This window comes from Miscanthus floridulus, chromosome 12 (assembly GCF_019320115.1).
Source record: "Miscanthus floridulus cultivar M001 chromosome 12, ASM1932011v1, whole genome shotgun sequence".
Taxonomy (NCBI): Eukaryota; Viridiplantae; Streptophyta; class Magnoliopsida; order Poales; family Poaceae; genus Miscanthus; species Miscanthus floridulus.
The window spans coordinates 43,200,032-43,344,210 of record NC_089591.1 but is presented as its reverse complement, the minus strand read 5'-3'; the positions used below and the strand labels follow the sequence as shown (position 1 = coordinate 43,344,210).

At 46.4% G+C, this 144,179-nt stretch overlaps 5 protein-coding genes and 3 pseudogenes across 8 annotated transcripts; 2 read left to right on the top strand and 6 right to left on the bottom strand.

Moving 5' to 3' along the window:
• Positions 1-7,577: 7,577 nt before the first annotated feature.
• LOC136496635 (G-type lectin S-receptor-like serine/threonine-protein kinase At2g19130) lies at positions 7,578-10,213 on the bottom strand (annotated as a pseudogene).
• Positions 10,214-47,370: 37,157 nt separating this feature from the next.
• LOC136495779 (G-type lectin S-receptor-like serine/threonine-protein kinase At2g19130) lies at positions 47,371-52,917 on the bottom strand (annotated as a pseudogene).
• A 12,185-nt stretch (positions 52,918-65,102) lies between these two features.
• LOC136495390 (uncharacterized) lies at positions 65,103-68,101 on the top strand (annotated as a pseudogene).
• Positions 68,102-68,232: 131 nt separating this feature from the next.
• On the bottom strand, positions 68,233-73,655 carry LOC136495393 (upstream activation factor subunit UAF30-like). 2 transcript variants are annotated; one of them, XM_066491332.1, is made up of 3 exons: positions 73,454-73,655; positions 73,133-73,349; positions 68,233-68,799 (listed from the first exon to the last, which is right to left on the bottom strand). In XM_066491332.1, the coding sequence occupies exons 2-3, from the start codon at positions 73,298-73,300 to the stop codon at positions 68,671-68,673; spliced, it is 297 nt and encodes a 98-aa protein (XP_066347429.1). In that variant the 5' UTR covers positions 73,301-73,349; positions 73,454-73,655; the 3' UTR covers positions 68,233-68,670. The 2 variants fall into 2 exon arrangements, with proteins under 2 accessions (XP_066347429.1, XP_066347428.1); XM_066491331.1 differs by having other exon boundaries at positions 73,133-73,314; positions 73,454-73,653.
• Positions 73,656-75,655: 2,000 nt separating this feature from the next.
• Positions 75,656-78,311, bottom strand: LOC136495389 (G-type lectin S-receptor-like serine/threonine-protein kinase At2g19130). The gene has a single exon (XM_066491329.1). The coding sequence runs from the start codon at positions 78,185-78,187 to the stop codon at positions 75,821-75,823; it is 2,367 nt and encodes a 788-aa protein (XP_066347426.1). The 5' UTR covers positions 78,188-78,311; the 3' UTR covers positions 75,656-75,820.
• A 26,192-nt stretch (positions 78,312-104,503) lies between these two features.
• On the bottom strand, positions 104,504-105,175 carry LOC136495391 (histone H3.2). Its single transcript, XM_066491330.1, has one exon. It carries the CDS (start codon positions 105,102-105,104, stop codon positions 104,694-104,696), a length of 411 nt encoding a protein of 136 aa, XP_066347427.1. The 5' UTR covers positions 105,105-105,175; the 3' UTR covers positions 104,504-104,693.
• A 14,558-nt stretch (positions 105,176-119,733) lies between these two features.
• On the top strand, positions 119,734-120,454 carry LOC136495778 (uncharacterized). The gene is made up of 2 exons (XM_066491610.1): positions 119,734-120,329; positions 120,445-120,454. The coding sequence occupies exons 1-2, from the start codon at positions 119,818-119,820 to the stop codon at positions 120,452-120,454; spliced, it is 522 nt and encodes a 173-aa protein (XP_066347707.1). The 5' UTR covers positions 119,734-119,817.
• A 3,661-nt stretch (positions 120,455-124,115) lies between these two features.
• LOC136498640 (RING-H2 finger protein ATL73-like) lies at positions 124,116-128,165 on the bottom strand. 3 transcript variants are annotated; one of them, XM_066494528.1, is made up of 5 exons: positions 127,681-128,165; positions 126,343-127,365; positions 126,061-126,110; positions 125,728-125,949; positions 124,116-125,289 (listed from the first exon to the last, which is right to left on the bottom strand). In XM_066494528.1, the coding sequence occupies exons 4-5, from the start codon at positions 125,751-125,753 to the stop codon at positions 124,644-124,646; spliced, it is 672 nt and encodes a 223-aa protein (XP_066350625.1). In that variant the 5' UTR covers positions 125,754-125,949; positions 126,061-126,110; positions 126,343-127,365; positions 127,681-128,165; the 3' UTR covers positions 124,116-124,643. The 3 variants fall into 3 exon arrangements, with proteins under 3 accessions (XP_066350625.1, XP_066350624.1, XP_066350626.1); XM_066494527.1 differs by having other exon boundaries at positions 126,343-128,165; XM_066494529.1 differs by lacking the exon at positions 126,343-127,365.
• Positions 128,166-144,179: the final 16,014 nt, after the last annotated feature.

The window sequence follows — 144,179 nt, the reverse complement described above, 5'->3', positions numbered from 1 at the left end:
CACATGAAACATAGGCTTATAACATGCGTATTTTGTCATGGCAACACATGCAACATCCAAATCTACTTTACAACATCCGGATGAAACACTTAAAATAAAGGTCTAAAATGCCTGAAACACTTGAAAACATATGCAACATCCAGATCTACTTTTACAACATCTAGATAAAACACTTGAAACAAAAGTCGAAAAATGCCTGAAACAATGAAACACAACATTCGCCACGCGGCCCCGGCATACCTGGTGGGGAACTGCGACATAGATCGGTGAGGAGTTCAGGGAGCGGATGGAGGCCACCATGGCAGAGGCGCTAGAGTGGCAACGGCGAGGCCCAGCCGAACAGGGAGGCCGAGGAGGGCCGCCGCCCAGAGGGGCCCACGAGGAGCGCCATCTCTGAGCCCGCCCTCACTATACTGTAGTACTAGTAGTATAGGATTGCAGCCCGTGGTGGTGAAGATGAACAGAAAGTGGCGGGTTCTAGCGACGAGCTCGGGGCACGGCGCTGAGGTGGGGCGGAGGAAGCGGCATGAATGAATAGGTGCTGGCACGGGCAGCCGCAAGGCGCTTGTGGTGCGGAGGAAACGGAAAGGATGAAGGAGGCGCCAGCAGGGGAAGCGCGGCTGCCGCCAATTCGACTGGTGTGTACAGATGAAGAAGACCGAAGAAGAAGAATTGGTGATTTTTTAATATAAGTATAGTATATACTACTCATACTGTGTAGTAGGAAGTACTAGCCAAGCGTCGTGGGTGGGAGCTAGCAGAGTGGGCATGCGCGGCGTCCGAAAAAGGACACACGCTCGAGTCAGAGCATTATCGATTTATTTATACATTACAAGACAAAATATTACATGTTACCAAAAACAAATTTATACATTACAAAATATTACATGTTACATACAACAAATTTATTTATCACCTTTATATAGAAGAGTATGAACATCTATCACACCAGATATGTACACTAAGAAATATATTTAATAATATATCTAATAATATTGTCTGGGTTTCATAAATATTTGTGCTCTTTTTACATAGCTGGCCGAACTTAATATAGTTTTGTTTTGAAAAACTCTAGAAGTTAATTTATTTTGGGAGTAAGAGCCTGATGACTGAAGAGTGAAATCAGGCTTATGATCAATTGATACTGATTGTCCTTTTCTGAGCTGGTGCCCATGCTACTAATGAGAATGAAATTAACAACAAATAATCATTATTAGGTGTTTCTTTTCCCATCTAGTGCTGTCAGTCAACGGAATGTCTCATTTTCTAGTGTGTTGCTAGCAGCCGCAGCCTGGACAACTGAAAAATTATGAAGGCGCCGGCCAGAAGCACATACCCATAATGGTGGCTAACTCCAGTTCGGTAGTAACCGAAGCGTGGTCCAATCAACGTTACTTAGCCCTCAATCATTCAGTATGCAAGGACTGGTGGCATCATATGGGTCTAACTTCCCAACTCTATTTCAGGGATAACTTGTTTTCCAAAACAATTATATATGGCACGTAACTGGAGTCCACATCCTTGCACAATGGTCTGAGCTGGCTTCTGACCACTGTTTTCATGCCTCTTATATTAATTGGTGTATCGGTTTTCAAAGGATGAGCATGAAGATTAAGGATCAACCAGTTCTAAGTGTCAATGAAGTTAAGGGACACTTACAGTAGTAAATAGATCTTTGTTTTTTCTTTGGCCGTACTAGACTGGGGGTATGAACTAGTAGTTTAACCTAAGTGAGTCTAGTGAATGGATGTGGTATACACTTGTAAAACTAGCGCAAGGTGCCTCAGGTGAAGCCCAAGGATCAATGGAATCAAAACAAAGCTCAAACGCGTTTGAAATGGATGAGTTTGGAGCTGTTTACAGTGCACCTGAGCACACCAATAGTCCTTTTTTTCAGACGAGAAAGGACCGCGGTCAGAGTACCTTCCGGTGTGTGCACTGGAGGTGTCACACCAGAGCTTCAAAATAGTGACCGAGAAACAGTTGGACCAGCGCTGTAACTGGCACCAAAGTTGTCCAGTGCGCAGCGGAGGTGTGCAACCGGACATTAACACTAGCAAGTTCCAGAGTGGGGTTGGCTCCCCACTGGAACCCTCCGGTGGACCACCGGAGCTATGGCACAGGAGTGCCTATATAATAATAACTAGTTTTTGAACTAGCCATTGGTGAGGCACTGGAACTCTCCGGTGCAAACACTAGAGGCGCATCGAAGGTCTCCGGTGCTCATGTTTCGGCAAAGTGTAGGGGCAATGGCTAGTTCTTCTTGGGTTGTCTCTATATATGCCCATCCAACTAGTGCATTAGAGCTCTCTTGGCATTCTAAAGTTATAACAACACTTGTTGGTGTCCAAGATAGAGTTTTGGCCTCTTGCAGTGATTTGGGTTTGCTAATCGAAGATTAAGGATTCCATTAGTGCTTAGAGGGTAGCAAGTGTGCTTTGGGTTGACCATAGCTCATTAACCAATTCTGTGAGCTCTCAAGCCACATGAATGTCTTTGATCGACCCGGAGACATCCAATATATCACTATTTAGAAGTATAGCTACAGTGTTATTGGTTGTGGTATTTGCTTGTGTGGACCAGACTATGGATTTGGTGGCTTGGTTCAAGATGACAAGGTTGCCATTATCAGAGATTTTGAGCTCGGATGTGTTGTGCTCTGTGAGCGGGTTGTCACCATTTGCATCCCATACTTGAGTGAAATTGGGAACTTTGTTAAACCAAATACCAAGGTACCAGTTCAGTGTGTTGTTGGAGGACTTACTGCCTGTCTGGAATATAATAAGCCAAGTGCATACTTGCCATTGCTGGAGACGAGCTTGTCGCTGCCGACAACGTGCTTGACCAGGTGCGATGGTGTCTGTGGCAGCACAATCTTTCAGGATGTATAAGAACAAGAGAAATCTGGAAAGGGTGAGGAAGAGAGGCATGGCTAAACCAAGGACTGGGGAGGCTGGAACAAATAAAGGACTGGGTAAACCAAATTGTGGAAAGGGGAGAGGGAACGAATTGAAGCTGCTAGCTAGCTTGCCGCCTTGCTGGTGCCCGGTGGTGGCAAGAGGCTAAATAGGAGCAGTGGCCAATCTTAGTGCTGTCGCTATCTTCAACAACTTGCTCAAGAAATAGAAAAATACTGTTGGCGTTCAATGCAAGTTAATGGCCTTTCTTCCTTCTCTTTTTAGATAATAGAGCATCTCCTACAATCTTCTTTTTACATTTCTTGAGTAACATGGTATATATGTAATTAATTTTGGTCAATTTTGAGACCCTCCCTACCTCTATCAGTAAAAATTGATGTGCAAAGCTTTCATATGTTTGTGAGAGAAAAAATATTCCCCGTCCTAGAAATAAATCAACTCTAAGTGTTGTCCTAAGGTAATCTATTTTAAATTTGACCCATTTTATATAGAAGAGTACTAATATCTATAACACCAAATAAGTACGCTAAGAAAATATATTTTACGATGTATTTGATGACATTATTTTGGTGTCATATTGTGCTCTTTTCTATGAATCTGGACAAACTTAATATAGTTTAACTTTAGAAAATATATTTATTTTGGGAGTAGGAGCCCGATGACTGATGAGTGAAGTCACGCTTTTGTGATCAATTGATGCTGCTTGTCCTCTTCGAGGTGGTGCCCATGCTACTAATGAGAATGAAAAGAACAACAAATAATTATTAGTCGTTTCTTTTCCCATCTTCTAGGTCCCATTCACTTCGCAGAAAAAACAAGTCGAAATACTGTTCTGGATAATTTGTTGTGAGAGAAAAACACTGTTCCGGCTGAAAAAACAAGCTGAAAAAGACGGATTATAAGAGAAGCGAACAGGGCCTAAAGTCCTAGTACTGTCAGTCAACGTAATATGATGAATTGATGCTGCTTGTCCTCTTCTGAGGTGGTGCTCATGCTACTAATGAGAATGAAAATAACAACAAATAATTATGAGGGGGATCCATTACTGCCGTGGCTAAGTCGGCGCTGCTCCGACTATGCTCGGGGGCTACGTATCAAGAAAATTTTAAAGATTTTATTCAATCCAAGGCTGGATTATAAGTCGGATATTGAAGAACAAAGTGCACGGCCTAGTCGGCCATCAAAAGATACAAACACTTGTGGTGTTACCCGAGCGGCAACACTAACATTGACACACCTGGCTTCATGGACAGATGTGCAGTGCATCAAGGTCTGGGTAAGACAGAGCAAAGCTTCCTAGCCTACATGTTTAGGTAGCCTGCGGAGCTGAGGACAATGCTTCCGGGGCCACGCTGCTGAGTCAAGCGCGAAGAATCACCAAGTAACCGAGCTGAAACTCCATATCGTGTTGTCACAAGGGTTCTTCTAGCAGCAGCGGATCACTATTCGGCTTTGCATCTGCCTGGGGTTAGCCTGATGCTACTCCTTGTCACAAGAATTCATCTAGTTGCAAGACAATGTTGCTTCTAGCTAATTCGACTATGACCGGGGGCTCCGATATCTCAGACACTATCATATTCAAGAACGGAAGACTAAAAGTTTTGCAACACAGATACTACTGGTGAGGTTGATGAGCTTGCCAGGGGGTATTTTAGCTAGCCTTCATGTTCGTGAACCGGGTTCACGTGAAGCTTCTAGACAGAGTTCACTAGACATGGCAGCACAGCTCTACATGTTCTCGCCATGGCAAGGACATTCAGTTTTACTTTTAAAGCAGCAAGGACGAGATTCCAATTGACCATGTGACTCTACAGTACATCATGGCTAGTGTGAGGACAAAGCTGGTGCAGAGGATATGGATTCTCTTTACTACTCGCATGTGATCCACAACAACCAACCACTGAACGATAATTGGTCATTAATCATTGTCTCGAGGAGGTTACTCGGCTGCACCCTTGAGGATGTCTCAAAGATCCTATAATCGTACGGGTAGTCAGTTTTAGGCTCGGGAGCTGTGGGATATATAACCTCAGCGGATGCATTCAAATTTCTTCGAAAGGAATTGTCGTAATTGCAAAATGGACCCTCCAGCTCTTCATGCTAAACATCAAGAGGCTCGGGGTCTACATTCAGTGAGTGCACTTTGCCAGAAAGTGCACACCACTCGAATCCTTCAAGAGCACTCCATGGTCTCTCTCAAAAGGAACTCAGATGTTGCTTGATTCTACTCGGCCATGTCCTGGAGATTCATGATGACTTCCAAGATCAACAATGAAGAGCTCGGGGGCTTGATGGACTAGGATCCTAAGTGTTCCCCACAGGGCCGACTACTCGCCATGCATGGGCTTAAGCTAGCCCATGGTCTGCTCGAGAATACTTGGCAAGGTAGCGTGTACTCCAAGATATAAAGGACTGACCTAGGCGGACTCTAGGAAAGTTAGGTTCTGTAATAGAACTAGAACTCTTCTATGGTAGCTGACTAGGACTCAGGATATGCGCCTGCCCTTTGGACTATATAAAGAGAGGTGGGAGCACCCCTTGTAACACAATCATATAAAGCAATCAAATGCAAGGCATCACGCCTAACTAGACATAGGGTATTACGCTATTCAGCTACCTAGACTAGTATAAATCGTTGTCTTTGCATTCACCATTGAGTTTAGCTCTCACTGAAGCCCACTAATCACCATTTTGGGTAGCCCCATAATGTGTTGCCGATCATTAGACACCGACACCACCGCAGCTACTAGAGCTGCCACCACTATGGCCACCACCATCACCACTACCGAGGCCTGAGGGCGCCTAGGCCAGAGGAGGCAATGCAGCAGGCCGAGACATAGGAAGGGGATGCCATCATGTAGAGGGCCATCTATGACATGAACTTGCCCTCGTTAGCGAGATAGAGTTCCATGAGAACTAGCTTGTTGTGAACCATTACAAAGTCAGGCAGCGGATCAAAGTCAGCGATGTTGTCGGCGGTGCTGGAAAAGTGAGGTTTGAGGCCATGTACTAGGTTGAGGACGAGGTTGCGAGTCAACAATGGTGTGGCTGATGTCACGTAGTGCATCAGTGATGGCCTTCATCTTCTGGCTGTACTCGTCGGTGGACAGGTCGCCCTAAGTACTGGAGTGGAACTCATGACCGAGGACGACGACGCGAGGGACTTTGTTCGCCTAGATGAGGCCCACGATCGCAGTGCATAGCCAGTGAGAGTTTGATCTGGCTCTAGGGTGAGGCCAAGGATGTCATTAGCGATGGAGCTAAGAAGGCAGTTGTGGACGCAGGAATCAGCTGCCACCCAAGTCGGGTCATTGGGACATGTCGCTGTCGTGCTGTCGACGTGCGGGCGGAGACCTAATTTGCCGCACAGGGAGAAGTTAGGGTGCTTCAACTCGAGGGTGATCGGCAAATGAGACTTGATGGTGATGGTAGTGTACAGCTAGATGTTGAAGGCCGATGCAAGATTTGATCTTGAGGATTAGTTGGTGAGAGCGGCAGACGTGGCGCTGGAGGTCAATGCCATCGTCATCTTAGAGATAGGGGAGATAGCGGCGGCATGGCGGAGTGTCGGCGCCGCTAGCTAGATGGTGGAGGGGTGGGGAAGGGAGGAGTGGTGCGGCCTAGGATGTAGGTGGCGCGGCAGCAGGAGGGACGGTGCGGCCGAGGATCGGCGGCACGCTAGGGTTAGGGTGGGGTGGGATAGGACCTAGGCCTGAGTCTTGGATACCATTTAGTAAGGCATTGGGGGAATCACCATGCACCCATTGTGGCAATACTCGTCGGTGGACAGGTCGCCGTAAATCCTAGAGTGGAACTCGTGACTGAGGACGACGACGCAGTGGACCTTGTTTGCCTGGAAGAGGCCCACGATCGCAGTGCATAGCCAGTGGGAGGTCGGATCTGGCTCTAGGGGGAGGCCAAGGATGTCATTAGCGATGGAGCTGAGAAGGCAGTTGTGGACGTAGGAATCGGCTGCCACCCAAGTCGGGCCATCGGGACATGTCGTTGTCGTGCCGTCGATGTGCGGGCAGAGACCTAATTTGCCGCACATGGAGAAGTTAGGGTGCTTCAACTCGAGGGTGATCGGCAAATGAGACTTGATGGTGATGGTAGCGTACGTCAGGATGTTGAAGGCCGATGCAAGATTTGATCCAGAGGATTAGTTGGTGAGAGTGGCAGACGTGGCGCTAGAGGTCGATGCCGTCGTCATCTTAGAGATGGGGGAGATAGCGGCGGCATGGCGGAGTGCCTGCGCCGCTAGCTAGATTGTGGAGGGGTGGGAAGGGAGGAGTGGCGTGGCCTAGGATGTAGGTGGCGCGGCAGCAGGAGGGACAATGCGGCCAAGGATCGGCGGAACGCTAGGGTTAGGGTGGGATGGGACAGGACCTAGGCCCGAGTCTTGGATACCATTTAGTAAGGTATTGGGGGAATCACCATGCACCCATTGTGGGGGGTGCATTTCATATGTATATATAGCTATGTACAGAGGGAGTACAACTTGTACTACAAGTGCAGGACAATGTGTGGTACAAGAAGCTAGGCCATACAATTATTTATACACCACAAGACAAAATATTACATGTTACAGAAAACGAATTTATTTGCCATAACAACCGATAGACATTTCATGGATTGTTGAATTTGCTGAAAAGCTATATATTACACTCCCGGCTGATATGAGCCGCCTATGGCAAAAGCGTAGAGTAGCATTGGCATTGGAGGAATTTCTGGTTCACATATTCCCTCAAGAAATTGTACCACCTCAATCATTGTGGGCCGATCAAACTCACAATCTTTGGATGCACCAGCATGCGATTTTGCAAACCCTTTCGACTTCCTCCATGTTCACTTCGCCATGCAAGTTTGCATCCACAATTCTCGAAATGTCTCCATGGAGAAGCTTGTGTGCAACTTGCACAGGTAAATAGTCTCCTTGGCCTTCAATATCACTAGATGAATGTTGAATAGAGTTCCTCTTTCCAGATATGATCTCTAGCAAGACCATCCCATAGCTATAAACATCAATTTTGGGAGTAATAGGCGTTCCACTGATCCATTCTGGAGCAATATATCCAACAGTTCCTCGCATTGTAGTCACAACATGGCTGAAATCCCTCCCGAGAAACTTTGCCATCCCAAAATCTGCGATTTTTGGAACAAATGATGCATCCAGAAGTATGTTCTGTGGTTTGATGTCACAGTGTATGATGCAGTCTCGACAACCATGGTGCAAGTATGCTAGACCTCTAGCAACTCCAATTGCTATTTTGTATCTAATGTTCCAATCTAAAGTTGTACCGTAACTTTCGAATAGATGAGAATCCAGGGAGCCATTTGGCATGTGCTCATACACGAGTAACCTCCTATCACCTTCACAGCAAAATCCGATCAATTTCACTAAATTTATATGTTGGATGATTCCAATTGAATTTACTTCTGCCCTGAATTGCTTCTCTCCTTGTCGAGCTCCATCAAGCCTTTTCACTGCTATGGCAATCGGCTCACTTAGGCATCCCTTAAATACAGAACCAAAACCACCCGCGCCTAGCTTCTCCGAGAATTTTTTTGTTGCATCTTGCAAGTCAGAATATTTGAATGCAATTATGCCAACACTACCTTTATCATTGTCTACTACGGGTCTAGACCACTTCCCATTTCTCCTCCAAATCAATATGAGGTGAATAAAAACAAAAGCAGCAATGCTTGTGCCAACGGTAACACCAATGACCATGCCACTCCTATTGCCTTTCCCACTCTGTAACTCTTTTGCAGCAAGGCGAAGGTAAATCATTTCTTCATTACCGTCAGTAGCTACATTAAGTAACTCGTCATGCCAGATAGAGCAACCATCTTTACCATAAGAATATGCAGTGCAAGAGCAATTACTCAAACAAACTTGTGCACATTCTTTCGTGCTTGATGCATTTGGCATGATTTTGCCATTCTGGGGCAACCTAATGCCTGGCATAGAGTAGAATTTGTCTGCCATACCTGTTTTGTTTCCATCGTCAGCGCCGCAGTTCAGTGGGGTGTTTCTGATGCACCCGCCTGTTCTGTCCTCAATCTCCCAATCCGCAGGTGATCTCACAGAGAATCCCTTCATGCAACTGCAATAAGGATCTGCACTAGAAGTGCAGGCCGTGAAAGGGCCACAGACAGCATACACATCACAGTGATGTGCTGGCTGGTTGTTCACTGTCATCCAATCCTGCCCGGTCCAAATGCGCCCTTGGCTTTGTCCAGAGACATGTAGCCTAGTGTGTATGATTATGCTCTCATCAAATATGTTGTAGGTGAAGTAAAGCTCTTGGTCGTTGTTGACGAAGGTATAATTGGCTATAGGGCCAGAACCTGCAGACATCTCTGGTACCGAACTGAAGAATCTACCATTCCACGTGCTAGACCAATACACAACAGATGAGTTCCATAGCATCCTGGCAACCCCATCGTGGTCCATCCTCGAGGAGTATACACCTGCATGGTTTCTTTTATCGGCCGAAATCTTCTGATATTTCCGATATATCCTTTTTATCCATAGGTGCCGATAAGAAAATATCTATATTTTTCTTACAAATTTTGTTTAAATTTATTTAAATTTACTTAAATTCAAATTAAATTTTATTTGAATTTGGTCCGATATTTCTGATATATCCTGTTTATCCTCTTTATCTGTGACCCCCGATAAATTTTAATTTTCGAAAATGAAAACCTTGTACACCTGAAGATAGATCAATGGAATTCTTCCTCGAAACAAGTCGGCGGTTCAGGCCGGTGGCCTTGTTCCATCCAATCTTTACACCGGGTAGCATTGTGTCTGTCGGGTAGTCGAAGCTTTCCCAGAATGTGAGCGAAGAGTTGGAGGAGCTCCGTAGGACAAGGTTGCCATTGCCCAAGAGCACAGCGACGGTGTCGTTGGTTGTTGTGTTTGCCCGGGTAGACCAGATGGTGGTGCCCTGAGCTAAGACAACCATGTTGCCGTCGCCGGAAATGATGAGCTCCGGCGAAGTGAAATTGGAGACCGGATTGTCCCTGTTGGCTGTCCACACAGGGGTCAGCACGGGGACTTTGTTGAACCATACGCCGAGGTAGGAGTAGTTGAGGGTGTTTTTAGAGGACGAGGACGAGCTCCCTGTTTGGAAGAAGCCGAGCGCGAACTTGCCATTGGCCGAGACAAGCCTCTCACTGCCGGCTAGTGCATGGCCGCGTCGGAGCGTGTCTGCGGCGGCGGAGGGCGAGGGTGCGTGCAGGGTGACGAAAAGGAGCACACAGAGAACAAAAGGACGGAGAAGATGCATGGCAGAGATAAATGGCGGAGCGGGAGATGGATCAGCGGGAGACAAACGAATTATGCTGCTAAATAGGAGCAGTGGACAACTAATGAGAATGAAATTAACAACAAGTAAAAATTAATAGGAGTTTCTTTTCCCATCTTCTAGTTGTGTCGGTCAACAGAATGTCTCATTTTCTAGTGCGTTGCTAGCAGCCTGGACGACTGAGGCGCCGGCCAGAAGCGCACACGCATAATGGTGGCGAACGGCAGTTCGGTAGTTGACCGAAGCGCGGTCCAATCAACGTTGCTCAGAGCAACTTCAACAGGGCCCCTACTTGAACCCCCGTAGCTAAATATGGGGGCTCAGGTAAAAAAAAAGTGCTCCAGCAGGGCCCCTACTCAGACCCCGAAATTTGGCTGGGCACCCAAATTCCCCCTCCAGACCCCATTCTCGTTGGCTCATCCCTCCGGCCCCCATCCGGCCGTTTCCTCCCCGCGGCCGTACGGAACTGCGCGGGCGACATCCGACTCGTCGAGGCCGCTCCCTCTAGCTCCTCCCTCTCTCCCTCTAGCCGGTGAGCACCACCCTTCACCGGCGAGCTCAGCCGCCACGGCCCTAGGCCCGCTCTTTCCTCCCTTCCTCCCTCCCTCCCTCTCGTCATCGAGATCCGGTCCTCAAGGTCGCGAGATCCGGTTCCTCCCTCCCTCCCTCCGGTTGGCGAGCACCACCTTTGTCGGCGAGCTCGGTCGCCACGTCCTTAGGCCCGCTCCTCCCCGTCCCGTCCGAGCTCCTCCACGAGATCTTGCTCCGCCTCGCCGTCCCGAAGCTCCTTCGCGTGTGGCCTCCACCCTGTCGCCGCGACATCAACCCCAGCGCCCGCGGCGGTGGTTTCCCGCTGGCTGCCGCGCGCTCCCTCTCTCGTCCGGTGGTCGCAGCCTTGATGCCTTGGCCACGCGCTACTCCCAGCGCTCAGCCAGGCCATGCGCTTCTCCGTGCGCTCCTCCCCGCCCGTGCCTGTGTGTGAAGGAGAGGGGAAGGAAGGATTGACCCAATGATGAGTGGGTCCCTCTTGTCATTGCTTGCTGATATGGGTTTGGGGGCCTTTGTTTCGGTGGTGCTGCTGGAGTACAAGCAAAATTTTAGGCCAACAAAAGTAGGGGGCAGCACCCAAATCAGAAATAGAGGCCCTGATTTGGGTGCTACTGCTGGAGTTGCTCTTAGCCCTCAATCATTTAAGTATGCAACGTCAAGGACTGGTAGAATTTCATTCCAGTTGGCATCATATGGAACTAACTTCCCAACTCTATTTCAGGGAGAACTTTTTTTCCAAAAAAATTATGGCATGTAACTGGAATCCACACCGTACCTTTGCACAATGCCCTATTCGTTTCGTTGAAATTTGGCTTATACTGATTTGTTGTGATGTAAAAGTACCACTGAAGTAGTTCAAGCGAACAGGGCTTTGAAATGGTCTCATAATATTCAAATGGCTGATGATTTCGAACGTGTTGGAGTAGACTAAAATTGGTGTGGAACGGTGATTGTTTTGCTCAGTCTCGTGGATAGATTATTGTTGACACTCGAATTTGGCTTGAGTCGTATTTTACGTAAATGTCAGATATAGCGAAATAATTAACATGCTAATTTATTTGGTCATCGGTAGCTATATATATTGTTAATATTTCTCGGCCGATTATTTGGGTGTGGAATATTTGGGTGAATCAGCAAAGACGTATTGCAACAACATATGGATGTCGGCTTGCTCAAAATATCACGTGAATGAAGCGACAAAGGAAAGATCATTGGCTAGATGTTCGATTTGGAAATAAATATACGTTTCCAAGCTCTATGTGCATCAAGTATGACTTGCTTGAATAGGCGAAATACAATTTGGACTTACGGCTTTGAATTAGCACGTACGACTGGACCGAAGGATAGAGGCAGGAGTCTAATCGGAAACTATCTCATTCGCCGATTATGGAAACAGTCTCCTTTGCCGATTGTTTCCTATATCCAGGAAAGGCCAGCTGCCCTATATAATAACGATAACGATAATGTTACGCTATCCGTCCGGATGCCATCTTCCCAAATAAAAAAATATATCTCCCACTCGGTCTCACCGGCTCGCTACAGGCTCCGCCCCGTACTAGCCGTAGGCTCCGCTCAGCTTCCTCTGTCCCGTGGCCCTCGCCGGCCTCTGTGACGCTAGGCTCCTCCGCTGGAGTCGCGCCTCCTGCCCGCCCCTGCTCTTATCGCCGGTGCCAGCGCCGGCACCCTCCTCATCACCTCCTCCTACGGCGGGAGACGACGAGGGCATCACAGCAATGGCGTACTTCACGCCGGTCTCGAAGTTCTCGTGCCCCGGTAGCGGAAGAAGCTCAACGGGGGGAGGGGGGCAAGTCTGTGGTGCTCTCCACTCCACCGTCTCCCAACCCTGATCTGTCCATTGAGGCAGTTATCGAGTTCCTCAGCTCATGTGACATGGTGGTCGCCGCTCACTAGAGTGTCATGCCTGACATGCATGTTGTAAGCTTATGTTTCAAGTGTTTCAGAGGTATGTTGTAAGTGTTTTATGTGGATGTTGCAAAAATAGATCGGGATGTTGCAGGTGTTTCAGAGACTTGTTGCAAGCATTTGTTGAAAATATTTCATTTGTTGAAGCGTTTTTTATTTGGATGTTGCATATGTTTTACACATGTTGAAAGAGCATGTTCCAATAGTTTCAGTTGTTTTGGTCTTATGTTGCACTAAGTGTTTTTGTGTTTCCCAGTTTCAAGTGTATGTTCCAAATGTTTCGTCTGTTCAGACGTATGTTGCAATTCAAATGTTTCATGTTTCAGAGTTGTGTTCAGAGAGTCATGGGGGCACGGTATGGGTGCCGGTGGATCAGGCGCGGCGAGCCAAGTGATGGTGGTCGGGGCGTGGCACGTCTGGGTCTGTGGACGAGGCGTGCTCGTCCTCATCCTGGCTCTCATGACCTGTCGCGCGGATGGATAGGAGCGGGGTCGCTGGGAAGGCATCGCGAGCGCAGCGATAGGGGCAAGGTGCGCGTGCGGGGCGGGGCAAGGTGGATAGGGGCAGGCTACATGGGCGTCCAGACACGTGCAGGCGTAGGAACGCGCGCGTCCGTCCGAACGTCCGGGCGTTAGCCACGCCCATATAATTAAGGGTGACGGCTGATTGAGGTCTCCAACATTCAATCCTTAAAAACACATCTACTATTTTTTATCTTCTATTTCAAGGTCTTCCAACCCCCTGTTGCCCGACGCATCTCTCGACGAGGTTCATTGGCATTCTAGATGGCCTTGCCGATCCTGGAACACTCCCACCGTGTGTCTCCCTGACGGATTTTCTAGGAGGTGTTTGTGTGTTTATCGGACGAAGAACAAGCGTCTAATCGGCACATCGACCAGTTGGTTGGCCTCCCCGTTGGGGCCTCCCTCCGCTACGTGCTAGGTCGTGTGCGGTCTCTAGACGATCTAGCCCCTCCTGGTATGTGACCCAAATCGACGTCAACAGTTATATAGTAGTATATTGTTTATGGTAAAAATGCAACCAAATTTTATATGACCTCCAGCCTCGTCACTAGCCATGCCACTCCGGACCTACTACCTATGACGCTGAGACGTGTTACCTCGGTGCCTAGACAACGGCGTCGAGCTCAGAGTCTAAAGATTGGTTTTTGACACCTAGGAATATAAGTGTGAAATGTTGACAAAAAAAATAGACTAAATTGAAAAAAGGGGCGGAGGATCACGGCGCTTCTAAACCGAGATATTACGATGTGCTGCTCGATTTCTTCTACGCGACGACGGCGATGGCACACGGCCGTAGCCGTAGGGTATCCAATGCGTCACCTTCCTGGGCCGCGCGCTCGGACGCGAGCAAAGCGCCAGCAAATTATATTTCATACTTATTCTCAGGTGGGCCCTATCACTATGTAAAAACAATTTTTAGCAACGGTTCGAATTTTTTGTAGGGGCAGCTGGTGATACGAGCCTCCCCTACAAATGGGGTCTGATTTGTAGGGGCGGCTCAATCACCAGCCACCCCTAGAGTTGCTATTTGTAGGGGCGGCTGGTGATTCAGCCGCCCCTACAAATGCCCCGGTATATATAGCTCCGATTTGTAGGGGCGGCTTAATCACCAGCCGCCCCTACAAATGACCCACATATAAAAACAACTGCAGCATCTTCTTCCTGCTCGGGTTACTCACTCCAACCCGTGAAAGAAAGGTGGGGAGGCCTTGGGCACCTCTCAAAAATTGCTCTACCAAGGGGGAAAGATTTTGGTCTCAAATCCTTTGGTGGAGAGGTTGTAGAAGGTAAGAAATGCTATTCCACACTTTTTTAAAAGTTTTAATGGTTAGTGAGTAATTAGAGTTTTGTTTTTCTCTTTCTTCTATGGTGCTTGAGCTACTTATGAAGCAAATTAGACCCAAATTTTAAATATACTAGGGTAAATTAGGGAGGGGAACAAGATCATACCCTTATTTGGTCCATGTTTCTTGATTTTAGTGAACAATTAGTTAGTTTTATGGATGTTTCATGTGCATGTGGATCTAGATCTAGGGTTTGATTTTTTTTATTAATTTCATTTTTGTAAATTTATGTTTGATGAAATTGGACTAGGGTTTGTATGAAAGATATTGGGTAAAGTATAATTGTTGCTAATTGTTGTCTTTGAAATTGTTTATTGTAATCAATAAATATGTATTTTAATTATTTATGGATAAATGGGCCATTAATTAATTTTTCTCTACCATAGTGTGTTTGTATGCTTCATGTAATTATATTAGATTTATATTCATATATATCTGAAGTATATACAATTATTCTCAAGTAATTATTAATTTGTTTCATTTTTATATATATCTGAATAAGTAGTCCTTTAATGTTTGTTTTGTTGTTGTTGTAAAAGATAGAGTATAGGAACTCTTGATGTATGGTTCGTTAAGGTTCAAGGCAGGTTTCCGTGAAGAGGTGGATAAATTTATTAAAGCCGCAAAGAAGCATGCAACGATATTGAAAGAGAATAAGGATACAATTATTTGCCTATGTAAAGATTGCAAGAACCGTATGGTATAGATAGATGTGACTATCATTAGATCATATTTGATTATGCGAGGATTTGTTGAGAACTACACAGTGTGGATTCATCATGGTGAAACGGTTATTGTTAACGACGAGGATGAGGTCGAATACGACGATGAAACCATAGAATCCCTGTCCCAATATTCAGCAAAGCTTGATGCACGAATGGATTTTGAGTTTAGCAATGAACAAGGTGGTGATGCTGGTGGTTGGGATGGTAACAACAAAGGTGGTGCCAATAATAATGGTGGAGCACATGTCGGGGATGAAGATGATTTGGAGGACATGATTCGAGCCCTTGGAACAGAGATTTTACTAAATAGTCCGAAAGGTCTAGAAAATTTGGAAAGGGTGACAAAAGCATCGAAGGAGACTGTGTATGGTGTTGAAAAGGGCTATCCGACACATTGGACATTGCTACGTTTTGTGCTTGAGATGCTCATCCTGAAGGCTAAGTACGGCTGGTCAGACTATAGTTTCAATGATCTTCTGCATCTCCTGTCATGGGTGCTGCCACAACCAAATTCAATTTCCACCAACACATACCAAGCGAAGAAGGTCATAAGTCCATTGACAATGGGGGTTGAAAAAAATCCATGCATGCCCCAACCACTGTATACTTTTTCGTGGCGAAACGTTCAAGTCACTGGATAAATGTCCCCGGTGTGGGGCCAGCCGATACAAGAACAATGACCTTTACGGTGGGGACGAAGCCTCCATGAGGAAAAAGAGGAATAAGAAGGGTACAAAAAAGGTGGTACAAGAATCTCAGCCCCCAGAGGACACTCCATTAGGCAACGATACAAAGGAGAGAAGAATTCCTGCCTTGGTAATGTGGTACCTGCCAGTGACTGACCGCTTGAGATATATCTTCCTAAACCCTAAAGAAGCTGCACTCATGACATGGTGGGATGATGAGTGCAAGGTGGATGATGATAAGATTACACACCCGACTGATTGTAGTCAGTGGCAAAGGTTCGATGAGAAGCACAAAGAATTCAGCAATGACCCAAGGAATATACGGTTTGGCTTGAGCACCAATGGAATGAATCACTTCAATGAGAGGATGAGCAACCACAGCACATGGCTAGTGATCTTGACCATGTACAACATCCCAACATGGTTGTGTCAGAAGAGAAAGTACCTTCTCCTCACTATTCTTATTTCTGGCCCTAAACAACCAGGCATTGATATAGACGTGTTCCTCGAGCCTTTGATGCAAGAAATGGAGAGGCTATGGAGGCATGGGGAGCAGATGTACGATGCATTCCGAAAGGAGGACTACATATGTAGAGCAATAATATTTGTTACTACCAATGATTATCCCACGCTGTTTGCTTTGTCTAGACAGATCAAAGGAAAGACGGGATACTTGGTTTGCTTGGATGGTACTACATGGGTGTACCTAGATGCATCCAAAAAGATAGTTTATCTAAGGAACCGACGCTTCTTAAAGACAAGTCACAAGTACCGCAACAAATTATTCTTTAGATTTTATGATAACGCTCCGGAGATTGAACCCCCTCCGGAGAGACGTCATAATGGAGAACACGTGTACCGAATGGTGAAAAACATACGCGTCATCTGGAAAGAAGAATCTGGATGGGACGAACAGAGATAGAAGCACACCTCCTATCGAAGGAGTACCTTTTAAGAAATAATCGATCTTTTTTTAGTATCTACCTTATTGGCCAGACTTGGAGGTCCCCCATGCCATTGATGATATGCACGTGCAGAAGAATGTCTTTGAGAGTCTCGTTGCTACCTTGATGGACACAGGCAAGTTAAAGGATGGTCTGAAAGCACAGAAAGACATGGTGCAGCTAAACGTGATGCCATAGCTTCACCCGGTACCTGAGGCTAATGGAAAATACACTCTGCTCGCGGTGTGCTTCAACCTAAAACTAGACGAGAAGAGAGCTATATGCACTTTTCTGAGGGGGATCAAAGTCCCGACTGGGTTTTCAGCAAATGTGAAGAAGCTAATATCGATGAAGGACTTGTCAATAACACACTGCAAGGCTCACGATTGCCATGTGATGCTAACAGTGTTTCTACCTATTGCAATCAGGGCTATAAAGCCAGAGTTCTTGAAAATGGCCATCACCCGCATGTGCTACTTCTTTTTGAAGATCTCACAGAAGACGATTGGCAAGCAAGAGCTGAGTGACCTACATGAATTTGTGGTGGAGACACAAAATCAACTAGAGATGTGTTTACCTCCTGCTTTTTTTGATATAATGCCACATCTCATAATTCACATGGTTCATCAGATACAGGCACTGGGCCCTTGCTACTTACATGAAATGTGGTCCTACGAGCGGTTCATGTCGGTTCTAAGTCAATATGTGCATAATCGAGCATACCCAGAGGGCTCCATGATAGAGGGTTGCAGTACTGAAGAAGTCATCGAGTGCTGTCAAGAGTACCTAAAAGTACAGAAAGGGATTAGTAAACCCGATTCTCGTCATAAGGGTAGGCTGGCTGGGAAGGGCACTAGTGGTAGAAAAGTGTTCATCGACCATGATTACAAAGAGGTGAGTCGGGCATATTATAGTGTCTTGCAGAGTACACAACTGATGCAACCGTACATTGATGAACACTTGGATATCATTATGACGGAGACAAAATAGTCATTTGGATGATTGGGTCATGAAACAACACAAGCAACGACTAACTACATGGTTGAAGGACCAAAACATACCACCTAGAGAAATCATAGACTCTATTACCATCAGTAGGTTAGCGGAGGGGCCATCGAGACAAGTGACATCTTGGAATGCTTATGACATCAATGGGTATACGTACTATACCCACGCAAAGGATAGTAAATATGTAAACCAAAACAACGGCGTTCGAATAGAGGCTCTCGATGGATTAGGGCGAAAGATCTAATACTTTGGCATCATTGAAGAGATATGGGAACTTGACTATGGAAGGGATATAATGGTGGCCCTATTTCGATGCTGCTGGATCAAACAACACCACCTGAACAAGATCAGATTGAGAGTCCTAGACCTCGAGAATCTAGGCTACCAAGATGACCCTTGGGTGCTCGTTTCATGTGTCGCACAAGTTTTCTATATGTCTGACCCACAAAGTAACCTCCCCCGAAGAAGAAGACAAAGCATATGGTTGCCTCCGGGAAACAGCATGTTATTGGAGTTGATGGCGTGGACGATGTTGAAGCTTACAATAACTATGATGAGATACCGCTATTCACAGACTTTCCTAAGAAGATCAGTGTTGTAGAAAATAACCTCCCCAAAGACATTGCCATGGGAATAAAAAGGTGTCAAGGGGAAAGTTATTACAGCGGGCTAGCTAGTTGTTGAACATGGAGTGTTTATGTAAGTGTGTGTTTGTAAGACTTCATTTATGGATGCGTGTGAGACTATATATTTATGTGCGTGTGTAAGACTACATATTTTTGTATGTGTGTGAGACTACATTTATGCATGTGTGTGAGACTACCCTTTGCAACATCCAGATGACTCTATTTGAACATCCACTCTATTACTACTAAAACTTTATGAAATCACTTAACACTTTATGAAATGAAAAAATGACCAAAATAAAAGTAGGAGATCTTGACAAGTTATACAACTTTTATATTCATCACCTTTACGGCTAAAATTATTTAGTGTTTGAAAATCAGGTTTGAAGCTGTTATTTTCTAAAATTTAAAATTTGAATTATTCAAAATTAGTGACAAAGATAGATGACTAGACTAAAATAATAGAGCATGATTTTAGAAAATTTTAGGGAAAAAACCATCACTTTTAGAGTTAGTATGAGGGAGAAAAACTAGTTACAAGTTTCTGCCACAGATTAAAAAGAGAAATCACACTTGTTCATCATTGATCATCATGAATAGTTGTGCTTTTACTTTTTAATCTCTGGGTAAAATTTGTAACTAGTCTTTCTCTCTCTTACTAACTCCAAATATGATGATTTTTTTTCTAAAATTTTCTAAAATCTTGCCCTATCAAGTTAGTGTGTTGATTTGGTCATTCTTTTCATTTGACAAAGTTTGAGCACTTTAAATTTTCAAATTTAAAAAAATGACAAGTTTGAACGAGATTTTCAACCATTAAATGATTTTAGCTGAAAAAAATGATGAATACCAAAGTTGTATAATTCATCAAGATCTACAACTTTTATTTTGATCATTTCTTCATCTTACAAAGTGATATTAAACATTGTTCACAAATCAACATGTTTCTCGTATAGTTCAGGAAACTATGAGTCATATGTGAATTTATGAACAATATTTACTAATACTTTGTCACATGAAGAAGTGATCAAAATAAAAGTTGTAGATAGTGATGAGTTCAACAACTTTTATGTTCACGACTTTTATTGTTGAAATCATTTAAGGTTTCAAAATCTTGTTTGAAGTTGCCAATTATTGAAATTCAAAATTTCAACTGTCCAAATTTGGTCAAATGAAGATATGATCAAAATAAAAGTTGTACAAAATGATGAGTTGTACAACTTTGGTATTCATGAGTTTATCATATGAAATCATTTACTCTTTCAAAATATAGTTTCAAGTTGAAATTGTTTGAATTTCAAAAAATTTTATCGTTCAAACAAAGTCACATGACAAGATGACCAAAATAAAAGTGGTACATGTTGATGAGTTATACAACTTTTATGTTTACAATATTTTCATTTTATTTCATTTAATGTCATAAAATTATAGTCGAAGTTTTAAATTTTAAAATTTTAATTATTGTTTTTTTTTGTTTTCTATATTGTTTTGACTACAATTGTTTATATATATATATATATTTCTTCATATATAGAATAATACAAAATATTATATTTGTGCATATACACAATTGTTTTTATATTACTTTTATTTTGGTCACAATTGCATATACACAATTGTTTTTATAATACATAATTAATAATTTAAAAAAATAAAAAATATTTGTAGGGGCGATTGGATGAGGAACCGCCCTAAAAATGCATTTGTAGGGGCGACTGGATCAGGAACCGCCCATATAAATGCATTTGTAGGGGCGGCTGGATCAGGAACCGCCCCTACAAATCATCTCGACTATAAAACCAAGGGCGCACGGGTGTTGTCTGTTGTTGGACGCTCTCTTCTCCTCCGACGCCGTCAGGCTGCCCCGCCGATGCCGCCTCCCAGACCTATCCTGACGCCGGCCTACGCCCCTTCCCCGCACCCGCGCGTCCCATCCCCGCACCCGCGCCCCCCTCCCCGCACCCGCGCGCCTGCTCCTCCCTGCCCTAGGGTTTCCACCGGCGGGCGACCTCCGCGCACCTCCATCGGCGGAGGAGAGGGAGTGCCGGGCCGATGCCGGGACGCCGTAGAGGAGAAGGAAGGTGGGGCTACACCTACAGCGGAGGCACACCGTCACCGACCTCTGCCCCGGTGAGACCGCGCCGCCTCTGTTTCCCTTTCCCCTCCCATGTCCGTCTGCCCCTGCGCGCGGGCCGATGGGATTTTACCCTCCATCCCCAGTCTTGGTTGTGTGTTTTTCATCTGTATGTAAATCCCGTCCGCCTCTGTTCATCCAAATGCACGTCTGTAGCTTGTGCTATTTGGGGATTTTGTTTACTAGCCTTAACTGAGATGAACGCTACCTGGATAATTCGGGATGGGATGAACGCTACCTTGATAATTATTTCATGATGGGATGAACGCTACCTTACCAAGTTGCTGAGCGGAAACTTGACTGTCTGAGTGGCACTGCCAAGTTGCTGAAAAACTGTCATTGATTTTGTCTATACCAACTATCATTCATTTCCTTGATATCAATACCCTAGCAACAACCCTCTCATTGTCTAGCGAATTTAGATGCCTATTTTCTTCTTAATATAAAATCACCTAGTTCCTTGTTGGTTGGTCTAGTGTGTTTTTTTTTCTTTTCCTTATTCCATAATCAATTGAGTTCATTTTTTGAGACCAATACCGTGATATTGGCATCTTAGGAGCCTAAGACATCTGAAATGCAGAAAAGCAGCTATCAGCCTTTTATAGTCAGCACCTGAACTACAGACAATTCTGCAAAATGTGCACTTTCATCTTAGATGCCTGTAAATGCTTGGAAATTAATGGAAGGAGGGTGTGAGTTAGTTTACACAATCATCTTAGCAACCTATTTACAAAATGTAAAATTGTCTACAGCGACTATCTACATAGGATGCCTAATGAAGGCACTTGTCTCGTTTGCCCTCCTGCCGCTTCTTGTTCACCTACTGATGGCTTGGTTCTGGTTCTTGCATGTTTGTGTTATCAACGAGTAAAATGGATTACATCTTGGTACTGGTGCACTAAGGACAATAGCTGGTGATTTTTCAGATGTCACAGGTCATTCGATTAGTTCCAGTCATTTGACAGTGTGCGTATTGAAACAAAAGTTCTTATTTCCAGGTAGCCATGTCCTGTTCTCCATGGCTGCTGCTATCTATTTGCTGGTCACTGCAGACCAGAGCATATAATATGCTACAATAGTGTTGGGATACATTTTGTGAATTCATGCAGGATAAGGCAATGAATATGATTGTCCAATACAGTCTCAATGTTAGAATTCATGCAGGTTGTCAATTTTTCATCTTTGTGGTCTCTATTGCTCATTTAAACTGTCAGTTAGTGCAACTTGAGTCAGTTAGTGCAACTTGCAAGAAGGCTCACTGTATTACTAAGAAGTTGCTTGCTTGCTGTATTATTAATTCTAGCATGAAACTTAGATGGCTCTTAAACTCTTGAAAATAGACTGTTTTATATATGCCAACTGTTTTAATATATGCCTATATATGCCCACTGTTTTATATATGCATAATGAGTCTTCTTGCAAGTTAATAAATCATATTTCCTCCATTGCTCATTTAAACTGTCAACAAATTGGCTTTATTTCCTATCACATTGTCAACATGGTACTACTGATGCTTGTATTCTATCACATTGTTCTTATTAATGGCTTTATTTCCTGGAACACATTGGCTGCTGCTCTTAACTACACTGCTGGCTGCTACTTCTATACTACTATCCTACTGCTGTTCTACTACTACTCTATACTACTCTAGTGTTAGCTGCTGCACTGCCCTCTTCCCTATACTCTTAGAAACTACTACTGGTACTAGATGGCTGCTAGCTACTCTACTTGCTGCTAGCTACTCTCCTACTACTACTAGCTGGCTATCTAAGTTACCAGATTTTGATCTGCAGGGGTCTTCCAACCATGTGGCAGCAGTCAATTGTTTTTTGGCTAATTTTCCTATCCTCTATGTTTAGGAAGCAGCAGCTGCTTGTTTTTACACCTTTTCCTCTCTATGTTTGTTAAGCAGCTGTTGCTTTTTTTTTGCCAAATCTCTCCTCTCCTTTGTTTTGCCGATGATGAAATTGTCTAAGTCCATACATTATATGGAATATGAGCTGATGATCAAGAACTTGTGAGGAACTTGGCATCATTAGTAGCCACCCCTACATTACCTTCTCCTCTCTTCTCTGTTATGATGCCTTGATGCTCCAAGTTCAAGATCAGATGATGATTGACATGTTTCTGAGGCCTCTACTACTGTTACTTCTCGTTTTTTATATATTGTTGTTTTATAGGACTACTTTGGTTTATAGACCTTTTGATTTCTTATACCTTCTCGCGTACCTAAATCACACTTTCTTGCATCTATTAGAACAAAGCGCGAAATAATATCGCGAACACCAGACAGTGCAGCCCGATGCCCTGAGCATGATGAGCAGCCAACCTATGAGGAGCAAGCACTAGAGGACCAGCTTACTCAGGAGCAGTTTGATAATGAGGTAGAAAAGGATCTAGAAGTGATGCTTACCCAGGAGCTATGTGATGAGGAGGAAGGGGAGCAGAAGGAATAGCAGGAGAGGCTGTTGAATGCGAAGAAGAAGAGGATGATGATGAGGAGGACTCAGAAGAGGGATATGTAAGTCTCGAGGATCATTTCCCACGTGAAGCCAGAAGGAGGCCAACGGAGGAAGATTTGGATAAGGATTTTGACCCGAACGAGGAGGTAGGGAAAAAGCCTTAGCTTGTAAATTTTGCTAAAGCTTTGGCTGTGTTACCTCTGCTAACACTTTGACATGTCGTATATACAGGTCCCTCCTGAAACTCAGAAAAGACGACGTCAACGTCCACGACATCTCGCTAGACAAGACAGAGTAGAGTAAAGGAGAGCAGAGGCAACAGCCACAGAGATGGATCATGATGCCTCTGCTCCACAACCTCAAGACACAACCACGACTACCAAGCCTAAGAGGAAATGAGGGGATAGAAAAGGAAATCTATATCCAGATAAGGCATGCTATGTGATAACGGAGGTCGGGCCAGCATGGGAGATCCTTGAGCCGAAGGAATTAAGAGGACGATTCCGTAATACGATCGGAGCCCTAGTAAGAGATAAATAGAACCCAGCAATCCCTAACTGAAAAGAGGTACCAGAGAACAAAAAGAATGCACTATGGGATAAGCAGTTGAAGCTCAATTTTAGATTTCCAGAGGGTAAGCACGAACTGGTAAAAAATACTTTCAGGATGATGGGAGAGTCATTCTGACGTTGGAGGTCGGAGCTCAACATGAAGTATACCTAAAAGGGGTTAACTCCCTTCAACGAGTTCGGCAAAATAACTTCTAGTCAATGGGAGGAGCTCATGGCTCAAAAGACTTCACCGGAGGCATTGGAGCTCAGTGCCCGTAACACCGAGCTAGCGAAGAGGAACAAACACCACCATCATCTAGGCCCCGGTGGCTACTATGCCAAGGAAGAGCAGTTTAGGAAGATGGACGAAGAGGATGCAACTGCTGGGAATATCGATGTGACGAATTTGAAGGTACGCTCAAGAAATTAGATATATGCGAGGAGTACAGAATCATCCGACGGTAATCTTAAGTTTGATAAGCCAGAGACCCAAGAGGCAGTATCAAGGATACTGAAATATGCTGAAGACAAGGAGAAGGGCTCATTCAATCCGTCCAGAGAGAGGGACGAGCTTAGCCTTGGCTTGGGAAACAAGGAGCACACAGGCCGCACTAGGGGGCTAGGGAAAAAGACGACATGGAAGCAAGGATTCAAAGAGGACAAGCACATATACAAGAAAATGGTAGAGACCAGGAGACTAGTCTTGAGCTCCAAGTGAAGGCTCTAGTTGCGAAGGCGCTGGAGGAGCAAGGACTATATACGGAGCCACAAATATTAGTGACGCCACCGGGAGAACTGGCATTAGTTGGCAGCCCTCCGAAAGTTCCTAGCAGCCAAGGTTCCACTGCTGCCACAACTCCCGTCGATCGCATACGGGAACCAACTAGTTGCACCTTGGTGTTTCTCAGTGGCTAGCAGAACACTGTGATGGAGGTGGCAATGGGTGTGGCACATCCTCCCGGTGGCTTACACCACAATAATAAGATACCACCGGACTACACTAGGGTCGAGGTGCATACAGTGAAGCCTGAGTTCATGCATTGGAGGATAGACTATGCAACTCCCGAGGGGCTGGTGTTGCTCGGAGATGTTATGGGGCAGTTCATCCTCTGGCACAAACGGGACATTATATTGACTGCTTCTTCGCCACCTCCCCCTCTCCTAAATTTGGAGCGAGTTGTTGAGGTCGGGGAGATATTTTCATCGTCTCATGACCACCACATTCCTGAGATGCCACATTCTTCCCCACCTCCTAGCGAGCATGTGCCTGATGAGATGGCACAACCTTCTCCAGCTCGTATCGAGCAAGTGCACATGAGATACCATAGTCTTCTCAACAAGCATAGCCGATACATGAACAACGAGTGCCTCCTGAAGAAGGTGATGCACAAGAAGATGAGGACGTGCCTGAATGGGAGCTTTCAAAGAAGCATCCAATCACCATAAGGCCAGTTTATGTTCCGATCAAAGACGTCTCATCGGTGTCTAAGTAGTTTTCCCATGACCAGTTCAAGCCTGAGAACCAAGTTAAAAAAGTCCCATCACGGGGTTCTGAGGAGGCCGTCACTAGCAAACTCCACCAAATTGCAAAGCAGTATCCAAATGTTGATGCCATCGAATGGTCAAAGAATTGCCCGAAAACATATGAAAGAGGCAAGCCCTTCCTACCAAACAGGGACATCCAGCGCCTACCACTTGGAATGAGAAGGTTCCATGATTGGTACTTGTGTGTTCTCCCAACGAGCATAGATCTCATACAAGCATGCTTCCCCACCGGCACATTTGGAAGCCCAGCCGAGAAAATTGTCTTTAACTTCAATGACATGCAGACATGCTTTCACCTGGGAGAAATGGAGATGAATCTAATTCGCACGTGGTGCCTATAAGTCCTTGTCCTCCCGATATGATATGAATGTAATCTTTGAATTTTATTGTAACTAACCCACGTCGTGATTTGTAGAATGCAAAAGCATATTGTCAAACAAATGCCAAGTGCAAAAGCTGGGTATCTAGACCCTCAAGCTATAGCCCAAACAAATTTTAATTACCCTAAACGGTGGACACTGGATGCCAAAGAGCTAGCTGCTGCAAAGACTCTTCGGGAGAAAGAGCGCATCCATACGATGAAACTAAGGGAAGAGTCCCTTAAGGTTGCGGCATACATTGCCCTGGCTTTCAAAAATCTCCAACAACACTCTACTATATGGCTACCATACAACTTCGAGTAAGTTCAACTCTATACTTAAAGCTTTGTTCGATATATTTTATTCGATGCAAAAGAGCTTATCTAGTTCTATGATTAAATCCATGCAACAACCACTGGATTTGTATAGCTGTTGATGTCGGGAGGAGCATGGCATGAGTTTTTGATTCAATAGATAGGGATCCGGTGACATACAAAGACTTCATATCGATTCTCAAGATGTATACATATCGACAATCCTCATTAGCTTATATGTTTGTATACGTACTTGTAACGTTCACTTTTGGATTCTAACAAGTTGTATTTGCTAAAATAATTCGAACAGGGTATTTAGGTTCTATGTCACTAATCACCACGGAAGGCATGATCCAGCAAGGAAGGAAAAGCTGGCTATAAAAACACTATGTGCGGTAAGTGTAACTTACTTCTTCAGTACTCCGATACATGGCTGTCAAAAGCATTACTTAACATTTTCATATGCAAAACACACAGTGCCCCAAGCAGAAGCCTGGGAGTGTACATTGTGGATACTATATATGTTCTATGATGAGTAACATCGGTGCCTACAGGAGACATCCCTTAAAGGTAAGTTTGAACCTCTTCACCCGTAGTATAAAAACTTCGTACTTGGTATGAAATACTAAACCGAAACGTATTCTCTTGTAGTGGAGAGAAGAGAAAGGAAAGAAAAGAGACCCATACAAGGATGGCCAACTCTTAGAGCTCGTCGGCGACCTTTGCAACTTCATATTGGACCAGATTGTACACGTCAGAGGCGCCTACCATGACCGAGAGTCTGACTTAGGTACAAATCCTCAGTACCAACACCTTCATGAGACTGAAAGGCTAACTCTAGGACGTTGATAACAAAGTGTATGGAATTTGTATATTTAATGATGGATTGTATATATTCTTGTGAATTGGACTTGTAATTGTAGTTTATATAATACTCTTGTGCTTGTAGTCGTGATCACGGGGCGTTCGGCAACGCGAACGCGGTTCTTAACATTGGTCGCGGGGCGTTCGGCAACGTGAACGCGGTTCTGAACGTTGATCACGGGGCGTTCGACAATACGAACGCGGTTCGGAACGTTGGCCGCGGGACGTTCGGCAACGCGATTTTGAATTGTAAATTTGAATTTTTATTTTGCAGGAAAACGTACTGTAGGGCGGTTCTAGATTGAACTGCCCCTACAAACAGGTATTTGTAGGGGCGGCTGGTAAAAGGAGCCGCCCCTACAAATCGATTTGTAGGGGACGGCTGGTAATACGAGCCGCCCCTACAAATCGATTTATAGGGGCTGCCTGAGAACCGCCCCTACAAATACATAATTTGTAGAGATGGTTCGATAGGGGCGGTTGGCCAAACCGCCCCTACAAAGGCTTATCAGTCGTCCCTAGAAATGCTTTTTGTAGTGGTGTATTTTTTTAAAACAAATGGCCGTATATTTTTAAAATGGGCTAAAATAGTTAGACGCGTAGAAGTTCCATCAGCCCACCGTAAACAATCTAAAAGTACACGTAAGATTTGAAGTCTGCATGGAAAACCTAAGTTCCCATGACACGATGACGTCATACTTTACTGGAATCCACCGATTTCCCTAGGGCTGGAACCCTCGGGAAAAACTGAAAAAAATAGTAGGGAAATGGTTTCCCAAAGAATTTTCTTGGGAAAATCTTCCTATGAAGCATTTGGACGGAAAATCAATTGTACCCTACGGTTTCTGACAAAAACCCTAGGGAAAGAATGTTTCCCTAGGAGCCCTAGGGAAAGCCGGTGACATGGCATTTGTATCCCATGTGGAAAGGTTCTTCCCCTACAGTTACATCTTCCTAGGGAAAGTTTTCCAGCGTGTCGATGCTTTTCTTATTTATATACATATGTATTTCTTTGTTCTTATTTCATACACATATGTTTTTTTTATTTATTATTGTATTTCTTCTCATCAGTTCTTACAAAAAAGTGAATAACTTGAATCAAAATTGATTTTTTAACTGTAATTATACACAAGATTGATATGTTATATATATACACTTCTTTTGCATATCCATTTACACAATCAAGAACAGAGAAACATATATATTTCACTACTACAGTAAGCAAGGGGCGGCTGGCAATGGTTTGTAGAGGCGGTTTTGCCAGTCGCCCCTACCACACCGTCTCTAAAAATCAAGAGTTTGTAAGGGCGGTTTCCAAGCCGCCCCGGCTGGTGACACCAGCTGCCTCTACAAAAATGATTTGTAGGGGCGGCCGTAACACTAGCCGCCCCTATAATTTTCATTTGCAGAGGCGGTTCAATCTAGAACCGCCCCTATAATATATTTTTCCGTAAAAATTTCAAATTGAACCGCCCCTACAGTATATTTTCCCGCAAAAAAAAATTAAATTTTAAAATTCAAATCTGATCAGAACATATATACGCATATATAATTCAAACATTGTATCCACGAGCACAAGAATATTATATAAACTAACATTACAAGTCAATTCACAAGAACATATATAATTCACAAGTCCAATCCGTTCCACAATTCGAAACCGTTCCACAAGGTAAGACCAATGTCATATTCCATACACATTGTTATCAACGGCCTAGAGCTAGCCTTTCTGTCTCACGAAGATGTTGGTACTGAAGATGCCTTGCTAACTCGGATTTTTGGTCATAATAATTGCCTCTTACGTATATAATCTGGTCCAATATGAAGGCACAAAGGTCGCCGACTGAAAGGATCAAGATGCCCAAGAGGGGGGGTGAATTGGGCTAATTCTAAATTTCCTTGCAATAATTAAATCCTACGGTTAGCCCAATTAACCCCTTGTGCCTAGAAAAGTGTTTCTATTACTCTAACACACAAAGGACTTGCAACCTATGTTCCAAACTTACTCTAGCATGGCAATTCTATGAATGTAAAGACAAGTATTGAAATGCTCAAAGTAAATGCTCAAAGTAAATAGAGAGAGAGGAACACGGCGATGTTTTGCCGAGGTATCAGAGAGTCGCCACTCCCCACTAGTCCTCGTTGGAGCACCCGCGCAAGGGTGTAGCTCCCCCTTGATCCGTGCAAGGATCAAGTGCTCTCTACGGGTTGATTCTTCGACACTCCATCGCGGCGAATCATCCAAAGCCGCTCACAACTTGAGTTGGGTCACCCACAAGCTTCGCCGGGTGATCACCAAGCTCCCAATCACCACCAAGCCATCTAGGTGATGGCGATCACCAAGAGTAACAAGCACGAACTCTCACTTGACCACTCGAAGCCTAATGAGAAGATGGATGCACACTTGGCTACTCTTGATTCACTAATGAGGCTACTCTCTTAGATTCTCAAATCTCAATCACCTCACTAGGACCTTGCTCTTTTTGTCACTCACAAACGTGTTTCTCAGCTGTTGGAATGAGCAAAAGTGACTCCACACACAAGTGGAGCTTCTATTTATAAGGCAGCCTGAAAAATGAACCGTTATGAGCTTCTGCGGGGTGACCGGACGCTCCGGTCAGTTCAACCCGCATTCCAGTGATAATGTGTTGACCGAACGCTGGAAGAGTCCGGTCACCACTAACCGGATGCGTTCGGTCGCATTAAACTGGAACCTTACTGTACTCGACCGGATGCTGAACCCCTAGGGTCTGGTCAGTACTAACCAGACGCGTCCGGTCGAAGATTCCCTTCTCTGGAACCTTACTAGAGTCGACCGGACGCTGCCTCTCAGCGTCAGGTCACTTGACCTCTCCAACGTCCGGTCAGCATTTGACCCTCTATTCACTTCCAACTCTCGAACATATGTGAATAAAGTTTGCTCCAATGGATCTTAGGCATATTGAGGAGCTACCTAGTGCTAGTTTTAACAAGTGTGCACCACACCTAACTCACTAGACTCACCTAGGTCAAGCTACCTGTCCATACCCCCCTTAATAGTACGGCCAAAGGAAAAACAAAGTCTTAAACTACTCTAAGTGTCACTCCAACTCCAATCAACACTTAGAACTAGTCATCCTTAACCTTGTCGTCCATCCTTTGAAAACCGAAACGATTTCCATCATAGGGGCATGACCACCTCGATTGCCCACTTGATCTCCATTACCATGACCTAACATAATTGCCTCTGCAGAACACACGTTAGTCATAGTAATCTTATATTGTCATTAATCACCGAAACCCAACTAGGGGCCTAGATGCTTTCAATCTCCCCCTTTTTGGTGATTGATGACAATACCACCTCGAGTATGTGAAAGAGTGAGGTTTTTGACGGGCTTGGTTCATATAAGCTTTTGTCGATAAGAACAAAAGTGTTAGTCAAGCTTATATGACCCAAGCCAACATAATGTACTCAAGAGATATGAAATAAGCATGAGTACAAGTAATAAAGCTCATTTGCATCGGGGTATAAACGCAGAAGCAAAGGCAAATGAGCATAACACAAGTGATATGACATATAAATAATGTAAAGTAGAGAGCACACATGTCATATATCACAATCACATAGATATCACTATCACATAGATATAATAATATGCATGAAAGTAACACACGAATGCATAATAGTAATAGTGTATCACACAAATAAGACTCCAAATGTATATAGTAAGCTAATAATAGATAACTAGCTCCCCCTAAATGTCGCTCCCCCTGAGTCTACATACTCGAACCTGCTCCCCCTTTGGCGTCAAACACCAAAACCTAAAGGTCGGTCGGCGGGGCTACAGCGGACGAGCCAGGCGCTGAAGTACGTGGAGCAAGATGAAACTGGGTGCCATCATCATCTGACCCTGAGCTCTGTACTGACTGACCCTCTATGGCAGGAAGTGTCGCTGAAGCGGTCTGGGTCTGAGCTAGGGCAGGTGCTGCATGTGATGCTGCTAGGACGTCTATCGTAGGATCTGATGAGGCGACAGACGATGGGAGCCTCTGAGTAGTCACGGCGACAGGGGCTGTTGTAGAAGGACCGGTGGTATGCATATGTGGTGGTGTAGGCATGTCGGTCAACTCACTGAAGGATGCTCCAAGACTCCTGGAGACTGACATGTCAGGCACAAATAGCGAGGAAGACTGATCCGATGAGAAGCCCGTATGATATGGTGTGAACTACGGGGCTACCACTGGTGAGGACAACCACTAGGACACCTAAACTGTGGGTGAAGCAAATAGAGCTAGGGGTTGTCCCTAACTCTGAAGCCCACTAGGCTATACTGCTAGAGTCGTCGTAGTGGTGGCAGGCTGAGCAAGCTGGGGCGAAGGCTGTGGCTATGGGGCCCCAAGTGCTCTGCATAAATCTCATAAGCTACGGCTACATGAGTAACTGCTGCTGATGCATCTGCTGCTGCTGCTGCTGGAGGATCTACTGCTGCCGCTGAAACTCGTCCTGATGAGCCTAAAACTATGCGAAGTTGGCAGCGGTCTCCTAAGCCTGACGTGCCTGATCTTGCTGCATCTGCTCAAGAATAGCAATCAAAGCGGGGTCCATCTATGGTGTAGGTAGAGCAGAGCTGGAACTACCAGCCTCTGCATCATATCTGCGTGGAGACATCTAAGGAATCGGTTGATAGTCATCATCCGAATTGTCACTGGACTCGATCATCTTCTGTTGTGCCTCAAACTGCTCCTCCTTAGTAGCAGCTATGCCTCTGATGATCTCATCCTACTGAGCTACTGACTCTGGAACATCTGGATGATGACTGAGCTAAGTGGGTGCTTGTGGTGTGCTGTACCTAATCCTTTGTGCCATGTTATAAGCTGAAAACTCTATGGTGGCACCTCTGTACTTGGCAACCATCTCTAGGGTCCTAACCTGCACAGACTAGAGCATTAGGAACATAATCCAATGTGCATATGGAAGCTGTCTGTGACCCTTGAAGCCTCAGCTATAGTATCCTCCATCTCTGATAGAAGGAGGTCCCAAATGTCAAACATGGTCTGCTGCATCAGGGCGTTGAGGAGCCAGAGCTGTAAGCGAGTCAGACCCTCTCTGTATCCTAACCTGGGAAGTAGTGTCCTCCTGATGATAGCCTCTAGCACATGAGCTGTAGGAGTAAGGTCACTGGGGTTCCTCCTCGACCCCTCACCAAAGGGCTCCTTGAAGCAATAGCACACAAGATCAGTAGGGGGCACCAACCCTCCATGAGGACGCCTGGGAGGCTCCTGCTGTCCATAACATACCTCATGCAATCTGACAGGCTGATCCTATAGCCTTAGTATCTCCCGGGCCCTGAAACTCATCACCCTGTAGTCTCTATCGTTGAATGCAAAATATATGAAGTTATGATGCGGGTCAACGTAGAGTGAAGCATGAAACTGCCGAATCCAAGATGGTACATACAGTCCAGTCTAGCCAATTAGATCTATCAGCCTCAGCAAATATGACAAGTAGGGGCGGATATGCTCTTCGGCTACTGCCACAATAGACTCTATACTACATACTCTCTGAGATCTGAACACTGCCCCACTGTTGAGATAAGCATTGTAGAAATCCTCCTGTAGTGGCATGTAGAAACCATCTGCTGCTCTCTCATCCCTCCTCGGAGGGAACCACACGTCAAACTCAACAAACCTCAGCTAGCGAACCTGCCTGGCCATAGCAGCCCTTAAGTCAAGATGTACCACTGGAGGCTGACCCTGTGGTCTAGGCGGTGGGCGTGAACCCCTACGCTGTGTAGCTAGCCTCGGTGGAACTATAGCACTGGTACAACTAGAGCGGCGTAACTGGGGTGCCGGCTCGGTCTCCTCGGCCTACTGGCCCTCCTGAGTCTCCTGAGCTAGCTGAGGCTCTACTGGTGGGGGCTGCTGCTATGGCTCCTACTGAGACTGCCCTGATGCTGAGGCTCCTCAATAGCCAGACGGCATCCTGCCATCATGATAGTCCTAGGTGGACTACCATGGAGTTGCTCAATCTCCCTAAGTCTACCCTACGCGTCTGGTGCTAGATGATCTGCTATGACAACTCCACTGCGAGCACCACCTCTCTCGACACGCTCTGTGGCCTCAACGACTGCAGCTGCTCTCGCTGTTTCTGCATCGGGGTACTTGCGCTTCTTAGATGTCACCTGCTTCATTGCCTTGCCTTTCGGTCCTATAGGCTGGCGAGGCGGGGGCCTCCGATCGTCGTCACCTGGACCACCACCAACATTCTTCATGCGAGCCATCTGATCTGACAAGAAGATGAACTGCCTCTAACAAAGATCAACTGTCAAACTGACACTCCCGAGGCTTGGCCTCAATCCATACTCATGAGCTTGGCTCCGAGTTAACTGACAACTACCATAAGAACCTCAACAGCATCGACTCGCTACACGATGGAATAGATGGAAATACGAGTAAATTCGATATATCTAATAGATGCGAAAACCTTAGGAAGCAAGCAATGTAGGTATGAGATTGAAGTGACGGGCATGCTACCTGATGAACTTGCAACCCAAGAAAGGATGAGACGTCACACGGGGAATCACTGAACTGGCTAGGGTTAGGGTTCTCGAAGCTCTGCGAAGAATCGGCCGGGGATCAGTGACAATGTGGCGAAGTTAGGGTTGTTGCGCTAAAGTTAGGCAATTTGATGAATCAGCAGTAGGGCCTTATCGGCACGGAGCGAGTACAACACTGGAGAAGACACGGACACGATGAAGGAAGGACAACGTGGCATTGCAGGCGTGGGGAGGCGCTGCAGGCAGCGCTGTGGTGGTGCACGGTGGCTTGGGCACGCAGGGAGGCGTGGTGGCGTGCAAGGCTAGCAGCTTGGGCGCGCGGTGGTGGCGCAGAGGCTGACAAGGGTAGCACTAGCAATGTTGGCAGCGTGGGAGACTCTCAGGCATGGAGGCGGTGGCTACGGCGATTAGGGTTAGGCGCTGCTGCGAGATATGGCTGAGATCGAAAACATGGGTGGTTAAAAGGAGATCCCACGCGTAACAGAGAAGGAAACGGGGAAAGAGTTTGGAAACCACACGTTCTCCATTGACCGGATGCTCCGGTGGTAGTGACTAGACGCTACCACCTAGCGTCCGGTCGATTCCAGAGAGGTCCAATTCCTCTGGAATCGTGACCGGACACGTCTAGTGGTCCATGATCGGACGTAGGCAGGGTCCGGTTAGCTCTTCCTGTTTCTTCTTCAAACGACTGTACGTAGGAACCCTTCCTGACCGAACGCACAAACGCAGTGTCCGGTCACTCCTTCAGCAGCAGTTCACCTCCTATGAACTGACCGAACGCTAGACTACAGAGTCCGATGCAGCGTCCAGTGGTCCTTTTCTAGCAAATCTTCAAAGTTCCTTCATGCTGCCTGTTCCTAATCAAGTCCCAACTTGAATAAGATCCAAATAAGCACAAATTGGGACTGATGTGACTGACCTCTCTCAAACCCTCATATTTTTCAAAATATTTTGCCTTAGGCTATAATTCTTTTTTAAGAAAATAGGCAATAAGAGGGCAAATAGAACAAAACGACAAAGACAACATCTATGCATATGCAATACTTGTAAGTAAATCTAGTTGCTTGTCAAGTTTGATCCAAGGTTAAGCTTCTTCACACGCTTTTCGGCGGTTATCTTAACCATGATAGACAAGCCCTATATGCATTGCCAAAAATTAAACATGTTGTATATTACAATGAATGCAAGGGACAACACAAGCTCAATTTTTAGTGAAGTTACTAAAATCAAGTACATTGAGCTCATTCCGCAATCTACAAAATGTAGCCTCATCTAGCGGTTTAGTGAAGATATCCGCTAATTGATCTTCGGTTCTTACACCTTCTAGTGATATATCATTTTTAGCAACATGATCTCTTAGAAAGTGATGGCAGATATCTATGTGCTTGGTGCGAGAGTGTTGAACTAGATTGTTTGCAAGTTTTACCGTACTTTCATTGTCGCATAAAAGGGGTACTTTTTCTAGAACAACACCATAGTCTAGCAAAGTTTGTTTCATGTATAAAATTTGTGCACAACAAGCACCCACGGCAATGTATTCCGCTTCGGCGGTGGACAAAGCCACACTATTTTGTTTCTTGGAGGACCAAGACACAAGTGATCTACCAAGCAAATTGCACCCTCCGGATGTGCTCTTTCTATCAACTTTGCATCCGGCGTAATCTGAATCGGAATAGCCAATAAATTCAAATATAGCTCCTTTGGGATACCAAAAGCCAATGCTTGGAGTGTGCTTAAGATACCTAAGGATTCTTTTTATGGCAATTAAATGTATTTCCTTAGGATTAGCTTGAAATCTAGCACACATACACACACTAAACATGATGTCGAGCCTAGATGTGGTTAAATATAACAAGCTACCAATCATGGAACGGTAGAGAGTTTGATCAACCGGGTTACCTCCCTCATCTAGGTCGAGATGTCCATTGGTAGGCATTGGTGTCTTGATTGGCTTACATTCATCCATCTTGAATCTCTTGAGAAGATCTTTTGTGTATTTCTCTTGAGAGATGAAGATGTCTTGTTTCATTTGCTTGACTTGAAAACCAAGAAAGAATGTAAGCTCACCAATCATGGACATCTCGAACTCCTTCGACATCAATTCACCAAATTCTTTGCATGAGTCTTCATTTGATGATCCAAAGATGATATCATCAACATACACTTGACAAATGAAGATATGTCCATCAAGCTTCTTGGTGAATAGTGTGGTGTCGACCTTCTCAATGGTGAAGCCCTTCTCAATGAGGAAGTCCTGAAGGCACTCATACCAAGCTCTTAGGGCTTGCTTAAGCCCATATAGTGCCTTGGACAACCTATAAACATGATTAGGATATCTAGGGTCTTCAAACCCAGGAGGTTGATCAACATAGACTAGTTCATTAATAAAGCCATTTAAAAATGCACTTTTCACATCCATTTGATATAGTTTCATTTTATGTTGTGATGCATATGCAAGTAGGATACGGATGGCTTCTAATCTTGCAACTGGTACAAAGGTCTCTCCAAAATCCAAACCTTCAACTTGAGAGAACCCCTTTGCCACTAGTCTTGCCTTGTTCCTCACAACAACACCTTGATCATCTTGCTTGTTGCGGAACACCCACTTTGTTCCAATGACTCTTGCACCTTTTGGTCGCTCTTCAAGAGTCCAAACTTCATTGTGAGTGAAGTTGTTCAACTCTTCATGCATGGCATTGATCCAATCCGGATCTTTAAGAGCTTCTTCTACCTTGGTAGGCTCATAGCAAGAGACAAAAGAGTGATGAGCAATAAATGAAGTAAGTTTTTGAGATTGAGTCATTACACCCTTTGATGGACTCCCTATGATGAGATCTTGTGGATGATCTTGTAGGAGGAGTGTATTTCTTCTATTGACCACTTGAGGAGGAGGTTGTGGAGCATCAATATCTTGTGCTTGTACTACCATTTGCTCATGGGAGATATGAGTGTCTTCATTTTCTACTCTCCCATCTTTTTCACCATCTTGTGGCACACTTGATGAAGAAGGTTGATCAATGACTTGTACATCATCTTCATCATCTTTTGGCTTGATGTCTCCTTCCAGAATGTTCTTCATAGCCTCCCTCAATGGTTCATCACCTACATCATCAAGATTCTCATGTCCTCCTTGGGAGCCATTAGATTCATCAAATTCCACATCATATGTTTCTTCAACCAAGCTGGTGGCATGATTAAATACTCTATATGCTTTGGACTTTGATGAGTAACCAACAAGAAAACCAATATCACAACGTCTTTGGAACTTCCCTAGGTGTTGCCGCTTCTTGTAGATGTAGCATTTGCAACCAAACACCCTAAAGAAGGAGACGTCTAGCTTCTTCCCATTGAGTAACTCATAAGGTGTCTTGCCAAGTAACTTTTGAAGGAATAGGCGGTTGGATGCATAGCATGCGGTGTTGATTGCTTCTGCCCATAGAGCTTTGGGGGTATTGTACTCATCTAGCATTGTCCTTGCAAGAGTGATCAAAGTCTGGTTCTTCCTCTCAACTACACCATTTTGTTGAGGAGTATAAGTTGTGGAGACTTCATGCTTGATCCCAACTTCATTACAATAGGCTTCAATGTTTGTGTTGTCAAATTCTTTGCCATTATCACTTCTTATCTTCTTGAGCTTCACTTCAAATTCATTTTGAGCTCTCTTGGCAAACTTCTTGAAGCAAGATGCAACTTCAGATTTGTCATGAAGGAAGAATACCCATGTATACCTTGAATAGTCATCAACAATCACAAGACAATAGAGATTCCCTCTCAAACTCTTGTATGTTGTTGGTCCAAATAAATCTATGTGTAGGAGTTCTAGCACTATTGTGGTTGACATGAAAGCTTTGGTTGGATGAGTATTTGCAACTTGCTTGCCAGCTTGACATGCACTACAAAGCTTGTCCTTCTCAAACTTCACATCCTTCAACCCTCTCACCAAATCATTCTTCATAAGCTTCTTGAGTGAGCTCATCCCAACATGAGCAAGTCTTCTATGCCATAGCCACCCAAGTGTTGTTTTGGTGAATAGGCAAGTCTTCAAATTTGCATCTTCGGAGGTGAAGTCCACTAGATATAAGTTGTTGTATCTAAATCCATTGAATATCACTTGATTGTCATCTACCTTGGATACAACAACCTCCTTCTCGGTGAACAAGCATTGGAAGCCAAGATCACACAATTGTCCAACGGATAGCAAGTTGAAGCTCAATGAAGCAACATAGAGCACATTGGAGATGGAATGATCATTTGATATTGCCACTTTGCCCAATCCTTTAACCTTGCCCTTTGAGTTATCTCTAAATGTTATTTTCTCTTGACCATCTACCTCTTCATCTAGTGAGATGAACATATGAGGATCACCGGTCATATGTTGAGTGCAACCACTATCAATAACCTAATGACTTCCATCGGTCTTGTAGTTCACCTACACACAAGAGATTCAAGCTTTAGGAATCCAAACTTGTTGAGGGCCCTTCACCTTCTTAATAAGTGACTTAGCCACCCAAATCTTCTTAGGCCTATTCTTGTTAGGGGGTCCTAAGAACATGACTTTCATCTTTCCACTAGAGTCCTTTCTAAGCATGTACTGAGCATTGAAGGCAAAGGGTCTAGCATGCATGGGCAAGGGTTGTGGCAGTGGAGTTTGGCACTCATGAGCAAAGTGGCATTCTTGTCCACACTCAAAACATCTCTTTGGCTTTGGCTTTGGCTTTGGCTTTGATTGTTGTTGTTGAACTTGAGCCTTCTTCTTCTCTACACTTGCCACATATCCAATGCCACTTCTATCCATCTTCATGACGGTGTTCATGAGTAGCTCACTTTGGAGGTGCTTGCCTCTAGCAAACTTGCTCAACCCAATCTTGAGATGCTCTTTCTCCAACTTGAGCTTCTTATTTTCTTCCTTTAGAGCATCATCTTTCTTCTCTTCCTTGAGCTTCTTGTTTTCTTCTTTGAGCTTCACATTCTCAAGAATCAACTCTTTGTCATGATCAAGAGTTTCTAGCATAATGGTGTTGTGGCTTTTCATTTCTTCAAGATCTTTCATGAGCTTTTCATTTGTGTTCTTGAGCTTGACATATTCATCATAGTCATTGCACTCAACCACTTGCTTGCCTTTGCCACTAGATCCTTGCTCAATGCTCTCATCAATCAAATCATCACATGATGTAGCTATATCAATCTTAACAACATGGTTAGTAGCATCATGTGGCTCATTTGGTAAAAATTCTTGAGCAATAACAAGAGTATCATGATTGATCTTAAGAGTAGTGTATTTATCTTTTAGCTTGTTGTGGCTAGTGATGAGCTCATTATGCACCCACTCAAGTTTATCATGTTTATCTTTAAGCTCTTTCTTAGAAGATTTGAGCTCCTTGAGTTTGGATGATATAGCATCATTAGTTTCTCTAAGCTCATCGTTAGCCTTTTCTAATGTGTCGCACTTTGCTAAGAGTGAATCATTTTTAGCATCAAGCTTTTCATTTGTAGCTCTACTCTTTCTAATGATCTTAGTGTATTTTCTTAGTATTTTGACAAGATCATCATATGAAGGTGAATCATCATCATCGCTATCGCTATCATCACTAGCTTGTTCATCATCACTACTATCACCATCATTTGATACCTTGCGTTCACCCTTGGCCATAAGGCATAGGTGTATAGAGGATGATGGCGATGGTGGCGGTGAAGATGAAAGATCAATAGCAATGGCGGCCACCTTCTCATTGTCACTATCATCATCGGATGATCCACTTGATGAATCAATGTTCGTGAGCCAATCACCGATGATGTAGGCCTTTCCACTCTTCTTCTTCTTGTGGAAGTCTCTCTTTTTGCCATCTCTCTTCTTGTATGGCTTGTTCTTCTTCTTCTCATCTTCATCTTCATTGCTTGAGTCATCTTTCTTGCCCTTGTTCTTGTTCTTGAACTTGTCTTTCTTGAGCTTTGTGCATTGATGAGCGAGATGGCCAAGTTCGCCACAATTATAGCAATCCATCTCGGAGATAGGCTTTCTTCTTGAGCTTGTGAAGAACTTCTTCTTCTTGCCATCGAACTTGATGCCACTCTTGTTGAGCTTCTTTAGCATCTTGGCGGTCTTCTTCACCATGAGAGCAAGACTTTCATCATCAACTTCATCTTCACTTGAGCTTTCATACTCAAGTCTTGCCTTGCCCTTCTCTTGGCTAGCTTTGAATGCTAAGTCTTTGTCTTTCTTCTTGTTAGAGGATGAGCCATCTTGTGGCATGATGTGCATGTACATCTCATGAGCATTGATCTTTCCCAAGATTTGTGTTGGTGTAGCGGCAGAAAGATCACCTTGATGTAGCACGGTCACAATGTGCTCATATTTGTCAATGGGGAGGACACTTAAGATCTTTCTCACAACATCAGATGGTGACATTTCAGTAAGTCCAAGCCCAATGACTTCCTCTACAAGAACATTTAAACGTGAATACATCTCATTAGCACATTCTTTGGGAAGCATCTCAAATGAATTTAACTTTTTGATTACAAGATGATATCGTTCCTCACGCTCACTCTTGGTTCCCTCATGGAGCGCACAAACGTTCGACCATAGTGCATGGGCGTCTTTGTGGTTCCTTACGCGGTTGAACACATCTTTGCAAAGGCCTCTAAAGATGGTGTTGCGAGCCTTTGCATTCCATTTTTCATAATTAACCTCATCGCCTTGTAGGTTAGTAGCATCCTGAGGTTTTGGGAAGTCTTGTGAGGCAGCTCTAAGAATACCAACGTCTAGATCTTCTAAGTACGCCTCCATGCGGATTTTTCAATATGGAAAGTCATCTCCCTCAAAGATAGGAGGAGGTCCACCCCGTGAGACATCTTGCTCTAAGCGGTTAAGCTTAAAAATGTGAGCACGAGGCTCTAATACCAATTGAAAGGATCAAGATGCCCAACAGGGGGGGTGAATTGGGCTAATTCTAAATTTCCTTGCAATAATTAAATCCTATGGTTAGACTAATTAACCCCTTGTGTCTAGAAAAGTGTTTCTATTACTCTAGCGCACAAAGGACTTGCAACCTATATTCCAAACTTACTCTAGCATGGCAATTCTATGAATGTAAAGACAAGTATTGAATTGCTCAAAGTAAATGCTCAAAGTAAATAGAGAGAGAGGAACGCGGCGATGTTTTGCCGAGGTATCGAAGAGTCACCACTCCCCACTATTCCTCGTTGGAGCACCCGCACAAGGGTGTAGCTCCCCCTTGATCCGCGCAAGGATCAAGTGCTCTCTACGGGTTGATTCTTTGACACTCCGTCACGATGAATCACCCAAAGCCGCTCACAACTTGAGTTGGGTCACCCACAAGCTCCGCCGGGTGATCACCAAGCTCCCAATCACCACCAAGCCGTCTAGGTGATGGCGATCACCAAGAGTAACAAGCACGAACTCTCACTTGACCACTTGAAGCCTAATGAGAAGATTGATGCACACTTGGCTACTCTTGATTCACTAATGAGGCTACTCTCTTGGATTCTCAAATCTCAATCACCTCACTAGGACCTTGCTCTTCTTGGCACTCACAAACATGTTTCTTAGCTGTTGGAATGAGCAAAAGTGACTCCACACACGAGTGGAGCTTCTATTTATAAGGCAGCCTAAAAAATGAACGGTTATGAGCTTCTGCGGGGTGACCGGACACTCCGGTCAGTTCAACCCGCATTCCAGTGATAATGTGTTGACCGAACGCTGGCAGGGTCTGGTCACCACTAACCGGACGCGTCCAGTCGCATTAAACCCTTACTGGAACCTTACTGTACTCGACCGGATGCAGAACCCCTAGGGTCCGGTCAGTACTGACCAGACGTGTCTGGTCACAGATTCCCTTCTCTGGAACCTTACTAGAGTCGACTGGACGCTGCCTCTCAGCGTCCGGTCACTTGACCTCTCCAGCGTCCGGTCGCACCGAACGCAGTCTGCTTGATCAAATGAGCTGACCGGACCCTACGGCCAGCGTTCGGTCACACCGGGGCCAGCGTCCGGTCAGCATTTGACCCTCCATTCACTTCCAACTCTCGAACATATGTGAATAAAGTTTGCTCCAATGGATCTTAGGCATATTGAGGAGCTACCTAGTGCTAGTTTTAACAAGTGTGCACCACACCTAACTCACTAGACTCACCTAGGTCAAGCTACCCATCCATACCCCCCTTAATAGTATGGCCAAAGGAAAAACAAAGTCCTAAACTACTCTAAGTGTCACTCCAACTCCAATTGACACTTAGAACTAGTCATCCTTAACCTTGTCGTCCATCCTTTGAAAACCAAAATGATTTCCATCGTAGGGGCATGACCACCTCGATTGCCCAATTGATCTCCATTACCGTGACCTAACATAATTGCCTCTGCAAAACACATGTTAGTCATATTAATCTTGTATTGTCATTAATCACTGAAACCCAACTAGGGGCCTAGATGCTTTCACCAACAAGCTCCAAGAGGTTGTCATCTTTGTGTGGGTCAACTCTCATTCCTTTCTCTTCTTGCCACTACAATTAAACAAGTGAGCATATGTAAAAATAGTGAGGATATATAAACACAATTAAAGAGGTTGAGGAGGTTCAAACTTACCCTACTAGGGTGTCTCCCTAGGTACCGATGTTACTCATCATAGTGCATACGTAATATCCACAGTGTAGACTCCTGGGCTTCTGCTTGTCGCACTATGTGTTTCGCATATATAAATGTTAAGAAATGCTTTCGACACCAACATAATGGAGTACTAAAGTAAGTTACACTTATCGAACATAGTGTTTTGACATATAGGCTAGGCCCTCTTTCTGGATTATGCCTCCCTTTATGTTCGTTAACGTAGAACCTATACGCCATATTCGAATGAATTTAACAAATGCAACTTGTTAGTATCCAAAACTGAACGTTACAAGTATATATACAAACATATTAGCTAATGAAGATTATCGATATGTATGTCTTGAGAATCGATATAAAGTCATTGTATGTCGCCGGGTCCTTATCTATTGAATCAAAGACCCACGCCATGCCATGGCAGACATCGACGCATATACAAATCCAGTGGTTGCTTCATGAATTTAATCATAAAACGGATAAGCCCTTCTGCATCGAACAAAATATATCAAACAAAACTTTAAGTATAGAGTTGAACTTACTCAAAGTTGTATAGCAGCCATATAACAGAGCAATTTTGGAGATTTTTACAAGCTAGGGCAATGTATGTCGCAACCTTAAGGGCCGCTTAACGTATTTCATTGTTTCAAATTTTCTCTTTCTCCTTAATCGTCTTTCCAGCAGCTAGCTCATTGCCATCCAATTTCTAGTCCTTGGCGTAATTAAAACATGTTGCTACTATACATTGAGGGTCTATGTACCTGGCTCGCACACTTGGCATTTATTGTGAAAGGTGCACTTGCATTCTACAAAGGTAGGCGTGGGTTAGTATCAACAAAATTCAAAGATTACAATAGTATCATATCAAGAGGGCAAAGAACTTATAGGCACCACATGCGAATTAGATTCGTTTTTATTGCTTCGAGGTGAAGCATGTCTAGACGTCATTAAAGTCAAAGATAATTTTCCTGGCTGTGCCTCCAAATGTGCCGGTAGGGAAGCGTGCTTGTACGAGATCCATGGGCGTTGGGATAACACGCAAGTACCAATCATGGAACCTTCTCATTCCAAGTGGTAGGCGCTGGAGTCCTAGTTTGGTAGGAATGGCTTGCCTCTTTCATATGTTTTTGGGCAATCATTTGACCATTTGATGGCATCAACATTTAGATACTTCTTTGCTGATTGTTGTTTGCTGGTGATGGCCTCCTCAGAAGCCCATGCTGGGACTTCTTTAACTTGGTTCTCAGGCTTGAACTGGTCATGGGCGTACCACTTGGGCGTCGACGTGATGTCTCTCATCGATGTAAAAATTGGTCTTATGGTGATTGCATGCAATTTTCAAATTTCTGGCTCCTTATCCCAACCCTCTTATGCATGCACTTCTTTAGGAGGCCCTTGTTGTTCATGTATCAGGTCCATATCAGGCCCTTGCTCCTTATGAGGCAGAGAAGGATGTGGCATCTTAGGAACATGCTTGGTAGGAGGCGGGGAAGACTGTGGCATAGGCTGTGGCATCTCAGGCATGTGCTCGCTAGGAGGCGAAGAAGAATGTGGCAGCTCAGGCAAGTGGTGGTCATGAGATGGTGGAAGTAACTCCCCCTCCTCAACAACTCCCTCCAAACATTGAACAGGCAGTGGATAAATAGTTAGTACAATATCCTATTTGTGCCAGAGGATGAATTGGTTCATTACTTCTCCGAGTAACTACTGTCCATCGGGAGTTGGGTAGTCTATGCGCCACTACATGAACTCAGGCTTCATGGTATGCACCTCGACCCTAGTGTAGTCCGGCGGGATCCTATTATTGTGATGCAAGCCGCCAGGAGGATGTGCCACACCCCTTACCACCTCCATCATAGTGTTCTACCTACCGATGAGAACCACCAAGGTGCAAGTAGTTGGTTCCCATATGCCATTGATGGGGGTTGTGGCTGCAGTGGAACCTTGGCTGCTAGAAACTTCTGGAGGGCTGCCAACTACTTCTAGTTCTCCAGGCGGTGCCATTACTGTCCTTGGCTCCGTAGATAGTCCTTGATCCTCCAGCGCCTTCGCAACTAGAGCCTTCACGATGAGCTCAAGATTAGACTCTTGGTCTCTGCCATGTTTCTTGTACATGTGTTGGTCCTCTTTAAATCCGTGCTTCCAGGTCATTCTTTTTCCTAGCCCCCTGGTGCAGCCTGTATGCTTAGAGTTTCCCAAGGCAAGGCTAAGCTCGTCCCTCTCTCTAGAATGCTTGAATGAACATGTCTCCTTGTCTTTAGCATATTTCAGTATCTTTCATACTGCCTCTTCGGTCACCGGGTTATCAAACTTAAGAGAACTGTCAAATGCTTCTATACTCCTCCCAAGGATCCAATTCCTTGATCGTAGCTTTAACCCTTTCAAGTTTAAATTCTTGACTGCAGTGGCCTCTTCCTCCATCTTCCTAAACTTCTCTTCTGTGCCATAGTAGCCACCGAGACCTAGATGATGGTGGTGTTGGTTTCTCTTCGCTAGCTCGGTTTTACGGGCACTGAGGGCCAATGCTTCAGGTGTAGTCTTCTGAGCCACGAGCTCCTCCCATTGACTAGGAGTTATGTTGTCGAACTCGTGGAATGGAGTTAATCCCTTTTGGATATACTTCTTGTTGAGCTCCGACCTCCAACGTCGAATGACTCACCCATTATCTTAAAAGCATGAAATTTTACCAGTTCAAGCTTACCCTCCGAAAATCTGAAATTGAGCTTCAGCTTCTTATCCCATAGTTCTCCCTTTTTCTTCGCTGGTATATCTTTCCAACTACGGATTGCTGGGTTCAATTGATCACTTACTAGGGCCCCTATCGCATCACGAAATCATCATCTAAATTCCTTAGGCTCAAGGATCTCCCCTGCTGGCCCGATGTCTGTTATCACATAGCATGTCTTATCTGGATATTGGTTCGCTTTTCTATCCCCCTGTTTCCCCTTCGGCTTGGTAGCCGAGTTCGTGGTCGTGTCATGAGGTTGTGGAGCAGAGGCCTCAATGTCTATCTTTGTGGCTATTGCCTCTGCTATCCTTTCCTCTACTATGTCTTGTTCGGTGAGATCTCGTGGACGTCGATGTCATCTTTTTTGAGTTTCAGGAGGGGTCTATATGTATGGGAGGTCAAAGTGTTAGAAATTATGACACAGTCAAAGTTTTAGCAAAATTTATAAGCTATGGCTTTATCCCTACCTCCCTATTCGGGTCAAAATCCTTGTACATCTCCTCCTCTGTTAGCCTCCGTCTGGCTTCATGTAGGAAAGGATCCTCGGGACTTGATGAGTTCATAAACTAGTTTCATAAACTATGTATGAGATTCATGAATTTGTGACTAATGTTTGCTAACACTTTATCAAATCAAGAATTAACCAAAATAAAAGTTGTAGATCTTGATGAGTTCTAGAACTTTTATATTGATGACTTTTTCAGCTGAGATCATTTAGTATTTCAAAATCTGGTTTCAAGTTGTAGTTTTTTGAAATTCAAAATTTGAATTGTTCAAAATTTGTCACATGAAAAGATGAACAAACTAGTAGCAGTAAGAACACAACAAATGGTTAGAGCATGATTTTAGAATTTTTTTAAAAAAATCATCACATTTGAAGTTATTATGAGGGAGAAAGACTAGTTACAAGTTTTAGGCAGAGATGAAAAAGAGAAATCACACTTGTTCATAGTCTTTCTCTCTCATGATAACTCCAAATGTCATGATTTTTTTCTCTAAAGTTTTCTAAAATCATGCTCTATCAAATTATTGTGGTCATCTTCTCATGGGACTTTGTTTGAAAAAAAATCAAATTTTAAATTTCAAAAATATGGAAACATGGAACAACATATTGAAGGAGCATATGGTTTCGAATGAAAAATTCATGAACATAAAAGTTGTAGAACTCATCAATCTCTACAACTTTTTTTTTTGCTCAATTCTTCAGATGACGAAATTTGAACAATTCAAAATTTGAATTTTAATAAAAGATACATTCAAACAAAATTTTAACACACCAAATGATTTGAACTCAAAAAGTCATAAACATAAAAGTTGTAGAACTCATCAAGACCTACAACTTTTATTTTGATCATTTCTTTATCCGATAAAGTGATAGTAATATTATTCACAAAACTTACGAATGGCCATATAGTTTATGAAACCATACGAGAGATATGTAAAATTTGTGAACGATGTTCTTATCACCTTGTCGGATGAACAAATGACCAAAATAAAAGTTTTAGATCTTGATGAGTTATACAACTTTTATATTCATGACTTTTCCGGCTGAAATCATTTACTCTTTGCAAATGTTGTTTGAAGTTGTCATTTTATGAAATTCAAAATTTGAACTTTTCAAACTAAGTTACATGAAAAGATGACCAAAATGAAAGTTGTAAATCTTGAGTTTTACAACTTTGATATTTACAACATTTTCATTTTAGGTCATTTTCTGTCTTAAAATTCAATTCGAAGTTCACAAATTTATATTTTCATTTTTTAAATATAACTTTTTTATTTTCTAAAAATAAAATGTATTATTATATATATATAAGCAAGTTATTTTTTATGTGTACGGGCAAATATAGCAAATTGTTTTTAATACATTTATAAAAAATATAGAACTAATATTTAAAAAAAAAATACAAAAATATTTGTAGGGGCGGCTGGTGATTGTGTCGCCTCTACAAATCGAATTTGTAGGAGCAGCTTCTGAGTGAGCTGCCCCTACAAATTGACCCATTTGTAGGAGCGGCTTGTATCACCAGCCGTCCCAACTATGCCATTTGTAGGGACGGCTGGTATTGTGGGTCCCGAGCATGCTCACTGGTAAGGGCGGCTTCATCTCTAGCCGTCTCTATAAAAAAATTAAGCTGTTGCTACAAACCTACTCTGTAGTAGTGTTTCTACCTATCGTATGCAAAGCACAAGAGAAACAAGTCCCCGCGTCGTCTTTCTTACTATAAATCCTTCAAATATCCAAATTATTAGCTGCTAAATTAAATATCCAAATTGTTAGCCGCTGAACTAAATATCCAAATTGAATTCCGATTACACCGACACGTTTTTTACAACAAATCCTTCAAAACAAGATCTATATTTTAATAAATTTTAGTAATGAACATATATCTCATAATGATAGAACATATTTTTATTAAACAGAGGTGATATTCAAGGTCTAGGAAACAATGTTTCATCTTCATAAAAAAACTATTTCCGGTTCAGGTCCAGGAATGGTATTCCAGATCTAGAGAACATATTATGTGATTCGTATTACCTCTTAAAAGGTAACGGGAGTACCGTAGCTCCAAGAAACATACATATTTCGGCCAAAAGAATGCAATTTACAAACTAGTTGATAGTAAGCTTCCTGCAACAGCTTGGAGTATCTTTGGGAGTGGAGGCACATCGACCTCACGTAGACCATCTAGAATCTGAACAATCACACCCATGGCCAGGGGCGGAGCCAGCCCTGTTCATTGATTTCCTGAGATTTTCATTACAAATTGATGCTCATACGTGAACTTAAGCCATGGTGTAGTACTTATGACATCAGTGGAATTTTGGCTGGATCCGCTACTGCCCATGGCCGGTCGATCGACTTTGTCTTGGATGCACCAACAAGCAGCTTTGCAAGCTCGTTCAACCTGTTCCATATTGGCATCCCCAGACAACTTAGGATCCACCAAACTCTGCACAGCACTCTTGAGAAGATTATTGGCAACTTGCAGATGAAAATAAGCATCATTGTGCCACAACTAGTGCACTGTTCATATGTGTTTCTCCTTCCTGATATAATTTCCAATAACACCATCCCATAGCTATAAACATCAACTTTTGTTGTAATAGCCACTCCGCTAAGCCATTCAGGTGCGAGATAACCTACAGTTCCTCTCATCGTCGTCAAGACTCCGCAAAAAATTTCTTTGTACCAATTTTGCCATCCCAAAGTCTGCAATTTTAGGAGCGAATGATGCATCAAGAAGTATGTTTTCTGGCTTAATATCACAATGTATGATATATTCCTGACAGCTCTCATGCAAATATGCCAGTCCTCTTGCAACTCCAAGGGCAATTTGAATACCTGGTTTTCCAGTTCAGAAATGTGACACTGTTCTGATATAGATGAACATCAAGAGAACCGTTTGGCAAGTACTCGTAGACTAGCAATCTCTTATTTCCCTCACAGCAGAAACCAATCAGTTTAACTAAATTAACATGTTGGATCATACCGACTGAGCTCACTTCGGCTCTGAATTGCTTCTCCCCTTGACGAAGACCGTCAAGCATTTTCACTGCTATGATGGATACGTCCGGTAAAACCTCCTTGTAAACAGAAGCCGAAACCACCGCTCCCTAGCTTGGATGAGAAACCTTTTGTTGCCTGCTGCAAGTCAGTGTATCTAAATGCAACAATTCCGTTGCCACCCTGAACATTGTTTGACACGCGGCAATAAAGCATCGTTTGTTTCCTCCAAATCATCAGCAGCAGGGACAAGTCCAAAGAAAGCCAGCATAGTTGCACTGGTAACGACCCAAACCAGAATTTTCCTTCTGTGGTTTTCCCAAATCCTCAGCTCTTTTGCAGCAAGGCGAACTTTCAGAAATTCCGCCTTCGTACTAGTAAGGTCACTGTACTGTTGTTGTCTGACATTAAACAGTTCATCATGCCAGACAGCAGCCATAGTCACTGAAGGAATATGCAGTGCATGAGCAATTACTTATGCAAACCTTTGCACACTCACCTTCATTAGTAATAACCGTTAAGCTCTGAGCATTCGGGAGCAGTCCAGAGCATGGAATGTAGTAGAATCCATCTGTTGAGCTTGAGCCCCTGGTTTTGTTGTTACTGCAATCTAATGGAGAATTTCTGATGCACCCACCTCTTCGATCCTCTAGCTCCCAATCCTCAAGCGACTTGATGGAGAAGCCCTTCATACAGTTGCAAGAGGAGCTTACATTGCCGTTGCAAACTGAATAAGATCCACAGACTGCATAGACATCACACTGAGATTTCGGCTGGACAGCAGAAATTAGCCAATCCTGCAACTGCTCGTACCATATGAACGCCTTGAGTTGACCAGAAACCTCCAACGAAAGGCGCATGATCATGTTGTCGTCCCTCAAGGGGGTCACGAGATACACCTCTCTGCTGTTGTCAACAAATTCAGAATAGGCACCCATATCTGGTATCGAGTTGAAGAATCGGCCGTTCCATTCGCCGCTTGACCAATACGTCACTCCTGAATTCAACTCCACGAGGATGAACTGAGCAGCACCAGTCGGGTCCAGCTCCAACGCGTAGGCTCCGGGAGCCTGGTCCACCGAGTTCTTCCTGGAGACAAGGCGGCGGTTGAGGCGGTACTGCAGACGAGCTTGTCGCTGCCAGCAAGCGCTTGGCCAGGCAAGATGGTGCTGTCGGATTTTGAACCGGCACAACCATACCGGCAGTGATGAGGGTAAGCTATCACTGTCGGTTTCTATAAACCGGCAGTGTTCTTCAACTTCTTTGCCGGTTCTTTACACAACCGGCAGTGTTTATTTCCACCAACGCTGTCGGTTCATAAGACCACTCGGTAGAGTTAAGTTCCAACAACACTATCGGTTTGTGTTTCAATCGGCAGTGTTGTAGTAAGAATCACTGTCGGTTTGTGACAAGAATCGGCAGTGATGGCTAAGCCAACGCTGCCGGTTTGTATCTCGAGCCGGCAGTGCCATCACTGCCGGTTTTATTGCTAACCGGCAGTGATGTTTATGACAACACTGTCGATTTTCTGATAACCGACAGTAATGTTACGTTCGCATTTTATTATTTTATAATTGATTTTAATTTATATTTTTTCGTGGAATCGGGTTTCGCTTTATATACGCAATGTAGATGACAGGTCCATCAATATTAAACATTACCAATGTTACGGTTACAATTCAAATGTTCTTATCCAGATCTCGATCCGTCAAAATAAAAAAGGAACGTTCTCGGACTTCACAGATTGTACAATGCTTCTCGGACTTCTTGCAATAATCTGACGAGCCGCTCTGGGCTATACTGGTCCTTGTACTCCACGGATTATGCAATGGAAAATACTCCATCTTTTTCCAATACCTCGGCTCAGATGAATTTTGCCAGCTCCGATTGCAGTACGACGATCTCCATGTCTAACAGCCTTTCGTGGTTATATTTCTTGCGCTGCCGTTCAAAAAAGATGATATCCAAAGAGGAACAGTAAATTATTTTGTTGAATTATTAACAGACATAAATGAAATGGGGATTATACACACAAACTTATCGGCTTCTTCCGATTTCCCGTCGATGTAGCGAAGCATTGCCCACATTACATAAAACCCGCATTCATTGTTTCCCGCCGGCTGTGATAGGTACTTCCCCTCCATTTCGATAACCTTGAATGGGACCGACGTCCCACCGATATGTCTTCTTCGGACACTGAGCAACAATAAAAGAAGAAACATTAGAAAATGGTATGTGTGATTAGAAAATAATATGTTATTAGGATCGCTTACTAATTCAGTACTACCACCAATGCATCCAGATGATGAAATAGTTTTTTCTTCGAGTCACACACCTCGATCAGATTTTTGGCAAGATTAACATAAATGAAGACGAAATGGTTGCTGCAATCATAGAATCATAATTATCGAATAATCTTAACAAAAAAAGAAGCATAAAATTAAAAGCCGAGAACACATACTCGCAGTTGTAGGCTAGAAGTACGTGGGTTTTGATGTTCATCGTGAATTCGTCGAAAACAGCAATCAATCTCTGTTTCAGGTCTTCCACGTCACATCCATGGAGGCCTAGACATGTCCTCTCATTGACTCGCAAGGGGTCCAAGAAGCCTATGTAATCACATTTGCTTTTTAGAATACAAAATTTTGTTATACACCTACATAAAATCATAGGAAGTGCTCAAAAGTTAACAATTTGTGTCTCGAGAGAGTAGTTAATTGTAATATCGTGCGTGTAGGGTACTTGCATAGTCCACAGCGTCAACATTTGAACATCAAGAGAGCGTTTCTGGTATAGCTGGAACAAGCACTCCCACTTGATATCGAACTTCTCTTCTTCAGGATTATGGAAAATATGTGGCGAATGGATAATAACCTCAAAACCAAAGTTGTCCGTCTCTGTTGCTTGAGCCATGTAATATTCATATAACTGGCGCATATATGTTGTCAGATTTTATACTCATGGTCGGGAACCAAAAGATTGCCCCTTTCATACTTCATTGCCGGTGTTCCCGTCCCTTGTACATCATAATAGATGTTCGTGGCCTCTTTCATGGTTAATCCTGGGTTGTTTTTGACATACTTCTGTATGTTTCTTAAATCTTTATTGTGTATTTCTTCGTCTCTTGTTGTAGCGTATTTATTATGTTTTTGCCTTTTGAATTCAGACTTCAACAAAAACGAATGCAGTGAGGCACATAGATTGAAGAAACTAACACAATCTTTCTTCGAGTTGTGTGCTGTAAATTTTTCTTTCATCAAGGTGGTAAGCTACCACTGAACGACCTTTTTCTTTTTTGTTGGTCCACTTTGGGAGCATTAGCGATCGAATCCAAGGACCTTTTTCTATGACTATGAGGATGTCCTTGATCTTGTTTTGGGCTAAGGTGGAGGAGGAGGAGGATGACGACGAGAATTCTATTTTCCCAGCACTGATGAAGATGGAGAAGGAGGAGGAGGAGGAGAAGGAGTCTCTTTTCTCGAGGCTAATGAAATGGAGTCAGACAAGGAGGAATAGAAGGAGACCTCTGTCTTCTCAGGGGTGATGGCTCTGGATGAGGAGGGGAGTGATCTCTGTTGGGAGATGGTGAGTGATCATCACGGGTGGGCGAAGACTCATAGTCGTCCTCATCATCAGAGGACAATTAATGGTCAAGCTTAATGAAGCGCTTGCACCAGGCCACTTGAGAGCCCTTGTTTTGACCAAGTTTCGGCCTGTCTTCCGCTATGAGGTACTCAATGGATATCTTGTTATACTTCTTATCAAGTATTCTATCAATGGTGACACAAGCGTACCCCTATGGAATTGGGTGGCAATTAATTGTCCCGTATCCCGTAGGCCAGGCCTAGCCAAGCGCCACCTTATCCTTGTCCATTCCTAACGGATGTACAACTTGACATTGACGGGTTTAGTGATGCCGTCCACCGGATGAGGCACATTCGTCTCTTCTTCATCGAGCAGGGTCGATCCGCAGCTGCTGCGACCCCTAAACTGTGGGCTAAAGACAGTAGGATTAGGGTTTTGTGGTACACCTGAGCCCTTGGACAGTAAAATTTGCTCGACTCGTGCTTCAACAGTCGCCTCAATTCGTGCTTCCATTCTATCTTCTATCTCTTTTAGTCACCTAAAATACTCTGCCTTATGTTCCGCTCTACCCCTCGAGCGGCTTCGGTAAGTGTTAGATTCTTGGTGGAATGCTAGTTTCCAAGGAACAACACCGGTTCCTCTAGTGCGACCAGGGTGCTCCTTGGTTCCGAGTGCTTGGGTGAGCACGTCTTTCTCCCTATTAGAAGTGCGAGTCCCTTGCCACACCTCCTCAGTTACCTAGGAGATCCTCTGGATAAGTTCACTCATGGGTTGATTTGTGGAGCTAAAGCTCCCGTCCTCGGCATGCCATACATTCCTCCCCATATAGTATATTACCGATCTGGGCTCCCAATCGACGGCCTCAACCTTAACGCCTTCCTCAGCAAGGCGATCCATCTTTTGAAGTTCTGCTTCAAATTCTGGTATCTTTTTGGTATAGCCATGAGAGCCGAGATGATGAGGATTCATCGCTTTCTGCGAATTCTCCTTATTCTTCCTACTCAGTTCTAAGTACTCCTCGAATAACCTGTATTCCTTGAAATCCTGCCATAAGTCCTTCTGCTTGCTAAACTGTACACCATTGAAATTTGGCTCTTTATTTTGGAGGACAAAATTCTTGTACAATGTCCCCTTGAAATTCTTGAAGCATGTCCCCATGATTTCTTTTGCTTTTTTCTTGACTAACTCCCTGTCATACTCCGTTGGGAAAGTGAAATACTCTAGAATCTTAACATCCCATATGTAATCCTTCTCACTTTTAGGAACCCTCCATGGGTCATCATCTTTCCTAATCCACTTCATGTACCTAATCGGGATGAAGTCCCTAACAAGTAACCCGAGGATAGTCTTGTATTTGGTCAAAGCTATAGGCGGTGAGAGTGGATCCCCAAATTCATCGAACTCAATAATGTGCTAGTGTGTATTCCTACCAACAGGAATCTTTGACACGCCTTGCTTGGATCTGGCCATCCTGCTACCCGAACCCTCTGGCTCCTCGACCGGCGGAGGCTCCTGCTAGAGACACCAAGTAAGTTATGACCCTCTCAATTGATTAGCGTGTGTGGCTACATAGTCACATGGTACCAAAGTTACCTAGCCATCTTGGTCATTTTGACCCAGATCGAGCAGGCCGAACGGGGTCCATGGCTGCTCGTTCTCACCATCCTGATTGATACCGTCACCGTTTGTCGGATCATGTGGCTCTCCCATCCCAGTGATAATAGCCGCTTCTTGTTGCCGATCTGTTCTTCGGCGACGGGGTAACAGGCGATGATGAGTGATGGCTGTGACACGATCGTGGTTAGTTGTTGCTGCGGACAACTACTAATAGCATATGTTCATATATATATATATATATAATGTTTAATGCAAAGTCTAATAATAAGTCCACATACAATAAAGTCAAATAATAGCATATGTTCACCTAGAACAAATTCATTGTTTGATTGACCACATACAACAATGTCCACCTATTGTTCTATGAAACTAAGCCTACATCAACTTCCAAATAAGAAAAGCAATGACCATAGCCATAAATAAAAGCATGACATCTTTCCAAGACCAAGGAGCAATTCTCCTAATCTTCACATCTCCGGCGGGTGGCTTCTCTTCAATCTCCAGTGCTAGCGGATGGCCATGGTTTGCATTCATTGGACCATAGTAGGCCGATTGCCCATGGTTTGTAAGGTAGGCTAGATGACTATAGTAGGCCCTCAAAGGTTTAGCTTCTGTGTTGTAATTTTTGTATAAATTACCAGGGTAGCGATTGACTTGAGCATAGAAATCTTCCCAGGTTCGATAAATCCCAGGCATATGACCAACATGCACTACATACAATGCCATGGTTGTCTATACATTTAAGTAAATTAGGCATGTGGTAAGTGGTAATAGTACTCACTAAACTAGGGAAGCTTAAGAGTAAGAACATTATTTGGTAATACATTGTCAGTATTGCTCATGTGCAAGATGAATAACCAAATTCTTCATTGCTCCCAATAGTCATATTATACCGATTGGTTTATGAATTTTGGAGGAACCTGAAATTGACTTATATAGTCATATCTTAATAAAATCCACTTATTCAGGTGTCACCTATCTATGTCATGTTTTACATTGCCATTAGTATCTAAAAACCCTCTCATTGATGCATTGGTAATCCACACACTATTATATCGAAATCTACATGAAACATGAGGCTATGGATACCACTGCTCTAATGAACAATATTTGTAGGTATGTCAATGGGGCTTTTGCTGTAAAAGGGTTGATGAACAAATAATAGAAAACCACATCTTCCAGGAAATTAAAAAATCAACTAGATGCATTTTTGGGATGCTGGTGCATGTCTGTGCCATTGAAATGTATCATTTCTTCTCCTGACTAACAGAGAGGCGAGAGCACACAAATTTGTACTTGAACATCAAATACGTAGCTACAGTGATTGTATCAAGATCACACAATACATCATCATCAGTAATCATCTAAAATCTGCTAGAAACGACTATCTTAGTAAGGATGCTAGAAAGCTCATAAAAACCAGCAAATGCTCTCTGAAGTCACAAGGCAGTTCTTTATTTTTTGTTCCTTGAACTAACGGTGCAAACATTGGGGATGACTCAAATGTTTGGTCGGTGTACTGAGGCATGACAGTCGTGACGAGTTTGGTCGCCGTCCGAGCCCTGGCCAGACAGCTTAATCTAGTCCCAAACATTTAAAATCGGATGCCTAGGATTCTTGCCTGAACAAACAAACATACCCTAACAACATCATTAATGTGGGCATACACTATCAACTGTCTTAAAAAACTATAATACATATAGGAGTGGATGTATTAGAACTAATTTTTCCTAACACAGTGTATATTTGTCACATTCTTCTTGTCCCAACCACTCCATGTTATGCCATCTTGTGACTCGGTCACTTTACTCATCCCGTGCTCTCGAGAAAATGCATGCTAAGCCACAACGTATAGCTCCATATGTTTTTTCTATGATTTGTCAGGTGAGGCGCTGACTTCTTCTACAAGCTACTCTATCTAGCAATCCATGAAGCCACTAAGGTCCCTGCTTTTTTCCTTTACCTGGCATCCGAGCCTACGTGGTCTAAGGAGACCACTAATACTCACGGAAGATGGAGTTGAGATGACCATGATTATACGTGTGATGTGGGTGATACAAAAAAAATCAGCAATGTTACTAGCCATAGGTGGTGGAAGGTAGGAACCAGGAGGGAGAAGCGCTACTATGAGGCGCTAACACCGTGGGGCATTTCATCAAACACACAGCGGGCAGTGAGCCACGCACTCACCATGGGGGAGGGAAAGCAGCTGTTCGCGCGCTCCTGAAGGCCTCGGCGGTGGGAGTGCTCCTAAACACACTCACCGTGAAGGAGGAGGGGCACGACTGGCGTCGTGGACGATGAACGAGGGCACGGACGGCGTGGTGCTCTAGCTTAGGGCGGTGGACAGCGTGGGGCGGTGCTCCGGCGTGGGGCGGTGGACGGTGTGGGGCAGTGCTCCGACGACGTGGGGGGAGGGGTTGGCGTGGGGTTGAAATGAATTTGGATAATTTCAACCTACGCGTCTTTTATATAAGTAGCTCATCACTACCGGTTCTGATTGTAAACCGACAGTGATGGGGGTACATCACTGCCGGGTCATTCCCTAAACCGGCAGTGACGTGCTTTAGCAGTTAGGTGTTAAGTAGGATAACTTTTCATTTTCTTTCGAACTCCTCCGACTGTCTCAACGGTTAAGACCCTTCAACCAAGCCCTCGACACCCGTGTTTGAGTCCCAGACGGCCCAAATTTTCTTGTTTTTTATAAATTATTTAATTACTTTAGGAAATAGGTCATCACTGTCGGTTCTCATTATAAACCGACAGTGATGAGAGTACATCACTGCTGGTTCATTCCCCAAACCGGTAGTGATGTGGTGTAGCAGTTTTTTTTTAAATGTAGCAGTTAGGTGTTAAGTAGGATAACTTTTCATTTTTTTTTGAACTCCTCCGACTGGCTCAACGGTAAACACCCCTCAACCTAGCCCCTGAGACCCGTGTTCGAGTCCCAGGCGGCCCAAATTTTTTTGTTCAATTTTATAAATTATTAAATTAATTTGGGAAATAGCACATCACTGCCGGTTCTTATTATAAACCGACAGTGATGAGGGTACATCACTGCCGGTTCATTCCCCAAACCGACAGTGATGTTGTGTAGCAGTTTTTTTTTAAATGTAGCATTGTACTGTGTTTTTTTATATACTGAATAAATAGAAGCATATGTATTCCTATGTTGAAATGGCTTGAAATTTTTTTGGCAAGCTTGTACACCCAAATGAAGACCCCACACAGGATCTAAGGATTTTTTGATCATTTTTTCATTTATTATATTTTTTCTATGCCGAATGAGACAAAAGAGGGTGAATTTCATCTTGGACCCAATAGATTTTGTCATCCACCTCCACAAAATTCTTATCCCTAGGGTACATTAGAGCCTGTGTAAAAATTTGGTACTATTCTAGATCTTTTTGTGGGTAGACTCAGTTCAACCTATAATTAAACGGTGTCGTCGGGCGGAAATTTAATTAAACCTCAGAAAGTAGCAAACCACCTCCGGAAAATCCCAAACTTGGTGTTTCTTTCACATGTGCCACGTGCAAGCCTAAGAAAAAGTTTGAGACAAATACAATACCGGAATGTATATTTCTAGTTGCCCAACAAATGTTACATGAATTACATGCATGACAATAATTAAACACACAAAGCCATACAAATTAAAATTAGAACCCAATTAAACTACGACCTTGAAAACAACCTAATAAGCATTAATTACTATCAGAATCTCTGTCGGGTTCGATCGGGCCACGCACACTAACATGCCTGTGTAGCCATATATGGTAATTGATGTCACGGATTATGTATCCACTTGTATCGATGAAGTTCAATGCCCGTATGAGTGCACTCTCTTGTGCCTCATAGTACCGAAAGAATGGTCGGTCATAGATGTAACCTACTGAACGACCACTACCCCTGTTAGTAATCCTTATGCAGTATTGGCATCCTTCTACAGTGAGCTGGCCGAGGTTACCATTGCAGAAGTCCCAATCATACCCGAGTTGCTCCGTAGCTTGGTCTAGAATGGCCCACAAGCCACATGCAGCATAGGTAAGGTCCTAGAGCGCAATCTGCATGCGGAGAAAAAGAAGAAAAATAGAGAACATTATTACAATAATAAACAACAAATAACCACGACTCAGGTATAAGTGACCATTTTACCACATTCGCACGATTGTAGCTCGCAAACCATTCGCTTGCTTGCGGGACGGGGATATCACCAGCATTCAAAGCAAGTGCCTTGAAGTGTGAGAAATCAGGCACATCAGAACAAACACGTCAAAGTGTCTCTAAACAGATGCACATGGCACTGAATTGGGCGCTTATCATGTCTGGGCTCTGTCTTTCCGTCTTGTGGATATGGTTCCGATGATTTGCACCCCTCAAAGGGATAGAAAAACTGAGTTCACACGTTCATAGCCGACCACTTGCATTAGATGTTGTGTTCTCGACGATGTCCGAGATAAAGAACCAGCTAAGTGTTGTTCGTAGCCAATCTATTAAGGGATATAGTCTGCGACGTATATGTATGCAACAATGATATTAAACTAATTACACTTATTTGTTAGCATCAAAAAACAAAACATGTTGGAAAATATTTCATACAATAGCTAGAACAGGGAACCGTGGAATGGCCACATTAGGAGCGAATGGCTCATCGCCAGGGTGGAAACCTGGTTCTTGTGGTGGGGGAGGTCCGTTGTTCATACCACCTGATCGATAAAATGCCAAAAAAATATGAACATAAAATATATGCACAAAAAATTCTTCCAAGTAAAATGTGGCAACATAATTAAATATAGATCGAATGCAAGGAATAAGAATATATATAAATGTAGAATGCAAACAAACATGAATATAAATATAGATCAAATGAATATAGATAGAATATTGGAGAAGACAACATATCAATACCATTGAAAAATACAGGAGCCATGACCAAATCACGTAGGGAGAGAGTGAATTTCTTGAGAAGTGAGAGTGAAACGTGAGAAATGAGACTGTGAGAGTTCGTGGGTGGGTGGGATCGATGTATGTGGCCGGCGGTTTGTTTTATATAGGGGGGCATAGACATCACTGTCGGTTTTTAAGTAGAACCGATAGTGAAAGTTAATATCACTGTCGGTTTGTAAGTAGAACCGATAGTGAAGGTGCATATATGTAAAGGATATATTTATTTAGATAGTACAGTGGGAAAGTTTTAACAACAACGATATATTTATTTAGATAGTAATGAAATACATCAAAAAATAACACAAATATTAGAAATAAATTAAATATATGATAACAAAGACCTTACACTAAAATTTTATATACGATAACAAAGACCTATTTGCGTATAGGTCAATGTTATAATCAATGTGTATCAACACATTATAATGTAACCACCTCAGTAGCATTCTTCTAGCACCACAACTAGGGTCAAACAGCAGCACCAAGGTGGTCTACGAGCTATACCGGTTGGAGATGACAAGGTGGCATCGATGAATCCGCCTTGTTTATACATGGCCTTTTTCCAAATGCGCACCGCAGCGGTTGGCTCTGTGAACCTCATGGCATCTCCAATCTTCGGCGTTGCTCTATCTTCAATAGCATTCTTCTAGTACCTCTTGTGTGCACCATTTTGGTGGACTACGACGCATAACGATATCTGTGGTTTGTTGTGAGAGGAAAACATTGTATCATGGCCGATAAGGCCTAGCTGAAACCAACATGCATGGAGAGGCTAGCTCCTGGCCGAGGGCCATTTTATAAGGGCTAGCAGTCGTGGTACATTTTTATTTCTGAACTAAAGTTGCCGGGGTAGGTGGGAGCAGTGTTCCCAATGTTGTGGTCAGTGGGAGCACTGTTGGCATGTGAGGAGCATCTACACATCACTGTCGGTTTTAGTTTAAAAATCGACAGTGAATGGAGCCTTCTGTGTCGGTTTGAGCAACCGACAGTGATAGAAGCTATCACTACCGGTTTTAAAACCAAAACCGGCAGTGATTTGGTGTAGCAGTTTTTTTTTGAAAATGTAGTAGTTAGGTGTTAAGTAGGATAACTTTTTATTTTCTTTTGAACTCCTCCGACTAGTTCAACGGTTAAGACCCCTCAACCTAGACCCCGAGACCCGTGTTCGAGTCCCAGGCTGCCCAAATTTTTTTGTTCAATTTTATAAATTATTTAATTAATTCGGGAAATAGCTCATCGCTACCGGTTCTCATTATAAACCGACAGTGATGGGGGTACATCACTGCCGGTTCATTCCCCAAACCGGCAGTGATGTGGTGTAGCAGGTTTTTTTTAAAAATGTAGCAGTTAGGTGTTAAGTATGATAACTTTTCATTTTCTTTCGAACTCCTTCTGGCTCAACGGTTAAGACACCTCAACTTAGCCCCCGAGACCCATGTTCGAGTCCCAGGCGGCCCAAAAATTTTGTTTCAATTTTATAAATTATTAAATGAATTTTCTCTGTGCACCTTCTTTCTTCGTGGCCTTCTTAGCATTCCTCTTCATCTCGGACTGATCTGGAGACTGGAACAGTACACGCATCAAGTAAATGGATCACTCAACAGTCAACACACAAGCCATAGGCATTCCCATTCACATCTCTAGGAGCACATACATCAATGATCAATGAAGGTTGGAGCTACTACACCTTTGCTCAATACCTACTGTGGGCTGGGCTCCTTCGAGTATTGCGAGCAGGGACTACAAACTAGTTAGAGACCAATGGCACCGAGGAGCTGTGGATCCCTCACTACTAGTAGTAGCTCGGAAGAGAATGGCCACCCCAATGTCCTTCTATCGGAAGTCTAGACATATATATTTATATTTAGCTGGTGTTTAAATTCAGAGAGTAAAGTTTAGAAATGTTACGTCCGGTGTCTAATTGAGTGTTTGAATAGTAATAAGGTCAGTCTCAATGGTAGTTTTAAATAACTTTCATTCTCAATAATTGCTATGATACATTGGCATATTTGCTGAGTCGGCAGAGTATTAATAAGGAGAGAGGAGATGAGAGTTTCATCAGGATCAAACATCCTTCATGGTTATGTGCATAATGATTACATAGTTAACAATAATCTAACTATCTTTATGTTCATCAACAATGAGGGCCTCATTGTGATCAAGCCGTACGTAAGCAGGTTTGTCACCCTCTTGAAGGATAGGTAGGGGTACGTTCGCCCCAAATAGAGGCAATTCCTGATAGCCCCTGTAGTCTTCTTGGTCCGTCACTCCATCGACACCGACAATCTTCCTTTTCCCTTCTAGGACTACTTTTAGCCTTTCTTTTTGTCTTGTTGCCCCTTGCATAGAAGACTTGCATAACATCTCTTGCAAGGACGAAGGGGTTGTCTCTGTATGCGGTCTTAGTGAGATCAACGGTAGTGAACCCTTCACTGTCAGTGTTGATTTCCTCGAGTCGGACCCACTGGCAGCGAAAAAGAGCTACCTTCAATGGACCGTAGGCTAGCTCCCATATCTCCTCTAGGAAACCATAGTATGTCGCCTGCATATTGCCATTTTCATCATGAGCATCAAAACGAACACCACAATTTTGGTATGTGCTCTTTCCATCTTGCTTTTTTGTGTAAAATGTGAATCCATTGATCTCATACCCTTGGTACTTAAGATATGTACTCGAAGGTCCCTTGGCTAAGGCATCCAGATGATTACCCAACTTTATTCTAAGCAAGCGACGTCGTAACCAGTTGACAAATTCCTCCTTATGTTATTTATCCAACCAAGCCTGTGACCTGCTCGGATATAGAGTTTGCAGCTATTGCCTGTGCTTGTTAATGTATGGCATCACACCCTTGGCTTGCTGGAGAATAGCAAACTGTGCCTGTCTGAAAGAAATAGGGTCATCTACTGTAACAGATTTCTCCCCAATCATTCCTTTGCCACGTAGTCTTCCTCGTGACAAGATTCTGGAACTCTGACCCTTTTTATGTCCAGATAATATGTGCATAACTCAATGGAATCCTCCATTGACCATCCTTCAACCATGCCCCTTCTAGCCTGAATCTGTTCCTAACATATCTCCTGAAAACTTTCATCAATCTTTTGAAAGGGAACATCTGATGCAGGTACATTGGGCCAAGGGCTCTAATTTGGTCAACAAGATGAATGAGTAGATGCAATGAGATATCAAAGTAAGTCAGTGGGAAATGCATCTCAAGCCTAATGAGAGTTTTGGCTATGTCTCGCTACAACTGCTCTAGCGTGAACACATCAATGACCTTTTTTGAGATCGCGTTGAAGAATGAGCAAAGCTTTATGATTGGGGCATGGACCTTTGGGGGGAGGATACCACACAGGGCAATAGGGAGCAGCTGAGTTATAATGACATGACAATCATGGGCCTTCATAGGGCCATAGTTGAACTTGAGTTCTCTCATATTCACTAGATTCTTTGGGTTCGCACAGTAGCCCGTCGGGACTTTGAGTTCATTGAAGAAAGAAATAAGCGCACGCTTTTCTTCCTTCTTCAATATCCATGACGCAACTGAAAGTTTGAACTGGTCCATTCTCTAGCTCCACGGGATGCAGCTCCTTCCTGATTCCTAAGTGATTGCATGTCTAGGCGTGTGGCTAGTGAATCCTTCGATGTCCCCTCTGGTGTTCATCAAGGTGTTAAGAGTGTTAACGCACACTGTTTTTAGTGATATGCATGGGATCAAGACAGTGGCGTACACCCAGAAATGGCCTAGTAAGGTAGTTTCTAGAAGAACCAATTTTTTCTTCCAAACGCTCCCATCAGGCGTTGCTACTGCATTGTCCCCCTTCCCAAGGACAACCTCCAGTTTGTTGAGTTCTCGAAGTAGCGTAGGCCCGTCTCGATATTTTGGAGCTAAGCGTTTCTCAATAGTACCGTTGAAATCTTTTCTGTTCCTACAGTAAGGGTGATCCTTAGGTAGGAACCTACGGTGTCCCATATAAACTATCTTTGAGTTATTTGGCAGATTTACCGCATCGGTGTCGTCCAAGCACTCAACACATCCAGTATAGCCTTTTGTCTTCTCTTCGGACAACGAACCTTGACCTGGCAGGTCGGTGATTGTAGCAATAAGTACTACCTTGATCATGACATGTTCCTTTTTGTACTCGTCCCAAACATCCGGCACACCCTTTTCAAACATCTCCACTAGTTCATCGATCACTGGTTCCAAAAACACATCGATGTCATTCCCAGGTTGTCTTGGCCCTTGGATCAGTAGTGGCATCTGGATGTACGACCGCTTCATACAGACCCAAGGTGGAAGGTTGTATATACAGAGCGTCACTGCCTAGTGCTATGATTGCTTCTAACCTGGTCGAAAGGATTCATCCCATCTGTGCTCAAAGCAAACCAAAGGTGCCCTACCTCTCCACCGATGTCCTTATAGAATATAGTATTGACAATCCTCCAGTCATGCCCATCGGCGGGGTGCCTCATCATTGTATCTTTCTTACGCTCTTCACCATGCCAGCACAACAACTTGGCTAACTTTGCACATGCAAACAGCCTATGCACCTGGGGAGCTATAGGAAAATACCAAACGACCTTTACGGGACATCCTATGGTCTTGGTACCCTCATCTGACGGCCCTTCCTTGTACCGTGGAGCTTTACACTTGGGGCACTTGTCCAAGTCTTTGTATTTTTCTCCATGGTACAATATGCAATCATTGGAACACGCGTGGATTTTTTTCAACCTCGAGACCGATGGGGCATATCATTTGCTTGGCCAAGTATGTCTTTTTTGGCAACTCTTTTTTTTCTGGGAGCATTTTCCTTATTATACCTAACAACTGGTCGAAGGCTTTATCGCTCAATCCGTTTGTCGATTTGAACTCTAACAGCATGATGTTGGCTTCCTAGTTTGCTCATTGGACAATCCATATACAATGGTGTTTTGCCATCTTGTCTCATTTTCTCTAGCTTTCTCAGCTGTCTTTCACTAAGACATCCGGTCTCTACATTACGTAGCAGCTGAGAAATGTCATCGTTATCCTCGGTGTCATCAACTAGCGTGTTCCTAAACACATTATTAACTGTGGCCATAGGTTCCGATTGACATCGGGTTCCTCGTCAGCATCGTGGATGGCTACGTCAGGCATGTCCACATTATCATCGTTTTGCTGCAGAACATTCACACCAACCTCGTCATGCATAGTCCATATCGTATAGTTTGGCATGAACCCCCTGGTAATCAAGTGCGATCGTATAGACTCAATTTGACAAAAGTTCCTTTGATTCTTACAATCTTTGCATGGGCAGAAGACAGGGTTCCCATTCCCAGCATGGGCTTTGACATCGGTGATAAACTGGCTGACGCTATGCATGTACTGCTTGTCCGTTCAGAACAGATGCATCCACTCTCGATCCATCTCTACACAAAAAAATACTGAGATAGTAATTACAAAGAATTAATAAGAAATCGAGCTTCATGAACAACAATTGTAGCTCGAAAGTACTATTTTTAGAAAACATTATTATACACTAATTATTGAAAAATTAAAATTAGTAGCCCCGGCCCTATAAATTGAAAATAGTAGTAAAAAACAATTATTGCACAATATTGAAGAACAACTATTCTACTCTACTTCTAAGAACTAATTATAGCATCACATACTAACAATGATGATCTTGACCACCATGGAATAATTAGCTAGGAATTTAAATGTGTTCATAGACACCAACCGATTGGATGATGGATTCACCACAATTTAAGACTTGCACAAATATCCAATTGGAAAAGTGTTATCTAGAATGAAGAAAGAACTAGAATGAGAATCAAGCAATGTAACCATCAAAACGAAGCTAATTAAGCAACAAAATCAAATGAGTGGATGTTTGTTACTAACCTTAAAGCAAAAAGATCAAGTTATTCTTTAAAATCCAAACGCTAGCTTCATAGTGAAGAGCAGCCGCAACGATAGGAGGGAAGGGCCCAAACGCGCGCCTCTGTTCTCGGGATGGAAGACCGGAGGAAGAAGAGGACGGCTGCAGTCCTTTTTGTGCTGTAGGCTTATCACCGTCAGTTCTTGGCTAGAACCGACAGTGATAGAGCCAAATCACTGCCGGTTTAGTGGCTTGAACCGGCAGTGATAAGTGGCCGTAAAAACACTGCCGGTTCAAAGCCACAAATCGGCAGTGATGTGGTGCTTCACTGCCGGTTTTAGCCCAGCCCTAATCATTTTCTTATTTTCAAGCTCATAACCGACAGTGAAGGTACATCACTATCGATTCTCACAAATTCGACAGTGATGATATCGGCAGTAATGTACAAATCTGACGTAGTGTCCCTTCCAGAAGCTGAAGCAGACGAGTGCACTTCCAGGATGTTGAGCGGGAAGAAGATGAGCACAAAGGGCAGTAGGGGGAGAGGCATAGCGGTGGTAAAATTCGAGCCTTGTTAGCACAGGGAGTATACTTGCAAAATTTGGCGTTGGATGGTTTGGGAGCGCCAGTCGATGCACGGCGCATCTACAGAATCATTGAGTTTGGACTGAGTGATGAGAGCGCCGAATGCCGGCGACCAGCATACCCTGGCTAGAAGATTTGCCCAAACGTGCTTGGCTTTGGCCTTGTTTAGTTCTCCGAAATTTTTTGAGAGATGGTACTGTAATATTTTCGTTGTTATTTGACAATTAGTGTCTGATCATAGTCTAACTAGGCTTAAAAGATTTGTCTCGTGAATTTCATCTAAACTGTGTAATTAGTGTCTGATCATAGTCTAATTAGGCTTAAAAGATACGGATATGTCAAATCAAACTAAGTTGCACCAGCAATACAATGAACTGAAAAGTCAAGTTTTAGGTTCCCAAACGTGTCCCTATTGAAACTAGTCCAAGGGTTGGTACAGTACATGGGCAACATTTGCATGACATGAATGATGATAATTGATAACCAAGAATTAGTTTCACATTCAAACAGGAGACATGGAGTAGAACATGAGGTAAACAATGTCTAGTTAAGTTGATTTACTAATTAGATGTGGTTTATAATTAGTTTTCTCTTCAATCATTAGGAAACCAGGAATGTTGTCCTGCCAAGTCTGCAAAAAAGAAAGAGAAATACATCACATCACACACTTCTGGAAAATACCAAGGACAAAATACCTCCGCAATGCCTTCCAGAGACATCGAAGAAACCAAGAAAATTTCAGACACCACTTTCATAATGTGACTGTTGTCTTTTCTCATGTTAGTCTTTTCTAATCAAATAGTAGATAGATGATAGAGTTAATAGTAATCTTTGTAGGATGATATGTAAGATATAAAGTGTAGTATGGACGTTGGTCGGGCATCTCCAGATAGTAAAAAGCTAGTGGCACTAGGGACCATTCAGAAAACTGATAGGAAAGCTAAAGCGAACCATGGTCAACCATTGGTGGATTAAATTGATGTACTTGTCAGCATTGTTTATAAACAAACAACCATATTGCCTCGTGAACATGGGAAGATACAAAATCTAGGAAGTGCTACTGCTCGCTGCATACCATGGCCTCGGCAAAGTGTATGATCCCTAGACTTAAAGTGGTTCCTTTGTTTATTTCTAATCATGAAACTCTGAACTTTACGTTGTTATAACCACACTGCAGATCATTTGTGCAGATGGCACTCCATTGCAATCTAAGCAGGTAGCACTCTATTTTAAGCACTAACACATAATGAAGTTTGGCTGAACCCATGAAAATTTCGGACGACCGGGGACTGAAGCATTCCACGAAACACAGCTCCTCCTTAAGCGCCCCACGAGATCCAGCCGGACCCCTCCCTCCCGCCGCCGGCAAGCTTGACAGAGTGTAGGGGTGAAAACGGTACGTATATTTTCCGACCATATTCGAGGCCGAATCCGTTTATAGGAGTTTAGATCTGTCCGTATCCAAGTCTAGATATTCAACATTCGATACCGTATCCGTATCCGAATACTCAAATCGCATATTTATAATGTCGATACCCAATCGTATTCTATCTGACATATCTCTATCCGTATTCGAATCTGAATCCGAACGTAATATATGTCTATATCCGATCCGTTTTCATCCCTACCGGAGTGGGCTGGGAGTCCCCCCCCCCCCCCCCCCCCCCCCCCGCCTAGTCAGTAGCTAGCACTTGTAGGTTGCCCGGATGGGTGTCTCCCCTCGGGGCAAGTGATGTTGCCGCTGTAGTCTTCCTCACCTGATGGTGTCGCTTCCAAGGTCAGTAGAAATAAAACAAGTCCGCTCTCTCAAGCAGTTCCATCTCCGCCCTTGTGCGCCCATGGTTGCTTGAGCTCCATCGTCGTTGCCCTCGATCCGTCCGGGTTCGAGTATGATTTGGTGGTTGCGCTTCTAGATCGGGTCTTCTGCTGGACAACCCCGTGCAGCCTAGCGCCAAGCGTCGCTGGACCTTCATCGACCATGTCACCACACGCCTTGCAGGTCGGCCCTCAGCATGGCCCCGACGAAGTTGTTCTTCCATGCCCGGTCGCCGTTGGGGTGGCTGCTGACAGCCGTCGGTGCAGCCCCGGCCGCCTTGCCGTCCGAGGCTCACAGTTGCTTTGTGGTGTCTACTGGTCCAAGTTCTACTCCGGTGCGATGCAAGGCGCTTACCTGCCGTGCTGCTTCTTTGAGGCTCGTCGTCCTTGCTAGGGTGGATTTCATGTTCAATCCTTGGATGCAACCTCTGATTCATCGTCTCTACAGAGGTGTTTGTCTGAGTCCTCTATCGCTAATTTCGTATCTTCGGCTCAGCTTCCAACCTCCAGAGCTACAATGCATAAGGGAGGCCCTCGGTGGTTGCCACCATTGCCTGGTGATAGTATTCACCGTGTTCCCAATGGGGGCATTCGAAAGACTTTCCAACGCCTTTGAGAGATTCGAATTTGGAGGACTTGTTCAAATTTACTTGCTTAGTTTCTGCTCTTAGGATGCAGTGTCTTGAAGTAGGCATAGTTTTCTTCTGTGCTGCTCGGTGGTTTCTACCATGTAATTGGGATTTTATTTCCCAAAACTATGTACTATGGTTCTAATGTCTCAATATATGTGAACTTTCAAGTTTGGCTTGAAATCTGAATTTTTTGTTGTAGTTTTGTAGTTTCATTAGGCAAGTCACCCCGAACACAAGAGAGACTACAGGACCAAAAAGGGCAACATCAAAAGCTGATGCTACAAGGCTGAATAAAGGCCAAGTTGCTTCACAAAGTTTGCCAGAAAACAAGCTAGCACGAAGGAAGGTGTGTAAAGAAAAAAAAAAACTGAGCAACTTACATCATCTGTAGAGGGCCACAAAGGCAACATACATATAACATCTCAATGTTAGTACTACAATTAAAAGAAGAGAAAGCATCTTTTGCTTCCAATTTTCTGTTTCTTGAAGTCATTTCTGAAAATCCATGGTACTATCTCTTACAGCAGTACATCAGCACAATACTATATATACCTTCACTCATTGGGATATGTTTGGTTTCAAACAGGAAGCAATTGCCAAGTGAGGACAACATATATATGTACGTAGCTATGGGCAGAGGAGCAAGACGAGGCCATGGGCTGAGGGGCGGTTGGGACAGGGATGAAAATAGAACGGATATTTTTCGCACCTCTATATGGATAGTCTGTTTCTGAATCCAAATATTTAGTATCCAATCGTATCTGAATCCAAATACTTAAAATCAGATTTCTTATATGTATATGAGATAGATGTCAATATCCGACGTATTCGTATCTGGCTCTAAGATCCAAGAAAAAATAAGGTATTAAATATAGGATATGAGATAGAACATATAGGTATGGGATAGAAAGCAGGATCACTGATATAGGTTGTATCCCATCATCATCCCTACCGGGGCGACTGCAGAGTGTGGCCAAGGCTGGGGCTGGTCGGCAGTCTGGGCGACTGTGCGCTTCAGTTAAACTTAAGCAAAGTTATTGATACTTCAAACAGGTTATCAAAAAGACAAGCAAACTAAGTGGCGAACTCAATGTATATCGTTCGTTCCACTACATACAGCCAATAAATGGAAATTTCAGCAAAACAATACATACTCCCTCCATACTCAAAAATGAAGTCGTTTTGGACAAGGCTTGGGTCAAACAATGAGAATTTGAGTTTAGAAATGTGAAAACCATATGTATAGATTTGTCTTGAAAAATACTTTCACAAAAATTTACATATATCACTTTTTGATAAATATCTTTATAAAAATAAGTAGTCAAAGTAATACTTTGAAGACCGTGTCGCTGTCCAAAACGACTTCATTTTTTAGTATGGAGGGATTATATGATTTCGTCTATCCCATCAAGTTCCCACAAAATTTCAATATACAATACCATGTTGTCAGTTGCTACTACCTTGAAAATCTTGGGAAATGAAGCTTAACGATCATTGGGAGTTCAGAGAGTTCCACTGTGGACCTGCCCAATAATACAGTCTTCAGCTTCTCATCACATTTCACAATGTTCTTATTCGTCGCGTCCTGCAAATCAGGATAGTTATTACCATCTCAAAAGAAAATAATGATGAAGCCACATAATGTAAATTGTAGTTTCTATAACAAAACAAAACACTAAGAGCAGGGCACTGGGTCTGCCCTATAACAAAACAAAACACTGTTCTTCATTTTCGCACAAATAGCTGGAAGTGGCAGCCGACTGATAGCAGGTTCTGTTACAGTAGAAGCAGCTTCTTGTTCTTTCAGTTTCCTTAATCCTTAATCTGTTCGATTCTGACACAAGCGGAAGCGGATCACAATAACTGACAATTGATTGTTAGTATGGTTTTCACCATTTTACGGAAGTGAATCCTAGTGTTTTTTTCCCTGTTTCTACATACTTAGATTCAGGCTGTGAGAAGGCATTTCAGAGTTATTATTTATCATAATCTGCACAGCCATATGGTCAGGAAGGTACAAGGAATGAGTTGCTTGTCAGTTTTTCCTCGTACCAGTTTAGCCAGTGCCCAACTACAACAATGGACCCCAAAAGAACCAGTGGAAACACAAACAGTTTGGTCAAGATGGTGCACTAGTATTCTGACATACACTAGATCACTAAGACCGTCTCCAACGAAGGGATGCAAACCCAAAATGTGTTACGCATAGTTGCTTTGCCTACCGAAAACAGCCTCCAACGGCTGACCCAAACGGACGACCCATTTTGCCTGCCCACCGAAGCGATACGCAAAAAAGCATGCCCTCTCGGCTCGGTACGCAAATCTCCGATGGTGGCCTACCCAAGCACGCCTCCGCAACGCCGAGGTGGCCCGCTCCCGCACCGGCCGCGCCGCCGGCCCCGCTCGTCCGCGCTCGCTCGCGTCGGCACCGCACGAGGCTTTCACGACGTGCGAGATTTCTATTACCAATCTCCACGAACCGGAGAGTCTGCACAGACGCTTCGGTTTGTTCGCCTTGCTTCAACCAAAGATCCACCCCAACTCTCCTCCTCAGAAAGCTACGATCTTGGGGGCACATGAAGAGCCTGTAGTGCTTCAAGCAGAGCGGCGGCGGCAATGGCCGCGGGCCGGGGAGGCAGCTGGAGCGGCGGCTCTCGCTGGGCGAGTACAAGAAGGCGGTGTCGTGGTCCAAGTACCTCGTAGCGCCGTCGGGCGCCAGGATCCGGGGCGGCGGCGAGGAGCTGTGGAGCGCCGACCTGTCCAAGCTGGAGATCCGGGGCAAGTTTGCATCAGGCCGGCACAGCCGCGTCTACTCCAGCAGGTACGCCGGCCGCGAGGTGGCCATCAAGATGGTCAGCCAGCCCGAGGAGGACGCCGCGCTCGCCGCTGAGCTCCATGGCGGGCAGCGCCGCGGCGGATGGCGCTGGTGCTGCCGGCTCCGCGGCGGCCGGCACGGGTGGATTCCGGCTCCGCGGCGGCCGGCGCAGGTGCCTGGACGTAGGGCCGCAGCGAGATGGACGGCGCGAACCTGCTGGGATGGCGGCGTGGATAGGGTCGAGGAGTGAGGCTCGGATATTTTCGTGGATGGGATTTGGGGCTCCTCTGTTGGAGAGACGAAGTTACGGGATGTAACCTTTTTTACTGTACATTACCCAAATCATGAAATAGGTCTCATGTATGGGTTACGCTGTTGGAGTCAGTCTAAGGCCTTGTTTGGATGTCTATGTATCCACCTCAATCCATGTGTGTTGGGGTGGATTGGTGCCACCTCAATCCATGTGTGTTTAAATTCCACACCAATCCACCCCAACACAAATGGATTGGGGTGGATACATGGACATCCAAACAAGGCCTAACATGTATTATTTGGCCCGTGTGGGGGAAAAGATAACTCCTAATAAAAAGAATGGCAAAAAAACAAAATATTCAGTGGTAAAATGAAAATAGGCTTCATGCTTCGTGCCAGAATAAAGTTCCCATTCTCATTACTATTGACACAAAACCATAGAACAATCTATCACCTAATACAAGTATTAAAAGAAATAGACTTTTTCCTAGTCCTATTGTCGCTTCTAGAAGTGGCAAGACGAGACCGGAGGACAGATCAATCAATTCTGCAGTCTGTTTATGAGCCTGGACTGAATTTTCAGTCTGGCTTAGGCTTTACATTACATGGTAAAAGGAACAGCCCACCGTTCAGCTCCTGCATGAGCGCTACGTGCCTCCCACGCTCAACCACACACGCCCACACCTTTCTGCATCGCTGAGAACTGGAACTAATGTTTTGCTCATGTAGACACGTGTTGCGCTCACCTCCATCTTCGTCTCCCGTTCGACACATCTGAAGCAGCAGCTCAGCCATCACCAGCATCACCTCACCCCGCCCTATCTTCCACTTCGAAGCGCACCGTCACCCTAAACCCATACGTTGGTGTATCTCTGCACCACTAGTCGGGCACATGAATCAGCAACCTCCTACAGCAGCACGAACCCCTGTTCTTTTGTCATGCTTGTTCAATATGATGCGTTGGCGAATCTATAGCTTGTTTGTGTGGATCATATGCAGATCTGACCCTAGCCCCAAATCTAAGCCACTCAGCACTCGCTCACCTTCTTGCTGCCAGGGGTGGAACCATTGCTATGGCGTCAACTATCATTTACTTGCACACAGCTTAGATAGATAGGTTGAGGACACTTTCTTGGGAAGAAATACATGCAGGGGAAGAAGCCATCAGCATCATCGTCCACTCCTGGTTGTCATCAGCTTGGATGAGTTTGAATTGTTGCTTTGTAAACTACTACTTTTTTCTCGAACTACGCAGGAGAGCTGCGCGTCATTTCATTAAGGTAGAAGAAAAAACGGGTTTGGGTAGCCCCTACCCAGTTACAAAACACACACCAACACCTCAGCAGCAATGAGATGAGCCAATAGAAAGTGGGTCGCCTCCATCTTCCCAGGGCAACCAATGAGATGAGCCAATAGAAAGCCAACCAAAAAGACTGGTTGGCCAAAGTTCCAAAGGTACTCCCCAACATGCGCGGAAGGAAGGAACTGGTGGAAGGGTGGACCTTTCAAAGGAGGCGTCGAAGGGAGATATCCAGAGGCCAACATAGAGTCAGCTTTTGGATCAAAGGTGGAGGCCCTTATGATGAAGTTGGGCCTCAGAAAGGAGCCCTCCTCAAGGGAAGGTGGTCTCTAGTCTTCGCACTCCACCCTCCAAAAAGTGCCTAGGATGAACAAGATGTTATGTCGACTGAGGGACAAACATACGGGATGACCCCACCCTTGGCCTCTGGGCACACTACAGTGTAGAGGATGACCTAGGCTACGAGCAAGAAAAGACAATAGCATACCCTTCGACAGTAGGAAGGGGGGGTGTGAGTTAATAGTAGACAAGGGAGAGGTCACATCAACTATAAACAACCCCTACCCATAGATTTTAAAGCAGGTCTTTGAGAAATAACACAAGTACTTGTGGAACCCGCTAATGTTCCAAGGGCCCCCGACATTAGCAATGTCAGGACCAACTACACACGAGGAGTATGGCAGAACAATTGATGTTAAGCATGAATTATCTAGCTACATAAACCACTGTTCAGTGCCTCTTATGAGGGATCTCTATGAATCAATGCATGTTACAGTATGCTTGAAGGTTTCCACTAAGGGGCATTAGAAACATGGAAGTGATATACCGAATCACATGTCAAAGTGCTACTAATGCCCATTTTTGGCATATTTCTGGGTGTAACCAGATATAAACGGGGTGCGACATGGAAATATAACTACTTTATCAGCTCCAAATTAAATTAAAGCGCTGAACATAAGGGTGCCTCCTCCATTGTCAGTTCACATGGTCGATCTGGAAACAGGTGGAATACCAAGCAGCATGAAGGGAGTGAAATCTCAAATGCTGAGCTATCAAGAACCCAAATGTCAAAGGTTCTCATCCTAACCAAGTAGAAGCTATAAATACACAGAAGAGCATTATTAAGCATTTTTATGCATATAGTGGCAAAGTGGACAAAAGTCCTGAATTATCAAAACGTCATTTGGCACAGCACAGATCAATTCCCACACCTGTAAACACCACTCAGATTTTGGAAATGACATAATCTCTTCATATAATACTAATAATAATAATAATAATATTCTGAACTCTCATCTCACGATACGTTGGCAGCATCAGCTGCCATTCTGCTGTTTTCCCATTAGCCCAAAACTTCATGTTTTCCCCCAATCAATATTCTATCCAAGGTCAGTGCAAATTAACTCTGACGAGCGAGCAGTCAAATCCTGTCGCAATAAATAATGATCCCAGCTAACACGGAGCACCAACCTTAGCGACTAATTACAGATTTCTTCGGAAAGAAACGAAGGGGCCCAGTCTATTGCTATACGCATAGATTGGAAGTAGTACCTGAAGTTTGTTGTCCTTGATGTACGACCAGACCCGGAGGAAGAAGGAGATATGGGACATTTGGGACCGGCCCCCGGCGAACTCTCGCAACTGGGTGGACAGGTTCACCAGATCCATCAGCCCCGCAACCTTCTTGGGGCATTCCCCCGCCGCCCGCCTCAGCACCATCTCCCGCCCACCCACTGTGAAGAAGTGAACGGATTCGAAGGAGAGTGAGCTAACCAAGCCAATCACAGAATAGAACAAATCCGGAGCAAATCAGCGCAAATACCAAGCACAAAATCTGTCGAATACATCAAACTGAAACAGGGTTTCATGCACCTGATCAGCACTTGCTGCACTCAGCTGAGGAGGGAGTGACGGGATGAGGTGGCGCCGGTGGGGAGGTATGGAGGAGGGGGCGACGCCGGAGTGGCAGTAGAGCCGGCGCTGGGGGAGGCAGAAGGAGCGCCGCCGCGCTCGGGTGGGATGGGACGAGAAGCGCAAGAGGGGCCCAAGGGATAACGGGGTACAGTCAGAGATTACTCATCAATCAAGCAAATGAAAAGAGAGATTTCAGAGTTTGGACTCGATTCGCACGTTTCGCTGAATTTAACATTTAATTCATGTGTACTTCGAAATTTGACACCAGAGATGCTGAATCTTTGGCGTTAGATAGTTTCTCCCTATATATTCTTCTTTCTTACATTTTTTATATTATTTCCTTTTTTAGAGAAGAATTTTTTTTCCTAGCCATGTGAAAAGATATTTTTGCCCTCGCCTCTCATTTATGTTCTATACTCCCTCCATTCCAAATTATAAATCGCTTTGAAATTTTTTGGTACATCCATTTTAGTTATGCATCTAGATAAATAATATAGTTTAGATACATAGCAAAATGGATGAATAAAAAAGTCAAAAGGACTTATAATTTAGAATGGAGATAGTATCGACTAGCAGGCATTCGTCTCCCTCGCTGCCGATCATGCTCCTTTCTTAGACCAAGTCTAATAAACCCTGTCTATAAATCAAATCAAGTCATCGATAAACAAGTTTAGAGCTTGTTTCAAACAAAGTTATAAAACGGAGGCATGAGAAAAAAAACGAAAAAACAAGATATAGGCATCCCTAGCAAAACAAAGAAAAGAAAATTATGTAGAAATGCGAACAGAAAGAGTGTTTGGATTGCAGAAAATCAAAACAAAGGAAAGCAGCTGAGTGAAAGCACTTAGTGCAAAACAATGAATCGAACTAGACGTTAAAAGTTAGTTACCTAGCTCTTTTTATACATGGTAATGCACCATCCAATGAGTTTAATGGTTTAGTCACCTAGGGCTTCTACAAAGGAATCAGAAACCAGAAGTTCAAGTTGGTTTTTTCTTTCCCGTGAAATCCCGAAGGAGGTGCAGTGTTCCAGAGGAAAGGAAACATTCTTTTTCTTTGTTTCAAATGCTCTGCTCGACTCTCGTTCCCATGTTTCCGTTTCTTTTGATTTTCCTATAAAACATTTTTAATCCAAACAACCCCTTAGAGCCTAATACATATAACAACCAGTCTCTTTCTATACTTCAAATGCTATTTTTTATTTAATAGGCAAGGATAAAATGATCTGGGCAATGTACATGGGAAAAGAAACATTGGCCTATGTATTGACCAAATGAGCGTCAGGCTTGTGTTTCTCTCTCCTCAATCCATTCGACGAGGCTGATGTGTCGGTCGATATGACCCTTGTATTTATGGATGAAAACGGTACGGATATTTTTCGATCGTATTCGAGACCTAATCTGTTTAGAGGGGTTCAGATTTGTCCGTATCCGAGTTCGGATATTCAACATCCGATACCGTATTCGTATCCGAATACTCAAATCGCATATTTATGGTGTAGATATCCAATCGTATCATATCCGGCATGGTTGACATTATCCGTATTCGAAGCCGAATCCAGACAGGAATATGAAAACAAATGTAATATCAGTGATATCTGTCCATATCCGATCCGTTTTCATCTCTACTTGTACCTATCCTTGAATCATGTTGCTCCTTCTCCTCTCTTTTGCCTCCACAGCTGCTCCTGCTCCTCTCTTTGCATCATGTTGTGTTGCCGTCACTCATCGTTGCCCACTCGGGCACGAACAATTGGTGTTAGATTTTTTTTTCTATGGACGAGCGGGCATTCGTCTCTCTCACCGTTGCTCTTGCTCTATACATCAGCATAAGTTGTACACAAGTTACTTTAAAATATTAATTTAAAACTATTTAAAAAAATCATAGTTAGACTACTTCAACTAGCCTTAGCCTTTACATACTTTCACCACTTATGGGCTAATTATTGTTAGTTGCACATTCATTAGCATACCTGTAAAGTTCTACAACCACATTACTATAGTTCTAAATTTGAGTGGCTTCAAAGTAAAACTTGTTTTGATACAAATTTAGATCAATATGAACATTTGAAGATAGAAGAGGTTATGCTAACTTCACCAGTTGGCTAGTGCAGTAGTGCTTAATATATGTGGACGTAAACAGAGATCCAACATGGTATAATCACAAAAAATATATATATTTTTTTACACGGTCATCCACACATATGGTTACAAAGAGGTGTAACATGTATAACATACATCAACATTCTTTAGAAGACGTCTATCTCTAAGGTATCTATGGATTGACCCAAATCCTGATCATGTATATATAAGTACTTCTACGACATCAAGGTGAGCCACCAGCAATAGCATGAAGCAATCTTGGCATTGGAGGCATATCAGCCTCACATAAGCCCTCAAGAAACTGTACTACCTCAACCATTGTAGGGCGGTCAAATTCATTATCCTGAATGCACCAACATGCAACTTTGCAGACTCTTTCAACATCATCTAGGTTGACATCGCCACCCAAGTTTGCATCCACAAGGCTTCCAATGCCTCCACTGAGAAGCTTGTCCACGACTTGCACAGGGAAATACTTAGCATGCTCATCATCAGTAAAAGCTTCTTTACCCGCGTTCCTCCTTCCTGATATGATCTCCAACAAAACCATCCCATAGCTGTAAACATCAACTTTCGATGTAATAGCTGTTCCGCTAATCCATTCAGGAGCAAGGTATCCAATAGTTCCTCTCATTGTAGTTAGAACGCGGCTAAAATCCCTCCCTAGAAACTTTGCCATCCCAAAATCTGCTATTTTTGGAACTAAGGATGCATCAAGAAGTATGTTTTGTGGTTTGATATCACAATGTATTATGCAGTCTCGACAACTATGATGCAAGTATGCTAGCCCTCTAGCAACACCAAGAGCTATCTGATATCTAATATTCCAACCCAAAACAGTACCATGGCTCTGGAACAGATGGACATCAAGGGAACGGTTTGGCATGTGCTCATACACAAGTAGCCTCCTATCACCTTCACAACAAAACCCGACAAGTTTAACCAAATTGACATGCTGGATGATGCCTATTGAGCTCACTTCAGACCTGAACTGCTTCTCTCCGTGGTGGGCACCATCTAGCCTTTTCACGGCTATGGCAATCGAGTCGCTCAGGCACCCCTTAAATACAGAACCAAAACCACCTGCACCTAACTTCTCTGAAAAATTGTTAGTTGCACGTTTTATATCAATATACCTGAATGCAATGATCCCAATGCCACCCTGATCACTGTCCACTGGATGACTAGATCTCTTACTGCTTCTCCAGATCACAATTAGAAAGATGAACGCTAAGGTGACAGTGCTTACACCCACAGCAACACTTACACTGATGTTCATTCCATGTTTACGGTCTTTCCAACTTTGCACCTCTTTTGCAGCAAGACGAAGGTAGATAATTTCCCCACTGTCATCAGCAGCTACATTGGTTAGATCATCGTGCCAAACAGAGCAACCACCTTGGCCGTAAGAATATGCTGTGCAAGAGCAACTACTCAAACAGAATCCCTCACAGGCTTTTGCACTTGTAGCACTCTGTATACCTATGCCATTACTGGGCAACCTACTGAATGGCATAGGATAGAATTTATCTGCCATACTTGTACCTTTATTGCTGTCATTGCAATCCAAAGGAGTATTTCTGATGCACCCACCAGTCCTGTCCTCCAGTTCCCAATCCTCAGGTGATCTTACAGAGAAGCCCTTCATGCAGGAGCATAATGGATTTGCGTTGTTAGAGCAGATTGTGAAAGCTCCACAGACAGCATAGACATCACATTGACTTCTTGGAGAGTAGCTGAATGTGACCCAATCATTTCTGCCCCAGTCCCATACGCGCACCTTCCATTGACCAGAGACATCTAACACAACCTGAAATATTGTGCTCTCGTTCACCAAGGTGTAGGAGAAGTAGAACTCCTGGTCACTGGTAACAAACATATAGTTGCAGTAAGCGGGATCCGACATCTCCGGTATTGCGTTGAAGTATCTGCCATTCCACTCGCCAGAAGACCAATACTCTGTAGACGATTTCCATGACAGCCTCATGCTCTCATCAAGGCCAGGAGCTAGGCCAATGGAATAGACACCAGGAGCTTGGTCATTCAGATTCCTTCTTGAAACAAAACGACGGTTCAGACCGGTGACCTTGTTTCTGCCCAATTTTGCACCGGGTAGCAGGGTGTCGGTTGGGTAGTCAAAGCTCTGCCAAAATACGTCCGAGGAGTTGGAGGAGCTCCGCAGGACAAGGTTCCCGTCGGCCAGCAGAACAGCAACGGTGTTGTTGGCTGTGATGTTGGCCTGGGTAGACCAGACCTTGGTGCCGTGGGCTGTGATGACCAGGTTGCCATCGTCGGAGATCATGAGCTCCGGCGAAGCACGACTGGAGACTGGGTTATCCCCGTTGGCGCTCCACACCGGTGTCAGCTTGGGGACCTTGTGGAACCATATTCCAAGGTGTGAGTTGGAGGTGGTATTGGTGGAATTGTTGTTGTTGGTCTGGAAGAAGCCGAGCGCGAACTTGCCGTTGCTGGAGACAAGCCTCTCGTCTCTGGCCAGCGAGCCTCCGCGTGAGAGTGTATCTGTCGCCGCAGAGCATGTAGGAGTGTAAAGGGAGAAAAGGAAGCCACAAAGAACGACGACGAGATGCATGACGAGAGAAGTGGATCGGAAGATGGGAGATCAATGGGAGAAGTTGATTTGCTCGCAAGGTAGCACCGTGGTGGTGGTGTAACTAACCTAAGACGCTGGATTGCATTGCAGTTGCAGAATGCAAGAGACGGTGTCGTTTTTTATACAAATTGATTGAGGCCGGGGAGCCCACGCCATCCATCCCCGTCCACCTGCCATTTTTTCTTTACCCTTGCTCGGAGGTAAACAAAACATAAAAGGTCCACACACTTTTGACCAAAATTGCAGCTACTCGCTGCTACCGGTTGCTTGACTTGATGACTTCACAAGACAAGGAAAGTAATTATAAGATTACTCAATTTTATATGCCCAACCAATGTTTGCATGCTTCCGTGAAGCAAATGTAACTTAACCAATCAGGCAATACACATCGAATTTTTTTTAATTTTAACATTTTTTTAAACTAATTTTAAATCTAACTCTGTTTATTTATTTATTTCTAAATCTAACACTTTTGGTCACGCCTATTACTATGACGCGGCGAAACGTCTATGTTGCGTTATGCATGGTGGTACGGCAGGAGGACGACGTGGCGACAACCAGAGACGCTGATTGGTGGCGCGGCCCACCAGCCTGCCGGCGTACCCGGCCCTGGTCCGGTCAAACGTGTCAGCTCGAAGTGAATGCCGTCGCCGGGCTGGCCTGACCCTGAGCACGACGTCAAGCGGGGAAGGAGGAACGATCGATCGATGGAGCAGTACGGAGAACCAGTGAATGCTCGATCGAACCATGCAGACCCACCCACCCCACGTGGTGGAGTTATTGCCGTGCCCTTCTGCGGCCGGCGGCCGGCGCCTCCGGCAGACGAAGCGTACGCGTGCGTATGCGTTGGACGAACACCTAGACGTATGGCAAACCCCCGCGGGTCGATTTTTTTTTTAATGTGATGCTTCTCGCTAGCTTTTCACATATGCACATTAGGGCCTTATTTAGATGCCATCCAAATTCAAGTTTTTTCACTCTCTCTCCATCACATCAATTTTTAGCCGCTTGCATGGAGTATTAAATGTAGGTAAAAAAAATAACTAATTACACAGTTTAGTTGGAAATCACGAGATGAATCTTTTGAGCCTAGTTGGTCCACGATTGGACAATATTTGTCAAATAAGACGAAAGTGGTACTATTCATCGGGTTCATTTTTTTTCACGATCTAAACGAGGCCTAGGAAATGTTTTGCTCCCACCACTTTGAATATTGTTGCAGTCGACATGTTCTGTGTTTGGTCACCATTGATCGGGCTTTGAGTCCAAGACCATCTAAAAGGGTGGACTACAAAGTTGAGTAATTTTTAGTTTAGCATAACCAATTGTTAGTTCATATTAGTAGTCTATATGTTAGATAACACATGATTAAATTTAGTCGTCTAAACTTTACTCACCTATAAGTTTTAGCTGTACTAACCACCAATACACAGCGGCGGATCCAGGAAATATTTTAGGGGGGACTGAACAACAGTGCTGCTCGATCTTAAGTCTCAGCCCCTCATATACTATAGAACTTTGCCTACAAATTCATATGGGCTCTATAGTAATTTGCACTGATTCGGTTTGGGTAGGGGGGGCTTGAGCCCCCCCCCCCCCCCCCCCCCCGCTAGATCCGCCCCTGCCAATACAGGTAACCCAAACTACCGGTAATTCTAATTTGCAGCGAGCATAGCACCTTGCTGTGGGGCCCATATTATTAGGGATAAAATACTGTTTCGGTCAGCCTTTTTAATCACACGCTGGGTGTCGGTAGATGAGAACATAAACAAAATAACCTTTTAACCTTAGTTCTGTGGTGCAAAGTTTGGCAACCGACGCTATGAATTTTAACTTAGCACCACTGCTCCACGTTAGTCAAAATGACTGTCCTACGTACGGTGTCCCACACGAACAAGGGAAATGCGGATGATTGATCAAAATGGTAGCCCAACCCAATGCTTCTTCCTTTGCCGTGGGGGTCTATCTTTCTCGCTCTCAGCGCAGATCTGCAAGAACATTTCTTGACGGAACGCCATCGCTTACTGGTCTAGTACGTTGATGGCGCACTTGCTGTAGTTCATCTCATCCAGTCGCCCAGTAGGACGTTGCCACTTTCTAAGATGCACGATGGAGCACGCAAAGCAACAGTGACCAGCGGCAACATCTGCTCGTCACTGTTGCCGGGCCTGATCCGGCACACCACCGACTGAGCGCGCCCGCGGACGGGAACGGAAGACCAGGCCACAGCGGCAGGGCACCAGGCCCAGGCAGCCGTGGCGCACGCATCCGTCCACCACTATAGCATCTAGCCCATACGTCTAGGTGTTCGTCCAACGCATACGCACGCGTACGCTTCGTCTGCCGGAGGCGCCGGCCGCCGGCCGCCGGCCGCAGAAGGGCACGGCAATAACTCCACCACGTGGGGTGGGTGGGTCTGCATGGTTCCATCGAGCATTCACTGGTTCTCCCTACTGATCGTTCCTCCTTCCCCGCTTGACGTCGTGCTCAGGGTCAGGCCAGCCCGGGGACGGCATTCACTTAGAGCTGACACTGTCTCCAACGGTCGCAAAGAGCGACCCAAACGCAAAATATGCTATGTACAGTGATTTGCGTCCCGAAAATTTGCTCCAACGGAGGACGCAAACCAACCAGCCATTTTGCGTACCAAATAGGCAAAAAAAAGCGTCCTCATTCTCCACGACGCAAAACTGTAGCGAACGACGACGGCGAGGCGCGCCTGCCCCTGGAAGCTCCACGCGGGGGTCATCTGCGTGGACGTCGAGGCAGCCAGTGGCGGATCCAGAAACGGGCTGCGCCCTGGGCTAATTAATATAAGGTACCAACCGAAGAACCTTACATGACAAAAAAAAAAAAAGAAACCCCGCATAGGTCTTCATGGTTTAACACCACTTGTACCAACATCCTCGGTACTACATAAAATTTTATAAAATGTAAGTTTTTCAAAAAGCATGATAACATTTTTTTGTTCCTCTTTAATTTCGGTATTATTCTTTGATGCATCTTTTTTACCATAGTATCTTTCCATTCTAACGTATGTAGCCTAAGATATGAATTATTAAATGTTACAACTTACATTACCATGGAAATCCACAAATCCAGACACTAGTGGTCAAAAGTCAAATCTCACCTGCTGCTGCTGGGGGCTGAGGCCTGGGCCTGGCCGAGGACTGCGGCTGCCGGCGGCTGCTGCCCGCTGGCCATGGCCAGGTCACCTAGCGGCGGGCGAGGCCACGACCGGCGGTGGCAGGAGGAGCTGAGGAGGCGAGGAAGGCCAAAGTCGGAGCCCGCGACGGTCGGCGGGCGCCACGAGGCGAGGAAGACTGCGCGCGGTTACTTCTCCCCTTTCGTCACGATCGCAAGAGCTGAGTGGACGTGTTGCGGCCTGCGGCCAGGGCTAGGGTTGGAGATTGCTAGGCTGTCCTCGACTCGGGGTGGGCTATTGGGCTGCCTAGTCTTTTTTCTGTTTTCTGTCAAACATATATCCACTGTTGTTGGGCCTCGCCCCGGGCTGCAGCCCGGGCAGCCCAGGGCCCAAATCCGCCCATGGAGGCAGCTGACCGGAAGGGGAGAGGGAGCCACCCAAAGCCGCTTCTCTGCCCTCCCTGTCGTGCGAAACCGAGCACCCAAAGCCGCTCGCCAGCCCACCGCCGCTGCCACTCACCCAGGAGCGCCGCCGCCGCCATGCGCGTCGCCCCCGCGAAGACCAGGTATGCCGCCTCCGCCATGCGCGCCGCTCGCCCAGATCCGCGCGAAGGCGCGCCGCCCCCTCTCGCCCAGGTGCGCTGCTGCTTGCCCAGGGCACCGCTGCTCCCGGCGACCATGGCCTTGAGCTCCGCCCAGGCGCCGGCGACGAGGCCTGCTGCTTCCCGTCCAGATCTGGTTCGCCCTCGAGCTCCACCCAGCCCCCGCCGCTCGCCCAGTCGACGCGCTCGCTCCGCCCCCCGCCGCCGCCTGCTCGCTCGCGTTTTTTTTTTTGCGGTTGCTGTTGGAGAATGAAAGATTTGGGTGTGCTACCCTTTTACTGTAGGCGACGTAAATCGTAGAATGGGTCTCTGTTTTAGGTTCCCGTCATTGGAGATAGTCTGACACGTTTGACCGGACCAGGGCCGGGTACACCGGCAGGCAGGCGGGCGCGGCCGTATTTTTCTGGCTCCGCCGCGCCACCGATCAGCGTCTCTGGTCTTCGCCACGTCATCCTTCTGCTGCGCCACCATGCATGACGCGACGCAGGCGTTTCACCGCGCCATGGCAATAGGCACGGTCAAAAGTGTTAGATTTGGAAATAAAAAATAAACAGTGTTAGATTTAAACTTAGTTAACAAAAAGTGTTAAAATTAAAAAAAAATCTACACATCCTACTAATGGTTTCACATACGAAGTAAAAACTACTTCACAAATTGTTGATTTTTTAATCCAATTTGGGCGACCCGTTAATGATTGCATTTGAATTCAGATATAAATTTAGGGGTTACTTTGCATTATTTTTATAATAGTAAAGATGGGTAATTTAAATGCAAATTTAGAGGGTTATTTATAAATTATCTTCTAATGATAGAGGTGGGTAATTTGGGTATAGATTTAGGGGTTATTTTAAATTATCTTTCATATAGCAAATGTGAGTAATTTACATACAAATTTGAGGGGGTTATTTTAAATTATCTTTCATAATAGCAAATGTGAGTAATTTACATATGAATTTAGGGGGTTATTTTAATTTATCTTTCATAATGAAAATTGTGGGTAGTTTACATGCAAAAGGATTACTTTATGTGTTTTTTCATAATGACAAATAAAGGTGGATAACTTTTTATAAAACAGAATAGATCCAATATCTATTATTGACGATGATGATTATAGTCTACTGACAGATGTTTGTGATTATTGTGAGAGTTTTTAGGATTTATGTTTTCTCATTGCACTCCTCATCAGAATTTATTGTAAATTCTAGGGCCTCCAATGAGCAATAGTTGGATACATCAACTAGTGTTGTAAAGAACACTTAGACTCCTAGAATAAACCACTTCTGATCCCGGCGACGTGCTCCACCATCAAATCCATGCATGATTACAACATAATCAGCGGCAAATTATTGTATCATGTAAGAAGTTTAGAAGTGCCAAGAAAAAAAAGATAAATCATAGAAATTAAAAAAAAATGTCCGGCTATCTATTCGGTAGACTCTAATCGTCATTGACAATAATGTCCATAGAATCTGTTTTTTAGAAGCAATTTATAGCTCTCTATTATGAACATAGTCTAAAGTGACCCCTAATTCTAAACTACCTATGTCTGTTACTGTAAAGAGTATCTCAAAGTACTTAGAGTAAGGCTAATAATATAGCCGACTTGCTGGCTGTAAGGTTCCTTGCAGTCTTCTCTCAACCTACTTATATAGTAGTTAGCTCTTTACAGTTAATACATGACCCACTTGTCTCTCTCACAGACTTTCTTGGTTCTTGTGCCCAAGCCGGCTGTAAGCTTACAGTCCGCTTCTCCTCTCTCTCCTCCACATCAGCATTTAGTTGGCTTACAGCCTGCTATTATACTTGCTCTTATAGCTCAATGGAGGAATAGTTTTCCTCTTTAATGCTCCTTGATCCTTATTAATATGTGAGATTAGCTAGAATGTAAAATATTATGGAAGGATGGAATATATCAGTATATGGTTGGTTGATTCTCACTGTTTGCAAAGAAGCACTACCAAACCGGACCTTCTTAATTTTTGGCGCAACATTTCTTATCAATGCTAGTCATCAGTCATCAGTCGTCAGTCATCAGTCAGATCTGTCTTTTTGCCCTTTGGTTCTGTATCTGACAAAATGTGTCTTTTTTCTTTGGTTCCCTCTTGTAAATTGATATTATGATTATTAAAACAATAATAGCAGTACCTTGTGGGGTCAACGACGGCCAACTCTCTTATGACTCTTAGGAACATGGAATCATCAGCACTGATGAGGAAATTGATGGTAACAGGAAATAAATCATAGTCTGAGAGTCCAAGTAGTGACTGGGAAAATAGAATCAGTGAGGCAGACGCATGGACTCGCTTGGCCGGCAGTCAGAACAGAACAAAACTAGTTCACCCATTTCAAACCTTGGATCTAAAAGATTGTCCGGGGGTATTCTGATTTCGGTCAAGAACAAAGATAGCATGTCCTCGCCGGCATCAAGCAAATATTAAACTTACCCTCACAAAGGAATACTAATGCATGTTGGATATAATATGGGCTTGACCCATATAATATTTAATAAATCAAATAAAACTCTATGGTATGTAACTGTCGGGTACCTTGGAATGGGGTACCCCAAGCAAAACATCAAATGGGTTGCCCAAGTCCCATCTAAAAAATAATAAAAGCAAAAAGGTAAGTCGTGGGCCCCTCCCCGTCGCGACCAGGCCCACTGGGTCCTCCTCCTCCTCGCCTCGAGCCCCGAGAAGGAGGTCTCGGCATCCTGGCGAGGCTCCCCAGGGAAGGCCTCGGCAGGGAACGCCGTCTCCGCCTCGCCCGAGGCTCTCCACAGAAGGCCTCGGCAGGAGGCGCGTTCTCCGTATCGCGCGAGGCCTTCCGCGCGAGGCCTCGGCAAGGAGCCTAATCTCCGTCTCGCGCGAGGCCGCGTTCTTCGTATCGCGCGAGGCCTCTCGCGCGAGGCCTCGGCAAGGAGCATTCTCCGTGTCGCTCGAGGCCGGCTCGTCCGCGGTCCCTCGCCCCCCGCCTCGGCCGACCCTCCCGACAGCGCGTCACGTCTCATTAATACTTTCAACCACTCCCGCAATCTCAGCCGGACAGTGGCTCAACGTCACAGAATGGCCGACGCGACCCGAAGTCGCATCAGCGCCATATCGACCAGGACAGGGCACGGCGGGGATTACCGGCCACTGTGTCCCAACACTATGCCCACGATCAGCGCCTGGGACAGGGTATGACGGGGGTTACCGGCCACTGTGTCCTACCACTGTGTCCACGATCAGCCGCCCGCTCAAGGCCTCGGCGCTGTACACCAAGGCCTCGGCACTGTACATCAGGGCCTCGGCAATATTGGGGTCCGCGCCTGCCGAGACCCCCCCACCGCAGTACCAGCCTCGGCCCCGACCAAGTTACGGCCTCGTGCATAGTCCGTCCACAACGGCTTATGGTCGCCGCCACGTTCACTCCGAGGCATTCCTGGGGCTCCCACGACGCACAGGACCTGATGGGACGACCACGCCGCCCCAGTACTCCAAGGATGGGCCGCTCCGACGACCACGCCGCCACAGGAACAGGCCACAGGGCTTGGACATGCCGTCCCTATCGGCACGACGCTGCATAGTAATACATGTACTGCCCTTGTCCCCCTTCAACTATAAAAGGAGAGGACTTGGGCCACTTAGGGGGGACGCCCCGGATAACACACACACACACGCACACCTTCCAGCCGCTTGAGAGCAACGTCTCAAACGGCCCCACGACCCCTGCCGAGACCTGGGACAAGTTCCCTCTCTCCCTTAGCTTGTAACCCCCTACTACGAGCACTTCGGTGCAAGGAATACAAGTTCTATCCCTCAGACTGGACTGTGTCTCTTTGCATCACCATCCGGAATCGGGAGCACGCAGAACAAATTCACTAGTCGGTTGAGGACCCCCCGGTCCGAAACACCGACAGTTGGCGCGCCAGGTAGGGGCATCTGCGTGTCAGTTTTGTCATCCCAGCAGGTTCCAGATGGCAGACCCCGTGCGACCATTGCGTCTCGGCACCGTAGTTTGGTTCGGGAGCCTAGAGTTCATGTCTCTAGGGCATGAGTACGACATGGTACTCCTCACTCCTCGAGCCCCACCGTCCGACGATGAAGTTACGCACCGGCAGCCCAAGCGCAGGCGGCGCCCGGGCGGCCGCTCTCGCCGCGCTCGCCAGGCACGACACAAGCAAGGCCACCCCGACGCTACGCGAACCCGAGGCGGCACGCCACCCCTCGCCGATATCCTACGACCAGCTGTTGGTACGAGGTCCCTGGCTGGGGACCTGTCTGGCCTGAGCTTGGACAAAGGGAAATCGCCGGTGGCTCGCGATGATGCCCAGTCGTCAAGTTCCGCTCCACCACTCCCTGAAGAACCGACCCCGGCGGAGCAGAATCTGGCGACAACATCACCCCCATACCCCTTTGGGTTGAGAAATGCCGCCGCTTCTTACACCTACGCATACGCTGCTGCTCATGAGGGTCCCTCAGAACGCTGCCAGCGCTTCGGTCTTGACCTAAGCACCCACGCCGACTCCTCGGATGAGGACGAGGCATGGCCCAGAGTGGATTTCTCCAGGCTCCATGACCCTGGGACTCTGCGTCAGTTCTTGGCCGCAAGCGACTACTGCTTCGGTTACTCCGACTCCGACGACGAAGGCACTTACGACCCCACTCGCGAGTGTTTTCACGTCGGGCTCGGGATGCCGAGGGCAGGCGAAGAGGATGAGGGGGCAGGTAGCCGCTCCCCACTTCGTCCAGGGGCGGGCGCCGTCACGCCCCCACGCAATGCCCTGCCGGCCGCACGAAATGAGAACGTTGCTCTTGCACGACCTCAGCGCCCAGACCTGGAGCAACTCCATGAGCTCCAGGCCAAGGTCGAGCAAGACCAACTCCTTCTGCAGCAGCTTCGAGACTCTCTCGAACAGGAACAACGAGGCCACGGCGAAGGCGGGGGAGCCCGACGAAGAGCTCGCGATGTGCATCACCGCATCCATGACGACGAAGGGAGCGAGCAACCCCCAGTCTTCAATCGCGCCAGTCAGAACGTCGCGGCTGCGGCAATGCTGGTTCGCGCAATGCCCGAGCCTTCTACCACGGAGGGGCGGCGGGTCCGCGGTGAGCTCCGTGATCTCCTAGAGACCGCTGCGGTTCAGCAGGCCGAGAGTTCTGCCTCCCGACGGCGCGGGGGCGCCTCGAACCTTCTCACGGCACCGCCTTAGCAGGACAGGAAAGCCCCGGCTCGTCCCGACCTCGACCGAGCGCCGATAGCCCACAGGGTCCCCGTGCTTCTGGACCGCCTCGGCAATCGACACGAGGTGCAGGGAGACCATGAGGTGGTCAGCAGGCGACGACGCCACGACAACGAGGGGCCCACTTGGGGCTACCACCCACACCGAGGCGGTCGCTACAATAGCGGTGAGGACCGCAGTCCTTCCCCTGAGCCGCCAGGCCCTCGGGTCTTCAGCAGGGCCATCCGCGCTGCTCCTTTCCCCGCCCAGTTCCGACAGCCGGCCAATCTCGCGAAGTACAGCGGCGAGACCAACCCGGAGCTCTGGCTCGCCGATTACCGCCTGGCCTGCCAGCTAGGTGGCGCGAACGATGACCTACTCATCATCCGCAATCTCCCTTTGCTCTTGTCAGACTCGGCACGAGCCTAGCTCGAGCATCTCCCTCCCTCGCAAATCCACGACTGGCGTGACTTGGTTAGGATCTTCGTCGGGAACTTCCAGGGCACATACGTGCGCCCTGGGAATTCCTGGGATCTTAAGAGCTGTCGCCAGAAGCCGGACGAGTCTCTCCGAGACTTCATCCGGCGCTTCTCCAAACAGTGCACCGAGCTACCCAGCGTCGGCGACTCGGAGATCGTCCAGGCTTTCCTCTCCGGCACCACTTGTCGGGACTTGGTCCGAGAGTTAGGTCGCAACGTCCCGCGCTCTGCTGCCACGCTCCTCGACATCGCCACCAGCTTCGCCTTAGGAGAAGAGGCTGTCGGAGCCATCTTCCCCGACGCCGATACCAAGGGTAAGCGGAGGGAAGAGGCCACCGAGGCCTCAGCCTCCCACCTCCCTAAGAAAAAGAAAAAGGGGTGCCTAGGGAAGCAGGAGGTCCTGGAGGCTGATCTGGTCGCGACCACAGAGCGCAAGAATCCCCGAGGCCCCAAAGGCCCTAGGCCCTTCGACGACATGCTCAAGAAACCCTGCCCTTACCACCAGGGCCCGGTCAGGCACGCTCTTGAGGATTGCACCATGCTGCGGTGCTACTACGCCAGGCTCGGGCTCCCCGACAACGACGCCAAGCAGAAGGGCGCCTACGGTTGGGATGAAGACAAGGACGACGGGTTCCCCGAGGTACGCAACGCTTTCATGATCTTCGGTGGGCCCTCGGCATGCCTTACGGCGTGGCAGCGCAAGAGGGAACACCGAGAAGTCTTCTCGGTCAAAGTGGCCACCCCCCAGTACCTCGACTGGTCCCGAGAGGCGATCACCTTTGATCGAGGTGACCACCCCGACCGTATTCCGAATCCCGAGCAGTACCCACTGGTCGTCGACCCGATCATCGGCAACACCCGACTCTCCAAGGTGTTGATGGACAGAGGCAGCGGCCTCAACATCCTCTACGCCAACACCCTGGAGCTCTTGGAGATCGACCGGTCGAGGCTACGAGGCGATGTCGCACCCTTCCACGGCATCGTGCCAGGGAAGCGCACGCAACCCCTCGGGCGCATCGACCTTCCTGTCTGCTTCGGCACCCCTTCCAACTACCGCAAGGAAGTCCTCACCTTCGAAGTAGTCGGGTTCGGGGGAGCCTACCACGCCATCCTAGGGTGACCGTGCTACGCCAAGTTCATGGCAGTGCCCAACTATACCTACCTCAAGCTCAAGATGCCAGGCCCTAATGGTGTCATCACAATCGAGTCCACGTACGAACATGCATACGACTGCGACGTCGAGTGCATCGAGTACGCCGAGGCTCTTGCGAAGGCCGAGACCCTCATCACCCACCTCGACCAACTCAGTGGCGAGGTGCCTGACTCCAAGCGTCGCGCGGGGGCGTTCGAGCCCGCTGAAACCATCAAACTCATCCCGGTCGACCCCGCATGCCCCGACGACCGAGCGCTGAGGATCAGCACCACCCTCGACATCAAATAGGAAGCCGTGCTCATCGACTTTCTCCATGCGAACGCCGACATATTCGCATGGAGTCCCTCGGACATGCTGGGCATACCAAGGGAAGTCGCTGAGCACGCCCTGGACATCTGGGCTGGATCTAGACCGGTGAGGCAACGCCTGTGCTGCTTCGACAAAGAAAAGCGCAGGACCATCGGAGAGGAGGTACAGAAACTCTTGGCGGCCGGGTTCATCAAGGAAGTATCCCACCCAGAGTGGTTGGCTAACCCCGTTTTAGTCAAGAAGAAAAATGGGAAATGGAGGATGTGTGTAGACTACACTGGTCTGAATAAAGCCTGTCCAAAGGTCCCCTTCCCATTACCTCGAATCGATCAAATCATTGATTCCACCGCAGGGTGCGAGACCCTGTCTTTCCTCGATGCGTACTCCGGTTACCATCAGATCAAGATGAAAGAGTCCGACCAGCTCGCGACTTCTTTCATCACACCGTTTGGCATGTACTGCTACGTGACGATGCCCTTCGGCCTCAGAAACGCAGGTGCCATGTACCAGCGGTGCATGACCCAGGTCTTTGGCGACAACAGCGGGCAGACCGTCGAGGCCTACATAGACGACATCGTGGTCAAAACTAGAAAGGCTGAGAATCTCGTGAATGACTTGAAGGTAACCTTCAAATGCCTTAGAGAGAAGGGCATCAAGCTCAACCCTGAGAAGTGTTTGTTCGGGGTTCCCCGAGGCATGCTCTTGGGATTCATAGTCTCGGAACGCGGCATTGAGGCCAACCCAGAGAAGGTCTCGGCTATAACCGGCATGGGACCAATCAGAGACCTCAAGGGAGTACAGAGGGTCATGGGATGTCTTGCGGCCCTGAGCCGCTTCATCTCGCGCCTCGGCGAAAAAGGTTTGCCTTTGTACCGACTCTTGAGAAAGTCCGAGCGTTTTTCTTGGATCCCCGAGGCCGAGGAAGCCCTCGATAGACTCAAGAGGCTGCTCACCAATCCTCCCGTTCTGATACCCCTGACCTTGGACGAGGCCCTCTTACTCTACGTCGCCGCAACAACCCAAGTGGTCAGCGCCGCCGTAGTAGTAGAGAGGCAGGAAGAAGGGCATACTCTGCCTACCCAGCGACCGGTCTATTTCATCAGCGAGGTGCTCTCCGAGACCAAAGCACGCTACCCCCACATCCAGAAGCTGGTCTACGCCGTGGTCCTGGCCCGGCGCAAACTGCGCCACTACTTCGAGTCACACCCAGTGACTGTGGTATCATCCTTCCCCCTAGGCGAGATAGTCCATAACCGAGAGGCCTCGGGCAGGATAGCCAAGTGGGCTATCGAGCTTATGGGGGAAACCTTGACCTTTGCGCCTCGAAAAGCGATCAAGTCTCAGGTCTTGGCTGATTTCATGGCTGAATGGACAGATACTCAATTGCCACCCGCTCAGATTCAGACGGAGTGCTGGACCCTGTACTTCGACGGATCCCTGATGAAGACCGGGGCAGGCGCGGGTCTGCTCTTCATTTCGCCCCTCGGAGTACACATGCGCTACATGGTGCGGCTCCACTTCGCCGCCTCCAACAACGTGGCCGAATACGAGGCCCTCATTAATGGCTTACAAGTCGCCATCGAGCTTGGGGCATGGTGCCTCGATGTCCGAGGCGACTCGCGGCTCGTCATAGACCAAGTGATGAAGGAGTCAAACTGCCTCGACCCTAAAATGGAGGCTTACTGCAAGATGGTGCGACGCCTAGAAGACAAGTTCGACGGTCTCGAACTAAATCACATCGCGTGAAAGTACAACGAGGCCGCCGACGAGCTGGCAAAGATGGCCTCGGCACGGGCCCCGGTCCCCCCGAACGTCTTCGCCAGAGACCTCCACAAACCTTCCATCGGCTGCACCTCGACAACAGAGGAGGGCCGAGGCCATCCTCCCCACCGACCTGGAATATGGTTCCCCGAGGCTGCAAGCCTATAACGAACAAAGCAACCGCACAACCCGAGAGGACGCCCTCGATCAGCTGGAGGAAGCCCGAGACGTTGCGCTACTACACTCGGCCAAGTATCAGCAGAGCCTGCGGCGCTATCAGGCCCGACGCGTCTGAGGTTGAGACCTAAAGGTAGGCGACCTGGTGCTGAGGCTAGCACAGAGCAACAAGGGTCGCCACAAGCTGACCCCGCCATGGGAAGGACCGTACATCATTGCCCAAATCCTGAAGCTCGGGACCTACAAGTTGGCCAATGAGAAGGGCGAAATCTTCACCAACGCTTGGAACATAGAACAGCTACGTCGCTTTTATCCCTAAATTTCCAAGTGTTGTATATATCGTTTCTCGAAATGCAATTAAAAAGCGCTCTTTAGTTGGTCTTTACTTTTCGAGAAACCCCCCGAGCCCACAGTAGGTCTCGGCAGTACAACAAACACAATAAGGGAGACTCGGCTCTGCCTTAGCAGAACCAAGCCTCCCTCGGGGGCTAGATGGGGGACTTCCCCTAGGTCCCACGCGCCATTTTTTAGTTGCTTTTCGAAAAAATTCCTACGCCAAGTCTCTAGCAGGCTCTGACGAATCATTTGTAGAGACTCCTCGGACCAAGGTCTGTTTCCTAAGCAAGAGGCCGGCTGAGTCGCGAGACGGCCTACGCCCCCGGGCTATGGCACTCCCTCACTACCTCTCGCTCAAGGGACGGCTTAGGCCCCAAAGGGGTGTTTTGCAAACGAAATCGGATCAGGAGCAACAGAGGGCAAAGGCTCGAAAATATGAGAAAAACAACTAAGAAACACAAATACGTCAGAAATAAAAGCCTCGACGGCCACAAACGTTATGATACAAAAATAACCCCTATTCTATCTTTACATAGCCCCCGGGGCCCAGATTAAGGCTCAGGGCCCCCAGCACCGGCAGAGGGTAGGGGAGGAACCACCTCATCTTCAAAGAGCGTTGCTAGCGCCGTGCTAGGGCCTTCCGCCACCTCTAGCAGCTTCGCGACCTCCGCGTGGGCCTCCTCGTCATCATCAGGCAGAACGTAGCCATCACTGATGGCTGGGAGGACGACGCTAAGGTAGTGAGAGGAGATGACGGCCATCGCCCGCTTGACACCCGTGTGCAGCGCCCCTCGGAGCCGCTCGCGCATCTGGCTGCTCAGCGCAATTAGGCGGCTCCCCAGGGAGCTGCCCGACTGAACCCCCTCGACTTCCAGGGCCTCGCAGGCGGAAAGGGCAGCATGCTTTAGCGCCTCGTGCTCCCCGATCTCGGTCTCGAGCACCGTCTGCACCGCGCTGGAAGCCTCGGTGGCCCGAACGACCTCCGCCTCTGACTCTGCACCATGGAAAATGAAATGAGGTCGAGCCAGAGAAAAAACAACCTAAGTTAGGGACGGGAGCCCACGGAGCTCACCCTTGGCCTTCAGCTCCCAGCGTCGGGTCTCGGCCTGACAGGCCTCGGCTTTCTCCTTCAACCGCTGGGCCTCGACTCGAGAGGCCTCGGCCACCCTGGAGGCTTCACTCCCCAGCTCTGTGTCATACAAGGAAGTTAGGAAGCGAACATAAGGGGAAGAAAACAAAACAAGGGGACTCAAACTCACCCTCGACCGTCTCCCTCAAAACCACAGCCTCGATTTGCGAGGCCTCAACCGCAGCAAGGGCCTCGTTCAGAGCGCCTTTGGTCAGCCGGTGCACACTCTCCTCTGCCCCCAACTGCCCGGCGAGGGCCTTGCCCGAGGTCGTCGCTTCTTCAGCCCGGGACCTGAAGGCATCCCGGTCGCTGACGGTGCGGGTAAGCTCCTCCTCCAGCTCCTTGATCCACGCCGCCAAGGGGGCGAGCTGCGTCTGGGCTGTAGCCGCCTCGACCTTCGCGTCGGCACAGTGAAGGCGGAGGTCCTCCACCTCCGCGCTTCGGGCCAACAGAAGCTCGTTAGCATCGGCAAGAAGGCCCCTCTGCGTCTGAAGCTGGTCCCAGATTCCCCTCTCCCGTCGGAGGAAGACCGACTTCCCGAGGGACCGGGTCTCGAGCTCCTGAGGAGGCAGAGCAGAGGTCGTCGATTACGACAAAACCAAGGAAAGAACAACATCGTGCGAGAAAGGAAAGCACGAACCTGAGCGACTCCGGGCAGTTCGTCGGCCACCACGGACAGCGCCGTCCGTAGCGACCGTTCCGCCAGCTCGCGGTACTGCTCGAAGGTACTCCAACGCCCGCCCTCGGCCGTGTCCTCGAGGGCGAACAAAGGCTCCCCCTCAGGGTCGTCCCGGCTCCGCCACAGTACCCACGGGTGATCCCACCCGCGGGGCTCGGGTCGCACCCGCACGAGGGCCGAGCTTCCCTCGTCTAAGAGCGGCACCGGCTGCTCCACAGCGTCGGTCTCCTCGGTGCCAACCACCTCCCGTGCCCGAGAAGTATCATCGGAGGAGATCGGATAGACCTCCGTCTCCCGGGCACTCTCCCGCAACAACGGCGGGCCCTGAGCCAAGGGCACGGCCGAGGCCTCCGCCGCCGACATCTCCGCCTCCTGCACAGACAGCCTCGCTGCCATCACGACGGCCGTGGTGACCTCGGGGGCTCCAGCCTCTGCAGTCATGGGCTTGGCGGTCTCGGGGGCTCCGGCCTCCGTCATTATGGCCTCGGCAGACGCAGAAGCGCCGGCCGCGGACACTGCGGTCTCGGCGGTCATGGGCGCCAGGGCCCCCATCGCCTCAGCCCCGAAGGCCCTGGGAGCCTCGGCAACAAAGGGCACGATGGCCCCATCTGACCGTGTAGGGGCCACCTCGGCAACCCTTCCTTGGGCAGCCGGTTCCTGTGGGTCGACCCTCGTCGACGCCGCGCCGCGCTGGATAGCGGCTTGTGCCTCCGCCACCTAGTGGGCAGAGGAGCCGGGGCTTGCCTTAAGCACTTTAAGGGGCGCCAAGGGGAGGTCGTCCGCAGGCCGCTTCCGACTAAAGAAAAACAACCTACAGGGTCAGCACGAGACCAAAAAAGCGAATGGAAGACACCATAACCCCGCCAAAAACACACTTACTTTGAACGGGGCAGCCCCAGCTTCGCCATAGCAAACCTCCTCCGCAACGGCGGAGGCGACGGCAATGGCGTCGCATCCGTATCCATCGGCGCCGGTCGGTCCCCGGCGGACCCTGGCACCCCTTCGATCCTCTGCGGGGCCGGTGGCGTCGCCTCCACCGCCACCGGCTCCGCCGCGACCGCCGAGCTTACCGGGCTGACGGCGCGTTTGCCTAACGCCCACGCCTCGGGCGTGTCGGCCTCGGCCCCGGAGGGGGCCACCGCCGGCCCCGGGTCCGCTTCCTCTCCCCTTCCCGGGGGTGCCGGGCTACTTACCGACGCCCCGGGCGCCACCTCCTCGACGTCCGGAAGGTGGTCTAGGGGGCCTCGCCCCACCTCGCCCTTGTCATTCCCGTCCGAGGCCTCCGTCGACAACGACATCGACGGGGACTCCTCCAACGGGAGACCTTCCTTCCGTTGCTGACGGCGGCGCTTATCCAACGCCTCGCGCGCAAGGATGTGCTTCGTGTGCTTCCTCGCCGTAGCATCCTTCCGCTTCTTCTGCACGTCGGCGTGAGCGCGGTTAATCGCCCGCTGCCCCGCGTCCTCGGGAACGGGCGGCGGGGAGGAGCGCACATCCCTCATCCCCTGAACAAACCACAAACGCGCATAAGGAAACAAGGGATAAAGGGAGATTGAGAAGGCTCAGAGGCTGCAGCGGCACTCGACTTACCAGCGAAAGAAACCCCCACGACGGTCGCATCATGAAGGGGGTCAGGTTGCCGCCCCTCAACTTCACATCTACCATCTCCCCCACCCGACGGTGAATTTCCTCGTCGGAGAGGGCGGAGGAAGACATCCGGGTGCCTTCGACGGGCTCACCCGGCCTCATCTCGAACAGCCGCCGCCGTCGAGCCATCAGTGGCAGCACCCTCCGGCGGTGGAAGGCGGCCACGACCACAGTGACGGTGAGGCCATGGTTCCGCAGCCTCGCCAGCCCCTCCAGGAGCGGCTCTAGCTTGGGCTGGTCGACCTTCGGGACGCCCCATTTCCATTTCTCCGGGCAACTCCCCACAATCCGCCCAGTATAAGAGGGAAGTCCCCCGTCGTCATTGCGGAGGTAGAACCAACTCGTGTACCACCGGCGGTTGGAGGACGCGAGTTGGGCCGGGATGTAGAGGTGCAGGCGGTCCTGACGCACTTGGAGAGTGCAGCCTCCGGCCCTCGATGCCTTCCTCTTGCCCGACGTGCCCGTCGGCTTGGTAGTATGCCCCGCCCGGAATAGGTGGAGCCACAAATCCCAATGGGGAGCGATCCCCAAATACCCCTCGCAGACGGCAACAAAGATAGCCGCCTGAGCGATGGAGTTGGGATTAAAATTGTGGAGCTCCACTCCGTAGTAATGCGGGAGCGCCCGCATGAACCGATCCACCGGAACGCCGAGGCCGCGCTCGTGGAAGGAGACGAAGCTCACGACATAGCCGTCACGGGGCCTCGGCTCCAGCTCGCCGTACGGAGCAATCCACTCCGGCCTATAGGGTCTGTCACCGGGCGGAGGAGTCCACCGTCGACAAGCGACTGGAGCATCTCCTCAGTGACATCTGACGGATCCCAGGGGTCCGCCTCGACAACGACGACATTGCCGGCCATGAATGCGATGGAGGAATCGGGCGCGGTGGTGAGTTTTTCTCTCTCCCTCCACGCTCTTGCTTTTTTCTCGCTTTCTCCCTAGACTTGCTCTTCTCTCCTCTTCTTCCCGGCACCCGCTGCTCTGGTGACGGCTCAACGAAGGAGGCAGGCAAGGTAAGATAAGGAGGGGCGAGACTCTTCGGGTATTTATGCAGGGAGGAGGTGAAACGAACGGGCGATGAAATCAGGGAGGTTTTCCCCGTCCGACGCGGTTAACCACGAGCCGATTTCGGCGGCCCACGCGCCCACGTCTCCCGCATTAAATGCGAGAACAGTTACGTCCCGTCCATCATGTCGCGCTCGCCCACTACGGCAGCAGGCGTCGTTTCGCCTCCTCGTGAAACCGCCTCAAAAGGCGCGCCACCCGCGGCCGAGCCAATAGGGAGGATATTTCCCGTGGCCTGTTCCTTTCATAGGAAGGAATCGGGCTCTGAGCCCGTTACGATCCAGGGGTTCGAAGGCTGGACCCCAAAGGGTTTCGACAGCTGCCCCAGGATAACAGAGTCAGGGGCAACTGCGGGCGAGCCTATACGGGGCCGAGACCCAAGCGAGCGAAACGCCTAGGAGGCACCGAGCCACCGAGGCCCGGCAGGAAAGTATCCGAATGGGATCCCACCGTAGGGAGGCACCGAGCCACCGAGGCCCAACGAACGGCCTCGGCACCCACTAGAGAAATCCTCTGGTACTCTTAGAGTGTGTCTCTGGACCGCTAGCCGTCCCCTAACGAACGGGGTTCGGACCTCCACTCGGACTACCCGATAACAGCTCACCGGAAGTGCCACCGCTCGTGCCCATCGAGGGTAGCGAGGCACGTTCCACCCCTCCTTCCGAGCGAAAAGGAAGCGCGAGGGTCGCATAAAAAGTCAAGGGAACCCCTGATGGCCTTCTCGCCCTATGCAGAGGCTAGGGGGCTCCTCCTGCAAATATGTCGAGACCTCATGACCCGGGCTCGCGCCCAAAGGGGCCTCGGCAAACAAACCCTCACGCGCGAGGGGCATATAAAAAGTCAGGAGAACTCCCGACGGCCCTCTCACGCAGAGGCTAGGGGCTCTTCCTGCAACCTTGCCGAGACCAGAATGGGCTCGGCAAACTAACCCTCCGTCCGAACGAAAAGGACACGTGAAGACCAGATGAAAGGGCCAGAACACCCAAAACAAAGACAAACAGTCCAAAACCGCGCTAGAGGTTTCGCTACAAACACGATAAAAGGGCGCTGAGCCCGTTACGGTCCAGAGGTTCGAAGGCTGGGCCTCCAAAAGGTTTCGACAGCCGCCCCAGGGCAACAGAGTCAGGGACGACACCGGGGCGAGCCTACGAATGGCCCAGACCCAAGCGAACGGTCGCTCGGGGCATCCTAAGTCGTGTCCGAGACCGGCAGGGAAGTATCCGAATGGGATCCCACCGTAGGGAGGCACCGAGCCACCGAGGCCCACAAACGGCCTCGGCACCCACTAGAGAAACCCCCTGGTACTCTTGGAGTGCGTCCCTGGACCACTAGCCGTCCCCCAGTGAACGGGGCTCGGGCCTCCACTCAGACTACCCGCTAACAGCTCACCGGAAGTGTCCACGCTCGTGCCCATCGAGGGTAGCATGGCACATTCCACCCCTCCTTCCGAACGAAAGGAAGCGTGAGGATCATACCAAAAGTCAGGGGACCCCCGACGAACCTCTCGCTCCGCGCGGAGGCTAAAGGCCTTTTTCCCTGCAGCCTCGCCGAGACCCCCGCAACCCGAACTTACGCTTGGGGGCTTGGCAAATGCAATAAGAACTACTCATTCAGACACGGAAATGAAGAAAGCCCCTAGAGGAGTAACTCCACTCCCCCAGGGGCTCGGGGGCTACACCCGGTGGGTGCGCTCGCGCGCGCCCACCGGAACCTTAACAAACAAACCCCAATTCCTACGAAGCGGGTAGAAACCAAGCCTCGGCAAACCCTCAGGGGGAATACACGTACTCCCCCCGAGGCTCGGGGGCTACTGTCGGGTACCTTGGAATGGTGTACCCTAAGCAAAACATCAAATGGGTTGCCCAAGTCCCATCTAAAAAATAATAAAAGCAAAAAGGTAAGTCGTGGGCCCCTCCCCGTCGCGACCAGGCCCACTGGGTCCTCCTCCTCCTCGCCTCGAGCCCCGAGAAGGAGGTCTCGGCATCCTGGTGAGGCTCCCCAGGGAAGGCCTCGGCAGGGAACGCCGTCTCCGCCTCGCCCGAGGCTCTCCACAGAAGGCCTCGGTAGGAGGCGCGTTCTCCGTATCGCGCGAGGCCTTCCACGCGAGGCCTCGGCAAGGAGCCTAATCTCCGTCTCGCGCGAGGCCGCGTTCTCCGTATCGCGCGAGGCCTCTCGCGCGAGGCCTCGGCAAGGAGCATTCTCCGTGTCGCTCGAGGCCGGCTCGTCCGTGGTCCCTCGCCCCCCGCCTCGGCCGACCCTCCCGACAACGCGTCACGTCTCATTAATACTTTCAACCACTCCCGCAATCTCAGCCGGACAGTGGCTCAACGTCACAGAATGGCCGATGCGACCCGAAGTCGCATCAGCGCCATACCGGCCAGGACAGGGCACGGCGGGGATTACCGGCCACTGTGTCCCAACACTATGCCCACGATCAGCGCCTGGGACAGGGTATGACGGGGGTTACCGGCCACTGTGTCCTACCACTGTGTCCACGATCAGCCGCCCGCTCAAGGCCTCGGCGCTGTACACCAAGGCCTCGGCACTGTACATCAGGGCCTCGGCAATATTGGGGTCCGCGCCTGCCGAGACCCCCCCACCGCAGTACCAGCCTCGGCCCCGACCAAGTTATGGCCTCGTGCATAGTCCGTCCACAGCGGCTTATGGTCGCCGCCACGTCCACTCCGAGGCATTCCTGGGGCTCCCACGACGCACAGGACCTGATGGGACGACCACGCCGCCCCAGTACTCCAAGGATGGGCCGCTCCGACGACCACGCCACCACAGGAACAGGCCATAAGGCTTGGACATGCCGTCCCTGTCGGCACGACGCCGCATAGTAATACATGTACTGCCCTTGTCCCCCCTTCAACTATAAAAGGAGAGGACTTGGGCCACTTAGGGGGGACGCCCCGGATAACACACACACACACACGCACCTTCCAGCCGCTTGAGAGCAACGTCTCAAACGGCCCCACGACCCCTACCGAGACCTGGGACAAGTTCCCTCTCTCCCTTAGCTTGTAACCCCCTACTACGAGCACTTCGGTGCAAGGAATACAAGTTCTATCCCTCAGACTGGACGTAGGGCGCCGATTGCCTGAACCAGTATAAACCTTGTGTCTCTTTGCATCACCATCCGGAATCGGGAGCACGCAGAACAAATTCACTAGTCGGTTGAGGACCCCCCGATCCGAAACACCGACAGTAACATTAAGCGTTATATGGTTTAATACCATACGGGATTTTGGCTGAACGTTGACTCAGCTTATATGGTTGAAAATTATTCATCTTAATTGAGAAGATGAGAAAAGGACATAGGCGTGCCACGCGCGTGCGCCGCCGCCGCCGGCCGGGCCATGGCAGGCGGGCGGCAAGTGGACGTGGCCAGTCTTTTGCCACTTAATCCACATAATCACGGGAGTTACTTCCTTTGATGGTGGAGGCGAACTGATTGCGGATTCTCCGCTGCCTCTCTCCCTTCCCGTCAGTCCTCCGTCGGTCCAGATTACCGTCTTCCGCAACCGCTCCCGAGAGCCGTCGGTCCAGATTACCGTATTCCGCAACCGCTCCCGAGAGAAACCACATCTCTCTTCCCGTCAGTCCTCCGTCGGTCCAGATTACCGTCTTCCGCAACCGCTCCCGAGAGCCGTCGGTCTAGATTACCGTCTTCCGCAACCGCTCCTGAGAGAAACCACATCTCAGCAGCCCTTTGGCTTCCCCGTCCTGTATCTCTGCGCGCACGGAGTAGCGGGAGAGCAGGTGCCTCTGAAACCCTTGTCCGCCTGAGAACCTTGCACGGGGTGTGCGGCGATTAGGTTTTTGGGGAGCGATTCGCGACTGCTCGTCCACTTACGTCTTCTTCCCAGTGGTGATCGCTCTCGGAACCGGTCTTCTTTCTAGTGATCCGTTCGTGGGACTACACTGCGAACATCGTCCTGCACCGACTGTGATCCACGACTTCGAGCAACGCACTATGTCGACTAGTGCGAATGGAGCCTCTGATGCCCTCGGCATGGGACCCTCCGTTGGGTACATTCTAATCTCTGTGATTAATGTACTCGTTTTTACTGTATTCTTGTGTATGTTATCTCTGCATGCTGTAGCGTTCATAAGAGATATACACATGCACATATATGCCATCACGAACCTGCTGATGTTATTTTTCTGGATTAAATTGATAATGAAAATGCCTAAATTTCTAACCATGCCTACAGGAAATTAGGTGCACATATGATTAGGATGTGTTTGACAAACATGATTGCAGTATTCTGAAAGGGATACATATCATGGTTGCTGTCTCCCTCACGCCCCTGCCTAACCCCAGCCCCATCGTCGCCTACGTAGCTTGAGTTGACGAGTTCACAGCCGCCGAGCTCCTTTCCCAGTTACACACGCACACTCAGTCACACCGGCTCCTCGCCCTAAGCGACACGGCCGAGGGCTTACTGATCGATCGCCTCTCTCCCAAACAAAAACTTAGGGCCTGTTTAGTTCCTAAAAATTTTTGCGCAGTGTCTATCACATCGAATTTTACGGCACATGTATGGAGTACTAAATGTAGACGAAAAAAAAACCAATTGCACAGTTGGGTGAGAAATCGCGAGACGAAACTTTTGAACCTAATTAGTCCATAATTAGATACTAATTGCCAAATACAAACGAAAACGCTACAGTAGCCAAAACCCCAAAAAAAATTGCATCTAAACGCGCCCTTAGGAATGGAAAAGAAAAATTTTGAAGCCTTGCATGTTGCATGGACAGATCGACCAGGATATACCCCTTGTCACTTGTCAGGGAAGACCGGAAGAGAGGCTGGGTAATGAATGTTGGACTTAGCCCAGGTTCAGAAATTCAGAACACACAGACTGCAACACAATATTGATGTATTCATTTGTATTGCAAACCGGGCAACAGATGTTCAGATGAAAAATGAAAAAACAGAGATAGGCAGGATAGTGCTCGAATGGACTGGTGAAGCCGCTGTTTTTATTTGCTATCCCAATACATACGTTGAGCAAACTATTTATGGACCAAAAGAAAATTTTAGGCAGCATGCCTTTATTACAATTCCCACGCACACACGTGATTGGCTGACTGCTCACTGCCATCACCACTTCTGCCGCACTGTTTGCTTGGCTTATAAGCTGTACTTTTTCAGCCAACGAACAGTATTTTTCTCCCACAACAAATCAGCCAACAGTACTTTCAGCCATGGCTTATCAGCCAAGCGAACAAGGCAATGCTTCAGGTTTAAACGCCTGCACTTCAAATGGAGGCCTCTAGTGCGGGGTTCAGTGATTGATGAGTACAAGAATATGTGGCTCACTTTATTTTGCAGGATTAATGATAAAAGGTTCATATTGAGCCATTGAGGCCACTTGGTTTTTTTACCCCCGGTAATTATATTCAGCGTATAGTGCAAGGATATTCATGAAGGCTAAGGACACGAACACGACAGTGTGGAAGTGAGACTTGGTTTTTGGAGCACTTAGCAATGTGGTGACAGTAAACATCGCATTCTTTTCAATATCCTCTCTCTCTTTTTTTTTTTGAGGGAAATATCCTCTCTCTCTCTCTCCTCATGGTCTCACTCTCTCTCACGCTGTTTCGCCAGTGGCATCAAGATTGTCAAAGACTAATGGCTCCTCCATCTTTGCAAGAAACGTCTAGTGTGGGTCCTGGTGCGCTTACCACGCCTTCTACAATTGGCATTGGCACTATGCCACCAGGTCCGTACCTACGATTTGGAAGACCCTAAACGAAACGCGTGATGTGGCCCTAAAATTATATAAGAAAATGATATAAGTATAACAAAAGCATACTTTTGCTTAATTATAAAGCTTCAAATATACGTTGTTCTTACCGTACTTAGAACATATCAAATCTTAATGATAAAACAATACAAAAAGTACTTAGGCAACCAACTGACCTTATGTTCTACTGAAAAAGCATCATTCTCTTAGTATTCTTTGAAATGAAGTCTTCAATTATATCTTCCATTATATTTTCATGATCAGAATCAAACCTCCTATTTCTAGAAGATATGATGCAAATCTCGAAATCTCCTCTGGAATCCCTGATTATAATGCATTTTTTTAGACTAATTTGCTTTTTAAGATACAAACGTAAACAATTGGGGATGAAAGCCGTGTGCATACCGAGCTGCCGATGTGTTGACTCTCGGCGGACGACGGCTTGGCGTCTTGGCGATGATGGTGGCGTAGTCGCCGCGGTGCCGAACTACCGACGTCGGCGACTCGGTGTGCTGCAGCTCTAGCAGCGGCCGGTTTGCAGCACACCGGCACAGGAAAATAAAACGTCGCCGGCCAATCTGTACATATGGGGAAGCTAAGGAGTCACCCCAGCAGGCTGGTGGGCTGGCATGGCGGATGGCTTTGGGCCTTACGTTGGGCCAATGCTCCAATTAACAAATTATTGATTGCAGGCCTGGTCGCTAATTGCTACTTAGTACTTAATACTTAGTGTAATGTGTAAATTTATAGTCCCTATAATTTTGGAGGCCCTGAACTGTCGCAACACTTTGCACCTGCTAATGTACGGGCCTGATGCCACTCACGCACCCGGCTCAGTAACTTCTTTCTCAATGATGAAATCTAGCAATTCAGTGATCCACCAAGGTACCGTTTAGTTCCACTTCATTTTGCAAAAAAATTTAAGATTCCCCGTCACATCGAATCTTTGGACGCATGCATGAAGCATTAAATATAAATAAAAAATAAAACTAATTAAACAATTTAGACGAAATTCACGAGACGAATCTTTTAAGCCTAATTATTAGACTATGATTGGACACTAATTACCAAATAACAACGAAAGTGCTACCGTACCATTTCGCCAAAAAAATTACAAACTAAACAAGGCCCAACTCCGGAGTGCACACTGCACAGAGCTGAGGTGCAGGGCCGGAGGGAGCGGCTCATGTGGGCCGGCCATCCTGCCCATGACACAAATTTGTGCCCAACTCTATCCACTGAGCTCGTGTTTAGTTCCAAAATAACTTCCCAAAAAGTGCTACAGTACATATCACATCGAATCTTGCGATACGTGCATGGAACATTAAATGTAGACGAAAAAAACTAATTACACAGTTTGATGGGAAATTGCGAGACGAACGTTTTGAACCTAATTAGTCCATGATTGAACACTAATTGCCAAATAAAAACGAAAGTGCTACAGTAGCCAAATTCCAAAATTCCCTCCAACTAAACACGCTCTGAGCACATGCGATGGAATATAAATCAAAACTTGTGGAACTTATTAGTTTAAATAAAATCCTTTCAAAAGATTTGAGATTTGTTCCTGAATTTCTGAATGGTGCTGGTCAAATTTGGCGCATAGAGAATTGCACTGTCGTTGTTGAAGGCTACTGTAGTTTTCTGCGATACAGCATCAACAATGTATATGGCTGCTAACCAGGTGCATCGCGCATGTGTGCATGACAGGCAAACAAAAGCACATCGAGTTGGACACATCCATTTCGTCCAGAGAGTGGTCATCATCGTCATCAGTGACGCGGTGCAATGCAGGTCACAACAGCAGGACATTCTGCAGATATCATGACAAAGGGTCTCTCTACTTCAGTTAGAAGAGGATGGGCCAGCCCAACTTCTCGTTTTCTCCAGCAACAAAAAAAAACAAAAGGAATGATACACCAAAGATGGCTTTGTCAGACTGTCTCCAATGACGCAACCCAAACGCAAAATAGGTCGTTCACAGTGTTTTGGGTATCAAAAACATACTCCAACAGATGACCCAAACACGGAACGCATTTTGGGTTCAAACCGCAACGAAACGCAAATAAGCGTCTCGACTGAGAGACGACGCAAATCTCCGAAGGTGCCGCTCGCGGTGGGGACGGAGCCGGCTCGTGCGGCACCCCCTCCCGGCAGCAGCAGCAGCCGGCGCAGCACCACCGGCGGCCCCTCCCCTTTCTCCTGTCTCCGCTCGTCCCTCGCATCTCTCTCCCTCTCTCTGCCTTCCCTCCATTTCTCTCCCTTCCCCTCTCCCTTCCCTCCCGAAGCGGCGACGCGGCGGTGCCTATGCCTGCTACAGCCGGCCCCCGGCAGCCCCCCTCCCTTCCTCCCACCCCCCGCGCCTGCTTGGCTTTGCGTCTGGATTGACCTGCCCCTGCTAGATTCAGGTACCTGCTGAAGCTCCGGTTGTTGACGCATTTACTTCGGTTTGCCTGAGGTCCTTGTCTTATCCGTCTTCTCTCCGCATTTGAGCTCGATTCGATTGATGCTTCCTCGGTTGGTTTCTTGAGTGCAGCGATTCAGGAAAAAGCTCTTCTTTTTCACAGTATACTGGATTGGTTTTGGGCTCTGTATGCAGACGAGCTGTTCGCGCGAAAGGGCCGCACGCCTCGCCGGATCTCACACCGGAGCTCGCAGCTCGGTGGCCAGCCACGGGGAAGACGAAGACGGAGGAAACTGGAGTCTTTTTTGGGTTCGTTGTTGGGGATGAAAGATTTTGGGTGCATGACTCTTTTCTCTATACATGACTTAAATCTTGAAATAGATCTTATGTTTGCGTTCTCATGATTGGAGATAGTCTCAGTCAACATCCAACAGCTCACCCTATAATTTCGAATTTAAATCTTGCACCACGAAAGATAATAAACCAAATAAACACAATGCACATAATCACTGAATCACATTCATCACAGCCAAACCGATTTGCCTAGAACATCAGTACAAGATAACAGGGCAAGATTGCACGTCTAGTTCTGACACTACAGACCAAGAAACCAAACGAAAGAACACGAAGACAAAGAGCAGCGCTCAGGCCCTCTCGCCCCTGATGCGGCGCGCGAGCTGGATGTCCTTGGGCATGATCGTGACCCTCTTGGCGTGGATGGCGCAGAGGTTGGTGTCCTCGAAGAGCCCCACCAGGTACGCCTCGGCGGCCTCCTGCAGCGCCGCCACAGCCGAGGACTGGAACCGCAGGTCCGTCTTGAAGTCCTGCGCGATCTCCCGGACTAGCCGCTGGAAGGGGAGCTTCCGGATGAGCAGCTCCGTGCTCTTCTGGTACTTGCGGATCTCCCGGAGCGCGACGGTGCCGGGGCGGAACCTGTGCGGCTTCTTCACGCCGCCGGTGGCCGGCGCCGACTTGCGCGCCGCCTTGGTGGCCAGCTGCTTCCGCGGCGCCTTGCCGCCGGTCGACTTGCGCGCCGTCTGCTTCGTGCGGGCCATCGGAGGGAGCGGCGGGAGGATGGGGCGGGCAGCGCGACGAGATTGGAGGAGGATTCGAAATGGGAACACGGATGCGAGCTGTGGATGCTGGGCCTGTGTTTCGGGGCGGGTATTTGTAGCGGGCGGCAGCAAGGCGGGATCGCGAAAATTTTGGGGGAGGCGGCGCGGGCCGGGGAAGAAAAGGCTGGTGGGTCTCGGCCGTCGGATGGAGATGGACGGTGGTCGTGGCGCTGCTGATGGTGCCGATCCGCGTGACGGGTGATGGTGCTACGCCATTGGCGGAGACGGTATTGGAGTGGATCGTGGACCCCACAAGGTGTCTCGTGTTTTCTTCTCTGTCTCTTTTGGAAGAGAGGTTTTTCCTCGTTCGCGAGGCGACAGACGAGCGACTGTAAACACATGTATTTTAACAATAACAAAATCGGCACTGAAGGTATTCGTTCGTATTGATACAGTGGAAATTACAAGCAGATATTTCTGTTTGCTTTCTATGAGTCATACTATTTCAGCGAATGAACAGTATTTCTCTTTCACAATAAATCAGCAAACCGTACTTTCAGCCATAATTTTTTAGCAAAACAAACAGGCCAATACCCTTAGGAAGCTAGATATAGGGAAAAAAAGAAATTGAAAAAACAAGAAGCTTGTGATTACGTGTTAGTCTAATCACGTGTTATGCAACACAAATCTACCGCCAATCTGCTAGCTTTTAGCTATGATGGGTATATATGCAACTCAATTGTAACAGACAAAAAATGATTATTTCTAAGTTACGCAAACTATTATCTTGTGTTTTTTTCTATTTTACCTGGGTACACATGGATATGCATGGACGACAGCCACATTTAAAAAGAGCTATTAATATACTCGAGTATATTGTTTATGTATTTAAAAACTTATCACCTTTCCATTAGATAAAACGAGTGTATATGTTATCTCTATCATTAGTCTACTCAGGCGCACGCTTGCAATCCAACCGATCAACTTCCAACTTTCTTGCAACATTTTTTGTTTGGCAAGTTATTTAGACCTCTAACCAGAAACAAGGCCCAAGCTATTTTCATATTGATAATGAAATGATATAGGCGTCTGGCCCCTCTACTCATGAGGGACGGACTCCGCCGGCGCCGCCTGCCTCCCAAACCCGGACTCGTGACTCCCGTCGTGGCCACGCTGGCTCCATACGCCTGCCGTGCCGCGGCCATTGCCGAGGTCTGTGCCGCCGATGACCTCCGTACCGACGACCTCCGCGTACTCTGTGGCATCGAGCTCTGCGTTGGTGTCGAGCTCCACAACGACGAGCTCCATTCATCCAAGCAACAAGGTGATATTGTACAGAAATGTATGTTGTAAGCGTATGTTTCAAGTATTTCAATGGTTTCAGAGGTATATTGCAAGGGTTTTATATGGATGTTGCAAAAGTAGATCGAGATATTGCATAATGGTTGTACACTTATGTTGCAAAAAATGTTTGTTCCCAATGTTTTATCTGTTTTTTCAGGCGTATGTTGCAAAATGTGTTTATCTGAATGTGGCATAGATTTTGCACATATGTTTTAAGTGTTTTATCTGGATGTTGCGATGTGTTGCAATGTTTTTGAAGTCTTTCATGTGTGTTTTTGTAAGTGTTTCAGACGCATGTTTCAATCGTTTCATCGGTCTTCAGACGTATGTTGCAAGTGTTGTATCTGGATGTTTCAAAAGTAGATCGGGTGTTGCATCTCCCTCCTCACCTTCTATTGCCTCGCCTTGGTGTCTCCTCCTCGCTTTCTACTACCTTGCATCCTCCTCAGACTAGAGAGGGGGCGCTGGGGATGGCAGTATGGACGCGAGCGCATGCTCTCCCCTTCCGTTACGTGGGCAGGTAGCGCTTCGGTTCACTTTTTCTGTTATGCGGGGATGCTTAGGTTGTGTTTGTTTTCTTTGGGCAAAAGTTTAGCCCTGTCACATTGAATCTTTGGATACCAATTAGGAGTATTAAACATATGCTAATTACAAAACTAATTACATAGATTGAGACTAATTTACGAGACGAATCTATTAAGTCTAATTAGTCCATGATTTGACAATATAGTGCTACGGTAAACATTTGCTAATTTTAGATTAATTAGGCTTAATAGATTCATCTCGCTAATTAGTCTACTCCTGTGCAATTAGTTTTTATAATTAGCTCATGTTTAGTTCTCCTAGTTAGCATTCAAACGTCCGATGTGATATGACTAAACTTTAGCTCCTGGATCCAGACACAGCTAGATGGGATGCTCCTATTGGTGGGCCTAGGATTGGGAGCTGAGCCACGGTTCACTTGGCTGGGATTGGGAGTTGTGTCTGGACGCGCTACTGGCGCCGGACGTCCAGGCATTAGTGCCTCCATTTTTATATTCTGTGTTGGTAAAGCTTTTTCGTTCCTTTGGCAGGAGAGCCGGTTCAACTCATCTTGGCTAGCAAGGCAAGTAGGGATAAAAACAAACGAAAAAGGGTTTGTTCAGCTAGGCTAAAATCAGCTGACTAGGCTAGTTTTGGCTAGGCTGATTAGCCCAGCCATTCGACAGCCCAGGTCTAGCCGATCGATAGACCTAAAGCCTACTGCCCAGCCGCATTATGCTCCCTCCCTCATTATGTTCCCCAGCTCGCCGCATGGCTAGGGTTTGCGCTCGCTCGCCCCCTCATCCTTTTTTCTCCACGCGGGCCGCGGTGGCCGTGAGCGCCACTTCACCGTACCTCCCCGTCGGCTGTCAGCGGACCCCTCCTCGCCAGCCTCTCTACGCCATGAGGGCGCCCATCGGATGAGGAAATGTGTATCCAGCCTTCAAAGAGGCAACCATCAGATGGGGAAATGTGTATCCATCCTTCAGAGAGGCAACGGGGTTGGCGCAGGACAAGAAACAGCTGCAGAACTATGGCAAAATCACCCGAAATAGCACACTTTCGGAGGCACCCGTCTTCCACCAGACACTAAGCACCCCAAAAACAAGCTACATCGAAATGTTCCGTCGAGCACACCCCAAGGGAGAACTTGAATAATCCACATTTTTTCTCCAGGATCCAATAATGAGAACGAGTTTATAATACTTAGTCAATTTCATACAACAAGAGTTCTTAGAAATACATTATTATAGTACCAAGTTCAGAGTGTGAAATTTAAACAGTGAAATTACAATAAACATCTAACGGTAGAATATAAGGATCCATCTATGCCCAACAGAAAAATCCTCCACACAACAACCACCCTTCAAGCTACACCTGCAACATGGTAAATAAACCCTGAGTACACAATGTACTCGCAAGACTTACCCAACTAGTAAGAATAATTTCTCAACTCCAAAGGATTTGATAAGCTTTATGGTTTGCTGGATTTTCTTTTTGTGGAAAGCAAAATACTAGTAGTGAATCCTTATGTATGTTTCTTATTAGCAGTCATGATTAGTTCATTATCTAACCATTCTAGGTAAGCACCTGTTCTACTTTCAAGAAAGAGTTGAGCAAACAAATCCATTTTACCATCTTTTATATTCTAGTTTTTACTATGGTGCTAGTTTGTAGACAAGTGGTACCAGATTACCCGGTGATTCATGAATCAATGTGCCCAGCTAGATACCCTGAAACACATGCCCCGCTTGTACCCCAGGCACAAGCAGGACCAACACACCACTCTTCTGTCAAGGGGTCTAGGTCCCCGTCCTAACTTGGACTCCAAGCCCCCACACCTGAGTCCCGGACTCAGTGTGGTGCTTAGACCTCCACCATCCCTGCCTCCAATCAGTCGGTCCGAAAAGAGCCGAAACCCACGACAAGAGAGCAACGAGCCTTCCCTGCTCCCATAAATAAGTATGTGCTCAGGATAATAAGTCTGTGACCTGACTAGAATCTGATGCAACGGCCGGTCCTTAACTGACATGGACATGGAAAACAATGTAACCAAGCTAAGTTAGTCCAGTCACATATATATATCCAGTGATTATTCAAAATAAGGGTTATGCATCGGGACTTGCCTTAGGCAGGCGCAGTGTCAACTCAGTCAGTCCATGGCAGCTCCAAGACCTCCTCCTGCATGGGGACCTCCTCCTCGTACTCTTCAATCACCTCTTCGTACTCCTGCTCGCCCTCGGTCATGAACTCCACCAACTCATTTTCTACATGCATGCAATGACGATGCAATGCTCAATATTAAGGCAACAACAGTTCTTAAAAATAAGAATACATCTACTAAGCCACTAAGCTAGCTCTAATGACTAAGATACCAAGCTAATCATCATTCCCATCAAACCAGCAGGTTTCACCTACAAGTGCTACTTAGCAACTAAAATATATTCTTACTCTTATTAACAATTTCCTATATACTATAACAAGGAGTACTTAGCTATCATACTTCTCAACTGATTCTATGGCTACAAAAATTATAGTAAGCACATAATAATACAATGAATCTACTATAAAAATTTCATGATCAAAGCTATTACCAATTTGTCATAAAAATTCGTACAAATACTAAACTAAATAATACTAAACACTCGCAAATGATTTAATAGCCACTGGTATCAACAAATATATATATATATATGAACTAAATACAATAACAGATAGAGCACAAATTTAGGAACCTAACAAGATTGGTTTCACAATTTTTGGACACCTACAAGATTTTATATTAATTATCAAAGATCAGCTCAAAACTTATTTAGAAAAGCATTTACTAATTCGGTAAAAAAGGAAAACGCAAACAGCTGAGCTCGGCCCATGGCCAGCAGCCGCCCTAGCAAAACGGCTGAAAGGTCCTTGTTTGGTTTTGGTAATTGAGTGACAACTTAGGTGGACTAATTGTGTTTATGTGAGATACACAGGTGATTAGTCCACAGGTACATGTGTGTGAGCAACATATGCCATGGAGGTGAAAATAGCTTGGAGATGTTGCAAAGCTCACACATGTGATGATGAAGAAGCTTATTGCACATGAGACATGACATTGAGTCATGTGATCAAGGTGGAGAAGATCAAGACAAGACTTGGCTTGATGGACCGGTTGCAAGCGTGAAGGGCAAGTCGAAGGCTTTGGAGTGATGGACCATGTGGCGGTGAAGCTTGAGCAAGACTTGGCGTCGATGGACGATGGCAATGGTGAAGAGCAAGTAAAGTCAAGATCGATGAACCAATATGATCACGTGATGATATGAAGTGGATCATATCATTGTTGATCATGTTGGTGCATGTGTTGCATCAACATTGGAAGAGATGGAATGGAATGTGCAAGGTAAAGGTATAACCTAGGGCATTTCATTTCACCGGTCATAGGTGTGTAGAGAAGTTTATGACCGGATTTAGGATAGATGGCCGTACTATCAAGAGAGGCAAACTTGTTTGCATATCGGTCATCTAGTGCCACTCGAGTGATCTAACTTTGTATTGTCGCTAGGATCGAGTGGCGTGGCAAGTTGAGTGGCTAACATCCTTTGGGAAATGATTGTGAAAATGCTAACACACATACACATGGTGGTGTTGGCACATTCGGCGCTTTCGGGAAAATGGAATGCCTATTTTCTATTTTGCCGGATGCAAATCCGTGTGGTTGGCATATTGGAGCAAGGGTGAAGAAGTTAGAAGTGAAAACAAGTTGATCGCGAAGACGCTGGCGTCGGTCAACTGACCAGATGCTGGGTCTAAAAGCACCGGACGCTGGCAGGGTGCGTCCGGTCAGGCTGACGTACGGTGACGTAGAAGCTGGGGTGTGACCGGACGCTGGGCTACGTCCGATCAAGTGTGACCGGACGCGTCCGGTCGAGGTCGGTACCTTACTGGAAACGACCGGACACTGGGGGTTCAGCGTCCGGTCAGTTGAAGCTGCTGCGTCCGGTCAGGTCAAGTGATCGTTGGAATCAGGACACGTGGCCGTCTGTAGGCGACCGGACGCTGAGGTCCAGCGTCCGGTCAACACGACCGGAGCGTCCGATCGGCCCGATTTTTGCCCAGTGAAGGGGTAATAGCTAGTTTAGCCCTTGGGGCTATAAATAGAAGTGGCCTTTGGCCATGGCTGGTGTGGAGCACCTAAGGGGACTTAGTGTCCATGCTTGTGAGTGCTTGGAAGCCCTCCATCACACATATACTTGATAGTGATCATTCGATTGTGTGAGTGAGTGATTCTAGTGTGATTGCATCATGAGGTTGCATCGAGTGGCACTAGGTGATTGAGTTGTAAGCCGGTGGTGCTTGTTACTCTTGGAGGTTGCCACCTCCTAGACGGCTTGGGGTGGTCTCCGTCGAAGCGCGCAAGAAGCTTGTGCGGCGCTCCGGAGAAGTGCTTGTGAGGGGCACTTGTGTTCGCCCCGTGGGAGTCACGAAGAGCAACTTTAGTAAAGCGTGTCATTGAGCTACCCTCACTCAAGGGGTAGGTTCTTGCGGCGCCCGACGTGCGGGCTTAGCGGGTGATGCTAATTAGCCGCCGAACCACCAAGTGAGTGGTCGATACAATGGGGACTAGCATGTTGGCAAACACGTGAACCTCGGGAGAAAAATCATCGTGTCAACCTTGTTCTTCCCGTTGGTTTGCATCCCTATTACACAAGCTTGTCATTACTTTTATACATATTAAGCTTGTGTAGTTGCTCTTGTAATTAGATAGCTTGAGTAGCTTGCTAATTACCTTCTTGCTTATGTAGCATAGAAGTAGCTCCCTTGCGTGGCTAATTTGGTTTTAGTAACCTTGTTAGTCGCATTGCTTAGTTTGTGTAGCTAAGTATTTGTACACTCTAATTAGGCATTGGTTGCCTTGTTATTGAGCATTGCTAGTGAGCTTAGTTAGCTTTGTGCTTTTGCTTACTAGCATGTGTAAGAGCTCCCTTGTTGCTTAAAGTACTAGTGGCATAGGTTTGTGTGACCTTGCTCCTAGAATTGTTTAGGAGAGCTCTAGCTAGCCTGGCACCTTAGTTGCATAATTAGTATCTTTGCTAGGTGCTAGTGCACATATATAAAGGGGTGTAGTCTTGGCTAGATCGATTGTTTTAATTCCGTATTTATATCGGTTAGCCGACGCAATTAATTTTAGAAAAGACCATTCACCCCCCCTCTAGTCCGCCATCTTGACCCTTCAACGGCCCACGCAGGGAGGCCGCGCGCACGCTGATACTCTTGCAAAAACACCCTTGAGCTACCGGCAAATCAATCCGCACTCCACATGACTATTTCTAGAGAGAGAAACTTTGCAACAAGGCCCTCTCACTCTTCCCTCTTTGCATCGGCTAGGTCCCCCCGGTCACCTCTGTGAGCACTAGCCACTCGGGACCTCCCTTGCCCAAAATAAGAGACCGACGCTCACCTAGGGGTTGATGCGAGTCGCATGGCGGAGGTAGAATGGGTGAGGACGCGTCCAGGTGCTCCCTCCATGGCGACGGACACCCTACGGTGGTGGCAGCCATGTTCTGGTGAGCCTAGGCACAATAGAGGTGATAGAAACATTGGGTGAGCATCCGCAACTCACCCCGCAGCTACCCATGGTGGTGGCTTGGCCTAGGATAGACCGGGCGCGTCTAGCCATGTGCGCACGGCAAGCCCGACAATGACTGCGGTGGCACGGCCACATCAGTGGCGCTGAAAGGGCAGTGCGGTGCAAGTGGGGTGCGTAGGGTGATGTGGAGGTGGAGACAAGCTAATGGTGTGGATGGCTGGCTCAATCGACACTAGGGTCGAGTTTGCCATCCGCCTCGGCCAGAGGCGGCCTTAACAGCTCGGCGACGAGGGAAACGGCCAATTGGAGTTTGGTTAGGCTCAATTGAAGGCCGAAGAGGACTGGGCGATAGCAGGACTCCCGTACTAGCACCTGGCGCGAGTAATTGCGTTGAAAATGACTAGGCGCTGTGTATTTGGCTTTGGAATGGCTCGGTCCTGCCTGCTCGTCCTTGGCGGTAGCAAAGGCGTGCGAGAGAGATGAAGAAAGGGGACAGCTCGATACGTCGCATAGCCATTCAACAGAAAAGAACAAGGCAAGAGGGCGGACAACTACACATGCAGCGCAGGGCAGGGCCAGCGGCGGCTTGGCACGTTGTCTACCCTTTCCAAAGTTCAAGAAATTTTCTAAGTTTTAATTGGATTTCTATTTCTAGTTGCATTTTCAAGCTGTTAAAATTTGTACTTAACCCAATTATTTCTCTACACCAAGTATTTCACTGTTAACTACAATTCTTAGACTTCCAACTTTATTTAGGCCTCTCATGCATGTTCTATAGTGTTTTTGTTCAACAAAAATTCACGAATATCCTTACTTGATAATTTCATAAGTCGCGAACAACCTTTCATTTTAAGTTTTTACGGTTCGTTTAAATTACACTACTTCACTTGTTCATATTATCACATGCAATAACATTTAAACATGATGCTTATGACATGTTTTAGTAAGTGATTTACAGTGTAACACCGAGGGTGTTACAAGAACAAGTTCAACGAGCTAAAACGGTAATTTTTTCGTTGGCGCGACCTTCAAACCCACACTGGGCTAGGCCGTAACCCGAATACTGGAGGCGTGACAGCTGACCCCTCATTTTTAAGGATGGCAACGGGGTACTAACTTCGACCTAATTTCTTTCTAACCCCTTGACTACCAAGTACTATGGATGTTCCCATTCTTTTTGTTCTAACATGTGGACCCATGGCACACGTGTAGGAAAATAGCCAATCTGCTGAGGAGTGAAACAAATTCCCCCCATGCCTTGACCAACTGATGACTCTTTGAGCACACCCCCCATGACAGGGGGACGTTGCTCTCTTCTGGTGGACATCATCGTGAGAGGACACCAAGTACTGCTAGCCATGATACTCCACACGACATGTCCTAGGAGCCCGTAGGTGCCCAGAGTGTTGGTCAGTCCTCCAAGAGATCCACTAGAGAACATTATATCAATAGCACTCCTAGTAAGAAGAGTGCTTCCATTGATCACTGCCTTAAAGACCTCTCCAACATTATTAAAGACCATAGGAAGCAAAAGGCTTGTATGAGCATGCACGAAGAGCAGATGGACAAAGTCGTTAAGATTTTGAAAGAAGATGGTTTGCGCGAGTCTAATCCTGTGTATGCTCAAGCTTTAATTCTTTGCAAGAACACACTAGATCATAGGAACTTCCTGTCCATGGAAACAAAAGAGGGCTGGCTGAACTTTCTGAAGATCTGCTGGGAGGACAGGACATCCAGAACGAAGTAGAAGTGATCCCAAGTAGCATTCCTATCGCGGCACTATGTTGTTTTATTTTCAATAACGCGCATGTTGAATTCTTTGTTTGACCATATGTTCGTTTGGTTTGTATTATTCATTGTAATGTGGCCTGTTTCCTGGACTATGTTTGGTTTCATGTCGGCAATTTGGATAAACTATGTCTGCTGCACGGTTATAAAATTATGTGTGGTCAACTTTTTTTCAATTATGTGTGCTCAATTGTTCTTGTATTATGTGTGCTGAGCTGTTGTTCAAGTTTGTGTCGTGTTACAGTTCATCTTGTGTAGCAGGTATTCATATGCAATTTCCCAACTAAACATATTTGTTTGAACTAATAGGTTGTTTTTCACAGATCAGTAGCTGATTTGACCATATCAAGGTAACATATTTGTTTGAACTGATAGGTTTGCTGCATCAGTTCATTATATTGTGTCCACTAGCTATTTCTTGTATCTGACCCATTTGTTCTTGTAGATGAGCAGCACTGAGGACTCCAACAACAACGACAATTCGAGCGAAGGAACATCCATGTTCAACTTGGCGGCGGCTGCTGTTACGCTTGCAAGGTATAGTGCAGCAGTGCCCAAGGCGGCTCCAATGGTCAACCCTAAAGTCCCCTTACCCAAGTTGACCGGGCAACAGTGGATCGAACTCAATCTACGCACCCAATGAAAGTGCCTTGACAACTTGCGTATGTCTCTAGATCACTTCATGCATTTGCATGACATTTTACTTGGGTTTGGACTCACTGGTACACAACAGACAGGATCCCTAGAAGCTTTAGATATATATGTGTGGACATGTGCTCACAACCAGGCAACTAGAAGGAGCAGGGATAGATTCGAACGGTCTTTAGATACAATTAGTAGGAAGATTACTCATGTCGCCGAGGTTATGTATAGGTGGGCAGACACTATTCTTGTTCCAACCGATAGCAACTATGCTGGAGTGAACCATAATCTTTTAGCATATGCACTATTCTTTGATGGGTGCATCAAGGCTTTGGATGGCACTCACATGAAAGTTAGCGTGAATAGGCGGGCCAAAGCTGACTATATAAATAGAAAAGGAGATGTAACAATTAATGTTTGTGCCATTGTCGACATGGATATGCGCTTCACATTTGTCGGTGCCGGGAGGGCGAGGTCGGTGCATGACATGTCGGTCCTAAGAGATTGTTGGGAGGAACCAAGCTTCCCGCATCCACCACACGGTTAGTGATTACTGGCATGCAATTGATGGACCGACTTTGTAGTTGCTTGGGCACAAAATTTGCTTGGGCACAAAATTAAAATTAATTATGGAAATGGTTTGTCTGTTGCAGGACACTACTATCTAGTGGACGCTGGATATGCGCAGGAGTATGGCTACATGGGTCCATACAAAAATACAAGGTACCATCTAGACGATTTTAGGGGCTTAAACCTTGAGACATTATCTCGACAGGAGAAATTTAACTTGACTCATTCGAGGCACCGCAATGTCATCGAACAGACATTTGGGGTTCTGAAAGCCCGTTGGCATATTTTGGAAGGGGTACCTTACTGCGAGAGGGAAAAGCAATCGATGATGATTATATCATGCTTTGCAATGAACAATTTTTTTTGTGGATGCGTGAGCATGGAATTGGTTCACCTACGTACTTACTGTCCGATTGGGTGCATCTCAATGCAAATAATAGTATGATAGCAATAAGGGAGTTCATATCTTTTGGCTCTCTGGGGGAGAATGATTCAGCAAAGGTGATTTAATTTAGCATGCAAAGTAGTTCAATTAAAAATAGATGGGTTCTGGTTTCAATTATATGTATGAGACTTGTTGGTGCATGCAGACGAAGAACGAAGGCGAAGGTGTATGTGCAACTACAGGTTGCATGTGGATGTGTCCAGCCGAAGAGTGAAGGCTACAAGTTTTGTAAATGTTGCATGTATGCCTAATTGTATAACGTTGGAATGGTCTAATATGTAGGTAGTGCTATGTTGTATTAATTTGTTATATGGAATGTTGAACTGGACTGTAATTTCTATTTATGCTTAGAACCTATTGAGGCATGTAAGAACTTTGTATGTAAACTTGTCCAATATTAGTAGTGTTCATAAGTAACCATTATTGAACTTGTTTATCAACGGTTGGATTGAAGTGGCAATGCCATGCCTTGTTGTTTGGTGTCAGAATTTGAATTGATTTAGTTACAACAGTTTTAAATTTGAATGGCATTTAATGCTGCTGTGTGCAGTCATGACTGGGCCGGCTGCTTGCTCGGCTGAAGCTGCTTGACTAAACACTGTTGGCTGATCAGCGGTCCTACCAGCTCAGCCAAAACAATATCAGCCGAACAACAAACTTATCTCGTTTTGTTTTCTACTCTTGTTTCACCCCCTTTCCGTATTTGCGTTATCCCATTTCTATGTTTACGAAAACAGGAGAGGGGATTTCACGTCCATTCTGTGCGGCATCCTATTTTCATCTAGAATGAACATGTATTTATCGCGTTTTCAATCTGTGTGGATATGACTAACAATTGCATGTCCTTATGTTAATACACCTATTATTCTGTTCACAAAAGAAAAATACACCTATTATTCAATTATGTATGTTAATGTGTTAACACACATGGCATACAAAAGTGAATATTAGTCTGATCTTCATACGTGTACATAGTTACGTGACTTTATACATGAATACTTGAGAATATTAAATCCGACCCTAACTAAAGTTTTCGGTTCTAAATCTGTATTTGTTGTTCCGTATGTATATCTCAATTTAGTTTCCGTTCTCAACCTTTCTAAATCCGATCTTGTTTCTGTAAAAGAATATAGAAATGGAAATACGCAAGGCTCAAACATAGGCCACAAGAACAATTGGGAGATGGGCAAATGGCGACCGTCGCATGCCCATTCTTAATGGGCTTATATAGTTGTATAGGCCCTATTTGGATATGCTTGTTTGACGATTAATTTTAATTTTATCAGGATTTTTTTGCTAACCTACTACCTGAAAAATCCATCGTTTGAAAGATTTGGGTGTTAGGCAATTCTGATTATTTCTCATTAATTCTCTATCCTAAGGGTAAAATGATATGCGTACCCTAGAGACCGACTAGTATGGCCCCCCCACACGTCAACCTCTTCCTATATCTCTTTTCCCTTTTTCTCTCTTGTTGCATCTGCTCCGCATAGTTGCTTGGCCTCGCCCCATGTCTATGTTTCCTAGCCTTGCGTCGACCTCATCTATGCCGGTGGCACCCTCGCCCACGCCTGCACCCGAGTCTGTGCCGCCCTCTAACAGGGCCTCCATGATCGGTAGTGCTGGGGCGGGTGCATAGGCGAGAAGGACACCGGCGGAAAAATAGTTCGCAGTGGGAAACACATGGCTCAAGCCATATGTTACATGATTCTCGGCTCCTAGTTCAATCCCCGATTCATTCCGTCGCCTTATCAAAGAAAAAATCAAGTAGTTTAGATATAATTCTCGATTATTCTCACCACAAATTTAATTTTAAGTGGTTCCAAATACACCCACAATATGCTATGCAAATTAAAAAATGAGTGGCCATACTTGAACTTGGGATGGCTGCAATGTGGACGTGTCATGCCGTGGTGGACATGGAAACGGGGAACCAACCACATGGGATCAAGGATCGGGAGACGTCGAATGTTAAATCAGTCATCTGGCGTGCCTGCCATGATATATACGGCTCTTAGAACTTCCACTTAGGCCTCGTTTAGACTTTAGATGTAGTGGGTAAAGTTTTAGGGTGTCACATTAGATGTTATATGGGGATGTTGCACAGAGTGTTTGGATACTAATAAAAAAATAAATTACAGAATCCGTCAGTAAACCGCAAGACGAATTTATTAAGCCTAATTAATCCAGCATTAGCAAATGCGTTACTGTAGCACTTCATTGTCAAATCATGGACTAATTAGGCTTAAAAGATTTGTCTCGTAAAGTAGTCGCAATCTGTGTGATTAGTTATTTTTTAATCTATATTTAATATTTCATATATATATCTAAATATTCGATAGAATAGGGTGTAAAGTTTTAACGGAGAATCTAAACAAAGCCTTGCCTGCTCCTCTTGATCAGCTCATCTTTCGGCATGATCTGACCTTGTCCGTGGAGGCGTGGAGTGATGCACGTCCTGTAAATTTAGCGTGGTATTGTTGGATATAACATGAGCTTAGTCTATATAATATTTAATAATCAAATAAAACTCTATGGTACGTAATATTAAGTGTTATATGGTTTAATACCATACGAGATTTTGTCTGAACGCTGACTCAGCTTATATAGTTGGAAATTATTCATCTAAATTGAGAAGCTGAGAAAAGGATAAAGGCGTGCCACACGTGCGCGCGCCGCCGCCGCCGCGAGCGCGGGCCATGGCAGGCGGGCGGCGAGCAGGCGGACGGGCGTGGCCAGTCTTTTGCTACTTAATCCACATAACAACGGGAGTTACTTCTCTTGATAGTGGAGGCGAACTGATGGCGGCAGTTACCATCCTTTCCGCTTCCGTCTCTGTCTCCTGGGATTCTCCGCTGCCTCTCTGGCTTCCCTGTCGCACCCATATATTTGACTCCTCCGTCAGTCTAGATACAGTCCTGTCTTCGCAACTGTTCCCGAGAGACTCCACATCTCCGCAGCTTTCTGTCTTCCCCGTCCTGTTCCTCTGCGCGCACGGAGTAACGGGAGAGCAGGTGCCTCCGGAACCCTTGTCCGCCTGAGAACACTATACGGGGTGAGCGGCGATTAGGTTTTTTGGGGAGCGATCCCCGACTGCTCGTCCACGTATATCTTCTTCTCGGTGATTGCCCGCTGGAACGTCAAGGTGTCTTCTTCCTGGTGATCCGTTCGTGGAACTGCACTGCGAACATCTTTCTGCATCGACTGGGGTCCGCGACTTCGAGCAACGCACTATGTCGACTAGTGCGAATAGAGCCTCCGATGCCCTCAGCATGGGACCCTCCGCTGGGTATAGTCTAATCTTTGTGATTTCTGTACTTTGTGTTTTTACTGTATTTATCAGCATGTCATCTCTGCATGCTGTAGTGTTCATAAGAAATATACACATACACATATATGTCGTCACAAACCTGCTGATGTTATTTTTCTGGATTAAACTGATAATGAAATTGCCTAAATTCCTAACAATCCAAAAACCTAATGTTAGACAATTTTCTATCAGTGGTTTTGCTGCTGCTTTGAAGCCAAATAATTTTGATGGCAAGAATTTCATGATATGGCGTGCCAAGATGGTATTATGGTTGACTGCGATGAACTGTTATCACGCTGCACAGGGAAAGCCTAAACAGTTTACTCCTGAGGAGGAGCAAAAGTTTTTAGCTGCCGATAACCTGTTTCGAGCCGCTGTGATTAGTGCACTCCATCCCAAGTATGAGAAAAACTATATATCTTGCACATCAGGCAAAGAGTTATGGGATGCTCTTGAGGCAAAGTTTGGGGTTTCTGATGCTGGTAGTAAGCTCTACCTTATGGAGTAGCTGTATGACTACAAAATGGTTGAAAACCGTTCTATGGTCGAACATGCTCATGAGATACAGACGCTAGCGAAGGAACTAAAACATTTCCCATGTCTGTTGCCCGACAAGTTTGTGGCCGGCGGTATAATCGCTAAGTTGCCACCTTCTTGGAGGAATTTTGCTACTTCTCTAAAACACAAGAGACAAGAGTTTAGCGTGACTGAGCTTATTAGATCTCTTGATGTTGAGGAGAGGGTGAGAGCAAAAGACAACCGTGGAAAAGGAGTTGAGTCTTCCGCTGCCAATATGGTGCAGAAGAAAAACTCATTTGCATCTCGTAATAAAAAGAAGAAGAATATGCAAGAGAACAACAATGCAAAGCCTAAGCAGACTGCACAGTTTAAGAAGAAAAACAATAAGAAAGGTGGAGGATGCTTTGTTTGCGGGAGTGATGAGCATTGGGCAAGTGCATGCCCAGACCGCAAATATAAACAAGAAAAGAAATCAGCAAACATGGTCATTAGCGAGACTGGAGGAGGAACATCTGGGTATGGTAATTCTTTATCCTTTGTTTTTTTAGTTTGTCTTTCACCTAAGTGGTGGATAGACAGTGGTGCTAATATTCATGTGTGTGCTGATGTTTCTTTGTTTATTTCCTATCAGGCCGACATGAGTGGAGCCTTGCTGATGGAAAACGGTTCGCATGTGCGTGTTCTTGGTGCTGGTACGGTAGTTCTAAAGTTTACTTCGGGAAAGAGGGTGCTATTAAAGAACGTGCAACATGTCCTCTCCATCAAGAAGAATCTTGTTAGCGCTTCTCAGATGTGTCGCGATGGCTTTAAAATTGTACTTGAGTCCAATAAATATGTTGTGTCGAGACATGGAACATTTGTTGGAAAAGGTTATGATTACGGAGGCTTGTTCCGCTTATCTTTGCTTGGTGATGTGTGTAATAAAGTGGTGAACAATGTTAATGTTTCAGATGAGTCGAATATATGGCATTCACGACTTTGTCACATTAATTTTGACTGTCTTACGCGGCTTGCAAATCTGAATTTAATCCCGAAATTTAACTTAGTCAAAGATTCTAAGGGCTAGGTATGTGTGCAATCGAAGCAACCGCGCAAGCCTCACAAGGCTGCTGAGGCGACGAACTTGACACCATTAGAACTCGTTCATTTTGATTTATGCGAAATGAATGGCGAATTGACTAAAGGCGGTAGACGATACTTCATGACATTTATAGACAATTGTACTAGATTTTGCTACGTGTATTTATTAAAAACAAAAGATCAAGCGTTGCATTATTTTAAAGTCTATAAAGCTGAGGTAGAAAATCAACTTGAGAAGAAAATCAAGCGTTTGCGGTCCGATCGCGGGGGAGAATATTTCTCAAATGAATTTTCTAAGTTTTGCACGGTGCATGGAATTATTCATGAGAAGACGCCACTATACTCACCACAGTCCAATGGGATTGCAGAGAGAAAGAACCACACTCTAACTGATTTGGTTAATGCCATGTTGGAGACTGCAGAAATATCTAAGGAATGGTGGGGTGAGGCTATATTGATAACACTATTTTGGCTGAAAATTTACGATCATTTACGACCAAGCGAACAGGCCGATGGGCGTTTTGCATTCTTTTATCTTGTCCATGTAGCCTCGTTTAAAAAGAGCTCTAACTAACTATAAAACATTATTTGTGGTTTTTTTGGAACTTGATATTTCTAGCTCCATAAAATCTGTGGATACAGAGCTATGGGTACATTTAAGCAGTTTTTTCTGTTCTATAAAATAAAGTTGAAGCTCGGAGGAGTTGTGGGCCAACAATAAAACAATGCTGCTGTATGAATGAATTGTGTCGTGAAAATGTCTACATCTCGTCTCTCAACTACTGCCCTCCATTCGAATTCTAAAATACATATGGTGAAAATGTCTACATCTCGTCTCTCAGCTACTGCCCTACGTTCGAAAGAGCGACTTCAAGAGACTCTCTATATCTTTTTGAATTGCTAGAATAGATATTTAGATAACAAAAAATATCCTTCAATAGTTTCTTTATTTGGTTATACAAATATAGGCCAGGTTCGCTTTGCTGAATGAAAGTACTGTTCGCTGATTTATTGTGAGAGAAAAACACTGTTCGTTCGCTGAAATAGTACGGCTCATAAGACAAACGAACATGGCCTATGTCATCTTGTATTCCATATTTCTCGTTAGCCCAAGATAGAAAACGAGAATGACTCTCTAGAGTGTACACAAGATATAGAAGAATTATTGGAGAGTGAAAAGTTATAGAAAACGATTTTTATGTAAATGACTCTTCAAATGGTGATTTATAGATTGAGTTTGAGAAACTCTTGGAGATGCTCTTATAAGAGAACTCCAAGAGACTATATTTACCTAATTGCTAGAAATAGAGATTTTGGTGAAAAAAAAATAACCTCCAACCGCTTCTTTAAATGGTTATTCAAATATAGCCATCCTATATTCCAGATTTCTCGCTAGCCAAAATAGAAAATGAGAATGGTTCTCTAGAGCGCACATAGAAAAACTGTTGAAAAATGGAAAGATATAGAAAATGTTTTTTTGCAGACAACTCTCCAAACGATGATTTAGAGAATAAGATTTAAAAAGACTCTTGGAGATGCTCTTGTTGCTTTTCTAAAATACTTATATTTTATTATTTATCTAGACAATTAGAAAACACAAAACAATTTACAATTTAGAATAGAGGGAGTTAGAAATTTCTGTTTTATGGTTGGTGGAGATGACCTATAAGATTTTTTTTTAATTTTAACACTTTTTGTAAACTATTTTTAAATCTAACACTAGATGTTTTTTATTTTTAAAACTAACACTTTTGGCCACGCCTATTGCCATGCGCGCGGCCAAACGCCTGTGCCGCGCCATGTATGGTGGTGCGGCGGAAGGATGACGTGGCAAAGACTAGGAGCGCTGACCGGTGATGCGGCAGGGTCTGCCGCGCCACCGATCTTGGCGCGGCAGTGACGCGCCCTCGTCGGTGGCGCGGCAGTGACGCGCTACCAGCCCGCTACTCAAGCAGTCTACTATAGCCTCGTCCCGTCTTGTCCGTCCTCCCTCTGCGTGAATCTGCCTTCCAACACTGTGCGGGATGTGTAGCTTCGTGGCCGCCGAGCTTCGGCAAATCAACCCAACAGGGGGCAATGTCTTCGGCACCAGCCTAATCGACTGATCTACTCCTACTGCACCCGTCCCGTCCGTCGTCGCGTCGCCATCCACATCAAATACCCACAACCACGCTGCTCATGCCTAGGAAAGCACGCTCTTAGTAGACGCCATGGGGTCCGCTCGGCGGCCACGAAGCTGCACATCCCGCACAGTGTTGGAAGGCAGATTCACGCAGAGGGAGGACGGACAAGACGGGACGAGGCTACAGTAGACTGCTTGAGTAGTGGGCTGGTAGCGCTGTACTGCCGCGCCATTGACGAGGGCGCGTCACTGCCATGCCAAGATCGGTGGCGCGACAGACCCTGCCACGTCACCAGTCAGCGCTTCTGGTCTTCGCCACATCATCCTTCCGCCGCGCCACCATGCATGACGCGGCACAGGCGTTTGGCCGCGCCATGGCAATAGGCGCGGCCAAAAGTGTTAATTTTAAAAATAAAAAACATCTAGTGTTAGATTTAAAAATAGTTTACAACAAGTGTTAAAATTAAAAAAAATTCACCTATAATGGGTCACAGATTGGCAAGCAGAATAGTAAAATATTTCGTCCAAACTTATAGCAACTTGCTGAACAAACGTTAATAGAAAAAAAAAGAGTAAAGGTATGACAGGCATAACATCGACGATTGGGTTCAAAATGGCATAAACTTGGGACGGTTTGGCGAATAAAGAGCTGACGCTGTTGCCAGATTTCTGTAAAGTGCCGTCTATATATCCGGCAAACGGGGCCTCTTCGAATAGCTGTAGCACTATTCCTGAATTCTTGATAACGACATAGCGGAAACATTGTTATCATTCTGAAGATTCCCGGGCCAAATAGCCGTTTAAGTTCTGAAAAAACACAAGCGTATCTTTCTTATGGGTGGGCATCCGGGCAGTTCTTTTTCTCTGCGCGCACAAAGTTCTTGCTGATTTTCTAAGCAACAGATACGAGAGCCACATAGCTAAACCAGCTATTTTCCAAAGGCACTAGCTTAATCGCTTTAGCCTTTAGAGCAAACAGGAAAAAATATCATGAGCAATACCAATTTGACACAGCGCCTGAGCTTTATCAATGGCCACTCCGTTCTTCTGTTGGCAGCACATCAATTCACATGATGGCACGAACAAAATATAACAAATAATTAGCCAATGTGCATCAGGTATAGTTGGGTGTGGGCCCACCTCTCAATTCTGCGGGTGCTTACATGACCACTAATAAAGGTCTAAAACCATGCCTTGAAGCAAAGCATATCACAAGCCCTGAGCCCCGGACCTCTTCATAATGGCATAGAATATGCTGTTCCCACTGAAATCTGAAGTGAACCTTAGCAGCTAAAGCTTGATCTCCAATCACCAATTCACCATAGTGGTGGTGCAGCACTGCCATATGATTAGACCGGCCAATCATGTCTCTTCTTTTTACATTTTACAAACTCACATTGAAATGGTGATTCACAAAAAGGCCCACCATAGCAACTGGTATTTTCCATGGCACATTCTCCAGGAACAATCGGCAATGACACAGCAAGTAAAAAACTAGAAAATCTTTACATCTTCTTTTCTCCAGCAACAATGTACAAATCAGATTGGCAGTAAGATCTAATGATCACAATTTTTTGTTTCTACCTTTTTTCGACCTTTATGTAACAATTAAGAAGCAACTGAACATTCTAAAAATCATAAGGAGTGACCAAACCTTCAGGTCTGAGCAGCGCAAGGCCAGAGCGAGCAGGTGCAGGCTCTGGCTCAGCCCGACTCGCCTCAGAGCAGCCAGAGGCCTTTTGCTGCACTCCAGACAGGGATTGCCGACACGTTGGGCATGTCGACCGCACCAGCAGCCACCGGTCGATGCACCGGACATGGAAGCCATGGTTGCATTTGGGGAGGACCCTGACATGCTCCCCTGCCTCAAAGTCTGAAAGGCAGATTGCGCACATCGGGTTAGCAGCATTGAGCTTCAGCCCAGCCGAGTAGACCAGGATCGGCATGGCTCGGAGGGCCTTCCTCCTCATCCCGCTCTGAGCAAGCCGCGTCACCTGGTTTGGTTCAGGGCCCACCACCATCTGGCTCGTGCACCGCAGTGCACACCGAACGATGGAGTTGAGCCCAAGAGCGCAGATCAGTGCGCACAGAAGAACAGCCAGGATCATGACGATGTTTGCATCGAAGTTGCTTCCTGGAGCCCCACCATCTGTGGCCGCGGCTCCATCTAATGGCTGGCTTGGACCAGAGGGATGACCAGAGAATGGAGTGTGCAGCAGTGTCCTTCTTGGGTACTCCATGTCCTTGTGCACAAACCCAGCTTTCTTCAGAGTCCTGCAAGGGAAAATCTGTAGCTCTACTAGTTGCATAGGTATGTTCTTGTTTTTAGTCTGCCTCATGTAGAATCATCAACTGGGTCTGTGCTTAAGTATTTATAGGCTCTTTGAGGCTGCAATAATATAGTACGTGGATTATTTTATTTGGTATATGATGTGCTACCTCTTTCGCCCTTGCCCCTTTCGTCTCTGCCAGCCAATTGAGACAAAAAGCATTTGGCAAAGGTTGGAATGTGCACAATTGGAAGCTTCTTTGCTTGTGGCAAGTGGACTGCATCTCAGTGGGTTTTTGGGAAACAGAGGGCCACACGCAGCACAATCTCTTGTCTGCTTGATAATAATGTATAGGAAGTACATATGCAAAGCGTGGAGACTAGAACTCAGATTTGTCTGAGAAAAGAGAATGGCGATTGTAAAAGGATAAACATATACTGACCATTTGTGTAGCTGCATCGGTTGCATCCTCTTCAAACCAGCTCTAAGGTTATTCTGGATGGCTGTAAATATTTTAAGCTTCTAGCCAGCTATAGGATCATCATGTGTGGCTATAAACATTCTGGCTGCAGTCAGCTATTTGACCTCTGTTGGTGGATTCATGACTTCACAGGAATTGAGTCAGGTGCTGGTCCATGCAAAGCACACGTCATACTCACACCGCCTGCAAAGTGAAATGATGTGGCGCCAAATATTGTTCACTTTTTGGCAATAAATTTCTCTCTATAATATGCAGTCATACTTATCGAGCTAAGTAAAAGAGAAATATAAATACCTATCACTCGGTGCAATTCCTCTTTATTTTATGCAAAACAAGACTCCTAACTGCAGAAAAAGAACATGCTGAATAAGTAGATCAATTTGAATTAATTCGATTCATGTGTAAGCTGATCGATGGCAACTTGGAATAAAATATATAGCCAAAGCCCACAGCGACATTATTTAACTTATAGCTACAAGAAAGATAAGAGTGCAGCTAATACTAAAAAGGGGAAAGGAATCATCTAAACTTAAACACAAAGGAAATGGAGCAGCTATATATTCGTTGCGCACTCACAAAGCATATGTTTATCCTTTGTTGCTCTGTTTTGATCCTGTCCACTTTGTGTGAACCATAGCAATCTACCAAATTGGAGTCTGATTTGTCAGCTTAAAACTGCTTGGGCTATCAACAGCATCCTACTAGGTGGAGCACCCCTTGAATGAGTGGTTAGTCGACAAAAAGCAATTTAGGCACAAAAAATATGTTAAACATGTTATCTATGGAGCATTATATAAACTATGAGTGCTGCTTCCTCCACAAAGCTGAATGTTTCTTTAATATGGTGCTTACATACACAAGCTCAGCCGGTAGCAAAGTCAATTAACTCGTTTATCGGTGTAGCACAGAAAGGACTGATCAGTCACCAAGTTCCTCGGAAGGTTTTGAGAAGCCACAAGGTTCCACGTTCCCAGGGACTATGGGGCTGATTCGGTAATATGATTAAAAATAGGGAAAATTGGTTGTGGAGCATCGAAAGATCGCGATCTTCGTAAAATACCACTAAAAGTTTGCGCCCCCGTAAAATACCACTGAAAGGTTGCACCGTGAATTAGAAGTAGCATTCCGTCAGCTTTTGTGTATAGAAACGTTAAACCTGACCTTGAACTCAAACATGAAATTACCTATTTACCCTTAGCTTATCCTATCTCACTCATCCGAGACCGAAACAGAAAGCACGCACGCGGTGCGCTCGGGTCTGCCGCTTGCTCGCCCCTAACGCCGGCCGCCGCAGGTGTCAGCGTGCGGCCTCCGCCGGCCGCCACACAGGCCTGGGCACCGCCTCCATCAGCCACCGGCCGCCCCTGCGCACCACCTCCGCCGGCCGTCGGATGCCCCTGCGCCCCGCCTCCGCCGGCCTCCGTGTGGACCTGCGCGCTGCCTCCACTCGACTGGGTGAAGCCCCGTGAGTCACAACTATGCATACAGGATACAGCTGGGCCGAGAAGAAGAAGGCAGAGTAGGCGGAGAAGATGACAGCAGCCATCCACAACGGTTCGGAAGAGAAGCGCACGTCGCTGTCGGTGCGTCCGTTGTGATCTGAGATGTTGCTTCAGTTTCGTCAGAGGAATGGAATGCAAAACGTGCAGCAATGCAGAGCCGAGCCGTTCTAAGATTGTACCTACTGTAACAAACCAACAATGATGCAGTAACCAGTAATACAAAACAAGGTAACGACAGCTATTAGATATTTAGACTGCAACAGTAGCTACGCATGTACGTACGTGTATAGTACTACTACTGCAAGTCTACAACTAGAAACAGCAAGCGGCGACATCGGCGTCGTCAGAGCAGCGTGACGGAGCGAGAGACCACGGTCACGATCAGGTGGAGGGCAGCAGGGCGTGGCCGTACCGCTCGTTGGCGCGGCGCACATAGAGGTAGGCGGCGAGCGCGATGTCGGCGGTGGCCATGGCACCGAGCGTCGCGAGCACCGCCATGCCGGCGCGGCGCAGGCGCCGGGCAGAGGCGGTAGCCGCCGCCGGAGCCAGATCAAGGGCCGCGGCCAGGAGGCGCTTCGACCGCCGACTGAGCCCGCCGGCGCCACGCAGCTCGGCCAGCGGGTCGCTGATCTCCTCCGGGAGCGCCGCGTCGTCCTCGGTGCCGTTCTCCCTGGCCAGGCGCCGCAGGCGTGCGTCCTCCTCCGGCGTCCACGTGCGCGGTGGCCTCAGGCGGACCAGCTCGGCGGCTGCTTCTACCCCGGCCACCTCAGCTCCGTCACTTTATTTTAAGAGTGCTACTTTTAGTTCATGGTCCAACCTTTTAGTGGTATTTTATGGAGATGTAAATTTTCGGTGGTATTTTACGGAGATCGTGATCTTTCGATGCTACACAACCAATTTTTCCTTAAAAATATAACCACAGTACCCCATTAAAAATGAAATTGAAGGAAGCACTTTTCTTTAGACAAGTGGACTTAACAGCTATGGTTGCTTTTATGAAGATTCAATTACTTGGTGAAGCACTTTTATTTCAATTTGAACTAATGGTTGTCACAACAGTTCTCTGACAAACATATAGCCTCTTATCAGTCATGATGCATTATTCTTAATTTCTAGTTAAATGATCATGTGCAAAGAGAAACACAATCATATGAGCTCTGTAAAATGTGAAAAATATAAGATGGTTCCTACTTCGGATATGCACAACGAACTCCTTGGTCGAACCATTTGCCTAATGAATCTTCGGTGTGAAGTTGTAGACATCTACGTGTGAGTCATATGATTGTTCCAGGCTATCCATAGTTAAGCTTATCTCAACCCATCACTTTCTGCTTTGGAGCCTTAGATCTATCTAGTCACTCTTATGTTATAAGAAGGGTTTAATACCTTATCTTAACTTAGTCAGCAATAGCATTCATTCAACAAAAGTGATTAAAGCAAACCAGGAAAAGAAATAAAAACAGAATAAAAGGTATGGCTACTGATCAGTGGTGCATCCAGATTACTCAATCGGAAAAGGCTCAAGAAAAATCTACATGCATAGTTACATGAATGCATCTGGCCATTTCTGCCTTGCCTGCATTCTTGCGCAACATAGCCACAAGGATTAACAAGGTGAAAAGCAAAATATGAGAGAAAATGACCCTGGTATCTGTGCTATAAATACTTACTAAATGATAGAGAATACAGGATAAGTTGGCGAGTGAAGAAAGAGAAAAGGGGGCATCGATAAATTCATATGTAAAGCTTATATTTCACAACAAGACGGAAAAATCTATAAAGATACTACAAAACTAAGAAAAGAGTTGTCAGTTTGAATAGATAATGCAGATGATAAAGCCATAAAGGTTGAGTAGGTCTTTATACTTTTTTTTTCTTTCTGAAACACTGTTTTTACATCCATATTAATATTCAAAAGGACTTCTGAGTTCTGACAGTACCAAATAGAAAAGGTCAGCAAGGGCATACTCTTAGAGTACGTCAGGGGCCTATTGGGCCTGGGTTGGCTGTATAGCCCATTAGTGTTAGGGTTAATTAGAGATAAGGGTCGCTTACTAAAGGGTCAAGTAAGCCTTGCTTGGGAGTCAAGTAAACCTCTCTATATAAGGAGAGGAGATGTATCGATCTAATCAAGCAAGAATTAAGAAGGAAATCCCTTCCCTCTTGCTCGGCCGTGGGCAAGGGCCCCGGCCGGCCTCCAGCCTCCCTCGCGTTAACAGTACACGCGCTACTGTAGTGCTGTGGGTACTGTAGCCCGACCGTCGCCGCCTCTGCCTCTGCTCTCTCCCTCTATCCTAGCAGCCACATAACAACCTGGTATCAGCCATGTCGATCCCGCTGCCCTCCACCACCGTGCCCCCGCTCTCCGCGGCGGACCCGCCAGGCACCACCGCACCGCTGTCCGCGGTCTCCACGTCGGCCAGGGTGCCGCAATCCTCGCTGCAGATGGCCGCGGGTGCGTCGTCCTCCGCCGTGGGCGTCATGACGAACGGGCAGTTGACGACGGCTGTCCTTGACCTCGGCAAGATGGTGGCCGGGATTCATGGGTTCCTGCTGGGGCCGCAGCCGAACCCGCCGCCGACGTCCCAGTAGCAGCTGCTGCCACCGCTTCCGGCTTGGATCGCCGGTTTGTCGAAACCCATCCACACGGCGCCCAATACCCAGCCGCACCTCCCGACCACCGGGGCTGTCATGGCGCATGGCGGCGCCCTGGCTTCGGGCGTCCTCTACGGCGGGGTGGACGGCGGCAGCCTGATGCCGACGCTCTCCGCCACGTCGCCCTCGCAGGACAGCATGGGCGCGGCGCCCTCGGCCTCCTCATAGGACCTGCCGCCAATTGCGCTTAGCTGCGTGGAGGACCTCGATCTCGTCCGCTGCGTCGGGGATCTCGGGCATGCGGTTTCCCCCACGGGCGGCGGGCATGCTATTTTCCCTGCGGGCGGCAGTTGGGGAGGCGCATCCCTCGACCTCGTTCTCCATCGGAAGCCCTCCGCTCTTCTCTGTGCATGAGCTGCATGTCCAGGTGGGGTGTAGTGTTAGAGTACGTCAGAGGCCTATTGGGCTTGGGCTGGCTGTATAGCCCATTAGTGTTAGGGTTAATTAGAGATAAGGGTCGCTTACTTAAGGGTCAAGTAAGTCTTGCTTGGGAGTCAAGTAAACCTCTCTATATAAGGAGAGGAGATGTATCGATCTAATCAAGCAAGAATTAAGAAGGAAATCCCTTCCCTCTTGCTCGGTCGTGGGCAAGGCCCCCGGCCGGCCTCCAGCCTCCCTCGTGTGAACAATACACGCGCTACTGTAGTGCCGCGGGTACTGTAGCCCGACCGTCGCCGCCTCTGCCTCAGCTCTCTCCCTCTAAATCCTAGCAGCCACATAACACATACTCTCTCACTTCCAATTCTCATCTACTGCCTGTCCAAAATCAAGCGACCCAGCAATGGCCTTGTTCGGCTTACCCTATATTCGGCTTCTTTTTTCAGCCGGAACAGTGTTTTTCTCTCACAACAATTCAGCCGAAACAGTGTTTTTCAGTCAAGTTTCAGACCAGCGAACGGGGCCAATATGTTCAGGACTGTTGCAGCCCCCTTACAGTAAGCTAGCCATCAAATACCATACAGCAAGCCAAGAATTCAGTTGAAAGTTCATACATGCACACAGTGTTTTGTTTTCCCCTTTCCCTTAAAATCATGCATGCGGCTTGAGAAAACTGAATTAAATAGTATAGGGGATATGTGCTCCAGCAGATTGAGAAACACTCATCCATTATACGTGGGACCCGCGTGTCAGTGAAACAAATCTCTCTTCTCCTCTTGCTGCAGATGCAGCTTGCCCGATGCGGGGATCAGTGTGGCGCGGGACGTGTGGCAGTGGCCTGCCCAAGTCTGGGTGGTGCAGGACTCTGTGCGGTGTGGCAGGCCGCACGGCACGGCGCTACGCCAATTCGCCCGGTCTTTGCAAGACGCAGTGTCAGCATGGGGTCCGGATATCAGTGAGAGGGGAAGTATGAAAGGGGATTGAGAAAAATTGCTGCCTGGTCCCCTTTATTTGAGGGGGAGAGGGGAGATTTTGAGGAACTGAGAAAAAAATTGAGGAAAGGGGATTAGAAAGTGGATCTGGTGGAGCTCATTTTTTTGCATCTAATCCCCTCTATGGCTGGTTATAGGGAAAGAGAATTGGTTTTAATCAATCTGGTGGAGTTGCTATAAGGCAAGATTTTATGGGTTGCTATAGAATAACTAAGTACCATATGCAAAGTGTTTCCGTTAGTAACAGCATTTTTTCAATCCAATACTTTCCTCAAGAATACTCTGAAGATAAGACATAAGAGCTCAGACAGAAGTCTATAAAAGAACAGTACAAATATCATTGGAGACAAGAAGCCAAGATCGCATACCATCTTTATTTAATCTGAAACAATTACCAGAACAATTAACTCTTTATATATGGATTGGGTGAATTCATAGCTCACATACACACTTCTAGAAAAGGGTGGCATTTAAATATTCAGGTGTGAATCACAGTCACAAGTAAAATAAAGGGTGATAGGCTTATATCACTTTATGCTAACTCTGGTCCCCAAGTTTATCACTGCGGATAAGGCACACAAAGGTAGGAAGAGGAAGAGGTCCAGTTTTATGATGCAGCATACCTTTTCCGGCCTAATATCTAAGCAGCTTCACACCATTTGTATGATGAACTTCAGACCTTAGTTATTATTACAATTCAACAATTTGAATATTACTTCATGAATTTTAGCAAAGGTTTCGTCGAAGAACAATTTACCAAAGCAAGCTAGCATACATTTCATAAATCACAGAACTACATCAGCTACAGGTAAAAGGTACCAAAGACCAAAGTATAATTAATGATGATATCAAGAGATTCACACCTTTCTTGATTATTGGCTCCTTCCATGACTGATAAAAACATGTTGAATCAAGGTAAAGGCGAATGCGACATCTAGTCGATTTTGGGATCCTGATCTTATCTGACAGATAGATTAACTTTTATGCTGTTAGTGGTAGGTGGAGCTGCATGCATTATACTAAAGTTATTGGCTTCAAAATAATCTAGATGGCACTGAAGGTCGCAAATAACTAGCCATTTTGGACATTTAGGCATCAAAATGGCACCCCCACTTCTTTGACCCCCACCCCCCCGCTTCATCTCTGTAATACAATGAAACACACTGCGCTTTCAAAGAAAAAAAAATGGCACCCCCACTTCTCACCTGAATGTACAATAGAATTTGCCAACAGGGATCTAAAAAGACTCAAATTAGTCCTAGGACACAACTCACATGTACTCAGGACAGCTAAAGATCCAATATGCACAAGAGATGTTTCTGTTAATATGATTTTTTTTTTGCGAGTTCTGTTCATATGAATTTGGATGCTTATGTGCCACTCTACCTCGCCAGAATGAGAAATTATAAATTTGTCCTAATTGTCCTAACTCTTGACAACAATTCTAACTTTCAACCACAGTGTGCCCCGATAATACCCTGCTAAGCCTACAGAGGATCTCAGGAGGAATTGAAGAGAGGCTGACGCGAGTTCACCGAGGTGGCGCTTGGTGGTACCGACGAGGCGACTTCCCTCTCCCCTATGACCTTGTCGGCTGCGTCGACCTCCTTCGCCCCTTGCAAGTTCCACCACCAACCACCTCGTCACCTCGGCGGCTCCAGTTCCTCCGGCGAAGGCTCCGCCGCCGCCTCCACAATGTGGGGCTGTGGCCTGTGGGCTTCTGTGTTGTGGGCTTGTGGCTGGTTGGCTTGGCAGTTTGCACGATTCGTCGAACCGGGCCTGCTGAGATACAGACAAAGCCCAGCAGAGGATATCACCGTTAGGCTGTTTCGGTGAAGACCCAGCAACAAAAAATTCTTGTCGTTGAATTTTGTAACTAGATATCTTACTCTTTAATTAACTCTTATATAAAATTATTTAAGTTACCTTATGTCCTTTAAATTACCTTTATATCCAGCTTCGAAGTAGTTTTGAAGATGATTTTATTCCTTTTCGTTAAAAGATATGATAAATACATAATAAGGGTTTTAAAATCACGAAATATGTCTCTAAGATTTATCTTTGAGAAAAAAATTAGAGATAGAATTGGACAAAAAACGAAAATAAAATATTTAGAGCTTGTGAAAATACCTCGAGAAGGTTCCAAAAATAGATTTTACACTATAAAAAATAAGAAGAATATCCCAAAAAATTAGAAAATTATCAAAACATTATTGATGTCTAAATAAATGTGTTTTAAGAATTTTCATTACCAAAGTATAAGATGCAACTAACAAGAATGCAACAAATGTTTGATGTTGAATGTATTCACTGTACATATTCATGATAGTTGCATCTCATGTGTTTATTATGGAAAGTTTTTTAAACGGGTTTAGACATTGATTAGAATGCTTTTTGATTTTTTTTTTCAAAAACACTCTAGATCTCATTTCCCTAGAGATAAATTTAACTTTTTGAATTTTCTAGATATACTTTCACAAGTTCTAGATATTTTTTTGGGCATGTCGTGTACTCATGTCGGAATATATATCTAAATTTTCTTGAAATTTTAGAAGCTTAGAGATTTTTTTGTGGTTTAAAAACCTAGTCGGTATTTATGGGATTTTTAAACTAAATAAATGAAACCATCTTGAAACCACTTCTAACCGAAGTAGAAAAATAATTTAAACATTTTTTATGATTTTCGGGATATGGTGTCCGGTTTTAGAGTTCGACAAGGAAAATACGATAGTTGTGAAGGTAGAACCGTAGAAGAGACTTTTTGCACTAATAAACCGACATTGTCATGCCATAAATTCAAATCAGACCTAGGAAAAAACGGGTAGCTTCCTTCACAAGATGGTTGGCCTCCTGGAGCTTGCAATTCCTCTCGCATGCCTCTCGAACTTAGAAGCGCTTATTCAAAATTTAGAAAATTAGGCTCCATTTGGACCAAAGGAAAATTATAGGAATTTTGGAGGATTGTAATCCTATAGGAAACTTTCCCATTTGTCCCTTTGGAACAAAAGACTAAACCCTATGAAATTGTGGGTTTACATGTATTGGTGTCATCCTGCTTGGTGAAGTCATGTTCGACTAATAGTCGCCCATGCATTGTTATGTCCGATCAATGTACTGTAGAGTTAACTCCCTACTGCCATCGTTGGATCGGAGCGGACGACCGCGATGATTCCATCAAGTTGGGAAGGTGGGAAAACGTCCCCCCTTTCCAAGCTGGTTAGGTGAGATCACGCCAACATGGGGGTGTTCGGCTGGTATGGTTGTGGAGGAATTTAGATGGTTTGGAGGAATTCTGGAGGAATTTATGAGAGAAAAATACTATTCTGGATAAAAAAAGAAGCGGATCAAGCCAGGTTTAAGGGCACGCGAACGGGGCCATACTGGCAAGCATGCTCATTTGTGCCTAACACAATTCGTACCAATCTAGGTGTGGGGAGTACTATAGCCTCTTTATCGTGTTGCAGATCTTCATTCATGTATTTGACTCAAAAGCCCCTGAGCTCCCGACCAAGCTTGCTGACTAAGCACCTTGTCGTGTGGGAAAAGCCAATGTTGGTTTTCTATGATGCTAAAAGAGGAGAGAGAGTGTTGGAGCATCGGTGCCGACCATTGTGGCTATTGATGTCAAGTTCAATTTTTGTCTACTCGTGGCATGTTCCTTCCCCAGTGCTGAAAGAGTAAAAAAAATATTTTTCAGTTGACCGCTGGTCCTGCTCTTTCGCACGCTGAGCAGTGGACACTCACCTTCTGCACGTTGGTTTGAAACTTTAGATCCCACGTACAACAAAGCATCGATGTTGACACTGTAGCCATATATGGTTTTCGGGCATCGATATAAGGTGGCATGCTGAGATGTTTTTCCGCATCGGTACGCTGTGGCCAGTCTAAGACCAATTGGCTTGGTCAACCTAGTAATCAAGTAGGAGTTAGTGTTTTGGTGAGGATACCAGATACCTAGGGGCGTGTTTGGTACGCGGCCTCAAGCCAGCCCGGCCCAGCGCCATGCCAATGCCAGCCACAGTCGGCCCAACCCGGTGCAAGTGACCTTGTTTGGCTGCCTGTACCAAATGGACCAGGGCCATAAGAGATTGTGTTTGATAGCACACCCAATAGCCCGGCTAAAGACCAACTAACTCCAACTGCCACTTTGAGATGGTGTTTGGCATGCAGCTAGGCCCCAAACCGCCACCAGAGAAGAACACAGAGCAATAGAACAGACTTTGCAATGAACGAACACATAGGTATAGAATAGAGTTTGAAGGAGTTCCATTACAATATAAATAGAGCTGCCAGCATACAAATTTTACAGTTTCAAGTTACAGGCCTCAGACACCATCACTAATTAATCATAAAATCATAGCAGGTACTAATTAGAGGTAACCTAGATTAAAGCAAATGAGAATAGAAGGCGAAGTAGGCCAACCAACAGATAGAGGTAACAGAAATGCATCACAGAAAATAGAAAAACACCTAACCAGCTCATCCTTCTTCTCCGGTGTCATCATTAGCCTAAGAAGTGCACTTGCACTGGCTGCACACCGATAGCCTGAACCAAAGACCACATTCTACCAAGAACCATACTTACCATCAACAGGGGGAGGCAGCAGCTGAGAACCATCATGGAGATCAATAGGGGGAGCCATTGGTGCAACAAGAGAGGCATTGAAATCTCTAACAACATGTTCATAGTTAGAGTACTTCTTGTATACGACATTCTTGTAGCCAAGCACATGTTGACTGAACTCATGCCATGTCATGTAAATCCCAGGTTTCTCCCCATTGAAAACAACATAGCAAGTGCCCATTTCTGTTAAATGAAATAGTGGTTTAGCCTCAATCAAATATAAGCAATGAAGATAGACATGAGTGCGGAACTTGAAGATCTACGGTTTGGGTTGAACCAAATTGTTGATCTCAAATTCCTCATCAATGACAAACTTTAGCAAGTTATAAACAACATATGTGACATCACATGCAGTAAGAAGAATAAGAGTGGCCTCAACTTATGAATTTGGTGGTTTCATTCATATAAGCAAGTCATTGGTGGCTGCCATCCAAATGAAAAGAACAAACACAATAGGCAAACAAGTAAAAAACCAAAGTCATGGCTAGTATGGAACCCTACTGACCATCCATTCTCTGCCATCACCTTGGATATAACCCAATTGTTGCTAGAGAATGGATGGTTCAGATGGGTTTGATGACAGACATGAGAAAATAGCAACAACAATTGACAAAAAAGATAGCCACCTCATTCTAGTTGTTGCATCACTGGCCATACAAGTTTCCCACAGTTTCCACCAAGACATAAATTAGATTAAACAACAAAGCAAGAAGAAGCAGAAGACACAATAGGAACTTGGCATAGATTAACATCAGAATCATGAATAGACATAAGCTTTGGCCATGGGACACAGCCATTCAACAACAGCATCATAATTGATCTATGCTGCTACCACTGTATGGTTGAGTTTCATGGCCAAAGACCAGGTAACAGTGACAAATGATGTAGTAAATAGAGCCAAAAGAATAGAACCAATGTGTAGTAAATAGAGCCAACAAATCCAATAGAAATATATGAAACCATCAATGGTAGAAAATGGAGCAACCAATAGAGGCCACTAATAGTGCATTACAGATAGCAGTACAGCCTCACAGATGTAGGCTAAAATAAGGTCCATTTTGCCCAATGTTACCTATAGTTAGCCACCCTCCAACTACACTAACCCAAAAAGGACAGGTGTGAATTAGCCAACTAAGTTGCACAAAAGCTATACCAAGGTGTGTACAAAAGGTGAGAGAGTGGGTGAGGGAGGTGGAGGAACTATATATCTCAACAGTAAACCCCCACTTTGGCCAAGCAGACCAGCATGTAGTTGAACTACATGTAGTAGTTCTTGGCTAGGTAGGTCCTAAGCCAAAAGGTCATGGGGCTGTCACTGATGCCAATAAAGCCCCTGCCATGGGCCTTGTTGTCCAGCAAGAAGGTGTAGGCACAAATGAGAGCCTCCTCAGAAAATCCAGGCATCTCCATAACAACAAGAAAGAGGTATGGATCAACATGGGCTGGTCCAGTCTCCCTAAGTGCATTGGCAACATTGTTAACAACATCTAACATGTTTATCAGCATGAGCATCTCATCCTCAGTGAAATTGCCCATCTTCCTCTTGCCTCCCACCTAAGATGAGAGCAACTCTATGGCCTTGCTGCCTCACCAACCTCAGTGGGGGGTTTTCTCCTCACACACATGGTTGAAGGCACAACCCTCAACCTTTGTAGCTACACTATCAGCCTAGTTCACCCCAAGGGCCTCACTAGATCCTAGTGCAAACCTACCAGTGGCCATGGCATGACCAAAGATGGCCTCCATCTCAGTGTAGAACCTTATAGGACAGTAAAGGAACTCTAAGTCCTTAGGGTGGTTCTGTAGTAGGTGATTGATGGTAGAAAGACATAGAACATGTAAGGTATGTAGGACAGAGGTGAGGAAGTTAACCCATGTGTTATATCTTGCAGTGGCCTAGGTAGTGCTCCCCCTCTAGCATGATGGAGTTAGTGTCAGTGTCCCACAAAGCACCACTAAGATCTTTGAGCTTAGAGATCCTAGCCCACTTTTGCCTCCACTTCCTCAGGTGGTTGTACACTTGAGTTGGGCTCACTGTCTCCCCACTATACTCCTTTAGATGCTTGGCTACTAAGTTGACATCTTTGTCCTTGAACACTTTGTCAGGCCTACTACCATCACTGAGCAGCTGTGCCATCCTCCTAAGCACAAACCCAGAGGTGTTGTTGTTCCACCTCATGGGTCCAAGAGCACCTTGAGCTGCAACAGCTAGGGCAGCTATTGCTACAACAATAGGGGCTAGAACACTAGCATGACCAGCAGCAGCTGTAGCCCTAGGAACCTCTAGGAGGTCAGTAGTAGCTACAAACCCTCCCTGACCACCAACCACATCAACAGGAGCTGAAGCCATCCTATTTTATTAACATTGGTGAGCAGTTGGTCTCAGCCTTGCCCAATAGTTATTACATAATCATTACATAAATCATATGTTCCATACCAGGGTCATTAAACTAAACTCCAAATGAAAGAACATGCATGAATTAGGTCCTAGAGGTACCCCTACCCTCCCACATTACAGTATAGATGGCATCCCTCCTAGTGGACATGGCATTAGAGTCTTGAGATAGCAGCTCATGGAGAGGCTGAGAATCAGGCTAGTTTGGTGGCAACCAGTCCTCTGATGACACTACTTGGTCCATGCCAAAGCCAAGAATCTAGTTGTGAAGAATGCAATAGGCTAGCACAAGCTTGACCTGTGTCTTGTAAGGGTGGAATGACTTATTGTCTAAAATATGAAACATGTTCTTCAAAGCCTCAAAAGTCCTCTCAACTGTGACCCTAAGTGAGGGGTGTCTCAAGTTGAATAATTCCCTTGCATTGATTGGGTGGTTTTTGCTGCCATACTCAGACAGATGGTACCTCACCCCCTGTAGGGAGGGTGGAAGCCACTACGGTAGACATATCCTGCATCTACAAGGTAGAATTTACCTACAAGTGCACCAAAGATGCTCTTGGTGAATGTCTATGACATGGTAAGGACATAAGTGTAGTGGATAGTTGGTTTTAGTTACCTTCAGGCACAATGAACTCATCATTTCTCTCAATGGAATCAGCAAGGATGAGGGCATCATGTGCTGAGCCCTTAGTGAACTTGAGGTCAAAGTCCATAGCAGCCATCACATTTTGTGTGGGGTTTGATTTCCTACCTCTGAAAGCCTACTGCATATGTCTAGGCACCCTAGCCAACACATGGGTGCCATCAATTGCACCAATACAGTCCTAAAAAAAGGTGTAAGTGGGATAAGTGCATTGGTTGACACCTACGGTGAGTTATGGCTTAATAGTTAAATTTATAGTTACCTGCCATCTATGGCTTCCAAGGATCTTTGGATGTATGCCAGGTATATGAGGCTTAATAATTTCACTTCTAAGCTCACCAACAACATATAAAACTGGGTTGAAGTGCCTATGGACAGTCTCAATTGATTGGTTTGGTGGCAACCAATCCTCTAATGGGACTACTTGGTACATGCCAAAGCTAAGAATCCAGTTGTGAAGAATGCAACAAGCTAGCACAAGCTTGACTTGTGTCTTGTAAGGGTGGAATGGCTTGTTGTCTAAAATATGAAACCTATTCTTCAAAGCCCCAAAAGTCCTCTCAACTATGACCCTAAGTGAGGAGTGTCTCAAGTTGAACAATTCCCTTGCATTGGTTGGGTGGTTTCTACTGCCATACTCAGACAAATGGTATCTCACACCCTGTAGGGAGGGGGAAGCCACTGTGGTAGACATATCCTACATCTACAAGGTAGAATTTACCTACAAGTGCACCAAAGATGCTCTTGGTGAATGTCTATGACATGGTAAGGACATAAGTGCAGTGGGCAATTAGTTTTAGTTACCTGTAGGCATAATGAACCCATCATTTCTCTCAATGGCATCAGCAAGGATGAGGGCATCATGTGCTGAGCCCTCAGTGAACTTGAGGTCAAAGTCTACAGTAGCCATCACATTTTGTGTGGGGTTTGATTTCTATCGGGTATCGATATTAGGGATACCCAAAGCAATAGAATTAGCACCCACACTGACTTCCTTGGATAGAGCAAGACATATTAACATGTCTTGCTTGACCCCTTGGGTACGGGCTCCATCTCGCTCGACCCTAAGGACGCAGTTTCTGTCTTGCCCAACCCCGAGGCTACGGGGGTCTCGCCATAGGCTGCAGGCTCCGTCTCACCCAACTCTGAGGCTGTAGGATCCATCTTGCCCAAACCTTGGGGTGCATGCTTCATCTTGTCCGACCCCAAGGGTCATGGGCTCCACCTCACCTGACCCTAAGACCACGGGGGTCTCACCTAAGGCCATGAGCTTCATCTCGCTTGACTCCAAGCCGTGGGCTCCATCTCACCTAACCTTTGGGTGTGTGCTCCATCTCATTCGACCCCTAAGGGTCACGGGCTCCTTCTCGCATGACCCCAAGGGTCATGGGCTCCATCTCGCCCAACGGGGACCCATATCGTCGCCAACCACTCCAAGTCTAGGCGTATGGGCTTGGGTCAAAACTCTGACATCAGGGAAGATACGGGCATGACTCGATGTAACCTAAGGCCATAACAGGCCATACCTGAGGATTCACATCAAGAATAGCGTCGGGCGTACCGATGCTGTTTTGCCTAACCCTCGTATGGACGTTGATAGTCGTGTCAGTTCAGCACAACGTTCGCTGGGACGGGATGGAGCACCATGACCGGCAGATGACACCTACGTATGGTGCCAGTGATGGACGGGGCCACGACATGGAGCCATCCCTGTTGACATCTACAAGATCAGTAGGGCCCACATGAAGGAGAAGAAGGAACTAGCGATCCTGGAAGCCTTCCTCTCTCTCTCATTCTTCTCCTTTTCCTCCGCTATAACCTACGCTTTCCCTTGGCCTTTAAAAGGGAAAGCAGGGTGCCCCATGGGGGATCTAGATCCGCACAAGACCGAACCATGAGATAAAAACACAAGAGCATGGCACAAGCACACTGTTGAGCAGCGATCAAGCTCTCAACACCCATTCATTCCTTTCACCAGAGACTTAGGATCCTTTCCCTCTCTTGCCTGTTTGTAACCCCTACTACAAACCAAGTGCTGGTAACATGAGTAGTAGCAAACTAGATGTAGGGACATTCCTCCTAAACTAGTATAAACCCTTATGTCCTTCGAGCACATCATCCGAGCTAGACACATAAATACAAATTTACTCATCGGTGGTCCAAAAACACCAATAGTTGGCATGCTAGGTAGGGGCTTTTTGCACATCTCAATGTCCACATCAAGCCTTAGATGGCTAGTCACGGTGTCAGCTGGGTCCCGGGCATGCATGTGCGCTTTGGGAACCTGGACTTCATTGTCACGATAGGGGGAGAGTTGGTGCAGGCTCCCATCGCCGTCCAACCTGTCCACTCCACCGGCCTCGATGCAATTGCTGAGGTGCTTGAGGAGCTATAGCTGCATGCATCGGAGGCCCGCATCCCCGAGAATGACTAGCTCCTCAGCTTCGATTATGGGAGGCTATAACGCCAGCTCGGTGCCTTCCTATGACCCTAACCATCCTAGGAGGACATAGGCTGCCTCACCTTCTCATTCGCTAATGTCATGACATAGCTTACTGAAGGAGAGCCACTTTCCCAGGAACACATCATCTGGAGCACCCCGATAGCGCTCCCATTTGGTCTGCGCAACATCGTCGAGACCGTTGGCCACCTTGTGGTACAACGCATGCCCCCATCCCCCATAAACGATGAGTTCATGGGTTTGACCGAATATGTCATGGAATCTTTCTATGACCTCGCTGGAGAATCGAGGTCGCCCTCCAACTCTGATTTCAATAGGGGGAACCATCACCACTCATAAATGTTTCATGGTAGGTACCCTCGAGGGGTACGTCGAAAGCATCCATGAGGGAGAAGCTACCCTAACGAATGGCTTCAATGACGAGGTCGAGGGGGATGCAAGGGGCCCACCTCACCTACGGGTAGAGTAGCTGAAGGCCTAGCACCAAGAGCTTGAGGAAGCATGACTCCAGTTCAAGCAGGAATGCACAGAGCTAGAACGAGAGATCAAGCGCTATGGAGACGGTGGGCGTGCGTGCGCCGTGGCCTGCGACATGAATCGGAGGATCATTGAGGATGACGAAGCCCTCCCACACTTCATGCGGGCAAGCCAGAACATCGCTGTTGTGGTAGCCTTGCTCTAGGGGTTATGGGGCCCACGACACCTGAGGATCATCGGGCCCATCGTGAGATTCGCATACTACTCGAGCGTGCGGCGGCGCAACAGGCCAAAAGCTCGCTGTCCCAACGACACGAGCTTGACGCCAGCCAGCGTGCATCCTTAGAGCAACCCAATAGGGACATGTCTATCCATCAGGCATAGCAAGGCGATTGGCCACATGCTGTGGTCCTGGTGCATGAGTGTCTTGGCCTCCAATGTGATGCGCGCGACACCCTCGACGCCCATAGGCGTACCCACGGTGATGCGAGGGAGAAGGTTGGCTACCACCCTTGTCGTGGCAGACGCTACGATAGTGTCAAGGACCAAAGCCTGAGGCCCGACTTGCCGAGACCTTAGGCCTTTAGCTGACACATCCTCAACGCTACCTTTCCACCGTGGTACCGACTGCCGACCAACATCCTGAAATACTCTAGGGAAATGAACCTCGGACTATGGCTCGAGGATTATTGGCTTGCTTGCCAAGCCAGTGGAGCTTATAATGATGATTTCATTATCCGTAACCTTCTATTGTTCCTAGCCGATTCGGCATAAACGTGGTTGGAACACCTTCCGCCCAACCAAATCCAAAGTTGGGCAGACCTAAAAGAGACTTCGTGGGGCACTTCCAAGGCACATACGTGTGTCCTAGGAACCCATGGGATCTCAAAAACTACCAACAGAAGTCTAGGGAAACTCTTCATGGGTACATACGGTGCTTCTCCTAGCAGTGCAACGAGCTGCCCAACATCACCGATGTTGACATCATAGGAGCTTTCCTATTTGGGACCACCTGTGAGTCCCTGGTTCACAAGCTAGGATGTAAGGGCCCACGAACCACCAAAGAGCTCCTTAACATTGCCACCAGCCATGCCTTAGGTGAGGAGGCGATTGGGGTGATTTTCGATAGCCTCAAAGGCAAGGCAAAGCGGGACGAGGATGCCAGCAAAGCTGCCTCCAACCGTCCCAACAAAAAGAAGAACAAGCAGCGACACGAGGGCTGACTCATGGCCACCACTGACCGCAAAGGGGGTCGGAAGCCCGCTGAGGGTACCCTAGACCACTTTGAGATGCTGCTCAAAGGGCCATGCCTGAACCATGCTTTCCTTGTCAAGCACCTATACAAGGACTACATCCTCATGAAATGGTTCTTATCTAGAGGCTCCAATAAGGGGGAACATAATAAGGAGCCCATGCCGACTGCAGATGATGCTAAGGGAAAGGATGGTGGATTTCCAATGCTAGATGGCTACCTCATGATCTTTGGAGGGTCAGCAGCCTATGACTCCAAGCGCCACTAGAAGCTTGCATGCCGCAAGGTCTATACGGCCAAGTCAGTCGCATTTACCTTCCTCCAATGGTCGTAGTCCGCCATAACCTTTGATCGGACCGACCACTCAAAAAGCATCCCACAGCCGAGCAGATATCCGCTCATGGTTGACCTGATCATCGGAACAAAGTGGCTCACCAAAGTGCTAATGGATGGAGGCAGCGGCCTCAACATCATGTATGCTGAAACGCTCGATGCCATGGGCATCGACCGAGCGCACATCTGGCCGATCGGGACACCATGGGCATCGACCTGCCTATCACCTTCGGGAATCCAACCAACTATAGGATAAAGACTCTTACCTTTGAGGTAGTCGGGTTCCATGGAACCTACCACGCCATCCTGGGGCGTCTGTGCTACATGAAGTTCATGGCCGTCCCCAACTACACCTATCTAAAGTTGAAGATGCTGGGACTATGTGGGGTCATCACCATCGGCACCTCCTTCCAGCGTGCCTATGAGTGCGAGGTCGAGTGCTGCGAACACGCCACGTCAATTGTTGCCTCCAAGGAGCTTGCGAACATGCCCTCAGGGTACGCATGAGGTACATGGTTTGCATCCATTTCCCCTCATCCAACAATGTGGCCGAGGCACTCATCAATGGCCTATGCATCACCATCGAGTTGGGTATCTGATGGCTCGATGTTCGAGGCGACTCCCAGCTAGTCATCGACCAAGTCATGAAGGAGTCAAGTTGTCACAATGCCAAGATGGTTGCATATTGCCAAGAAGTCCTC

Excerpts from the sequence above, each read along its gene's own strand:
- LOC136495393 (XM_066491332.1), bottom strand. The coding sequence starts at position 73,300 with ATGGTGCTGAGGCGGGCGGCGGGGGAATGCCCCAAGAAGGTTGCGGGG. Across the intron at positions 68,800-73,132 it reads TCAAGGACAACAAACTTCAG|GACGCGACGAATAAGAACAT; the intron begins GTACTACTTCCA and ends CCTGATTTGCAG.
- LOC136495389 (XM_066491329.1), bottom strand. The coding sequence starts at position 78,187 with ATGCATCTCGTCGTCGTTCTTTGTGGCTTCCTTTTCTCCCTTTACACT.
- LOC136495391 (XM_066491330.1), bottom strand. The coding sequence starts at position 105,104 with ATGGCCCGCACGAAGCAGACGGCGCGCAAGTCGACCGGCGGCAAGGCG.
- LOC136495778 (XM_066491610.1), top strand. The coding sequence starts at position 119,818 with ATGGTTGAAAACCGTTCTATGGTCGAACATGCTCATGAGATACAGACG.
- LOC136498640 (XM_066494527.1), bottom strand. The coding sequence starts at position 125,753 with ATGCAACCGATGCAGCTACACAAATG. Across the intron at positions 125,290-125,727 it reads CCGATGCAGCTACACAAATG|GACTCTGAAGAAAGCTGGGT; the intron begins GTCAGTATATGT and ends TTTCCCTTGCAG.